This window comes from Hermetia illucens, chromosome 1 (assembly GCF_905115235.1).
Source record: "Hermetia illucens chromosome 1, iHerIll2.2.curated.20191125, whole genome shotgun sequence".
In the NCBI taxonomy this organism is placed as follows: domain Eukaryota; kingdom Metazoa; phylum Arthropoda; class Insecta; order Diptera; family Stratiomyidae; genus Hermetia; species Hermetia illucens.
In genome coordinates, this window is record NC_051849.1 from 173,230,169 (window position 1) to 173,374,347 (window position 144,179).

Here is a 144,179-nt window from a genome sequence, read left to right on the forward strand (position 1 = left end):
ACATATCACATAACAAGCCTACCGTACTGTTAGTTGACAAGACGGGTCGCTCCGCGTATATTACTGATGTAGCTATCCCCCAAAATAGCAACATTGAACGGAAATATGTGGAGAAAAGGGTGAACTATGAGCCACTGGCTCGAGAAATCAAAGAAATTTAGCGTCTCGAGCGGGTGGTTGTAGTTCAAATAATATTGTCAGCTACAGGTAGTGTACATAAATCCCTCACGGCTTCCCTTGATGTCCTGGGACACTCCCACAGTCTGATTCAAACCATGTAGAAGTACACCATTCTGCATACATACTCGATGTTGCAGGAGTTCTCGATGGATTCTTCCATTAACCTACCACCAACCTCCACACCAGAGCGCCTTTATCTTTTAAGTAGGTAGGATCATCCGATCCTAAATGCTAGTATTAAATAAAATCCGGCATCTGTCGAGATAGTGACAACTCGGAAATAAAATATGTCTTGCTGCGGGTTTTCTTCTGATTAGAATATGGCATTTGTATTTGTGGTTATCCTGCTAAGCTTAGTGCTTAGTGCTTGCATGGCAATACATATGATCATATCGAAACCAAAACAAGTCGGGAAACCGGAAGCTTGACGCTTCAAGTATAAAGTACTCCTAGGATGAACTTGAGGGGAGTTTTCAGTAAATTTCAAAATTTCTGAATACTATTAGTAAGTGTATTTGAGCAGATATCGGAATGGGACATATTTTAAGGCCTGAATTTTATCTAAGCGCACTCTCCCGATTTTTTTTCGATTTTTGGGTAGTTTCCGAAAATGAGTCCTGTCTCGCTTTAAGTGTGAATATTTCGACTCCTTACTTACGCGCTTTGCAATTCACGCCAAAACTAATATCAGATTCAGAAAGTACTTTCTTTCGATACCCCATATGACTATATTCGATGAAAAATTTTTGTACATCGCTCCTTTACATGTATGGGGAGCCCCTTTTAAACTGCACTTAAATTTATCTCACTCACTGTATATGTGGGATTTCATAGCTCCCATATGTTCACCGAATTTCGTTCGGATCGGTTTAGCCATTTTGGAGGTATGTTCGTGTGACAGACAGTGAATCGATTTTAATAAGGTTTTGTTTCACACAATAAACTTGACGCACGTTCAATTTATGTATGCAATAATAAAACAGCGGAGAAAATAAAGACAACTCTGTTTCTGTCAGGAATTAATGCTGTGAAATTTGTACCGAAAAAAAACTGCTAAATTGCTGACGGATCAGAATATTTATTTGTATGGAAGCTTCTTTGACGAAACAGAAATTGTCTTGGGGAGCCTAATAGGCATATCTAGCGGTTTCTGGGGATTATTTATATCCTGCTTCATAAGTCTTACTAACTATTTATATCTTCTAATCAGTTTTCAAGCCGATACTTACCTTGACGGTGCAATGAATGAAGTGGTTAAGCTCCGGCCTGTCGATCTAGTGCTGTGGGTTCAAATCCAGATTGTAGTATGACTTTACTGTACTTGTGCTTATCCTGCTACTTGAGGGTTAGTACTTGTTTAGCAATAAATACAATAATAATGAAAAAAAAAAACTTTGAAAAATTGGTGCGGGGAGAGGGTAAAAAAGGAAGAAAGAGGCTGTTGGTGCGAACAGGAATCATTTGAGAATTTGTACTTACTGTATCGGCATTTTATCCATTCGAAATATGATTTTTTACTTCGAATTTTGCTTAGGCATCTTCTATAATGAAATAACCATATTGATGGACGAAGTTGTCTTACCATATAAGAAATATCCTTGTATCCTATCCTAGACAGAAAACATTCTAGACTTACCCATTCTCATTAATTATCCTTCCAACAAACTATAGTTATCTACTTGCATGTAAATTAAACACACACTTAAAGTTCGACAATTTTTATTTACTTTAAAATTCTTTAGCATTATCAATTTTTCCGTACTATTAAGTTGTTTTTACAATAAATAAAACAATGAACATATTTCGAATATTTTAAATAATAATTTATTTTGAATTATCATAAATGTTTTCTATTTTCTGTTTTGTGGTTTTCTTAATTTAACTGTTTTTTTAGTTTCATCAATAATTTACTTCAAAATTGTTTCCTTGTTTTTCAAAGTGAATAATATTTCTGTTTTTCATCTATGAAATATACTTTTTAAGAATAGTAATTTGTCTGCTAAATCAGCGTAAGTACACATATTATCTACTTATTCATTATATTTACATTTGCATGTGCACCGTATGAACAAGGACCGAAAGGAAAGCTAAACGTAATTTTTGTTCACATGGAAAGAATAGAACGTTAAAAAATTAAATAGTCTATTCGTTTAAAACGGTTTTATATCTATTTGTGAATACTCAAGCTAAAAACACATTTAAAATTAAATAAATTATTTCATGTTCAGCTTAATACTTTTCAACGTTTTCATTGTTCTTCTTATTCTAGTGTTTAATATTTTCGTAATAATCTATGAGTCTCTCATTTTACATTCAGTTTACATGTTTAGTATTAATTAAATTTAAGTTTTTATTGTTATCGTGTATAATTAAATCTATCATAGTTGATAATTACTAAGAAAATTGTTAAATTATATTCGGTCGGTAATTATCTAAGGACGAACACTACCTTATGTTGCAGTAAAATTTTCTTAATTACTTCCTTTACTGTGTTTCTTACCGTTCTATCTTTTTCAACTCGTATGCTCTAGTAGTTTACAAGGACACAGTTTCAAGGCTCTGTATCCCGAATATTTGAATATTTCTGATGAAGTGAATTGAATACCAACAAAAAGTGGTGCTTTCTGATGGCTTTGTGACATATCAGTTCAAATGTTATGCATTTCAAGATAGGAAACATAAAGCTATTAACGTTTGGAAGATTGTAGATGAAAGGAACTAGGAACAAAACACCACAGAAAAGGATGAATAATTCAATTGCTTGAGGAAAGTGTGACTGTCAAAACAGATTAAATAATAATAATAAATAGTGAAAGTTATACATAATATTTTTTTCTGTCTGTGAAACGGAAAGTAAGGTTCTTAGTTTTCCCCAGTTCCTTCCAAATGAGTGCTTACAAAACACCCGCGTTGTTTCGGTAGTTACTTTTCACATTGCATAAGCACCGCCAATTAAATGGGCAAAAGTCATTTCGCTACTCAATGTATTTCATATGATTGTTAAACTGTAATTAGTTATATGCGAGAGAATAGTTTAAAAATGTTCCTTTTGATTTTTCTGCATCTATTTTCTAATATGGCGAATATTATGTATGAAGCCGCAGAGTTCAACCTGCAGACAAACTGTTGCTCCTCTCTCTGTAAAGTCGGATTGCACGTAAGGGGGGGAAATCTCATACAGAGCTTCTACGAAGCACTTAAATGTAATTTCTAATTTAAAATTAGCGTCTTTACGTTGTATTGGTGGCACATTAAGTTGCACTACCGAACAATACTGAATTCTTATAGTAGCTCTGTTGTCTTTCTTGGAGAGGGCTTTTTACATCACGATCCGCGGATTGTTGCCGGGTTTTACGCTCCATTTCGATTTCTTGCGCTAGGGATTCTGAATTTTAAGGTACATGTTAGAAGGCTACCATTATTGAGGAGGTACTATGCAAAAAATCGATATAGATATCCACTGTGTAATAACCATATCATTACTTCGATGTTTTTAAGCAAATTTTACGTTGATTACAATTTTCAGGCCTAATTTCTTGCCGTAAAAATTAGAACCTGCTCCCGAGTGCTAAACTGATGGATATCTCATACTTTTTTGCTCACATAAGTTCGATTGTATCCTTGCCTACATGACTTCACAACTCACCTGAATAGTTTTGCCAGAAAGCACCACTTGCCATGAGATCAATGCCAGGATAATTCCATGGTTTAATATCTACATTCGGTGGGGGTGGTGGTGGCGGAGGTTGTGTGGATAAGTCACGTTCACGATCACGGTCACGATCACGTTCACGATCGCATTCACGCGAATATTGTTGGGGACTTTCCGATCTTCGACGACGATCCTGCATGTGACACTTATCTGGTTTATCGGTGTTTTTATTTTCTACTGTATACAATAAAATTAAAAGAAAATCGGAAAAACGTTCTTTTCTTCTATGATTGTGAAATATATTTTACGGTTCTTTCTATTTCTGAAAAAAATAGGGCGTAACTAGATCCTACCTTGATTTGCTTTTCCATTTTCGGAGTTTGTGCTGGAGGGTGGTTTTGATAAATCATCAGAGGGTTTACTTTTTATGTCGGAATTTCCTAGCTGTTGCTGTAATCGAATTCGGAGCTTTCTCTCTCGTCGATAACGTTTTTGGTATAAAACTATTTAGGAAAAAAAGCAAGAAAGATTCGTGAGCTTAGCGATATTCGACTTTGAAATAGTTAATGTGTATTTCGGATGTTTCCAGCAAAGAAAGTAAAGAAATTAAATTAGAGTCGCCATTTCCGTAGCTTGTAAAAATTTCATTAACTCATACACCCATATTTCGGGATATACCAAAGGAGACACCTTGCACTGAGGACGGGACACAATATCTGCACATTAGGCTGGAAACGGCGTCTCTGATTTAATTTCTTTGAAATAATCTTAAGGTCAAGTTGAAATCAAAATGTTAATTTTTCGAGCCCAGTGAATAATTAGGGTATTATGATATGTTCAGCAGCTGGTTATTTCCAACGAAAACTGTAAAAAAACAGGAGCAGCCTGTCAAGAACTCCGGTAGTTCCAACCAGCGTCTATTTATTATTTCCACTCAACAAAGAAGAAAATATGTGTAAATATCGACAAAGAGAACTGCGAGAATCTTTATTCTAATTCCAAAAATCGTTCAGGAATGCAGAAACCGTTTGAACTCTATGTCTAGATTCAATACAGTGGAACTACTCTGGGTACCTAGTCACTGTGGCGTAGAGGGAAATGAAATCTCGGGCGCTTTAACGAAAGAGGGGTCAATCTTCCCTATGCCGGGACCGGAGCCAACGATTGGAGTATCAGTAGCATTGGCTGTTTTCAAAAACTGGGAACAAGCTTCCCATGATGACAGGTGGCAGAGCCTAAATGTTACTCGACACGCCAAACTTTTCCTGCCAGAACCGAACATACGTACCGCAAAGTTTATCCTGTCGAAAAGTAGGAGGACTTATATGTGTATTGTGGGCATTCTGACAGGCCATAATTCACTAGCTGGGCATATGTTCAGAATAGGAATTACTCAAGATAATACGTGTCCCTCCTGTAATGAGGAAGCGGAATCCACGGAGCATTTCCTATGTGAATGCCCCGCCTATGGACGCATCAGGCATCAGATCGTTGGTGCCGACGTTCTCGTTGGTGCCGACGGGTAGCATCCACTAACGGAAATCCTGCGATACGTTAACGAATCCGGAATATTCCGTTCGACGGGGGTGGCAAGTATAATGGGCCAATACGGCCTGAGTGCTCAGAAGTTGTAGCTTTTCCCTCATCATACACACACACACACAATTCCAAACATCGGCGGACAATTAAGTCTTGTGGACGGCCAGATCTTATAACCGACCAAATACCTCCATGATTCCAATCAAATACTTACGTAAATCAACTTCTTTCTACAACAATGAGAGATAAAAAACAGTGCTCCACGGATGAATAAAATGGAGTTTCCATTCAATACACAACCAATGAGGGACACTTTTGACCAGTTCGGACCTCTCAACTTCTAGATCGAAATACCCAAGTTTTGAGAAATTTTTGGAAAACATTCGCTTTGGGTGCCCTGAAGCCGCAAGACAAACACAAAAATTGGAAGCCTTTTGAAGGATACTAAGGATATTGAGCTTTGAACTACAGGCATTGACTAAGTGATAATAAAACTTATTTCATAAAGGAAAGCCGCGTTGGGCTTATTAATTTTGTGGAGTTACTCTGAACCACTAAGCAAAACAAATACCGTTGAAAAGAATTAGGTCGTATTTAATTCAACTGTCCAAAAACGCAATTTAGAACCAGAATATGCTATTATCGTGGTCCATTTAAGCTTCACTTTTTGTAACATTTGTACTAAGCTAGATTATCTTTGCGGTCAAGGGTCGATTTCGTCTGTCAAGCCATTGGAGAAAGAGGAATATGTCTTTGAGTAGCCAAAATCCGACCACAAGATGACCTTGGCTAAAAACGAGGCAGAGCTATCGTTCGCTCCCAGAATTTGACTAATAATGAGATTGCAAATCTCATGGTTTATTAGGAAACCTTTTTGTTTTGTTTTTGATTGTTTGGAAAAAAATTAAAGCCCTTTCTTATCGAGAACTAGGCTAGCACTTTATAAAGTTTTTATGTTTTATATTGCATACATTAGACAAAACTAGAACATCAAAATAGTGCTCGTAGTGAGTAAAAGAGTAAAACTCTCATCCATCCGCAGACATGAATTAAAAGCTGGAGGTTTCCAAATTACTATGACAGGTACTTTCCATGTGCTGCTCCCTTATAGCAGCAAGGATATTGACGCAGAACAACCTCAACTTGAGATAACAGCATTTCTCCATCTTGGATAAAACAGCAAAGCGGGTTAATGCCTAAAGAAACATCGAATTCGGTGCAGCCGTCGGCAGAAGCAATGATCCCTAGATATACAAATCAATTGTAACCGCAATGTTCTACTCACTACTGTAAGTAAAAAGAGTGCAATGGTCTGTGTGTTAAAATCGAAAATTCGTTGAGAGAGACTGATGTCATCAAAGTAGTCGAATTGTTTGAAGAAATATGACGTGATCCATTAAACCATCACGTCCGTCAGCCAAAACAACTCTTCTTTCATTAAAACCTCCACTCTGGCTCCGGGAGTAACCCCTTTTTCTCCCTTTTCTCGTCTAAGTTGGGTAGATAAAATTACGGTGGCTGTTGGAAAGTTTTGGATTTGTGTAATTTTCATCATCTCATCATCAATGATGCACATTTCGAAACATAGTCCTCCTTAAGGCTAGGAGGTTCATGGATTTCAACCCACGAAGACTATGGAGGTGAAGCCTTGTGACGAATGGTTCACCACTAATGTGTAAACGCGCAAAGATTCCTGATGATGGTGAGGTGAAAGCTGCTTTTATAATTTATGATTCCCCAAACCTTAACGACACGCAACGTCCTGTAAGACAAACCTACAGTCACACATGAAGAATATCATTAATCAGACCTTACGCAATCCCGATGGGGAATCCATTACCCTCTTTAACCCACTTATGGAATTACCAATTGGGTAGAGTTTACCTAAATAGTTACCGCCTCACTAAATGTTAACCGTCGAGTTAATGCTAAGATATGTTCAAAATTGACCTAGTAAGTACAACCACGCAGTCTGACACTTCCGAAAAACAATAGCCTCATTGTCTGCAACTATCTCTTACTTCACTAAGTTATCGATACCAGGACCGTAACTTCCACCCCTTCTCCCCCCGCTATTCTTGCCCAATTTAAGTCGGCAAAAGGGTGTGTTTGGATTCGTGCACAAGGTTCATCATCAGCCCGTGATCACCGTGCCCTGAGAAAAGTGGATAGAGACCCAGAAAAATTTTGAACTTCAGACAGCTAGCTCTGGCCTCGTAGTTAATAACCTTTAATGCAAAATTACCGTCTCATCAGCCGTACTCATCATTCATTCATTACCGACTTCACATTTATTACCTTAGGTTTGTCTATGCAGTGTAATGTCAACTCCATGTAAAGCATATTGCTTAGCCAAGTAAATTAGCCTTTCCCGGTGCCTAAAAGTGGAAACACTCTTTTCAGGCAGTTACACTTTCACGTGATATCCAGCCCGGGAGTCGGCCACTTTTACTTAATCTCCATGCTAGAATGTGAGCCGAGCTACCAAAGTCTGCAAAGGCCAACGTCAAACTACATTGACGTGGGACGCAGCAAACAGTCTACGAAACTAGATTACATGCCTTTCCGAAGCGAGAATAAGCTGTTTGCATTGGATCGATTCGAAATGGTAGAGATTCGTCCATTTGATTTCTTTCAGATTTAATCGTGAAGCCGAAATTGGGATCTTCTATTTAGTTAGAAGTCGAAAAAAAGTAAACGCTGGAAAACATACTACCAAAAATACTGATTTTAGATAGAGCTGGCACGATTGATTGCAATTGGGTTTGTGAATTTTTCTTGTTTTAGCCGCTGAAATATCGCAGGTTGCGTGATTGTTGCTTTGGTGACATTCGCGGGAGGACTCATCCCATTTACCGTTGTTGAGCTTTCATCAGGACTCGCATCAAAATCCTCTGAATAAAGTCTCGGGAAACCTCATTAACATGAATATTTATGGCGATTGTTTCGTTGAAAATTAATAGTCTTCGTCATAAATTTTAATATGACCGACTAAAAAGTTTACCTATAACTCAGAAACGTTTGCAGCACCCATGCTTAACTCACCATCTCAATTGATGATAATTTTTAACCGATTTAACGTCTTTTGCTTTCAAAATGCCAATAACTACCTGAATTTTACAAATGGTGGTTGTGGTGGCATTCCCAAAGATTGCCAAGGCAGGACTGAGTGGCTCAGTGATGTGCATTCATGCTTATTTCTTTCTTGAGCATCTCTATTCGGGACTGGGGTGAAAATTTTGCGGGTTTCACCATTATTCATTTTGCTTTAGTTATTTTTTTCAACCTCTATTCCGAGTCACCGAGAAAAATTTAGGCCCGAGAAGAATTTTTTCAACCAAATAGGCAACCAATTTTATGGTTTCAATGGATCTTAGCACGAAAATCAGACTACTAATCTTAAAAGTCAACCAAAACAATCAACTATCACCAGGTCATTAACTAGCCAGAGCAGTCATTGCTTGCTTTAGCATTTTCTCCAGAGTACTTAGAAGATATACAACGGCAAAAGAATGGTTCGCTTTCCTCTGCTCCGCATGCTTTTTACGCTGTGGAACGCCTTATTGGGTTAGTCCTGAAGTTTTGCTTCCCCATATCGTAATGCAGGTATCCAGTAGCTCTTTCCTGATTACTAGGAATACTACTTTTACCGAAAAAATCTCTTTTGGTAGTCACAATCTCTCACTTTCCGAAGCAGTAACCTCTAAATAGTGATGATTTAGTTCACTAGATCGCGCGGTTGGTTTTGAATGACCATATTACATCCCTCTTGAGACCCACCAAAAACTTAAATTCATCTCTGAACAGAATTCTTTAAAGAGTCTCCCTTACCATACTAAATAAGTAACTTGATGTTTGTTTAGATTTCTTTATAGGCGTATTCTTATCCTCTTATTAAGTTTTATCTATCGCTCTTTGGATAAGTGCTCTCCTGGATAGTCGGTCAAGCGAAACATAGGCAGTTCAGTATTCCACTAGAAGTGTATTTTCTCCCGGCCAATAAGTATCATCTCAACATTGAGTCACATTTTTTTCGCAAAAAGCTCTCGCTGGGCGAATATTCGATTTAGGCACACCTAAATGACACTTTGGTGGATCATCCCATTCGCTGGCCAGCTTGACAGCCTCCTCCTTTTTGACCTTTCAGGCTTGGGAAAAGCTGTAATACAATTACCTAGTGAAATCTGTGGGTAAAAGCCTAAATAAAGTGGTAAAACATGTTGTGCACCATCGCAGCGCTCACAATGAAAAAGCCACCTTGCATTTCCTTGGGTTTCTATCATCAGTAATCATAGGCATCAAAGAGAAGTTTGCGGAAACACATTCTCGAACTCTTTCAAAATAAGATTTGGAGAAGTGTAACAGCTTTATGCACAGATACCAAAGGTTACATAAAAATAGTTCTCGCAATTATGTTGCAACTCTACCTGCCTAATCCATGATCCACACAGCATTACAAAAATGCCTGTAGGGTTTACTTCGAATATGGTATGGTATTGCAAACTACAAGCGACTAAAAGTTGCCCCATTCACAAGCTGAGGCGGCTCTTCGTGATCGAATTCATCATTTTGTTCAATCAAAGACCTGATCTGGATGGAGTCTCGAGGTGCTCGTTTCATGGGTATCGGTGGTCAAAAATTCAATTTTATTCAGATTCAACTTGCGATCGTGTTGCATGAGGTGACCTTTCGTTTGATACCCCACATGACTATATCTGATGAAAAGAAAATTTACACCCCCCTTAAATTTGACGTAAAATGATGTAACTCACTGGATGCGTAAGGGCTCACAATTCCCACTTTCCCACGGGGTTTGGTGTCAATCGCTATAACCGTTTCCGAGAAAAATGCGTGTGACAAACAGACGGACAGGCAGACAGTAAACCGATTTTAATAAGATTCTGCTTTACACAGGCTCTTAAAAGGGAGTGGTGGGAGGACGCTCCCTTGGTGAACACCAAAAGCAACACCAACATGGAGCGATGCTGATACACCCGCCCCACGTCGAACTTTACTTTCCGTATCGTGCTAGAACAATTAAACACAACGAATGAGTTCTTCTGGCACTAGGTATTGTCGTAGAGCATACTAAATGAGTTCATGTGGCGATAATCCAATCCACGATGCAAATCCCACTGTCGCCAGTGGGATTCAAACCGTGACCCTACGATAGCCTAACGCTAACCATAGAGCCACCTGGACACATTTATATTTGGCGCCTACAATATGTCGCAATTATATAAATCCTTCTTTTTTCCGCGCAAAATCGACTTGTTGTAGTGTCACATTCATTGACAAAGAATGCGATACTAATTATCTTACAACTTTTGGATTGAGTAGATCACGCAATAACTTCCCGCTTGCTTTCGCGAAGTGAGCAGAATTGAAGAGAGAAAGTTCAGGAAGATACGGTGAGTAGGATTTAATAATACTGAAGTTTCCATTCCAACTTCCAGTGGAAGGAGGAAGGAGGAATCATTGTGGAACGCTGCTATGAAAGAAGTGTATAAGTCACAGACTGCACTATCTAGAAAATTTAAAATAAAATACTTTTATCTCACATCTGGCATGAATCAACGTTTCCCTTGAAAAATCCTAGAACCTATTGGGTAGGTAAGATACAAGCTCATAATAGTGCCGAAGTACTCCTCTGAACCTTGCATGCGAGCTTGCTCAAGAACTTCCTACTCCTTCATTAAATCCCTAAATTGGTAGTGAAAATCCTCATCAAATTAGTGAATGACCCACTTTATACTTATAGGCATATTCGTATTGTCTCCGGTATTATTTACCTTCATCCTCCATTTATTTGGAAATCATAGCTTGAAAAAGGTTTCTTAATGAATTTGTTTCAGCCAAATATGTAGAAAAACTGAACCTAAGAAATATCCCTTTCCCCATATGGCGCTTTATACTTCAAGCTGTCACCATCTCTAATAAAAAAAAACCAAACCTCCCCAAAAACAGATCCAGATATTTGATCTGAGCAGTAAAATTTGATATCTTTGCTAATATTCAATATCTCAATATCGAGCAATATTTCCAATGAATTGACATTTTTTGCTTCTCTGCACTTCCCGCATGGCGCGTAATATAAAGCCCAAAATGATCAGCACAAATAACTAGAGATCGAATGGATCAAATTCAAATTTAATTTGACAAACATTGAAAAATACTACTCGGATTTCTTGAATGAAATTGAATCGACAAGGAGAACACAGAGTCAGTCCTACAGTACCACATGTAGACGCAATACGATAATACCAAGTAACGTATGGTTCGTTTTGGTTTTCCTGGCTTCCTTGGCGTCGTGGCCTTCTGTTCGTTTTTCTGTAACATTTGAGACATTTAAAATCCTTTCTTTTTTCTTCTTGTTCTACTAAATGCATATGTCATTTGGAATAAATATGCAATTTATTCCAGCTCAGTTCATTTGAATAAATCAAGACTCGGCGCACAAAACAGAACTAATATGACAATAAATGACAACGAACATATTTGAAATGATATAAACAATGAACGAAGGCGAATTTTCTGGAGTTAATGAACAGTAAGCGGGTGTATTAGCTTTCAAACTGTTGAACTGTTACGGACTTCGAATAATATATGTAGAAAAGTTGATTGATTTGGAATGTAGTGTGAGTAGAGACTGGATTTAGCTATGACAGCAAAATGCGTCATCTATTCTTTCTTGTGTATATCGCAGGGGCTAAAAGCTTGTTTCTCAAGCCTTGATTTAAGTAACCGAAAAATCCCAACCATATAGCACCATCTACCACTAATTCAATTGTCTAAGGGCTCATGAACTCACCTCTTAATTTCCTTTCTTCTATGAGCTGGCGATCCAAGGAGTCCTTAACTTCTCGTTCTCGCAGAACATCCATTTTAAGTTCAGCTGCAAAGAAATTAAACGATACCGAATGGTTGAAGTTAATTATTATTAAATAAGCTGAATTTATGAATTTAAATCTTTGTGTGAGCATATTTCCATTTTTAGTGAAGGCCTTTCATTTTTGCTTTCCTAGCAATATCAAATAAAACCTTAGCCAACAGAAAATACTTTCTCCTACTTATTTTCAGATAGAGCTTGCAGAATCAACTGCATATGTCAACAATGATGTAGCCCGTGTTTTAAGTCTCCATCTCAATTATGAAATACATGTATCATATGAAAGAAGACCTTCAATTTAAAACACTTACCCTTTTCATAACTAATTTGTCGTTCTTGTTGTCGTGCATTATCCGCAGCTACTTTCAATAAACTTTGAATATTTCGAAGGAGCGTCTCAGTCGATGAAGTGCTTTGCTGCTCTGGGTTGTCGCCAGGACTCGGTAAACCGCCACCGGATCCTGTACTGACTGCTGCTGCCGCAGCTGTTGCAGCTAAGGTTGAATAGTTTAGGGCACGCTGCGTTTCTGAATTGGGTGTTGCCATTGAATGCGGTTGTGAAAGATCACGTTCGGTATCACTCATGTCTACTTTATGAAACGAAATTTTCAAACACAAAGAAGAAAAAACAGTTTCAGAAAACATAATCAAATCCTCGTTCCTAAACTTTTTTTATAATTCTTTACTCTTATTCACTAAGTTGTAATTCGAAAAAAAAAATATTAATATTCACCTTCTTCCTTTTCATTATGCCCTTCCGATTCAGAAATATTGTCATCACTAAGGTTCTCGTCTTCTCGTATTGACTGTGGTGCAGAATTTACTTCACTACGATCGCTAACATCACCATTACTACCATGATCACCAGCAGATTTCGATAAATTCAAAACAGGACTTTGCCGATTCGGAGATCCTACGTATCGGAAAATCACTAACATAATTGAAATCAAGACATTTTTTAAATATGTATATGGATTGCAGTCGATTACATGTCAAGTATCCCAGAATTTTTAATAGTGATATAACAATAAATATAAAATGAACATCCGTAGCAAGCTGCAGATATCAAGCAGCTGTACTAAGCAGTAGATTGAAGATAAAACGTATGCAGTAAAGGGTACGCAACATTTAGAAACCAGTAAAACAGCTTCAAAGAAAACAGCATCAATGTATGTCAAAAAAATGCTGATAAAGCTTGCGAAATCTATCGAGATAAAAAATTACTTCCATTGTATCGTAAAGCGTAAAGCGGAAAGGATTACTGCAGTGAGAAGGTTTTCTGCATTATTTTTGTCTCCGATGACTTCAATGAATTTGATAAAAACCTCTACAAATTTATCCCCTCTACTTGAAACATATACACCTATATACCTAGACATTCTAAGACTCTCTTTTCACCCACGAACTGCACACAAAACTTTGCCCTCCCAGTCTCTTCTGCATTCCACAACTTCTACTCAATGCGCCCTGCCATTTTATTAATCGTATTTATTGCTCGCAAGCACTTCTTCCAATACTTACGTCCTACCTATTGCTCCATCCCTTTATCTTTCAGCTATCGATCTGAATAAAAAGAAAAACGTTCGGGACATCATTGCAACCAGGACAATTAGGCGAATTGTCAAATTGGAATGTATTCAGATATAGGCAGTATATGCATTAGAGATCCAACAGTATTATTCACATCGATAGTTTCATTGTTTCCACCTACTTTACGGTCCTTCTCTTTCCACGTTCGTCGGTAAAAAAAAACTGGCCCTTTCATCACAAACCAACTCAAAATGCCCACATCCCACAAATTAATAATATGACAACTGTCAAATTTATACCCGTGTCTTTTAAACGTTACGATTAACTAAAAATCATATGGTTTTAATACTGGTAGCGCCATCTATGTGCTCACCTCGTATCATTCAGAATATCAATCGGCACCATCCCAGCAAGGGTGTACGTCCTATAGGTAAAATATGTTCCTAACACAGTCTTTCGGTAAGGCTGTATGCGGTAAACAGGGAAGCTCCTAACAATGTTACTGCATATAGCAGCATGAAGCTCCCCTCTTTAACTATGACCACCAATCACGAGTGCGGATCCAGCATTCTTCAGCCATCGTTTCATATGTAGCCAACTCAACATAATGTTCTATAACCATAATCATTGTTATGTCGTCGTCCCACTATCATGGCATCCAAAACCACCGAAAGGTTAAGGAGATTATTATACATGGTATTTCGCACCGACGGGTCTAACGCAAAACTATGTGAAGTACTCGTGAAAGAACATGCTCTTTGGGTACTGAAGACGCCATTCCGAAGTCTTCTTTCTCCAGATAACTATCGATAAGTTAAGCCAGACGATTGAGTGAACTGGTCGGAGAGCTCCTTATTAAGATGCAATTGCCGAATTGAATCCATGCCTCACATTCAAGGTAATCACTATGCTAGATTTTTTGGCAATACCTTATAGTGAATTTCATTTTCACCCTAACCAGTAACAAGTTTGATAGCACTCATGGTTGAACCCTATGGAAACCTGTCTATCTGATAAGCACCCCAGACTTTAAACCATGAAGATCAGTCTATAGTAGACTACATATAACTTGATTAAGTACTTTTCCCATAATCCAACAATTCGGGAAACAGGAAGCTCGGCATTCCATTTATACGTCCCCTATTATGTGTATGCATTTAGCATGTCAGACTACTCACTTTAGTATGGTATTGATATTTAGTTGCAGTAAATTTCAGCGGAAAGTCAACTTTGATCAAACTTGGGGATAACATGCTTCATACTACAATCTATAGTACTCGAGGATAAACTTAAGGGGAGTTTTTACTCAATTTACCCAAAAATAAAGTAATATACTATTATTAACTTAATTTGACCAGATATCGATGTTGAGAGTATTTTCAGCCCTGTACATCGTACAGAAGCAGCTTCATTATTTTTTCAGATTTTTCGGTTAGGTAGTTTCTGAGAATCGGTAACTTTCGACCCCTCCCACTCTCCGCCTTTGTAACAAAAGTCAAACAAGCTATATTTTGTGAAAAAAAATTAGACTCCCTCCTTTTGCAAGTATGGGGACCTCCCTTGAATCTCAACTTATAGTCGGTTCTGAGAAAAGAGCATGTGACAGACAGACAGACAGACGGACAGATATTGAACCGTTTTTAATAAGGTTTCGTTTTACAAACGTTATTACATACACCATCGAGAACCAGATTGTTCGTTGGACTTAAACTTTGCGCACCGTCTCAGCGTTGGTGAGTTTCATGTTGTCACAAAAAGCTCACTACGTTGATGTGCTGCTCTAATCTAACTCAACCTGAATAAAGGGTTTACTAATTCATGAATTTTGTTGACATAACGCTTTCCTCGCTTTTTGGCGTGCAGTCCTTTGGCTAATTTCTCAGATATAAATGATTCGTTGATGACCAACGACACAGCACTAGTGAAAGCTTCCTCGGAAACCACATCGAAGTTTTCATTCTGGTGTGAAATTTCTTTATCTTTGTAATCAAATGCATATAATATGTTATGTAACTGAATGTTATCTCCCAGACGATGACGCTTCTTGCATTCGTAAATTGTTTTCTCCATCTCCGACCTGGTTATCCTCGGATTTCACGAATGTGATGAAAGACAGAAAAAACTGGAGCTATGTATATTGGTCACTTATACCCGCTGAGAGCAATTAGCGAGTTGCCTCGCAATTTCCTGTAAGGCATGTAAAATTCACTTTCATCTACCGAATCACCAATGAATTATTGTCAATGTGCCTGTGGGTTAATTTGCTTTGGCAACATTCGTCCCGGATTAGTTCATGGTCCGCTAAAACAAATCCTGGACAACATAACAGTAATTGGGAATTTTTTAAATCAGCTTCATTTTCCCAATGCCTACTACCCAGTTTCTCCGTCAGTTCACGCAGAGTAAACTGGGAGTACCTATCAACTGCATCTTTTCTGTGTTCTGAGAGATTGTTGACTGTTTTCGTTAGACATCCCGTCTTTGCGCAGAGGTTCACCAATTCGATATCCCTAAAAGCTGTCTGACGTCCTGACCTACGCCATCGCTACATCTTAGGCAGGGTCTGCCTCGTCTTTTTTTCTACCATAGATATTGCCCTTATAGACTTTCCGGGTGGGATCAACCTCATCCATACGGACTAAGTGACCTGCCCACCGTAACCTATTGAGCCGGATTTCATCCACAACCGGACGGTCATGGCATCGCTTATAGATTTCGTCATTGTGTAGGCTACGGAATGGTCCATCCTCATGCAGGGGGTCAAAAATTCTTCGGAAGATTCCTCTCTCGAACGCGGTCAAAAGTTCGCAATTTTTCTTGCTAAGAACCCAAGTTTCCGAGGAATACATGAGGACTGGGAAAATCATTGTCTTGTACAGTAAGGGCTTTGACCCTATGGTGAGACGTATCGAGCGGAACAGTTTTTGTAAGCTGAAATAGGCTCTGTTGGCTGACAACAACCGTGCGCGGATTTCATCAACGTAGCTGTTATCGGTTTTGATTTTCGACCCTAGATAGGAGAAATTATCAACGGTCTCAAAGTATCTTTATTCTTCCCGTTTGACCAGTGCGGTTTGATGTTGTTGGTTGGTTGGTACTTGTCTTGCCTCGCCTTCATTGATGTGCAGCCCAAGATCTCGTGCCGCCTGCTCGATCTGGATGAAGGCAGTTTATACGTCTCGGGTGGTTCTTCCCATGATGTCGATATCGTCAGCATAGGCCAGTAGTTGGGTGGACTTAAAGAGGATCGTACCCGTCGCATTTTCCTCAACATCGCGGATCACTTTCTTGAGGGCCAGATTAAAGAGGACGCATGATAGAGCATTCCCTTGTCGTCGACCGTTGTTGATGTCGAATGATCTTGAGAATGATCCTGCTGCTTTTATCCGGCCTCGCACATTGGTCAGGGTCAGCCTAGTCAGCCTTATCAGTTTCGACGGCACACCGAATTCTCTCATGTTGTTGATTTGCCTGGAGTAAAGCTTCTTTGGTATGGGCCAATGATGTTCTGGGCATATGCACTGTGTGATATCTTCCTTTTTATGTATGATACAGATAATGCCTCATTGCCAATCGTCAGGCATTGATTCGCTGTCCCATATCTTGAGCACAAGTTGATGAACCACTTGGTGTAACTGGTCGCTTCCATTTTTAACTAATTCGGCTATAATTCCATCGGCTCCTGGCGACTTATTTCTTTAGCCGATGAATTTCACGGACTGTTTCTACTATACTTGATGGTGGCAGTAATTGTCCGTCGTCTTCAGTTGTCGGGACATCCAACTCACCGATGTTCTGGTTGTTCAATAGCTCATCAAAGTACTCAACCAATCGCTCCAATACGCCCATTCTGTCGGAAATCAAATTTCCCTCATTGTCTCGGCAGGATGAGCATCGAGGTGTATAAGGATTCATCCTGCCGACTTGTTGGTAAAACTTGCGCGCCTGGCGTGGTTGCTCCCTGTACTTTTCTAGTTCACAGACTTGTTGGTTCTCCCAGGCTTCCTTTTTCCATCGGTTCCATCGCTTCTCCACTCGACGGAGTTCGTGATAAGTCTCTGCGCGTGCCCGCGTTCGTTGATTACATTCATCGTCAAACCAGCTGTTCCGACTCTTTTTGCGGCTGGGAGCAAGCATCTTTGTGGCCGTATCCATGATAACGTTCTTCAGGTGGTTGTGAAGATCATTTGTTGATGCTTCATCTCCATATCCTCTGTTGGCTGCGGTTATTGCGGCATCCATTTCCCTCTTATAGGTACCGCGGAGGGCTGTGTTGTGAATGGCTTCAGTGTTAACTCTCACTTGATTGTCAGAGGGGATTCTGGGTGGTGTTGTTATTCGAGCTCGGAACCCCATGCTAACGAGATAGTGATCCGAGTCTATGTTGGCCCCCAATGTGTTCTGACATTCATGAAGGCTGAGAGGTGGCGGCGTTCGATCAACACGTGGTCAATTTAGTTGAAAGTAGTCCCATCTGGAGAGGCCCATGTATGTTTGTGGACCGCTTTCCGCACAAACCAGGTACTTCCAATAATCATTTCGTGTGACACTGCTAATTAAATAATCCGCAGTTCGTTATCGTTTGTATTTTCGTGTAAGCTATGGGAGCCAACGTACCGCCTGAATACGGGTTCCTTCCCTACTTGGCTGTTAAAATCCCCAAGTGTGATTTTGATATCATATCTGGGAGAGGCTTCGAGGGTTCGTTCTGCTGCCTCGTAGAAGGTATCCTTCTCCGACTCTGCAGTCTCCTCTGTAGGGGCGTGAACGTTAATGAGGCTTATATTTCTAAATTTGCCTCGCAAGCGCAGAGTGCATAGCCGTTCGCTTATATTTTCAAAGTCGATAGCAGCAGGTTTCATTTTATGGATGACTAAGAAACCTACTCCGAGCACATGGTTTACTGGATGGCCACTATAATATACGGGGTAGCGGCTCTTCTCCAGGAAACCGGTCCCTGTCCAACGCATCTCCTATAGCGCTGTTACATCAGCCCTATATTGGGACAGGGTATCGGCTAGCTGCTCAGCAGTTTCATCTCTGTACAGGGAGCGCACGTGCCATGAGAAAATGCGCGAATCGTTATTCCTTTGTCGTTGCCGGGTTCGTCGTTGTATAATCCGTCCAGTCCGAAACTCCTGTTGTGGCTTCGTAACAAGTTGTTTTCTGTGTAGGTTTGTCAGCCCTATCCAACCACCAACCTGGACCAGGTGGTACAATTTGTCCCGTTTTTAGGCGCGGGAAACTCGCCGTCATCCTTCTACAGATTAATAATATATAAACGCGAACCACTGCTCTTACATTATTCATACATTTCATTTTAATGAAAATATCTTCCATTCATAAAAAATAAAAGAATTCATATACGTATATATGCATATATGCAAAGCATTAGAGTGATATAAACGCTGCAAAATTACTGAATTTAAATAAGAACTGTTAGAGGAGCCGCCTAGATAATTTTCGTCATTTATAAGAATGATGTCATGGTAACAATAAGTGTGCATTATTTACAACTTTGGATAGCTATAATTTGCAAATTATACCAATATAATCGACTGCAATCGTGTCATTTCAAATCACTGGTAATAAGATTAAGTAATTTCCACTCACCATTTCTGGAGCTGAGATCTCGTGCCTTTTGATCGCCAATTATCGAAGGCCTATCCTCCGTTCGTTCTTCTCGCAGCCTACAAAAAGCAACAAAGACCAGGGATGAGAACAACTTAATGGCATTTAGGAACATAATTTGTTTGGTCATTTAAGCAATTAGCATCACTAGACTATAAACGTACCTCTCTAAATGTTTGACGATATCTTCATAAGCTGCCCGACAACTGTCCCAAATACCAGATCGAGCGATGGCATCCATACCAGGCATTCCTGGCTGCGATTTAATCATAGGCGCCCCACCGGTCGAATCGGGTCGATGCATTCCATGGGGTGGCATTCCTGGACTCATTAACGCTGATCCTGGATGGTGATTCATTTGCATGAATGCCATGTGATTAATTGGTGGCGGATTGTAACCGTTGGCAAGTAACGGCGATTTCTCTAGACGTGACATGTCTAAATGAGGGGATGAAATGCACAAAAAGTTGAGATTTTAGGGTGGATTGTGATTTTGAAAGTTATATTTGGTTAAATGATGTTTAAAGCGAATATACTGTCTCATTTCCGATAGCAAGTCAACTAATTGATATAAATGTGTGAAATAAATTAGAGGACCCGAAATTTCCTCCTGCCTTCATCTACGTAAATTAGAATAGAAAGAAATCGTACAAGTAGAATATATAGTATAGCGGTGTATATGGTTTAATTGTTGGTTGGATAATAAATAAACAGAACAAATTTGTCTTAAGAGGAATTCAACCGCGCTCATATCAAAATTCCAAGCAAATTCCACTCTGCGTTCAATTCAAATGACAGTCATTTATGTAGTAATTTATGAATTTGCGACAGAAGGCATCCCCAATACATCGCACACTTTCAGTATCGAATTCACACTAGACATATCAAGCTTGTGTCTGAATTATAGTGGAAGAAACTTCGGCCACAATTCGAGAAAAAACATCCAAAGGCTGTAATTATCTGCAATGTCAGTTGCATAAAAATATTTCTTGATGCATTTCTTAAACGTTGCATAAAGAGGTGAATAAAATTGAACATTTGCACCTTTGTATGTCTCGTTCCATGTTAAAATTACCATTTGTGATATCTGGTTAAAAAATGTAAAAGTGCTCCGTCGCCAGTCTTCAAGTTTACAAGTGTTAACATGTGCACGTAGATGACAATAGGAGAGATGGTGGTATGGTTAGACGTCGCATTGCTTGTCAGTATTTTAGATGAGTATTAACTTCGGGTTAGGTCTGGGCGGAATAAGCTATTTACAGAGTGAATGTGCACCAATCCTAGAAGAAAGACTGAATACTTGCCAAGTTTACTACCTGGTACCACTGCATAAACTCTTCAATTGAATAAGAAGGCAACTAAATTTGAAACATAGACCAACGAAAGTAGCATAGCACTGAATAAAAGAATAACTGAGCAATGCTGTACAATTAGACTAAAGAATACTGCTGGGAGCTACGTGACGTGCGGTCAATCAAAATCAATCCAAGGAGCCAATATCTGCAATGTCAACTAATTCTTTATGTTTCGAAATGAATTCACTTCGTCAATGCAATTCCACAATCCAACGATGTGATTTTTACTACCCAAACCACCGTCATGAAAACACCATACTTTTCCCTACTTTCTACTACTAGTCACGTTCCCAACTACCACATTTGATGTATCTAAATAGTTAACTGAAGCCAACCACTGTTTAAAGTTGGTAAAGGAAAAATGGCAAAAGGCGATCATACACCGAACAATTTTACGCACATTGGACCCTAATTGACCACAAACACGAATATCAGTTGTACGTACGTATTACCTTCTGTAATGTTTCACGATGACGCAGCGGAGACGACGGCAGACAACACTACACCTTTCGCACCTTCTATCTTCACTTCTGCTCGACCCCATCTTTTCAATAATGAAAACGTTTTCACTATGTTACCACAAGTTGCAAGTACCAAGTCTTGCTACTTGACTGTTCACAAAAAACCGCACAAATTATCATTTAGTATGTGGTGAGTTGTGTTTTTGATGTCGGACCGTTTAGTTTTCCTTAGACACGAGGACTAATCATTTGTGGTAATGCTTTAATCGATCGATAAGTGATGATAAGAAATCCAAGAAACTGCAGGTTAAAACGTTTGCATATGACAAGGTGAAGTGGATTGGCCTCTTTTCTTTGTCCTGATCCGCTTCGAAAAATCTGAGCTAATTTACATGTAATTGCTCAACTCTTTTGAAAAATTTACGAAAATATTAATCCATGTAATATGATGAATGACAGGTACCCCATTCAAAAGTAATTATGCGTAGATTTGTGTAGATTATTCTCAATTTTATATTATTGCCAAAAAAGGCACAGAGAGAAGCCCAAGTTCAGTCATCGAAAGATAGCAATACTTCCACGACGGTCTGTTTGTTTCTTATTTCAAGAAACAGGTTGCTTTGTCAAAGAGTTACTCATATCAACTAAAAATTATTATTATGAACGAATCTGAGACAAAGAGCTTCATCATTTTGGTATGAGAGATCTTTTTGATTAGTTTATATAAGAAGTATTAAACCCACTAATTTGCGAGATACAAATATGCATGTGACTTACTATTAATTTTAAAGACCAGTTACGTGACCAACGTCAACATTTTTGGATATTACTTCTGAGTTACCAAAATTGTATATGGCAAGGCTTATGATAGAAGAGGAATATTAATAATATTAAGACGATATCGACAGTCATAAACTCCCCCATGTTATTTACTAGCATGCTGCTTCCAAAACCAGGCACAAGAGGAGGGTTGCGGGCAACGTACTTTGTACTATCTTCAGAAAAACAAAAATAAAATGCTGAGATCAGGGAAGAAAAACCTATGCCAAATCCTACCTTATCTCTCTGGCTGACAGATCCCGCGACAGGCCGACCAAGAAAATGCATCCAATATGGTTAAAAACAAAATCATCGCGTGGAGCTTTAAGCCTCGGCGAAATGCTAGGCCGTTCACCTCAATAGACGCAGCAGAATGGGGCCCAGTCATGTCGAGAAATATGCAAAGTTTCTAACACATGGATGGCGTCAGTACTTAAGTAAATTAGTCCGAGCAAACCAAATACGTTCCAGTACGCTATATATTGGCACCCTTACTGGAAATACTGAAAAATTCGCAAGAACTCTTCGGAAAAGGCACATTGATATCTACGCTCTCTAAGAAATCCGACGGTCTAGTGCCAAAAGCTGCGACATAGAATGCGAACGTGGTAAAAATGGCTACAAACTTCACTATTTTCGTAGTCCACACACTCAATACTATGTTGGCATTGCCATCTCAGAGGGTTTTTGTGACGCCATTAAAGAAGTCGAACGATTTGATGACCGGCTAGTGAAGCTTACTATTATATGAGCTGATCGCACTATTCACTTGTTCGCCGCAAACGCACAACAGATAGATCGTCCTAATGCCGAGAAGGATGCCTTCCGGCAACATTTCGACGCCAAATCCTGTAACGTGATCCCTGACGATTATTGTATATTGTATATCACCATTGGCAGGCGACTTTAATTGTCGCGGTTAATCAAATGATTGTCTCATCTTTCTACGTTTTACTACGTTTGGGAACAATAAAACGGAAATCGAATATATTCTCATAAGAAGCCAATTCCCTATGAGATCATCGCACCTCGGCCGTTAATTGCTGTCTTGCAAATCAAGGCAACAATTAAACAGTATGAGGAACGCACTGACCCTGATTCCGTGAGAAGAAAGAAAAAATTGATCTCAGTTACGCACATGACGAAAAATCGGACAGAATTCACAAACCGGATTATGCACCTCTCGGGATCACCAAACCGAGGTAAACGGTTCATAAACCTTGGTTTGGCTTTGGAATTACGATGTTCAAATGAAGGTCCGCAAAAAGAAATGCCTCTACCACTAGCTTCGCAACGACAAAACGCAAGCCAATTGGTAATTTTATAAGAATGCCAAACGGGAAGCAAAGAAAGGTGCCGTACTCCTTAATTCGGTAGAGATTTAGGTAATTCTTGCATCCACCAGTATGAATGCTAAGCCATGCACTTGGTATAGACTGGTACCGCTGTTGCTTGTCTCAGCGGGGCTCTGATTGTGATCACAAAATCAATCCGTGTCTGAAGAGGACCGTACGATTAAGTCTCCACGACAGTTACCTATTTTTAACACTCATGGGCTTAACTGTCAGTGCCACTGGTGCTCAGAAGTGCCGGTGAGGAAGACGGGCCGGCAACCCAATAGGCCGAACCAAAACGAAGTGGCCGAGGAGAACCTCCACAGTGGTGGCACCGGGAGACACATTGGTTTGCTGCCCGTGATGCAGTAGGCGAATGCTCCAAAGGACTAATCAGGGCGATCAGACCCGAGTCTGCTCGGGGGACCGGGATAGTCATTGAATTCACATACATCAGGAGAATTCCAATAAGGAAAAAGTCTAGCATAATATTCAAATTACCGTTTGATTTGCTTGCGGTTCCATTCCATGAAGATTTTTGAACGCATTCTTAACAACCGTATTCGCGAAATTGTTCATAACCGTATATCAAGCCGAGTTTGTCAAGAACTGCGGAACTGCCGACGGAATATATACTGGGCGGGTACTCATGGGGAAATATTGTGAGAAGCGTGGCTCTCTTTACATTGCATTTCTGAATCTAGAGAAAGTGTTTGACCGTGTGCCATACGAACTCATCTGATGTGCTTTACGACAGTACTTAGTGCCAGAAGAACTTGTGCGCTGGGTTCAATTGCTCTATCACGATCTGAAAAGTAAAGTCCCAAAACCGTTTTGTGTTTCCGTCAGTGTTCGTTAAGGAAGTGCCCGTTTATCATTACTCTTCGTTCTTGTTATGGACACTGCTAAATGGGGCATCCAACCTTCAGCGTCCTATACACTGCTTTATGCAGATGATGTTTTCCTGGCGATTAAGTTGTCCAAAAATGGAATGATCGCCTCATGCGACACCGTCTCAGATCTGAATATCTGAATAAAACTGAATTTTTGACGACCGATCCCCATGAAACAGGCACTATCACAGTCAATGGCAATGACCCCCAAAATTGAGCCATTTAAATATCTCCGCCTATGCAATTGCCTCATGCATTAACGCAACCTGGATCAAGTGGCGTCCCACAACTGGCGTTCTTTGTGATCGACGCGATGTATCCACGAACGCCTCAAATTTAAATTTGCCGCAATGTTTTCCGTCCTGTCGTCCTCTATGGTTCTGGGTGCTGACTGAATATAAATGATAGCGGTAATGGAGACAAAGATGTTGCGATGGGCTAGTGGCATGACACGCTTTGATTACATCCGAAATGAGAATATCCGTGATCGATACGGAGTTGCATCGATCGTGGAAAAATTGCAAGAGAGGCGTCTTCGATGGTATCGTCATGAAATTCGCGCTAACGAGAATTCACTTGCCAAAATTGATCTGAACATCGAAGTTGATGGTAAGCGACCAAAGGGCCGGCCGAAACAACAGTAACTTGATAAACTGAATGAGGATATTACGAGTAAAGCCTCGCGACTGCAATCATTAGATAGAACCAAATGGCGCAATCGATCACAAAGAGCCGGTCTCTAAGATATTAAAAAATTATATAAAAGCGTGTGCAGATGTCAACGCATAGAAGATTGCAGCAACCAAATTTTATTATAAACGACATGATTTACGTCTTTAGTTGCAAATTTCGATGATTCCGAAATGCGAAAAGAACCTGGTTAGCTGCTATTGACCAACATGCCCTACAAATACGCAATGACATTCCGTGCCCCCCGCTTGATTTCCTCCTCCTGTGCTTAGTCTTCTTCTATTCAACTTTCTTGGAGATGTTTCAACTCTTATTGCCGACAAAAATATAGCCGCATGTTTATAAAAACTAACATCTTTCCTTATTATCAATTTGCATTCCATGAAAAGCATGATACGATTGAGTAAGCCCACAGAACAGTCCCCGAACAATCGCAATCGCAGAAGGATTCGATAAGGCATGATATCTGAAGTCAAGATATTATTGCTCAGAGAAATTCACTGTTTTGAAATTTTCCTTAACCAAAACAGTTTCCCATTAAAACTCAAAAACGTTACGTATCGTATAGCACCTTGATTTAATTTCACACCAGCCTACAGTAGTCTGACATCCACGACACCTCTGAGTATGTACTACTATGTCGCGAAAAGCAGCTCCAACAAATCCCACCGTGGTAATTCCTTTTATAAACGTCGGAAGAGGACAACGCTAACGATTTCAAGCAAGGGGCGACTACCGGGTGTTTTTTTAGAGGCGTAAAGGGGGCTCGCAGTAAATTTTAAAAATATATTAATCTGCTATTATTAACTTTATTTGAGCAGATATCAATGAGGAGTGTATTTCGTCGCTTAGATGTCATATCATCATAAAAAGTTCGCGACATCAACATAAAGATGGGAAATTTCGTCCAAAAAAGCTGAGATATTTGATGGTAAAGGCTCCTAAATTTCAGCAATTTTGCATGCATAGTTTGCGTGCGGCAATCATTTGATTGAGTCTGTGCCAGCATTTTAGCATTGAAAATGGAGAAAATCGAGTATTGGTTTTTGGAAGACAATACGGCATGGAAGGCAAAACGTATAAGGAATATCTAAAACGTAACCGTACCAACTTGTGGAGCATTTGGCATTTAACCAACGATGATCAAATCGTTCTAATTCACCAAATGGTGCTAAATGACCGTTAAATTAAAATTGGAGAAGTAACAAGAGCTATTAAGTTGCCCAACAAACGTGTTTGTCACATATTGAATCAAGATTTAGACATGAGAAAACTGACCCGGACCAAAAATCTTTTCTACAGTTTAGGCTAAAGATATCAGAGAATGTCAGTCGACTTCGCTGTGAATGAGTCAAATCAGGATAATAAACACAAGCGAGCGCGGTGATGACCACATTACCTCCTACAATGCACCGTCGTCATATAGTGCACTGTTTTTGTCTTAAATGAAGTGCCTTAACACGCTGCAAGATCCAAATTCAATTGGATTGTCGCGCCGACGATTATCATTAAAAATTATCAATTAATTACTGTAGGCGAGACTTGAATAGACCCTTATGTTTCAAAAATAAATGGGCAGGCAAAACAATAGACTGCAAAGAAGAAATCGGCCCCAAAAAAACAAAAGCTATCTGACACTTTAGCATTTGCCATGGCGAAACTATAGAAAGGACAGTTTGAATTGGTTGACCGGCTCCCTTACTTATCGGATTTAACTCCATCCGACTTTTTTGTTCCCTAAATCAAAAGTTGTATTAGAACAGCCGAGATTTTCCTCAATTGAGGCGGCTACCACTTTCGTTCAATTTTATAGAAAAGGATGCCAAGTATTATTTCGACGGAGTGAAGAGATGCGAGTATCGCTAGAAAAAGTGTGTAGACCTATAAGGATATCATGTAGAGGAGGCAAAGTAAATTTGAAGAAAAAGTAGCGTATTTCATCGAAAATCGAAAATTTTCGAGGAAGTTCCCGTAACAGAAACTACAACAATAAATAACAGTGAAAACAATTAAGGTAGAGGACTACAACGCCGAAACTATCGGAAGTTTCTCCTATCTCCAGTCGAACGTCAGGACCAGTAACACTTATGATGAATAAATCACGGCGCAGCTTTTGGCAGCAAACACACCCAATCTAAGCTTAAAAAAAACTCCGCCCTAGACCAGACACCGGGTGTTGCGCCGTTAGTGGTGATGATCTTCGTCGTCGCATCCAATAAAAATCAATCCTAGGACGCCTTTTATCCCTTGACGTACCCAGGCAGATTAGAACCTTCAGCAAGCATTTGCTAAGGCACTAATTTGAACGATTACAGCTGCGAACAGTTTGAGAGTTTCATAAAAAGCAACAACGAAATAGAATTATTCTTTTCGGCTTCACTAGAGGTTGGCTTTGTTATAATATCTTTGTGTCCTCCTCCGCAAGTATTTTTCCTTTTCATTATGTCTATTTCTCCTTATTGTATTCAAGATAAATATTGTACTTGGTTTTTCCCAACTTTTCTTTGTTTATCGGTTGATCATGGAGATAAAGTTAAGTTTCTAGTTCAAAAAGTACTTCGATGTCATTGGAATCGGACCTTGTTTTGTGAATTTTTAATTTTTTCCCTAATGTCAAATTCCTCTTTTTTCTTCGTTGTTCGTTATCCCTTAGTATTAAAAAGGAAAGTCCTCGTCCGTTTCTCCTTCCATTACAAATTAAATATTCCGTCGATTTCATTAGAAGAGATTCGACGTCTTGTTTATTGTAAATATCCAACATGTTCTCTTTCTTGATTTTTCTTTAAATTTTTGAAAAGTACTCCACTTAGGAATGGTGATGATTTTCCATTGGGACCGTTGAAGTTTGTTCGTAGCTATTACCTTTAAAGAGCAGCAAGATGTTGCTGATACAGATAAGCTAATACTTTGGGTTGATAATCTTCGTCTCCTGTTAGAAGTGAAAATTTCCGTTTTTGGGGTATCGTATAAAATAAAACCTAATCAAAATCTATTCAATGCTTTTCTGTCTGTCTGCTTCTCAATCTCTCTGCCTGCCTGTTACACAGAATTTACTCCGGGTCTATTAAATCTAGAAGGATGCGATGGTCAAGTTGGTTGTGCATCAGCCCCTCGATCTCTTGGAATTTTGTGTTCGTACTCATGCTTTTCCACAGCTGTAGGCTTATCACTTGCACAGAATTAAGGGAGATATACATCTAGATGGCCGAAATCTAGTTCTTTTTTTCTGCATTTTCTTGAAGTTTGAGGTCTCCAGAATATCTAGTGAAAACATATTCCGATAAATAAGCCAATTTTAGGTGAGAAAGTGAAACGTATTTTACGAGGGCGTTATTCGTTCTAAAATTTTCAAACGAGATTTTCTCAAAACCATCGTTTTTTGGTAATTTTATACACCATTATCTAGTACTTACCCGTAGAATTTTTTTGCAGTTAATTAGTTCTTTTATTATAAACAAAGCAGTAACAAATTGTTGGTCCAAAAATCACTATTTTTGATGAAACGTCCGCCATTTTGTCATAAATCATGAGAAGTACTAGATTATAATATCTAATTTAATAATCTTTTTGTTTTTTTGCGATGATTTTCGAAAACCCAGTAAGTACCTTCTATGCAGATTTTATTACGGCGCCCCAAAAATTATCCAGTATTCTCGGTTATTTTTTTGAAATTAAAAGAAAAAAATTAAATATATTTTTGAATGTATATGCACACTTTTAGATAATTAAAACCCCAATCCGAAATTTCAAATAAGTCCCCGTGAAAAAATTCACAACAGTGACCCTTTTTCCGGCTTCTAGGTGTATATCTCCTATGACCAAAGCATAGTCTGATTTGTGGAAGACAAAACCTTATTAAAATCCGCTCACTGTCTGTTTGTTTGTCCATCTGTCACATGGGTTTTCTCAGAGACGGTCATGTGGGATACCAATTTTAAACATCCCGTGGAAAATAAGAGACTACAGTGTAGCAGACCTCGTTCTCAAAACCTACCTAACCCGAAAATTTGGAAAAGGATCACGTTTATTTAAAAATCCAGGTTCATAATCTATAAGAAAGTACAAGCACAAAATTTGGCATAAACATGATTGCCAGAAAACTCGAAGTAAAGTTTGTATACTGCTGTAATGCAGACAAGGAAAGACAATGTCATCATAAGCAAATTGAACAATGGAAACTTCAACGTCGGCGAAGTTGTTCAAGCGAGTAGAAATCTGTCAAATATTAGATTCAAAGGATCCGCTACCAGAATAAAGAAATAAAGAAAATTATTAAGGGGGTCATCCCGTATGTCGATTTTTTTTTGGCATCAATTATATCTATAGTATAGAATATATGGGCAAAGTGATTTTTTGATATTCGAAGTCATTCGGAAATCATAGTGTTAAACACGTAATAAGTTACATGTTTACAGATTTATGTCGATCGCCGTAATAAAGCGCGTATTTATCGGTCGGAATAACGTTCGAATGACTTCACTAAAAGGAGAAGAATTGAAGGCAAGGCTGTACATGTGTTTCTTCAAGAAACCTAAGGTTTATGGACTACGAACAGCAGATTAATGATGATTTAAGATTTTATGGCTAAAAGTCGCATTTTACTTTTTAAATGCGTTTTTCTCGAAACCGCATATTGAAAATCGGCTGCCACCAATGCTTAAAATCTATCCAACGAAATTCTTTGAAATTTTGACGACTTATTTAGAACATATTTCCACGGTCCGCAAACTAGGATAATTGCGATTCATTCAGTAGTTTTTTTATTCATTAAAGAAGCCGTGAAAAAACACCAAAATTCACAAAAAAAAGTTTAACACGGCACCAAAAATTTAGCTTTTAATATTTTTTAATAATCCTAGTTTGCGGACTGTAGTTAAATCTCGACGATAAAATGCCGTCTACTTTTTTCTTTAAGATGATCGTAGCGCCCTCTAGTGTGGCAGCAGAAAAACACCTTTTGTGGAGACGGGTGTATAAATTGTTCTGTATTTGAATAATGAACTGTGCGATCGGGCTGGAAAAATTACTTTGAGCGTGCAAGATATTAATAAATTTATGGTGAGAAAATCGTAAAAATTTCTAAAAAAAGCGAAAAAACGGCCTTCACACGGGATGACCCCTTTAAACATTGCGAAAGAATCATCGAAAATCTGTCCGACACACTCAGGTAATGGTCTTCAAACTAACAAACGAAATGAAAAATTCCATCATCGGGTTCATCCCCCCCCCCCCCCCCACCCATTTGCAAATACTGTAATAGTAATGATGAATGGGAAAATTCAACCATCTATGATCAGATAACCAATATGCAATAAGGAATAGTAAGGACCCCATCAAAGGTAAGGATAAAAATTTATGTTGGCTCTTAACGTACAACAAAGACACAATTTTTCTCGCAAATATTTAAGGACAATTGCAAGCAGATCAAAATGTTACTGGTACGAACATTGTTTTAATAAGGTCCGAATGTCCTACTATTCCGTAGCCTATATAACGACGAAATTCATGAGCGATTCCACAATCTTCCATTGTGGATAAAATCCAGCTGAATAGGTTGCGGTGGCCGGTTCCCTTAATTCGTATGGCTAAGGATGATCCAACCTGGAAAGTCTATAAGAGCATGGTAGAAAAAGAAGACGTGGAAAACCCTGACTCAGATGAACGCTAGACAGCTTTTAGGAAAATCAAATTGATAAGCCTCGGCTCGGGATGGCTGGAGTTCCTTAGCAATACAGGCTTAGATAGGTTAGTAGTTAGAGTTGCTAAGTTGTCGCATTAGAAATTTGCCATTCAAATCAGAGAGATCTGTGTCCTGAGTGGATACCGGATGCTAGTTGTCTCAGCCGTGGAAGAAACAACTTTTGATTATTGTCAAGAAGGTGTATAAGTCATGGTAGTTAAATGCTATGCTATTTTATGCCAGACAACTGAATTGCATCAATATGGGATACTCAACATTCAAGTACTTGTTCAACCAAAAATGTTTAAGGCGTAAAGGATCACCCAATTCTAAGCGCATCTCGATATTCTCCTATATTTTTGTCTGTACATGTTTTGAATTGTGTTTCGATCATTTTTGCTTAGCATTTTGTAGGAAGCAATCAGAGAATTGCTCTCAACCACAACCTTTTTTTCAAATCGGCGTCAACATACACTTCCGCTCGTGCCGTGAGATTATTTTTCTTCTCTTCAGATCTTAGGTACTAAATTATTCAAGGATTTACCCTGTAAGTTTCGATGCTTCTTCCCTTGCTTTGCGGCAGTTTCGTAGAATCCCACGTGCTGGCCCAGTTTTTTCATGCCTTTCGTGAGAAAGTTTTCTAAATACATGCTACAACTGCACATATATTAAGATCTAACCAAGAAAATCATCAGAAAATATGTAAAAATATGTAAGAGATCTACTGAAAATAAAAAACAGATTTCTTGGAAAATTTAGCCTAATACATAGTCAATTTCAATTAGATTTGTGATCACCGCAGTAAATAGTATTGTTCGTCAATTTATGATGATTGAATAAATGCTAACACATACTGCTTTCATTCTATTATATTCAAATCAAAGTTAATCATTCGTATAAACAAATTTCATTGCTAAGTTGTAAAAAGCACATAAAAAGGATGATTAATTTGCGTTGTGACAATAAACTACATTCCCGTACCTAAAAAAATAAAATATAGATTGGCAATTTACTGAACCCAAATGTAATCAAAATACATATAATGTCGTATTCAGAAATATTTATTTTCATATTCGTTGAGTCATTTGGAGGTTTATTTATGTTGTTTACCATATATCTACTGCTGCCCCTAAACTAGCTTCAGATCTGTACAAATAAACAGCATTATCCTGAAGAGAAGAGGAGAGAGACGAGAAGATGGGGGGAATTCTCCATAAAGACGGACTTCCTTTACAGATTCACTGAACTCCAGTTTGAACTCGATCAAATCGCCTATGCGCCAACAATTGCGGGCAAAGATTTGGAGCTTTTGAGTAACAGTGTTACTCTTACATAACAACAAAATAACATTAGATTTTGGTGTCAAGACAACTGAATTTCCCGATTTAGACAAGGTGGCAAAGGTGTATCTAGCGCAGTTAATTCGTCGAGTGACATTAAGATCGGTGCCACAGTCGGCAGAAACCACACTTCCTAGGTGTACAAAATGATCGACACCTTCGGTGTTCCGCCCATTAATGCAGATAGAAAAAGTGGAAAAAGGTCCACAACCCGGTGGAAGAGCAAACAGATGTCATCAGCGTAGTCGAGTTGTTTAAGGAAAGATGTCATGATCTAGCAGACATCGCTGTCTTAAATTACCCTGAGAATTTACCTCGGTGCAGGGCGTGACACAATCACCCTCCTGTGAGAATCACACCTGATACACTCCCTGTTCACGATGTCGAAAACCTTCTTAAAATCGATGAGGAGTAAGTAAAGCACTATCCCAAAGTGATCCGTAAGGTGTTGGTACAGTTAATGCAGGAGGATCCAGAGCAGAAACTAATTTGTTCCCTGTCGATGAAGCTTTCGATATGTTCCTTGATTATTATTTTAGTTATCACCTTTGCAATGGCAGAAAGCACGCATCTGCAATTCACCCATTTTTTCGCAATCAAGATACACTCTTCTATCGAATCTTAATGATCATCCCCTTCTTCTACTCTTTGGTAAACGTCTCTAATTCTCAGGATTTTCATATAAGTGGAAGCAGCAGATCTGCAGAAACTGCAGAACTACTGACGGATAGCTCCACGGAAACCTTCAATCCCACTCCGCTGAAGTGCATTGATGACCGAGATGATTTCTCTTCCATTCATAGGGGTAGTCCATATCCGCACGTTACGATGACTAGTCATTTCAACCGCAAGAGGAGGAACTTCACCAGATGTGATACCGTTAAGAACCATGGTGAAGTGTTGCTTCCACGTCTTCGGCTGCTCATCTTCGTGGATGCGGAGCCAACTGTTAACGTCCCTCATAGGACGATCGAAAGATTATCGTTTCAATCTGTGGCAGTTTCTGTTTCCCCCACAATAACATAAGGATAGTCGCGGGGTCGGAAAATTTAAATATATTTAGAGCCACGCGAAGAGGACTTCAAAAATGTCAGCACTGCGTGTGCTACAGAATGCGATGCGGAATATAGTATCGAAGTTGACAGAGCAGTCCATCAGGCAATTAAACATTCCGTTGCACATAACAAGGAAGATGCGGCGTTGTTGCAAGGAAGGAAGAGTGAGGATGCGAAAATGCAAAGGATAGTCCAAATGGGGAATTTGACTTTTTTTTTTGTATTTTAAAAACAGAGATCTGGTGAAATTTGGCTGTTCAGCTTTAAGAGCTGGATAGTCACGGTTGCAAAAGGGGACAAGCCTACATAACGGTATTCAAGCATGTTTCTAACAAGTGAGTTGAAAAGTGGTAAGGAGAGCTAGATTGAGGAATATCGGAGGAGGAACGTAGTTTGTCACCGACGATTACACCCCGGTCGTAAAAGGAGGTCAATAGTGGTAGGGGTTATCCACTAAGATAGTAGGAGAAGGATGATGGGGAAGGTTTGAGAGAATGACACAACCACAGGCATTTGTGGAGCATTTACTGTCAGGTTGTTAACAGAGCAGCAACGGACCAGTCTATCTAGCTTGGCCCGCAAAAGAGCACACTCCAGCGAAAAAGAAGCAAATAATTGAAAGTCGAAAGTCGTGCGTAAAGAAAGGACGGGCAAGAGAGGATAGAGAGGAGGTCATTAATAAAAAACAGAAATAGTATAGAACCAAGAATTTGGCCTTGATGAACACCAGAGGAATGAGAGAAGGAACGGGATGAGTAACCATGAAAGGATCGCTGCAGTGGATGTTGAATTGAGAGAGTTTGTTTGAGAGTATTGAGTTTGAAAATATTGTGATCAACGGTATCAAGGGTTTTGGAATATGTAATAGAATGGAATAGAGTAATCAGTGTAAATAGCGTGTACCTGTCGTCAATTAAGGCATTCATCAACAAAGTTTGAAGTAGTAGATCGATGTTTCACGAAACCGTGCTCCTTTTTCACAATCAGGTAACTGAAGTGCGTAACTACTAGTCGTTAACTTATCTCTCGAAAATTTTGGAGCTACAGGAGAGAAGTGAGATGTCTCCACTTTTGGGGATAGGAATAATAAAGGTTTCTTTCCATAGATGAGGAAAGTAGTACTCTTCGAGGCTTTTGTTGAAGATTATGCACAGAAGAAGTCAAGGCATAGAAACATGACAGGTTGGCTCACTAGAGGCTTGACTCCACAATGGTGAGATCGGAAGAGATTTGAATTCATGACTGCAGCCATAGTCGAGTTTTCAACAGGAGACTCCTGGAACTGGAAAAAACCGGAGTCATAGGCTCGACAATATGCAGTCAATGTATACAGTTGGCCGGTTTTCGGACACTTTAACCTATTAAACCTTTCACTTTCAATGAAATTTCTGTCCACTGTTTGCCGTTAAGAGACAGCCTCAAAGTCGCGAACGTCGCAAGCAGGGAGGAGTCTGAATAATTGTTTCAGTGGATAGTGCAACAAACGTAGAAAATAAGAAACAAAAACGATGCGATAGAAAGCGCTTCCTTCCTTTATGAGCTCTCCGGGAAACATTTAAACAATCTCGATAGATACTTACGACTATCCAAAAAACAGTGAGGACAAACAAATTTCGCTTCAATGTCAACTTTCCTCGGGAAAATTCTCCACAGAAATCACCCGTGCTTCTTTAATGAAACTGCTCTCAGCAGATCTCATTAAATTTTACATGAGCACTGGAAGCATTTCCGTTTATCAGCACCGAACAATTTATTTTGGTCGCATAGTCGATAAATGTCCTCATAAGTATTACATCCTATGTATCTTAGCTTTATTCGCCGCGTTCGTCTCTAGCGGTATCCTACAAGTATATTATGCAAAACAAAGCCTCCAAAGGTTATCTGCCTGGTGCTGATAAGCAAAGAAGCTTGCTAGCTGAGAATTTGCATCAGAATTTACCGAAGAACACTTTTGCTTTAACGTCCCGATAACATAAATATTTTATTTACCAATCAAACTACAAAACTGGCGATGCGATATCGAATTCAAAGTAGGTTCATTTCATTTTCCTCAAAATTTCGATTTGTTATTAGAATTTTTCTTTCAAGCACAATTCATACTGATTTCACCCAAAGGAAAGTAGCACTTGCTAATTTGGCTTGAAAATCAGTCAGCTTCAAGTTGGAATTTTCGAGAAGTCATACCAAACCTAACAGAAATATTGAGCCCGAGGAAAATCGGATACAAAGCATGTAAGTTAGTCAACTTTTCAACAAATTCTCAATTGCATCCATCAACTGCGTCATCAGGTCTTTTTTACCGTTGATCGTTATTTTATCAGTTGGTCCTCCATTGGATATTCATTACCATCTCCCAGCTAGAGTGCTTTTTCAGACGTTTGGAGTAATCACCTCATTTCGAATCACTAGTATCCACTGGTTGATCAATCCCCACAGGAAATGTCGACCTGCACATACAGTTAACCATATAGCCGGCAATAGCATAACAAAAATGGATATGGACAAATAGAAAAATATTTCCCGAAGCCCGTGCGACCCATTGAAATGGCGGAGTTCCTTTTTAAACTAAAATTCAAATAAACACGACACAGTCCTAAACTGTTCTAATTAGCTGATGATCTACCATTTCCATTTTCTACGTAAGCAAGTACATATCTCGCTGTATTCGATGAAGGAACAGCACAATGTGTTCGAGCAATGGATTCTAAGGATGGAGATAACTGCGGAATCAGTAAAAAAAGAATTGCAGAACAACAAAATTCTAGGTATAATTGTCAAATTAATAAAACTACATTGAACCGATCATATACCGCAAACTTACAACTTGTAATATAGAAACAGATATCCAACGTCAAATCATGATACAAATCTCACGGCCACCAGTGAGACTTGAACCCCAAGCATCCTTACGACAGCCTCGTCCTCTAACCACTGAGTTGTGAAGAACGCCGAAAAAGGATTAAGTTGCCTAGATAGTAGCACTATTAAAGGTAAAGCTGCTGAGATTGGATAAACCAGTCAAAAATCAGTTCATCTTTTGTGTTCTGAAATCAGGGGACCTTGAAATAGGCCAATTGAATATACTGCTGAGTGTAAATGTAATAGAGGAGTAGTGTTTGAAGGTGTATGATCAGGCAGGTCTTTCAGTTACACCTAAACGGTCCACACTCCATTCGGCCACTTGTTGGACTAAAAACAACATACGCCTACCAACAAGTCGGACGGCATCATCAGTTCAACTCTGCCTGCTGAAGGCATTGAGGCGATATTTGAGATATTTTTATGACTAAGCATTTATGAAACATGTTTCCCAACGATAAAGATGCGCATGCAATTCTCGCTCACTGCCTAGAGAACTTGTGCGGCGACTATTAGCGGACGAATCAATCCACGCACACGGTACTTTCTTTTCAGGTTGGTCGAATGGCCGAATTGTTTTTCAGTCAATCAAAGAGTGTCTGAAGAATCCAAAATGACAAGCCAGTCGTGATCAGGTGTGGAAGGCTTAATGGCCTTTTACCTGCCCTAAAGACCACGATAGGGCCGACCTTTAAGTTACGTCTGAACATTCCAGAGTGAGGTGGGATCCGGCTGAAGTGTCAGTTTGAACTGATTTCAATTTATTGATAAACGGCTCGACCATCCGGTCCATTGATGCGTCCTATCGACGATCGCCTCACAAGCGGTTTAGACAGTGTGCGACAATTTTATGCGCATCTTTATCGCTGGTAAACATTTTTTTATAAATCAAAACACAAAAATATATTAAATTTGCAACCCGGCGAGAGTTGAACAGATAGCCCCATCTAGCTTGCCCGTACGTGGATGGTGTTTTAGTTCAACAAGCGCCCGGAACGTGAAAGCCGGCTTAAGCACTGTGTTACTTAGGGCAGTTGTTGCTGTCTTCAAGGATACTTTCTTCCTTCAATCGATATTCATGTATTGATATCATATATTGATGTTATAGAAAACTAGGAGCACAAACAATGCAAAAGATATTGCAAAGGGGTGTGATAGTTGAGAAATTGTTGACATACTGGCATCATCGAACGAGTTTATACATATAATCTGTTAAGCCAAAAGGCAAATAGGAAGGCTTTGGGGATGGATTTCATCAGTGGAAATTAAAAGAATTATATATCTGTTTCGTCATACCGTCATACCGTGATTATTTAACCTAATAAAAATAAAAAGATACCGAAGATTTAACAGGCGGACATGACGCCTTAGTTACATAAGCAAATATTATCCCACATTGGGCGCACATTTCTATGTGCCCAATTCTTCCAGTTTTTCCAATTTTCTCGATCTTATTACAGAAACGATTAATCGATTACCATTAACCATACGAATGAGGTCTGATTACAAAGTGCGAAAACTTATCAAGTTCCACTACATCCACGCAGTTCAACAAGTCATCAGAGAATCGAGAAAAAAAAGTCAAACCAGTCACTTACCATTTATATGACCATTTTCATATGAATAATCTCCATCTCGATGTTTTTTAATTTGCGGATGCTGTGATAAATGTGTTGGCGGTAGTGAGAGTCCAACTGGTCCCCTCTTCGGGGGCCTTCCTGGTCTAGAGCTGGAAAATAGTAGAGAGTTACTGAGGTTTAAAACGGGGCATGTTAGTATAAGGCTGAGGATGAATTTGAATTTAGTTAAACATTTAGTTAGCTACATATTCCATTCATTCTTTTAGATTCATTCATTCATACTAAAAGATACATATACACTTAAAGGGAGAATAAGGCATTTAAAAATATGTATCTGTAAATACATTTCATAGCGGTTTCCCTTCTCAAACGATACGATAAATGTAAGGAAAACATGCCAACAAAACTCATTGTAAAATGTGTTTTATTTAAAGTTTCCCATGTTCTTTTTCCTGTTTGAATGTTGTTTATCTGTCCATCACCTTGTAAAAGTGGAGTGTTACCAGTCAGGAGAAAGGGTCTAAGGGTGATTTCTTTAAAAATAAAGGGGCTGTATGGCTTATACACTCGTTGGGGAATTTCTATCCTTGATAAAGAGGCATATCTCCCCAGCAACAGAATATTTTGTTTCTTCTTGCACCAAGTCAACATGTTTGACTTGACAAATGCACTTATTACGCCACTTTTCAAGCATGAATCTAAGCCATTCTAAGCAGGCCGCTTTGTTGCTCCATTTTCATCTGAAAGCATCCTCTAAGCTCTTTCATACGGCAACCCCATTATCTAATTTGATACTTGCACAAGTAGCATATTTTGCTCGTGATAAGAATCTCCATACGAAATAATGTTGTATGCTCAGTGGACCGCCACCGTTTCGTTTTTAAAATTACACACCTTACTTGCTACCACAATAAGAATGTCTACTATATTCCATGTAAGAAAACAATAAAAGCAAGAAAATCGGAAAAGTGTACTTGAAAAGAGAAGCATACCTAGAGAGTAAGTTAAATGTGTATGATACCGCGCTTACAGCTCAGAAAAGACACATTTTTAAGCAAATATTTAGTTGAGAAAACAAATAGAAGAAAATAAAATATGATAAGGCGACGAGCTACTGTAATTCAGCTGGAAAATAAAATTAAAACGAGATATCATTTTCCCCCAGATATATGTCTGTATATTTCGTGCGCAAGGTAGCTACTGCATTTTCGGGAGACTAAGAAATTTCAACAAAAGTGAATAAGTCGTTGATGGCCTAGTAATTCAAATATTACCCGTGTTTCCTCTAATTCATGCGCACATATTAGAATTGTAAATAGATTTCCAGACAAATATTGAAGTTATTTTTTCTCTCCCCAGCCATTTCCGTTCCGGAATTCATCTTCCAGAGTTTAAGTAGATAATTTTAGTTGGAAATCAATAGTTATCTGGCTAATACGAGAATACTACCCTGGCTTCTGTTTCAATTTTAATACAATGTTAGCCGTAATCCGTACGAAATATCTAAGGCAGTACTAAAGTTTCTGCACATGAATATACAGCACCTGCAGGTGTATAAAATATACTTGGTAACGTGGAATGGCAACTAGTTCAAAATGAAACACAAACAAATATTGACAGAAGTATTCCCAGAAAGTAAATGCGCAATTCCAAGCTAATTTATTAGGCGAATTACTTCATACAAATAATACAAATACTCATGCCGAGTTCTATTGTTCCGAAAATTCTGCATTCATATTAAAGATAATAGAAATCCCGAAAATCTTATGTGGAATATACAATTCTGTAGATAGTAGGCGTCTAGAATACGAATAGATATAAAAAAAGATTGCGAGAAGTATTTCCGTGTCCTCTCTGCATTCATCTCATTTCTCCGTCTTGTAGACATCTAACCATCGAATATTATAGTTCGGAGGAATGAAGTTTTTCTCGTAGTGTTCAGGGTTACTATGGGCGACATGGTTTCTTCCACTAGCAGACGTGTAAGTTAGCTTGCTATATCTAGGATCATCAAGCAGTTCTTAGCTTCCAAATTGATGAGCTTCAGCCAAGAGGACTAAACACACTTTGTTTGGTTGTTTTCCAATCCCATGTAGCAAACCATAAACAGTTTTGCTCACGACCACGTGGTTACACACCAATGCACTTGAGAGCTAATGCGCGTAATTTTTCGCGCACACGTATCTACCCAGAAGATCGAACATGCGCAATGACTTGTTTCCACCACTCAATTTGAAACAGTGCGCCTGAAGACGAGTCTCCTGTGTGTAGTCGTCTTGGTTTCAGCTTTTCTACAAGCTCGATGAAATTTTCGAATAGCGCCCAACACCTCTTAGAAATTACCGAAGTTATTTCGCTGATTCCCTAAGAACGTTGCCTTCCTTTTTGTGAACTTTGGAGAAGCAATTATTTTCACTCTCTTATACGTATTTTTACAATCTTGGATAGTTTTTAAAAACCCAGTTTATTTTCTTACCCTCTTCTTAAAGACTACTGTTGTCTTTATCAGACCTCACCTACACTATTTAGTGCCTTGGCTTTCTTTTCAATAAAATTAGGAAAAGAGGAAGATGCTTTCCTGATTTTCATGGGGAATTTCACGAAGTTACCTTATGTTCCTAATTTTTTGTTTAAAAGCTTGAATCATATCGACAGAACCGAGGGAATGGAAATCTGGCAAATTTGTGAAAGTTGAAAATGAACCAATGGTTGGGTAAATTTTGGTGATCAAATGACAGTATGTATCCTAGGGAAGTAAGCAGATTTGGCATTGCATTTCATCATAAAAGTTGAGCACGATATTACCTACAGTTCTGCGATCAAATTCTCATATATATTCTCATATGTCATACAACTGTCATGAAATCCAAAATAAGATCCGAACTGGATCTCAAATACAGCGACTAAGGCAACAGAATATAAATTATGATTTAGGAACCTGTAAAATTACGTCTTTCAGCCCTATCATCAAGCATTATGAAAGATGCCAAATCAATATCCTGGCGGTGGAAGAGACCAATGGAACATACAGGCTTAATTATACCTACCGAGTAGCTCGGCCGAGTAACTTCGATAAAGGGAATAAGTGATAACATTTGCGCCGAATAGGGACTTGTCAGTCATGTCGAGTGTTCCGCGTTATGATGGCACCGCGACATAGGAGAAGTAGAATGAAAAACATTTTAAACGCTATTGTAATTTACTTGTACCTCCATTATTATTGGAAATTGAAGAGGATATTGTCATTGGAGGAAAACGAATATGGACAAGACCGTGGCTATTAAATAGGAGCATGAAAGAAGGTCCGGATAGCTGAGTGGTTAGAGCACAAGGCTGTCGTACGGAAGGTCGCGATTCAAATCTCGCTGGCGGCAGTGGGATTTATATCGTGATTTGACGTCGGATACCAGTCGACTCAGCTGTGAATGAGTACCTGAGTCAAATCAGGGTAATAATCTCGGGCGAGCGTAATGCTGACCATATTGCCTCCTAGAGTCTACTGTAGTGCACCGTTACGGCCTTGAATGAAGTGCTCTAACACACTTCAAGGCTCTGATCCAATATGGATTGTTGTGCCAACGATTATTATTATTATTATGAAGGAAGGAACTGCAATTGTTTTGAGTTAATTTGAAACCGAAGACCTCAAAGAATACAGATCTTTATGAGGTTGGAAAAACAGCAGTTTGACAGTTTGCTTGATGCGATTGCTCCTAAAATTTCAAAAACGGATGTCGTTATAAGAGTCGCTTTCCCAGCAAAAGTTAAGTTGCAAATTATTTTATGCTTTTTTGCAACCAAAACTAGCTATCGCTTTTTGCAATCTTTCTTCAGCGTCCATGAACCAGATATAAGCAAATTTATTCCTAAAGTTTTGGATGCAATTCGCGAAAAATTGAAGGCCTTTGACTATAAGCAGCCGATTTGAAATCTCACAAACACTCGTGTGTTTTTTATTGTTCAATGAACTTCAGAGCTATTTCACTTGACAACTTGGACATTTCAAAATTCAGAAACATATTTTGATGTTTGATTGATTGAAGTGAAGAGTGATCAGAAAAAAGCGCGAATGATAGGCGCACTCTCCCGTCACTTCACCAGCTTAGTTGATTACACTAGTAGAGTGGAAGGCCGAGTGAATGTCAAGCGAGTGGGGGACCCAAGCCCGGCTAAAAGAATAGAACATGGTTTTATTCACTGACTCGCTCAAAATCGCCCATCACTGGGCCGAGTACTGTCTAGATTGATTACTCGGCCGAATGCACTGTATCGGCTGAGCAAGTATGACTCACTAAAAGACGAATTTTATACTGCTCGTTAAGTCAATATACACTCGCTCCCCAACCTCCCCCCCACTATGTGGTCTGCATCTGGAACTATTCTATGTATGTGGGTCTCCAGCAAGTAAAGAACGCTAACGGCAGAAGATTCTTAAAATTTACATACAGTAGAAACCTGGTCATTTCGTTAACATGTTCTTCCCATTAAAAAATGCATCTCGTCATATAGATGAACCAAGTAGCTCGTTCTCAATAAAAAGCGAGTGCGTCCACCCTCCTTAATGTGCCTTCATATCGAGGATCAGGTTGCAATAGCGACCATTTTTTTTAAAGACAGATATTGATGTCGAATAGCAAACAAGGAAAAACATAGCATCACCCCAGTCATCAGACATAACGAAAAATTTCGCGAAATGCGTCGAAGGGACGAAATAATAAATCCTGCTGAAACAAAACCAGCATTAAGAAGCCAGTACTGAGAAGAAATGGTACTGGTTGAAATGCTCGGTTAGGACAGTAGCTATGAGCACAAACGGGCAGGAACGTCGGTGTGAAATAACGAATGATTTGACGATCAACGAGAGCATAGCATTGGAGAGAAAAAGTAAAACACAGGAGCTCACAGGAGCTAGACGTGTGAGAAGTGTAAAATTAAGAAAAAATAAAAAATGAATAATAATTTAGAAGAGTTCAAGACCCGCTTATAATCTGACAAAAAAAATAACAGCAGGGTCTCAACCAAGAAGACTACATGGAGGATATTCGTCTCCCGACGAATTGCTCAAATTTATATGGGGGAGGAAAAGCATTACGCATTTACTATGGTATTAGTTTCGTGCATGTGATGCATGGGATGCAAACATACACAAGAAAACCATCTAGATGTCATTGACACACGCGCCAAATAGCTACCTCATACCTAGCCCGCTTATATGCAATGGCATTCTCTGCCGTCTAGAAGCTCGATTTGTTTCTCCTGTATATATTCTTGGTCTAAACCTAGTTCATTTCTAGAAGACGTCGGGTGTAGATAAAATATTTGTAGAACCCCCACCAGGCTAATAATCAAACTACAGAAAATGATAAATGCAGGTGAACTTCAATGTGAAGCATGAGTAAATGATCAGATATTATGAAGGATATGACGTTGAAATATAAAGTCTGCGAATTAGTTATACATACGCTACATAGTCCACCAATGGAAACATATGGTTACTCGACTGAGAAAAGATAACTATAGCATTATAGATGAAGATGAGTTACATCTCGTAGTTTTGACAAATATTGATTCGTTTCGTTCTTTTCAATTACCGCTTGGATATTATACATAATTATTGCACCGACTTCTATCAAGCAACTTCTATCTGTAATATAAAACTGTAAAATGAATACACTTTATCCTCTATCTACTGCTCCCTGCCTACACCCTTGCCGAAAATACGAAATAAACTCTGAGCAATTTCGATATGAAATAATAAAAACTTGTTTTTCCTATTCGCTGGTGTTGATTTATTTGTGCTGAAAATACCGATATTTCGGGAACCACTTGTTCTTTTCATCAGAGCCAACAAGTCTAAATTTCAAATAATTTAATCGCTAGACATACCGCTTAGTGACACTCAGAATTTCGATATTTCTTTTCGGGATGTAGGGTGGAAAAAAGACAATTTTTTAAGCATTTTTCTACAAGATACGGGCAATGTATATAAAATGAAAATTTGACAATATTCTAGAATAGATTGACATGTTAGCAATGGTTGCTGAAAATTTCAGGGAAAAATATTAAAATTTAAGCAACAAACCTCCCGAGACGCCTCCAACAGAAGTCGTTTTACGGTGACGGCTATAACTGACTCGAACTGGAACTGGAACAAAAAATATGAGTTTCCCCAGGTAACGCTGTCGAATTTTTCTTGTAATGATTTTTATATTTTAAGTAACACTGGAAAGTGGTTAAAATTTCATATCTCCATTAGTTTTACCCCATTGGCTCTAAAAACACGACATTGTTGGAAAAAATAATGGAGAAAAAATGCCAAGACTATATCCACACAACCCTGAAGCACAACCTCACTGCCAATTACAAATTGGAAAAAGACTAGTGGAAACTAGTTGATGCCTTATACGTCATTAAGAAGTTGGCAGGAGATATACGTGGTAAGTACGTCATTTCCCAAAGCTGAATTACCAGAGACTAGAGAAACCCACGAAATATGTTGAACAAAAAAGATCACAGAAATCTGAAATCTGCAGGAAAGCACGGAACATTGTTTCCAAAATGCGTGGACTCACCCATTAATACGATGTACGCGTCGGAAGTAAAATTGTCATTCGGATAAGCAAAGAACAAGGGAATTAAAAAATATTTTGTCGCGATGGATTTTCAGCTGGCAAAATTCTTCAACACTGTGGTGTATATTTACTACTTTTCGAAAGGTTGGAAACCGGAGATGTTACTATGGTCTCCAAATTCTTCAACTATCGGCCGAAAAGTTTATTTCCTACTTTATTGAAAGTTTTTAGAATATCCGTAGCGTTAAAAATTCAACCGGTCTTGAATAATCCTCCATTAGTTTTGATCCCAGAAAAAGCATTCCAGACCAAATCACTTTCACCACATCATCTCGTCACTAAGCCAAGCGTTCAGAGAAAAAACGCTGTTCCATTATTTTTCTTGATAATGCTCAGATTTTCAACAGCACGGCAGACTATTATATAAGATCATATAAGATTAGAAAACACCTGCCCGAAAATAAGTCCACTTTCTTGAAGCTTCACCTCAGAAGTTAGTGATTCCAAGCAAAATTTAAGACCTCTCTCATCTCATTAGAGTGGAAGTTCCTAAAGTAACATTCTGCCACCTTTATCCTTTATCCTTGTGGTTTCCAACTATCGATTGACGATAGTATTTCAATGATTGCTTTGGTAATTAAAAAAAAAATCCTGAGAATCCTCATAGAATTTCGAATACTTTAATGAATACGTCCAGCCACCTCACCTAACCCAGGAGTAGCTAGGTGGGCCCTTCTCTATCCAATTGACCTTCCTAAAATATGAAGAAAAGGTTAGAGGTCTTTAGTTTCACGTGTTCTGGAACAACAAAAAAATGAAGCATATTCTCAACTGGGCGAGAGTTTGTAGGACAACAATAGAATAGAATAACTAAGATGATTTTTTTTTTGACAAAATTCGTAAGTCATACCTACTCTTATCCTCCGCGTAACCTATCTACATATTTCATCCTTTTGAATACTTTCACCAGCAAAAATTTCAGTTTGACTTCTACATATATCACGCATATTCCGCTTCGAACTTTTTGCAATTAAATATACCAAACTACAATACGTGAGACTGAGACTGCTTCACCGTTTTACAATTCTAGTTTTCTTTATCCATCGTTTCAAAATTACTATAAATGAGGAGGAGGATGAGCTCTTAAAAATGAGTTGTAGAAACTTCTTAGATAAATAGATTTATAGATAGATTTTAACACTAACAGTTGACATGGAAGTCAAATTTCGCCATTGCTTTTGAATAAAAGCCGTCTTAGATTCGGTGTGCAAAGATCCAAATGTCTAAACATCAAATTACAGAGCCAATGAAGGCAAAACTATGCAACTATGTGAGCTGAAACCAAGATCCGTATGTAGCCCATTCCAAAGCTAACCAAATTCTGATGGAACTACACAACCATTGCAGGAGCCTCATCATTTTTTGAGATGAGTAATTTGCCAATAAAAACCTAATGCGAATCTTTGGGACCATGCAAAAAACTAATGACTTTGGAAAGAAAGGAGAATCGGTTAAATGAAAAACTAAACTTTGTAAATTGATGGCGGCCTTTGAGTCGCGAAAGTCGTAATCCTTTACCTTTAAATATCATTAAAGCTTCCTTTTTCCATGATTCGCATGGGGTTCAAGAGTGATGATTCGAATTTCCACACCGATAAAAAAATAGGTGTGACTTTCGATGACGAAAACGAAGCATACCGACTCAGAATCTAACTGATGCAACAAATCAAAGGTCAGTCCAAAATGGCATCTAAAGAACTTTACTCACACCCGTCGTCGAATCACTTTTGCCTCCTTCCGTTTCCATTAGATCTCATACCGATTTTTTCATATAACAAAATAATAGGAAGTAATTCCAGCTACGACAGAATGGCTAGGGGAGGAAAAATGCTAGAATGCATCACTTCTAGAATGCTCAAAACACAGTCTTCAGCCATTATTCAATATCACAGTGGCTAGGTACAAAAATTGTAGTTCTAAACCTAGCACTATCCTCAGTACAATAAAATAAAATTGTAGATATCTGGGAGAGAGAAGTAAGTGAAAGTAGAAACACACATTCAGCACTGCTGGGATGATTCCAACATAAATACTAAACTCCTTATTATCTCCTAATAGGAGGTTCCACGACAGGTTGACCAAAAAAATAAATTTTATATCATCACTGTATGTTAGACTATCCCCCTGAGAGGTGATCAAGCAGGAGGTGGTTCTGCCAGAAAATATTTAATAAAGTTGGTATTACCAAGTCCAACGGGCATTTTATCAACCATAACATTTGATTCTGAAACGTTGGCATTCAATGGAAGTCATTAAAAAGAGACAGCTTCCGAAATGGACCGAACAATCTAGCTCATTTCTTCAATTGCGTTATTAAGGGGAGCTAAACGCCCCTTGACTAGCATATTCTTGCCCCTATATGAGAAGGGTTGATCCGCCAGAAGTTCCAACAACTTGTTGGATTCGATAATAATAATAATAATCGTTGGCGCAACAATCCATATTGGATCAGGGCCCTGAAGTGTGTTAGAGCACTTCATTCAAGACCGTAACGGTACACTACAGTACACTGTAGGAGGCAATGTGGTCAGCATTGCGCTCGCCCAAGATTATTTCCCTGATTTGACTCAGGTACTCATTCACCGCTGAGTCGACTGATATCCGATGTCAAATCACGATACAAATGTGACTGCCACCAGTGAGATTCGAACCGCGATCTTCCGTACGACAGCCTTGTGCTCTAACCACTCAGCTATCCGAACGATTGGAATCGATATTTCCCCGATAATATGGTCGAAATCGCTGAAATAATTTAATTCTTCGATTTAGAGAAGGCATTTGACCCGCTACCACACAAACTTATCTGGTGTGCTATAAAAAAAAATTGTAGCAGAGAAAACCGTCTATTATGGTAAACCACTCAACCGCGATCGAAGGAGCCGAGTTCGTATGAAAATTATTCCGCGTCTCCGTCGTTATTCACCAAGGTAATGCGCCTTCATCACTCCCCTTTGTTCTCACTATGGGGTGACATAGGTTAATCACTGTTAATAACAGGAACTCTCCAAACCATTAACACTTTAAGTACCTTGAATCTTTTCTTTCATCCAATAGCAAACTGCACCACGAAGCCATCTAAATTGAATCATCGTAATCTGAATGAAGTGACAATGCGTTACTGGTTTCCTTTGCGATTGACCCCAAATACCAAAGGCAACCTTATATTCGATAGTGGCTTTCGACTTTTCAAAATCAGGTTCGCCACTTCTTTGCGTTCTAAGCTTAGTTCAAACTACGCTACAATTTGGGACAGACATGTTTTTCAAGCAAATGGTTTTCCCATGTTGGTTTTGCAACTCCAGCTCCACAGAAGCAGGCACTAGCGGGTAGGATGTGTTAAAAATATCCGTCTCTTTATAGTACTAAAAGGAAACGCACAGTGTGTCACATGTTTTTTGTACAGAAACACTCGCCGTGTTTATGATTTGACGTCAAAATCAACTCTTGTATCGCATCAGAATAAAAAACGAGGTCTATAATAGTTGTATGCTACAGGTAAATAAAGTACCTGACTAGGAAGCTACTAAAATGAAAGCAATGTCCCATCTAAGGCCCCTTGCCAGGAAAAGTCATTTTCATTTTACCAGGGATAAGATGAGATGGCGTTCTCTAACTTTTCTAATACTACATTTCCCATTTTTAATATTTTTTATATTCATGTTCCACGCCCCTAATTTTGAACAAAAACATGATCATGTCAAATGGACCAGAAAAATTCTTTATTTTAGACTACTCCGCCCATCTCCCTATCGTCTCATCTTCATATAATTATATAATTGATTGCCGTGTTTACTAGAACAACAAGAAATTCGAAAGTGTAGATGAGCTCAAAACTGCGATCCTTAGCGTTTGCCACCAAACCAAAAACGCCAGGTGTGTTCCTAAGGAGATCGATTTTTTATGATGTTCCCCAAAAACTAAAGGAAATTAGTTATCCATTATTGGTAAATTGTTGAATTGTAGTAACTCCGGTAGAAATGAAGTGAAATGGCGATACGAACCTTGAAGAAAAAGGAACGAATGGTTTGATGAAGAGTGCCAGCAGACTATCAATGAAAAAAACGCTGGATAAACAATATCAGGAGTGGGCCTATAAGAGTCAAACGAAAGAAATACATGGAACTGAGGATATGCTAAATGTTCAAAGGCAAAGTGGAAGATAAAATATTACTTGGGAAACCCAGAAACAGGCCAGAGGACCCATTGGACAACTTAAGTTACACGCCACTCGACGGGAATGGATGAAGACTTCGAGAGGCCAATGACCTTTAACGGACTGTAATGCCGTAAAAGGAGAGGAATAACTTCAGCGGAAATTGTTATGATTAATACATGAGTAGACATAACTATCACAAAAAGGATTGAAGATAAATTGCGTTGATCATTACGACATTTCCACCAGTATATAAAGATATAATTCCGACAAATTGGTTGCATTAGCTCACACTGTAGCCTCAACCTCAACCTCAACCTCAAACTGAGCATACCGCGTCGAACCCCCCGAAATGCCATTGCTGCCGCTTCACTGTTCTGCGTCATATATTATAGTTCCAGGTTGACTCATCCATCTTGGGATAGTAAATTCCATTGCATTTTCAATGTATGACCTACCCACTGTGTATTTTTCATCAACGCGTCAAGGGGTGAAGCTCTTCATTTGATATTGCCTCAAAGCAGAGTACTTCAACGACACAACGCAGACATAAATTGATGTAAACTTCGAGCTTCCGAGTAACAGTAATGGTATATGGTGTATTCCCCCATATTGTAGTACATAGGGAGCATTGAGAGAAAAAGAAAACATGGATGACTTTCCCTCAAATGGAACGATGGTGTAGGCTAGAACGCCAGATATTTTTTACGGGTATTGAATTGGTGGACCTCAGCGCTAAGACGGGATGTCGGAATTTTCTCACTAAGACAGGCCTAGACCGGACACAACACAATTTGGACAACTTCGGTGCCGTCGTCCACAGAAGCAACGCTTCCTAGATTGATAAACTCTTCGATTTTCTGCTCGTTAATGCAAAAATTAAGAGTGTTAGACTGTTGGTATTTAGTTTCAGTCCTACGATGCTTGTTTCCTTCTTCAAATCAGGAACTGCACTTACCTAATGGGATTTCACTTTAGGCCACAAATCCCAAATATAAAAACATAAAGTAACATATTTGCAAATAACCCCATGTAGAAGCCGTAACATTTTACCGAGAATAATTGCAAACTTGAAGTGCCAACTTTTATATATCATTTAAGGATGAAGTTCATGGGTGCGGTTCATCGAGCGGAGACACACCGCCACCGATCTCGATGGATAGTATTCCTCGTAACGCTTGATTTCAAAAATGCCTACAATTCCGTAAGATATGGTAGACATACTAGGAAACTCATTCCACATGTTGAGCTATCTCTTGCGGATATTGAAGGATTATCTGACAGAACGATGGGAATCACAGAGATCCCTCCTAGGGCCGGGCTTCTAGGGCGCTTCTACGGTAATCTGCTAAGACTCAACCAGCGATCAAATACCGTAGTTTAATGCTCAACTCGAAGCTGAGCTTCTTTGAGCAAATCAAAGCAGCTGCGGAGAAGGCTTCAGCTGGAGTCTCGCCCTTAAGTCGGCTAATGGCGAATGTTGGGCTGTATATATCTACCAGGGGACGTTTTTTATGGAAGCAGCGCAGTCCATTCTGCTCTACGACGCGGAAATATGGGCTAATGCCCTTAGTGTATCGCAAGCGCCTTGCCAGTGGAGAACTGTCCCTTAGTTAAGGAACGTAAAACCTTCTACAACCGCAAGAGAGAAAATTTAAGAGAGGTGGTTGACGGTGAAGAACGTCAACATTTACCGGGTGGTAACTCTCTTGGCGAAATGAACCAAGAGGCAGATTGACTGCGAGGCTCATCAACACACTGACCCGAAAGCATACAGCAGATTGAATATCTCCTTACCTAACTTCTAAGTAGCCATGAAGGTTTTCAGTCTAACCTACGCAATATTGGAAAAGCATGATTGTGTGTTTTGCAAAGGAGTGTGGAAGACAGGAGACGATGCACAACTTTTTCTCTTGTGACATTTGGCATGGGTTTCGTCAGCAAGTTTATGCAGACAGGGGAGCTCTCTCCATTTTTTGATAAAATTTGATGTCATTATTTAATGTAGTTGTCATACTCATGCAATTTTTCGATACCATTTTTATAGTACGATTTGCCATTAACCTCAAAATAGTCCTCAGAATCGACGGTTACCTCTTCATGGGTACTAAATTTCTTTTCAGCGAACATTATCTTGAGGTTTGAGAACAACGAAAGTCGTTAAGGGCCAGATTTAGAAAACAGGCTGGATGCAGAAGCAATTCGAAGCAAAATTCATGCAATTTTTCCATCGTTTTCATTGATTTCTGACATGGCGCATTGTCTTCATGAAATATATTGCCGGGATTTCATCCGTCAAACGTTCCAATAACGCTATGTAATAGTCGCTGTTGACGGTTTTTCTCTTCTCGAGATAGTCAATAAATATTGAGCCATGCGCATCTCAAAATAATGATGCCAGAGGCTTGCCAGTAGACTGTAACGTCTTTGCACGCTTTAGAGTCGGTTTACCACCTGCAGTCCACTCAGATGACGATCGTTTTGATTCTAGTTAGAAATAATGGAGCCATGTTTCGTCCTTGTCACATATCGACGCATAATTTCGGGTTTTTTTATGAATAAAGAGCTTCAAATACCGCTCAAAATCATCAACTCGTTGTTGTTTTTGGTCGATTGTGAGTTCGCGCGGCACCCACTTTGAAAAGAGCTTTCGCATATTCAAACGGTCATACACGACATGTTCAACACGTTCCTTTAAATATCTGTAACGCCTCATCTATCTCTCTCTTTGCGGACTATTTTGATGCTTTCGTCGCCTTTTGGGGTCCTTGGGGTGCTTCGTCCTCGGTGCTAATTTCGCCTCGATTAAACTTAGCAAACTACCTGTCAACGGTTGGCCTTGGCTTCAACGGTATTTTTTTCGCCAAAGAGCAATGCTTTATTGACACATCAAATTCCTTTCTATCCATTATATTCAAACTGCCGCGTTCGAGAGAAGAATCGTCCGAAGAATTTTTGGCCCCCTACATGAGGATGAACGATTCCGTAGCCTACATAACGACGAAATCTATGAGCGACACTATGACCGTCCGGTTGTGGATAAAACACCGCTCAATAGGTCACGGTGGGCGGGTCACTTAAACCGTATGGATAAGGATGATTCCACCCGGAAAGTCTATAAAGGCAATATCTATGATAGAAAAAGAAGACGAGGCAAACCCTGCCTAAGATGGAGCGATGGCGTAGCCAGGACGCCAGACAGCTTTTAGGGATATCGAATTGGTGGACCTCGGCGCAAAACCGGGATGTCTGGAGTTCCTTATTAAGGCAGGCCTAGACCGGATACCGGTTATTGCGCCGTTGATGATGATATTCAAACTAACGAAAGTGGCTTCACTCAAAATGTTCTATCCCACAAACTAACAATCCGATAGCTGTCAAATTTGTACACGTATCTTTTAAAGATTAGAGTTAAAAATCATATGGATTTAATACTAGCAGCGCCATCAGTATGTTAGCCTACGAACTTTTCTTGTTGCAAGGGGTTCCTTGAAGTAACAATTCCATTCCTCCTCTCCCCCCATTAGTGAAAGGAGTTTCATGACTTGCACCCTAAAATGGTAGAGCGAAAAGTCTAGCAGGAAGCAGTTTGTCAAACGGTTCCATGATAGTTCTCTGTTGACGGGGAGGTGTTTTGTTGGTAGTCCGTTGTCGTACCATTGTGGGAGTCCAGCATTCACCTCCCCTACCTCGAAACAAACAAAAAGTTGAAATTAGGAAACATTAAGACGATCTTCAGAGAAAAATGATGATGCAAAAGAAGCACAGAGAACACCTAAAAATGTGAGCATATCAGAAAACCTTATGAAGATTTTGAAAAATGCGTACAATGAGATTCATTCTCCTCCGCAAATAAACAGTGAAAAGAAATGTATACCTCCCAAACAGAGCATAGTCCCTTAGATAGCACCTCGATAAGAAGCATTCTGGCGTAAATATTACTGACTAAAAAAAGCAGGACCGACAGATATAGATTTGCTACTGTTATGCTGTAAATGACCGATTCTGCTAAACAGGGTATTCATAGTCAAAGTAAAAGTAACTAAAGAATTTTCGAATGATACTCTAAGATTCTTCGGGTTTCTAAACGCCAAACAGGAAAGAATTCACAGAACAATAGATGTTTTTCGGTTGCGCTGCTCAACTTGGCGAGCCATGCGATTCTGGCTTCTACCCAGCAGGGGCTTCGCCAAGTAGAGGCTTGATCTAACAATCAAAGATACAAATTCAGTCAATCTCTTTCCAGAATCTCATGAGATAAATCAAGATATAACATAAAATTCTACTATTTTGCTTCATAGCTACTTGACAGTTATCAATTATATCAGAATATAATTAAATATATCACCAACCTGCTCCACTTAAGCAATCTAAAAGTAGAAGAAAATCAGTATTAGATCAGCGCTAAATAATGGAAGAACGGGGCATTAAATCATACAGCGGTCGTCGTAAAACCAATTAGCATTCAATAACATGTTGTACATCAGATTGTAATAATGCTGCTAAGCTACCAATGGTTTGCAACTCAATTAACTAATGTTAGCGGAATATCTAAAACGAATATCCGTTTTTATGGAACAATTTATTTTTGCCAGTATTCTTTGAAGTTCGTAAGTCTGACAGATACGAATATGTATTCGATGAAAAAAGGATTAGAGCTTAATGTGGGGGTTACGCTTAGAAGGCCTACGAAACACCCCCCTACCAATATCTGTAGAAAGGATGGTAAATCTGAAGAGTCGCTTCTAAACACGGCCATGGCATTTATAGGCAGTCAATCGTTCTTTGATATGTAACTGTCAGTTTTGCAGAAGCGTTTAGATAAAGTCTGTAAATTTTCGAACAACAAATTATCAGGCATAAAATACAAATCTATGGATTTTATGATAATTTTCACACGTCGACGGCCGAATTACCTCATCCAAGCAGCACGAAACGCGGTCTTGGACAGTAAATTATTAAGTTTAGGTATTTGTGCCCAAGCGTAGTGAATTTCAAAGTTCAAAAGTTCTTATACAATATACCGTCTTCCTTTACCGGCAAAGAAAAATATCACATATATATAACATATATATTGGCAGTTGTGCGCTTCCACAAAGTCAATCTTCCAGTAGCTTCAAAGTAATCTTTATTGACACCACGAATGAAATACGATTCGGCGCTTTTTGATGTCTTCGCAGATTGCATGTATTTAAATCATCCCATCTACTGTTCCTCCACCATTTAACGACAACAACGAAGACGAAATATTCCACTTCCAAGGAAGAACTCAATTTCATTAAAGTTAAGTTACAACAGTTTTGTGGTCACCACAAAACGTTCACCTGGTGATGTCAGTTCAAAATATGACCGTGCGGTTAGAAATAATATTTTTTGTTTGAAATTTACTCTGCTTACCTGGGGTTTTCATTTCTTTTACTTGATTTTTCACTGTAGCCAAGGAGCAAGTACGCTTTATACTTATTAGATTCAGTTAAGTGATTGCTTGTTTGATAGTTCCATTGCGGTTTTCAGTCAGGCTGATTTCCATGCAGCGACCTTTCTAAGAATCATACGACGAAATAGGTGGAATTCATGCTACCTTGTAATTTAGCAGATGTTGCACAATAGAGTCCTTATTGTGACTGTTAGTTGCTGGATGTTCATCCATAATAAAAGGCAGAATTAAGTCAAACGCAGGTATTACACTCATGGTCGCCCGACCTGGTAAAATATAAGGCGACGCCAAGAGAAAACAGCGAATAAATTCAAAAAGGAACAGCGAGACAACGATTTTTTCCACAATCTAAATGACCTGGAAATGCATCTCCTAAGCAGCACAATCCTCTTAGAAAAAAAACACAAAAGAACCGATACCTTTTTTAATTTCCCATTTAAAACGATTTTCTTCTTCATTTAACCGAATAAACAATAACACCTGCTACGAGTACTACATGCGTGCGTATTAATGCGATAATAATTTGGGGAAAGAATCTAATGAATTCATACATAATCGGATCAAAGCTCTAGCCCAAGTGTAAATATTTTCCGTAGAGAATTTTCACACCCCGATTATTAGTCAAAGACAATTTCCAGACTATACTCGTACACGATGAAAAACCGACTGTCCTGTATCGCTATGTCCTCTTTACGTGAAATATAAAACACAGGAATTTTGTTCATGAGGTGTTCGAGTGTGTCAGATTGGGCTAATGCTTCCCACAAGGCAATAGCCTGAGCGGACTGTTCGACATGGCCAGAAGTGAATGGGACACAAAACACCTTTTCACACAATCACACGCACCATCTGATATCATTCGCACTTTATTAATTGAACGTTTTCTAAAAACGGATGTTGGAATCCTTTCATCGGCTCCGTCAACCAATCCACCCTCATTTTAAGCAAAGTTGGTTTGAGGTTTACCCATTTCATTTACATTTCAATGGTCTTTTCACTCATGAATTGGTCAGCGGATGCCACCCGCTAGTGCTAGGTAGCCAGCCAGCCAGCATCAATTTTATGTTGAAAAGGTCAGCCTTTGACAAGGATAAATATATTAGGGTCGGATTTCCCAAAAAAGCTTAAAACGTAATGATGCTTCAATACACTGGAAAGAATGGATTTATGTAGTAATTAATGCGACATTGATATATTGGTTGTGCTATGAATAATATTTATCAGATGGATAAAGTCTGGAAATAATTTAAGGACCCCACCTTGAAATTTGATGGCTTGTTGCTGAGGATATATTCCGATTAGGGAGATCATAAATATTATTGGTAGATATATAAATTACATAAAATAAATAAAAGTGCAGTTGTTGCGAACTTAAGCTGCCCTCCACAGCACTCAAAAATGAAAATCGATCGAAGTACTACCTTCAATAAGAAAAAAATCGATGTATGATGCATGTATGACGTTGCAGAATTTGGTATCCCTAATTCCTAACAAGGGTGCCACATTAATTTCAACCCAATTCCTCAGGACAAGGGCTTTAATCATGTGCCCGAAAGTTTCCGGTGATCGCCAAGTCCGATTTTGAGTAGAATAAAAATTAATAAAATAATGCCAAAATATTTAAAAATCAATAACTTCAGGACAAAAAATGAGCTATTGCTCCGATAGCAAGGGATAAAATTTGAAAAAATTTCAATAGAGGAAATCATTATGCTCACTCCAGATAAACGGCTAAAACGAGACTCTAAATAAAGATAGTCATTATTAAAAGCCTCGATAAGTGGTAAATATTTTTGTGAGAACTTGATGAAGCATATCTCCTACATACTATTAACGAACAATAAACAGAGTAAACTCCAATCACTTATTGCCCTTAGAGTCCATGCTTAAAACTATTTAAAGAAGAGAAGCTTAAAAGACTAAGCTGTTGTGCGTTATAACTTCGATAAAGTCGGGAATAAATCCTGATAGGTTCTTCGTTGTTGTAGGAAGAGAAGGTTCAGAAAACGAAGGAGGGAGGAAAGCTTTTCTTAAAGAAGGGCAAACGGGTGCAAACGGGGGCAAACCTTGCACCTTTTCAAGGACAAGACAATTACAGATACGGGAAGGTGACCAGATCACGGGGCAGTACTCGAGGGTACCCCTCAGAAGAGAATTGAAGAAAGCTAAGAAATAAATCAGAGGAGGAGGGAAGTATAAAGCCTGACAATTTTGCTACCCAATTAGTGACTTCTTGACAATGGTATCGAAGCGGAGCTTATTGTCGCAAGTGAGTTCTGGCATGATAAGGAATTTCCGGTAAAAGAGTAGGAGAAGGAAGTGGGTGAAAATTAAAGCGAGTGGCACATAGAGTGATGCCTTCTGATGTTTAGCACAAAGCCATTAGCAGAACACCAACGAACCAGAATATCTAGATTTGCTTGAAGGGAAAAGCAGTCCATAGGCAACGATATAGCGGAAAACAGCTTGAGGTCATCAGCACAAAGCAAATAGTAAGGCAGGGGGGAAGGTCGTTGATTAAAAAAAAAAATAATAAAGGACCCAGAATAGATTCCTGTGGGACGCTAGCGAATGGGCAAAGGTGCCATCGAAGGAGACGCGGCAGGGTCGGTTGGAAGGACATGGAACAAACCGTATGGCAACGCTTAGACAGGAAAGTTCGGACAGAAGTAACTTGTGAATTACAGTGCCGTCAGCGTAGATAAAGCGACAAAATTGATGAAGTCGATCAGGTTAGAGATAGCGGACGTACGCATAACAAAGCCGTATAGCGCTTTCACTATGAGGTACCAAAAGTGAGCGAACAACCAGCCACTGGAATATATTAGAGAAGAGCGAAATGAAACGGTAATTCTCGGCAAGAGTATGATTGCCACTTTTATGAATATGGATGATGAGAACCTCTTTCCACATGCCAGGAAAATGATTCTTTTTGAGGTTTTTGCTGAAAATAAGGAATAGGGGAAGAGAGATGTACTGACCAGCTTTAAGCAAAAAGAGGTTTGGGAAACCGTCGTAGCCAAGGCCCACATTGGCGTGAAGTTGCCGAACAAGTACTCAAAAAGGAAAGGGGTAAGGAGGGGAATGTTAAGCGATGCGGAGCAGGCTACATCCGCTAGCGGAAGTGAAGAGGAGAGAGAAGAGGGGACATGGACTGAGGCAAAGTAGTGCTGGATTAAATCACAAGACAGTTGGGGGAATTAGCTGAGGAGCCACAGAATTGAATGGACGGAGGGGAGGGGTAAAAGCGCTTGTAAGAGGAAGGGACATAACAGGGTAGAAGATGAGATAAAGTGGTATAAAAGGTGTTAAGTGTTACGGTCACGGGTTAATGGATTGCCGCCAAGGCTGAGTTCCGACCTTCGAAGCTTACCTTGAAAAAGTAGAACTAGGGAGGCTTGCGCACAGCAGGGGAGTAGGGTTGGAATATCTGAGCATCAAACTCGGGAGCAGGATGATGGGCGCCAGAGATAACAAGAGAGGCAACAAGAAAATGTAATCTAAGTGATTTCCAAGAAGGTTTAATTGGAGGGCAGCACAGGTGTTCAAAAAAATGGATAAAGGAAGGGAAAGGTGGGTAAAGTTATTAGGGAGGAGAGGAAGACCAGGAAATTATAGGAAGATTAAAGTCGCCACAGAGAATGAAAGAGGGGAGCAAAACGATCAGAACTTCTGATAATCTGTTGAAGAAGTCTTCATACAGAGAAGGTAGGCTGAGGTAGGAAAAATATACACAGGACACGGCAAAGAGGCATACGTGTGCTAAGGCAGACAGCTTAAGACCCGACAGTCTAAAGTTGTGAAAATCATTCAAATTCGGCGAGACGAGCAGGCGGCCGGAAATGTTCTCGAAGCTTAATCCTCTGATAAGGCTAACTATGTGACGGTAAGGACTATAAAACCTACAGAGGTAGCAACAATTTCTCCAAAAATCAAACACATTTAATCGCTAATTTTCTTTGTTTCGATTCAATCAAAAGTCGAGTCTCAGCAATAGTGCTAATTTTTTAGCATTGACAATAAAAATCTGCAATGTAAATCATCAAATGGTTCCCGAAATACGGTATATGTTTTCAAAATAACAATTTTAGCCTACAGCGGTTATAAATTGATAAAATTGTGTTTAATTAACCCCTTCCATACCTCCCATCAATTCTAATGGTTTTCGACTTCACTGCGGCCTGGTTCATTGTGCATGTTGCACTTCTGCAATTAGTCTGAGTATATAAAACTGTCCACTCGATCAGAATTCTAGATATCCAAATCTATATTTTTTCGCTGCATGATAATTTCCATTTTGTAATTATTGACGCCGCTTCTTCACCAAGTTTCATTAGCAAAGCCATCATAAATATTTGTCCCTCTACATGCTCCAAGGCAAAGGCTAGCTACCCAAGTGGTAGCACTAGATAACCACTAGTCAGTCTAGTATTTAAATAAATTGGGCAGCTAAATATTACCTTGTAAAACCAGAGTGGCATTTGGTGAAAACAAATTTCTGACTAATTTTACAGTTGCCCGTCTCGAAAATGATCTCTGCAGGGCTTGAAGAGAGGTTTAAAGCTATGACACCACTAAATTGGCAAAGCAGGCTGAGTTAAGATGGCCTCCTAAGTGATAGCTGGCCCAATATCTGACCACAATGTCTCTAAAAATGTATATAAACCCATGCATAACCTTGCTGATGGCATAGATAATCAGGGGCAGCAACTAAACCGACTGCACATCCAAGAAGAGATAGCGGTTTGTGACTGGACTCGACAAGTGAATATAAACAACAACCTCAGCAGCAAAGACACGATCAGTGATTACCGAAATTTTTAGAAGGCGCGGCAGTATAACACACTCAACGGCCTTTGCAATTGAAATGGTCGGTTCTACCACATATCCCTTCACGAAAGATGCAAAGCCGCATAGTGTGAACCATTGTCTAAATGGAGATAAAAAGTAACAGAACTAGTTGTGAAAGAGAATAGCACCGCGAATACTAAAGGCATTGCCGGCCAAGAACGAGTAACTGCTCCGAGCCTGATGTCGAAAAAAGGCCACGAGGAAAGAATATCGGTAAGTCGTCACGGCGGAGGAGAGGAAGGATAAATCTACAAACGTGAAGGATTTCAACTTGGTATTCGAACTGAACCAAAAGAGTCTGAATGTGCTCAAGGGAAGTCACCATACGGTACTCCACTTTTTCCTAGATAGACTGATATTCAATCATATCAAGAAACTGTAAAGCATCATCTCCATTTTGAGAGCGAACAATAATGACCGTCTTCGAGTTACAAAATGTAGAGCAAATTGCAGCATCTTCGGTGCGCTCTCCCACAATGGAACTGCGATAGTGCATACAGTGGCACTGATGAAGAGACTACAGAGTGAATCCTACCTGTAACTTCTCCTACACGTTCCAAGAAACTGACGGAAGAAAGACAAGCCAGAGACATAAACGAAACTGACTTGATGTCAGTTCGAGTGATCGAATCTATTCAAATCGGACACCACAAACCAGTCAAGGTGCTAAGTGGAAAACAGACGAATGCTCTGCAGGATGAGATGAGATTTTTCATGGACGAGGACATGGGAACTACTGTACCTCCAAGTGCGATTTTTCTTAGAGAAATCAAACACGAGGGGATCGAGTCTCTGGTGGTGCTGTATGAGGGGCACACAATCACACGCGGACCGCGGAATACGCTTGTAACTGTTTTCCATAACACATTAGACTAAGTTTATGTCGAAAAACATAAAAATTAGTCAAATCAACCTGGAGCATGCCAAAGCTCCCTCCTATCTGTTGGCAGCGAGGCTAGCAAAGCTGTAGGATTTCCCGTACATTTTTCTGGTGCAAGAGTCGTGGGTTCGATTCAACAGCATCTGTGACATTGGATCAGTAAAAGGGGGTTAGGATCTTCTACGATGACAGATCATTAAGACCGAGAGCTTATATCCTGATGTCAAGACGGTTAGAGGTAACCATGTTGAGATAATTCTGTTCCCAGGACTTAGTTACGGTCATCGTACAATATCAAATAAATGACGAGAGAAAAAACATCATAGTTGCCTCTGCTTATTTACCCTACAATTCTTTCTATCCTCCACCGACGCAAGAGCTTAGGGATCTGGTAGTGTATGCAGAATCAAGTGGTCTCGAATTCTTAACAGGTTGCGGTGCGAATGCTCAACATATTTGTTACATCCTTGAGGAGAGAAGCTATTTGATTTCATCACTTCAGCTCGTCTCATGACTGTAAACGTAGGGTACGCCCCTACATTCGTGGGACCAAGAAGAAGTAAAGTAATTGACCTTACAATCTGCACCTCAAAATGTTAGAGTTGATTACACACTGGCGGGTGCTAGACAAGATCTCACTGTCAGATCACCGATACCTTGAATTCAATTTGACTATTGCGGGCGAACAGTCTGCAGTACATAGACGAAACCCTAGAAAAACGGATTAGACAAAGTTCAATGAACTTCCTGGCAATAAAGTACAGTTCCCTAGGCGACTAATGACTACTTTGGCGCTGGAAGATGAATTGAAAACTCTGAACTGCACACTTCCATAGTGCTATGAAGAGGCTTGTGCTATTTCTCGAGGCCAAAACGATAAAACGATTCCTTGGTGGAACCGGGAACTGCAAAAACTCATGAAATCAACCAGGCGACTTCTGAATCGTGCTTGCAAAAGTAACAAGAACGAAGACTGGTTTAATTTCAGAAACTCAAAGCGTGAATATAAGAAGCTCGTTCGGTGTTCGAAACGAGACTCCTTTAGAGCGTACTGTGAGGAACTGGACGGTGGAAGAGAGACCTCAAGGGCGTGCAGAGTCCTTTAAAGGGATGAGTCGGCCAAGTTGGAGACGGTACTTTCACGAGCTCTATACTGGAATCAGTACAGACCCTGAGAGAAGTGATAGGGGAAGAGTTGACAGTTCTTGCAACTCCTTCAACACGCAAGTGCTGCAGGGGAAACTGGAACACTGCAAAAGCGATTGTTACCTATGAAGAGGTGAGAGCTGCCATACTGCCCTTTGAACATTTCAAAGCACCTGGCATGGATGGTATTTATCCAGCGGCGCATTTAGATCAACCTCTAAGAAATATAATATTTTTCGAGGATGTCTTACTCTGGGCTACCTGCCTTCCTCTTGGCAAAAGGTTAAGGTAGTTTTCATACCGAAACCTGGGAAGGATGGTTATTCTAATCCAAAGAAGTTTAGACAGATCAGCTTGACTTCATTCTTGCGGAAAGGTTCGGAGAGACGGGTTGAGCGTCACGTTCGTAGAAACGCACTTAAGTCGCATCCACTTAATAAAGACCAGCATGCTTACCAGCGTGGAAAGTCCTTCGAGTCTTCTCTTCAGTCTTTGGTTACAAGGATAGAGGATGCCACTTTGGATGGTGAGTACACGATGGGAGTGTTCGTGGACATTGAACGTTTGACTGCGCGGTTTTTCAAAAAATTTATGGTGTCACCAGATCGCATAGTGTTGACAATGCTTTAATTAAGTGGATCCCTGCTATGCTGATGCATAGATTGCTGTGTGCTAAGGTGGGTGTCGATCACTATCTAACAGCAGAAACAACGCAAAGCTGCCCCAAGGGGAAGTGCTTTCGCGGCTTCTGTGGAATATGCTGATCGACTCACTACTACGCGAACTGCAAAATTTGCCAATACACGTTCATATTGATCGGTAACTTGGGACGGTGTGTAGAAATATATAACGTGCCGTTGATTTAATAGACAGTTGATGCCTCGGATATGGTCTTCCAGTTAATCCAAATAAAACCACAATGGTATTATTCACAAAAAGGAGAAAACTGGATGGGCTTTACCTCCCTAAGATGAGGGGTGCTATCCTTCAACTTTCCGAAGAAGTGAAATATCTGGGAGTCACTCTAGATAAAAAACTTCTTTGGAGCAAACATATAGAGATAAAAATGTGTGAGCTCAGCTTATGGGCTGTGCAGACGGACCTTTGCCTCTACAGGCCTCATGTGGTAATGTGGATATACGTTGCCATCATTAGGTCGATGTGCGTTTATCCATTCGTAGTGTTGTGGGTTAATGTGAAACAAAAAGGTTTTCACCGTAAACTGGCCGCACTGCAAAGAACTGTGTCTCTAGGTATCACTGGTACCATGAGCACGACATCCGGCACAGCTCTAAATGCATTACTCATTTTGCAGCCCCTGGATATATTTACCCAAAGCACTGCAGTGAAAGCAGCACATAGACAAATTCGATTAGATCTATGGGGAAACAACGGATGTAGGGAGTACAGAACATTAGAAGAGGAAGTAGGAGTACTGAATCCAGGTCCTACAATGCCGTTCGATTCTCGTATCCCCATACACCTGTATGGTAGAAGTTACCCTGAAGAATAGAGGGAACTGGGACGTCCCAGGGGAATGCGTGGCTGGGTATACGGAAGAACAGGGTTCTGGAGCCGTAGTCTACCTCTCAAATAAAAACGAGAAGTGAGCTTTTCGTTTGGGACATTATACAACGGTTTTTCAAGCCGAAGTTTACGCGATCTCAGGGCGACAAACTGGGTGATTGACGAGCAGTTGAAGGGCAGGCGTATTGCAATCTGCAGTGATAGCCAAGCAGCATTGAGGGCGTTGAGTAGTCCTTTGAGCACCTCGAAAATGACTGCCAGAACCGAACATGCATACCGAAAAGTTTATCTAGCAGGAGGACTTGCAGGACCTATGGACGCATCTGACATCAGATCTTTGGTGCCGATGTTCCCCAGTTGCAACGGGTAGTATCACATCCACTAACGGAAATACGATACGTTAACGAATCCGAAATATTCCGTTAGATGGGGGTGGCGAGTACAATAAGCCAACACGGCCTGAGTGCTCAGAAGCTGTAGCTTCTCGCCCACCACACACACACACTGGATAAGAGAAAACCCGATTCCGGTGATACATAAGAGGCATCAAATTCATTAAAGCTTTTAGAGCCCAAGGTTTTTTAGATTGGTTTGGAAGTATTCTATTGTTTTTACAAAAATTGCAAGAATTAGTTAAGGGTGTCACGCCCGTGTGCCGGATCCGAGGAATCGATGTTTCTTTTTCGGTATGAATTGTATCTAGATATAGTGTAGAATATTTTGGGATAAGTGAATTTCCGATATTCCGAATCGTTCAGAAATTGTAGTATTAAACAGGTAAAGTGTCATAGGTCAGGTTTATGTTGATCGCCGCGAATTTATCCGAACGACGTTCGAATGACTTCGCTAAAAGAGCGAGAATTGAAGCTTAGGCACTACATGGTTTTTTTAAGAAATCGAAGGTTTATGGATCAGATGTAGTAGATCAATGTTGAGTTAAGATTATATGGTTAATAATCCCCTTCTAATTTTTAAATGCGTTTTTCTCGAACTGCATGTTGAAAATCGGATGCCACCATGGACTAAAATCTATCCAACGAAATTCTTTGAAATTTTCACGACTTATTCAGAAAATATTTGTTCTTTGGAAACTAGGGTAATCACGATTCATTGGCCCGTATTTTTATACATTAAAGAAGCCGTGGAAAGACACAAAAATTTACATAGCAAAGTTTACCAAGGCACCAGAAATTTACCTTTCAATATTTTTAATAATGCTAGTTTGCAAACCGTGGTAAATTTTAATTTTATTATTTATTTATTTTTTTTTTCTCTCTCTTTAAGATGAGCACAGCGTCATCTGACACCCGAAAAAACCCTTTTTTGGAGGTGGATGTATAAGTTACTCTGTACTTCAATAATGAACTATAATATTAGGCTCGAATTGTCACGTATGCTCAAGATATTAACAAATATATGGTGTATCTTTATCCAGTTCTTCACAAAAAAATTCCCAAAAAACCGCCTTAAGACGGGATGATCCCCTTAAGATTTTACTATTTTTGTGACAATACGATTATTTTAGGTCAAGATTATATCAAAATCAGATCCCATAGCAAGTATCCACTTAATAAATAACGTAGTTCATAACAGACTTCAAATATTTTAATACAACTTGATCATATGATGAGTCCAAGGCGTATATAACAATATCTAATAAATTACAAATAATGAAGTACTACAAAACATCTGTCGAGAACATGGCAGCCATAGACCATCTAGCTACATTATCAAATTATGGAAACAAGAAAATGGAGAGAACTTGTGATAATTATATGCACATATTATAACACTGTGGAGTGAATTGGTGATTGGCACGTAAATAGAATTGCTGTGCACCTTCCTTCTTTTTACCTCAACGCTGGAGGAAATTGTAAAAAAAGATAATTAAATTAAATGCTCCTATGCTCGATTACAAGTTGCTACCGTGTATGCATGTGTGCTCCTATGCAATCAATTTATACGGAAAAAAATGCGATGGAATGCATCATTTTATTTAATTCTGCTATCAACATACATATAAAGACTCGGATTTACATCTATTCTAGCGTATGGAGTGCAGCTATGAATAGCTCTGTTGATAAATTTTATACTCTTAGATGCAAAAAAAATATGCGCGAAAATTTCAGTTAATATGTTGAATGGAAATAGTACGGAGTAGTTTTCCTTTAACTTTCATGTAGCAAAACTTAATTTACACGAGACACCCAGCTTGTATACATTTGTTCGATAAATTATTTCTTTTCGCTTGTTGACTGCTAATTATGTATCGTAAAATTATCATAATTCATGGTTAACAAATGAGATTGAGGTGCGATTCTTTTGCTTATGGACAATTTCTCAAACTGGAATATAATTTTACAATTACAATAGAAGAGGTAGAGGGTAGAGAAGTCGATAATGATGTGGACAGGACTGAATGCTGCTTTCTAGATATCAAACGGTAAAATGTCATCAAACATTGAAAGTAAAATAAAAGCAGGGAAGAAAGAATTACTCAGTTATCTCAGAAATTGCAGACAACCGGGGACATCAAGGAATAATTCTTGGAACATCCGAGATGTTATTCCATGGGAACGAAAGTCTCGAAGAATTTCAAATGCTCCTAAGCAATTTCTAAAAAAAATACAAGAAATATGGTAATATACTACTATTAGCTTTATTTAAACAGGTATCGGTAAAGACAGTATTTTGAAGCCTAGATGCCATGTGCATTGACCACCATATTTCTTTTCAGATATTTAGATTTGATAAGAAGAGAACGGTTCCTAGAAGTAAATAATCCTTTACGGTACTCAAAATGCTCGTTTTCTACAAACTCGAGCCGAAACTTTAGCGATATAAGCTAAACAATAGTAAGATTGTGGGACTCTGGAGAGGACTGCTCCCCCTCTTGCCACACTTATGGCAATGTGCTTTTCGGCTCTGGAAAGCCAAGTCCTAGTAGGCGCGAATCTAGCATCAGGCTACTGCAAAGCACGCTTTCTTGACTTGGGAGATGGTTTCTGACAGACTTCTAACTGCGGGATTCCGGTCCAGGTTAAGGAGCATCACAATGTACAATGCTATGCACCAACGAAGACTTCCGATATACTGGAGAAGGATACTTCCTACGGGCAATTAAATGCAATTTAGGGGGAGGCATTCCAAAGGTGACATTATGAATGCGCCAGATGGAATCTGACAACATCTTACTCGGATATGTGATGGGGAAACACAGTTTTGGTAACAGCAACGGTAATGGTGGGAGATTCGTGGATTTCTGCAACTTCCACTACCTCGTCATTAGTGGAACATTGTTCGACTACAGAGTCTGTCATTCAGTTGTGTTTCACCTCACCGACGCCGTACGCAATCAGATCGACCACTTCACGATCAGCAGTAGATTTAGGAGTTGTCTCTTGGCTGTGCGTAGCAAGAGAGCCGCTGACATCGGCCTCAAAAGAGGTCACCATCTCATGGTCGCTTCCGTTTCTCTCGGGGTCAGGAAAATGCGTCCCCCTAAATTCAACTTTGGCTGCTAGTATGATCCAGCTGTCGCTCGACATATTTGGAACGCATCAAAGAGTATCTCGAAAGCTTGATCGAGAGAGAGCAAACTGGTTTCCGTTCCGGATCCTTCTGCATTGACCACATCAACATCGTACGGATCATTTTGGAATAGTGCGAGGTGTTCCGATTTTCGATTTACCTGCACTTCATCGCTTTCGAGAAAGCTTTCGCTAACGTGAACAGGCAATATATTTGGAGTGCTCTACGCTGGAGTCGCATTCCAGAGAAATTAATAGCTATTATCAGAGCGACTGATGATGGCGATCAACACAAAATGTCACATGCTGCACCGAGGTAAAATCTCAGAGGATTTTGAAATCCAAAGGGAGGGTTGCATCCTGCCACTGATATTATTTCTTCGTGTTATCAGTTATACGTAATTCATGCTGCCTTGTCTGGAGGACGTGAAGGAATTCAATGGGCGCTGACAGCTTTCCTCAAACACCTCGACTACACTGATGACATCTGTCTGCTCTCCCACAGAGTCATGGACCTTGGCCAAATGACTCTGTATTTGAAAATAGAAGCAAGCAGAGTTGAACTAAATATAAACTCCAACAAAACCAAGGTTCTCAGTCTGACGCCTGAATGAGCAGAGCATCGAAGGCATCGATTAATTTGGATATTTAGGAAGCATGGTTTCTGCCGTCGATTATACCGAACTGGATGTTGTCCGACGCTGCTCTGCCTAAAATCTGGAAATGCAGTTATCTCAACGCTAAGGTCAGGTTGAAACTGTTCTGTGCTAGTGTTCTTTCTGTGTACTCCACTTTTACTCAAAAGCTCCAACTTTTGGTTAATACCTGTCTGCATCATATCATCGGAGTAAGCTGGCCTGACACTATCAAAAACGAAGCCTTAGGCGTCGCACAGGCGTGACACTCATACGCTGTGTGATCGGAAGACGGCGCAGAACAGTAGAGGAGGAGTCCGGACATTTCGGGAAGTCGTGGGAGGAGATGAAGTGTATTTCAAGTCAATGCGAGCGATGGCGCTTAGATGTGGTTGACGAGCTGTACTCCACCAAGGAGCGAACAGCAATCATAAATATATAAAGTGAAGACTAGAAATCATTAAATCAAACTAGCAGTAGCTTGACCTTGAATATTACGCTACAAGAGAGCATTATCCAAATTAGCCGATACAATATTTGGAAGGGAAGGCACAAAGAATGACACAAGCGGGGAACTTATCGCCCGCTTTAATCCTGATCCAATATAAAATACTGAGCCAGGCTTTGAGAAGCATAATTCATTTAACGCGTACAAGCAAATGCTAGGTCTAAAATGAAGAATTTCGACTTAGATTTCTACAAGCTATCGCTAGGAAAACCTTATAGTTACTAAAGTGGGTCAATGAAGCAACTAATACAGGGTTGGAATTTTAATCATCAGCCGATCAATAATTAGAATGGGAATTAGTTAAAGCACCTGGTTGGTTGCCCGAAATTATGATTGCAAATGCAGGGAATGAAAGGTTTTTTGTAAAGAGCTGCTGAAGAAATATCGGACCAAGGAATGACATCCAGTTTTTCTCATTGGGCTTCTTATAAAAACTTAAGATATTTAATAATGAACGGATGACGTTTCAAAGTTCCACATAAAAGCATAAATGTTGTTGAATAAAGCAAATATTTTGTTAAAAATGAAAGAAACGATCCTTTCATGTTTTTCTTTTTAAGATGAATAATCTTGTGATTCACTCGCGACCTTGTGTACCAAATAAAAAAAAAAATTATTTCTCAAAATTATGGTCAAATTGAAGTATTGTCTGGTGGAAAATGGATTAGAAAAATATTAAACAGAAAATATGAACTATGTATGAACAAAAAAGCTAACTTGGTAGAATTTCAAGAAAAGACTTAAAAGTGATAAAATAGCAAAATTAGGGAAGAATGCAGGAAAGAATTTAATAAATCAACCCAACCGCAAAAAGCGGAAAAGCATTTTCCCCAAAAACCAGAGAAAGTAAGGAAAGGACACCTTAAAAAAAATGGAGGTAAAATATGAAGTTCAAAAACTAACTGACTAAGAAAAACTATAAATAAAATTAAACGCATCATACAAATGCTTTTCTGGTGTACGAAATGAATATGTATTGCAATGATTACAAACCAAAGATAAGTTTATGTAGGCATCATGAAAACAGGTTCTTCTTAGCGTAATATTCACATATATGGAAAAGTTGTACGTTTTAGTACTAGATATGTAATGTTGCAGCTCTAAGGAAATAGCAGGAATGACAGGGTATAGGCTTGTTAATTAAAGCAGTCTGAATCTTCAATGACTTGTTTATTTTCCGGCAGTTCAGTTTGAAATTCCAAATAAACCATATGCAAATAAGTGACGAAAATTATCACCTGTTATAAAAATTCTTATATTTATAGCCACCATCATTAAGGTCAAAATTAATAAATTGGGGAGCACACACTAGATAACAGTGAAAATATCAGACTAGACTCCGAAATAAAACATTTAAAAGGAATACCTTCAAAACAGATCATATATAAGTAGGGTGGAACAGGATGGTCCAGCGTCTATAAATTGTTGCTGGAGCCGTGTTTTTGGGAACAACACCATCCTTTTGAAGATGACATTATCCTTATATACGTAGGATTCGAACTGGATGTTTATGATTCTTTAAAGAGGTAGAATAGTACAACAAACCTAGTAAGGACTTGATTGTTAAACCCTACCCCTCCTCAAACAAACAAATCTGTAGGTAATCCGAATTGCGTTGCAACGAAAAAGGTTAGACTCTTCTTTCTATGGAAAAAAGAAGAAAGCGCCGGGAGAGAGAAGATTTTAAGGCCAAAGTTTCACAAGTTGCGGAGATTTCAAATGCAATATGTACTAGTTGTCCATTGCTTAATAAAACTTCTCCTTACTCCTTTTCTTGATCCTGGCTTTTCTGCTTATACTCCCTTAAACCTTTGGGTAACAATTTTTAGGTTGACCCTAGCAACATTCGTAAAGCTGCCGTTCATAAATTGGAAGCGGGCTATTTCGGATACTACTAATTGGGAAGCATTATAATAATACGGTGTTATCTATCAATGAAAACTGTTCATACAACGTATTGTTAACATTGATTATCTTAGTGAGAAAATAAATTCTAGGCACTTATTGTTTGGAAATGTGATCACAGTGACGGCTTTGACAGTCGCAACAATAATGGTGGGAAACGTATAGAATTCGGCGACTTCACTCTTTCTGGAATTAAAGAGAGTTGGGTTTCATCTAATGAAATAAAGGGAAAACTGATATAATTTTGGAAACTCGAAATGGTTTCTAATTTTCGTAGTCATATAGTGTCAACAAGAAATTATATAAATTTTGCCACGTATGGCAAAAATAGTTGACCTCTGAAAATACGGAAGAACATTCGTCTCTGGTGCAATGTTGTTGGGGACATTTTAAAAGATATTGCAATTTCCTAAAATATCACTAAATTATAATTTAATTTTCTTCCCTGAACTCTTTAGCAACCCCGGATAGCTTTAATTTTATAATTGTTGATACCCTGCAAGTACCTTCAGCACATTGAGAAACACTTGAAAAAAATATAAGATTAAGCTCAGTTAAGCATAAGGTGTAAAAAAATGTGCCTTTTTTGAGCAGAATGCAACCTATTTTCCTAAATTTGTATATTAAATAGAAATAAAATGTCTTATTTGTAAAATATCAAGTTGAATAGGAAAATATTGTATTTCCTATGCTTTATATTTTAGAAATGGCTCAAAAGTTATTACGAATCATAGCAGTATAGCTCTCACGATTTGTACCCTTCGAGAACCTAAGTTCACTTCAACTGACAAATTAATTCTAATGATAATTCCAGCTACGCTGATATGATATATAATTTAGGTAAAATTTAGATGAAAAAATTTTGAACAAAATATTGTCCCATAAAGATTTTCTTTTGAAACGAGTTGTATGTTAAAAGGTCTTACCTTTAATTAAGGTGTAATTTTGTTATCAATCTCTAGTAAAAATCTATTAATATTAAACAAATCCATAAACAATCATAAGTTAACCGGGATAACAAATTGATACCAAAACAAGGTCCACAAATTAAACAAGCATTGCGTTGCATGCAAAATAAACTATAGGATTTAAACCGATATCATCGTCCGAAGGTCAGGACAGGGGTGCAGCCCGTTTGGACACCCCATAATTAACGTGAAAAATCCACTTAATATTTCTTTTTTAAAAAACAAACAAAACAAATTTGATGTTAACATCTCTTACTGTTTGTTGTTCCTTCTAGCTTTTGTCATTTTCTTTTGGAAAATTAACATAAATCAATTTGCATATAAATTTTGTTTGATTTTTGTTTTTGATACGCCAACAATATTTTAACCTCATGTTTGGTATGTATCGCGAGTTGATTCCAAACTCCAATATTGTTCCAGCTCTGGACGATGTCAAACACCACCACACCCCTGTGCACTGAATCTGATATATTTTTATTGCACTTCTGGACGATTGATTATTCGATTATTGCGCGGGTATCATTCATTCTTTTCTGATCACATCATACAACACGCTTTCTACAGAGAGTTCTCTCAATTTGCAGATAAGGAGTCATACCTCTCGGGTGGCTTGATTGATAAGCATCTGCAATTAAAAAAAAGAAAAAAATCGGCCGTTCGGTTGAATGAATTATTTTGGTATTAAAAATGATAAAACAGAAACATTTAAAATGAAAAGCTATGAAAAGATTTTTCTTAAGGAGTTCACAACATCTATTCATTTATTTATTTATTTACATTCATATTAAATTTAATTTATATTGAATGGATGAATATATGTAGGTATATAAATGTTTATACTTAATTTACATCAAATTTTGCGGCAGAAATCTCATTAAATGGAAATCCAAATGGCCAAATTTTCTTATTTTCAAGCGCAATCCAAATCTTTATGAACACACACCTTGACTCCTTCCTCAAAACCCATGCTAACTACATATGCTACCAGATAAGCTTCAGGACTTTATAGGAAATTTAACATTTCCGAATCTAATGCATGAAAAGATGGAAGTCATGGAATATTAAGTAGAGCTGGTATTTAAAGGACAAAAGCTAAAATTACCATTCAAAACACAGTTCTTTTCTTTCAAGGTATCACCGATTGAAATGTCTGGCGTCATTATTTTATATACCTTCGGTTTTTTTTTTTATAAAATACATAGTATCCACACAGTCTTTTTTTTGAACTGTTTTATTCCTATTTGGAGACAAAGCTCATTTTCAATATCATCACACTTAACGCTACTCAAGTGATAAGCCTACAGGAGCGGAATAACTGAAAGACAAAAACAAGATACATAACGTACTAGGATTCGAATCTAGGAGATCAGAAACTGACTTTCTGCCAACTTGGTCATCGCAGCGTTATTGATTGCTATTATCTGAGGATCCATGAATGATTCGTACCGCAATTAATTGAAATACTAAATACGTTATCCTTATCGGAACAGCTTGCTTTATTGCGTGAATTTAATTTGATTTTCTATTGAACTCCTCCAAAAAACCATGTTTCTGTTCTGTTAAGCCTCTTGGATTCAGGTAGATTGTGTATGTATGTATGTACTTATGTAAACAAGCTGCTATATTTAACAGGCCTTGATTGAGTGCTTACTCGTAACATCGAATTTATATGCACGCATTTATACTATTTTATAATAAGAAATTAACTTCCATGCTTCATTACACGGTACCGCACCGTCTTGAAGAGGTCATTTCCTCCTCAAAAACCTGTCAATATCGCGTGATTAGATGCTTCCAAACATCTTGTGCGTAACGGTTATTATACATATGTGTATACATATATTGTACACATGTTTTGTATAAATTGCATATTGTTTGCCATTTAAGAAGTTAATAGTATCCGCACAATAGACGAACTATAAATAGTTTTTAATCGGAAAAGAAACTGTTTCCAAATTGACACGCATATTGAACGGTTTTGAAATTAAATTTTTCCACGTGTATCTTCTTATGCAATCATACAAATATATAGGATCTGCCTTGATTAAGTCTTACATTAAGTATGTAATTTGAGAAACAAGTAACCAACAACTCTCCGCATCATACAAAGTACTATATACAATCGATAATGCGATACCAAAATGAAATTTAAAGTGAAGAGCGAAAGATAGATGATATAACTTGTAGAGTAAACCATCTAAAATTCCACAATACGTTCAAATGCCATGATAATGTGAGGTTTTACGAGCCAAACCTTCCAGCAAAGAATGCCAGGACTCCATTCCCGAGCCTGGCTGGCACAGAAGCGTGCGAGCACTTCGATGGAGCTTCAATATTCGCGGGTGGACCTTCACGATCAATTTCGCTATCTTTTCAGGTTTTTTGGGTAGCTCTCGCCTCATAGTCATTTTCATCCACTTAGGATAGTCTTTGGCCATCGCCAATCTCATATGGTCATTACAAAGTTCACTGTCAAATTAGAGATAAGATGGCGATATATGTAATATCACCTTCAAGCGTAATATCACATTACAGTCACCGAGCGCGATCCAAATGTCACAACATCACTTAATATTACAAGATCAACGCCCAGTTGAGGCGAAATGACTGTATTATTCTTATAATAAGTAATATTGTCCACTCCGATATGAAATGATATTACAAAACATCACCAAACATCACCGTTCTTCCTAGCAGCAGTCTCGGTTGTTGAGTGCCGTGCCGATGTCGAGGATCATTTGCTAATCTATTAGTGTTATGATACCCCGTTCTCTGATTTGAGATTTGTGAGTGATAGATAAGCTTTGAATTATCTCGCTTCTATGCAATATAGAGCAATGCAATAGCAAATGCATATACTACTACGCCATAAGTAACCATGAATTCTTATTCTTTGCATGTGAAAATATCTTTCTATATTATATGAGATCTTTTGTTTTTTCTCTCCTCCTCTGTGAAAGTAATATTCCATAATATCGGCTTCCGAGTAAAATATGTAAGATTGTCTATATATGTAACATCACCTTGACGGTTATGGTAATGAAAGGTGATGTTTGTCATACTATTTCCTAAAAAGGTGATGTGATATCAAATTGTGTCCGGATAGCTGAGTGGTTAGAGCACAAGGCTGTCGTACGGAAGGTCGCGGTTCAAATCTCGCTGGTGGCAGAGGAATTTGTATCGTGATTTGATGTCGGATACCAGTCGACTCAGCTGTGAATGAGTACCTGAGTCAAATCAGGGTAATAATCTCGGGCGAGCGCAATGCTGACCACACTGTCTCCTACAGTCTACTGTAGTGTACCGTTACGGTCTTGAATGAAGTGCTCTAACACACTTCAAGGCCCTGATCCAATATGGATTGTTGTGCCAACGATTATTATTATTATGATATCAAATTACCTACTAAGATGATGATGTATTGTCCTTAAGTCAAACGCTTACCCTGTCAAGTTATTCTCCATAAGTGATGTCTGAAGAATTTCTCAGTGTTTTCAATTCAGCAAAAATTCCAGCATTTTCACCAACAAAAATAGCATATCCCCTTCACCAACGTATGAATTAGGTAACATCATCCTCAACGGCACAACAACCGGTATCCGGTCTAGGCCTGCCTTAATAAGGAACTCCAGACATCCCGGTTTCGCGCCGAGGTCCACCAATTCGATATCCCTAAAAGCTGTCTGGCGTCCTGACCTATACCATCGCTCCATCTTAGGCAGGGTCTGCCTCGTCTTTTTTTTCTACCATAGATATTGCCCTTCTAGACTTTCCGGACGGGATCATCCTCATCCATACGGATTAAATGACCCGCCCACCGTAACCTATTAAGCCGGATTTTATCCACAACCGGACGGTCATGGTATCGCTCATAGATTTCGTCATTGTGTAGGCTATGGAATCGTCCATCCTCATGTAGGGGGCCAAAAATTCTTCGGAGGATTCTTCTCTCGAACGCGGCCAAGAGTTCGCAATTTTTTTGCTAAGAACCCAAGTTTCCGAGGAATACATGAGGACTGGCAAGATCATTGTATTGTACAGTAGAATCTTTGACCCTATGGTGAGACGTTTCGAGCGCAACAGTTTTTGTAAGCTGAAATAGGCTCTGTTGGCTGACAACAACCGTGCGTGGATTTCATCATCGTAGCTGTTATCGATTATGATTTTAGACCCTAGATAGGAGAAATTATCAACGGTCTCAAAGTTGTATTCCCCTATCTTTATTCTTCCCGTTTGACCAGTGTGGTTTGATGTTGTTGGTTGGTTGGTTTTCGGTGCTGACGTTACCACCATATAACTAACACCAACACTGGGTTTAAAAAATATTAGATTTGACATTTTAAAAAGCACTTTTTTATGAAAAGCGACAGCTAGTCTCTATTACAAATCGTCGAGACCTAATTGGAAACCAAACTACGCGACCATAGCCATCTGAACAAGACACACCAAGGACATCTGGTTGACGCTTCAGAGAAAACAATAAGGTTAAAAAGATAAAAATAAAATTCACTTTCAGTCAAAGCCAAAAACAGCCAGGAAGTTACTACAAATATAAGTAAGGGTACTTCGAAGATGGCTCACGAAGATATCAGCTCTTCAAAATGTGTAAAATGACCAGAATATCTACTTTCGCGTGATAGTGACATTCAAAGGTTTGGATTTGCACATCAGGGGCAACATTAACCTATTATAACTTTGTTAGTAAGCCAGCCAATTATACTACTATTAACTTTATTTGAACAGATATCGGTATGAAGGATATTTCCAAGCCTAGGTACTATATAGTGCCAGCCTCCTAATTTTTTTCAAAATTTTGATTCTAAGAATGGGTCCGTAAAAGAAATGATCACTTTCGGCCCCCCGCACTCCCCACCTTTCCAACAGACCAACAACAAAACTAAGAGAATCAAGCATCGGAAAGTACTAATCGTGACCTTCCATTTGATACCCTACTGACTACATTTGGTGAAAAAAGTTTGCATCCCCCTTTTGCATATATAGAGACCCTCCCTTAAGTTCGATCTAGAATGATTTAATTCACTGTTTGCGTGAGCGTTCACAGTTCCCACCTTCACACCAAATTTGGTGTCAATCGTTACAACCATTTTCGAGAAAAATCCTTGTGACAGACAGACAGACAGACGGATAGACAGACAGACAGCAAACCGATTTGAATGAGGTTCTGTTTACCACAAAACCTTAAAAAGTTAGTTAATGTACGCTGCACACGAAGCCGGAGATGTCTCAACAAGTGCTTTGAATTACCTAAGTATCGACCTTAATCTTTCCAACTGACATCCAATGACTTTTATCTGCTAAAAACAATTTGAAGGACAACATTTGGTCACAAGACAAAATACTTTTCTTAGAGGTATTAACCCTTTAGAGAAAAAACACCAAATGGGTGGTGCTGGAAAATTGGGCAGAAAAATAAATTTAATCCAAATTTCTACTTCTTATTATAAAGATAAATTAACATTATTTCCGAATCAATCGGTGTATCCCCTCCTACCATCCTGTTGAATTTCGGGAAGCAAATATAATATATATTAGGTAGGAATATATTGCCTTGGTTTCAATTTCAGAAATAGAAATTCCATGAATATAAACTCCGTACTTGGCATCATAGTACTCCATTTCAAAGTCATTCTAATATTTATTATAAGCTGAGATAAAACATTTTATGGTAGTCTATCTTCTTATAGAACTTAATAACTCTTCCACGTAATACTATACATGTATAATTTGACTCACAAACCAACGCTAATTACTATCTTGTATAAAATTACTTAAGAAAATTCACAAATTCATATATTCTCTAACAATTCCAACCATCTCGTACTCACATACCCTTCCATCATTGCATTCTCCTTAACAACAAGTAGTTGAAGGCGTAACAGAAATAGTATCAAATAGCTGCGAGTTTCATTTCCTTCCCAATCGAGGCGAATATCTAAGAAAAGACTTCACCGAACGCGTGCAACGTATTGAAATAATTTCACATTCGTGACTTTTCTATTTGCGGAAACTTTCAACTTTTCCCCACACCAACATGGGTACCAACAATAGTTGGACAAGTACTCGTATATTCTTAGCGAAAGCAAGTCCAGTTGACTTAATTCTTCAGACCCAACCTACTACACGCTATGTGTTGCTTATAAACATGACGATGTTGCTCAAATCAAGGTAATAATTCAATGTAATACAAAAGTACTCATAATTGCGTGCCAAAGATATTTGCAATAGTTTCACAAGTACTGAAATGTAACTATTTTGAAAAGTTTGAGGAAGAACTTGGAAGAACTCCTTTGAGTACATAGGCCTCGCCTAGCATATGTTGAGTTTATGGAAAATGCAAGGAATATAGAGTTGAGTCTGCAAATAGCAAAGTAACGGTTTATTTGTATTCTTTGCTTTCAATCACTCACGAACTTCAATTGAACGATGAATATTAGATTTGAAATGTAGATTCATTCTAATGTGACTGCAGGATGTCGAACAAAATGTAGGGAATTGAACATTTGACACAGTCCTCATAGTGCAATGGATCAATTTCCGATTATTAATTATAGAAAAGGACACGCAACAAACTATTTTACAATACATCGAAAGGGGGAATCTGTTTATGTAAAGAAATCTGCTGGTAAAGAATATACACAATACTAGAATGAAACATGGATTTTGACAAAAAAGGGATTCATAGAACATACAACTGGGGCTGAGAGTTAAGCCACGTTAATTCACTTTACCACCACTCCTACAACCATTATGCAGCAAGATGAGGCGAAACTGATCAGCTGGATTCTTCTTATCCTTCAGTAAAGAATATTTACATTGTTATCGAAAATATGCGACTATGTTCCTCCCAACTTCCGCATTTCCTCAATCATCTGAGATGATCCTAGAAATGTGAGGTCTATCTGAGCATAGATCTTGGAACATGATCATCCCGACTGGTTATAATCAATTACGAGTAAAGAACTATCAGAAGGACAGTACAAGTGGTGGAATTTAGCAGTACAAGAAAACTTTTGTTTTTGAATTGTACAAGTACATCATGTACATTTGTTCACCTCTGGTTTAATCTCGCATCGTATCTATTCAAATAAAATTAATAATAGTATATTACTATAATTTTTTGTAATTGGGGCTGTAAACCCCTTTAAGTTCATCGTAGCACCACTAAATTGAAGTGATGTAGGCTATAATGTAGAGCATGATCTTACCAAGTTTGGTGGAAATCGCACTATTACTAACAAAGTTATAATACGTCAAAGTTTGTTTGTTTCTTTGAAAATTGAAGACTATGAATGTGAATATCACCCGAAAGTCGATACTTTCACATAATATATGGATATATTACCTACTACGTACTAAGAAATACACAAAACCTTTCGTACCTGAAGCGTGCAGCTTCCGGTTTCCCGACTTGTTTATACTGTCTATAGGGTTAAGGCCTTGCAGTTGATGGCCTTCCAGAAACCTCAGAAAATACGGGCCTTTGCAGTCATATGCTGATAAGATTTTCCTATAGGAGGTTCCCTGAGGTGTACTTCCCTACTATGGCATGACAATCTTTTTTCATCAATATAGAATTTGTCAGTGACAGAAACTGTCACCTGATGTTGTACCTTGACGTTGGAAATGATCTATGGGATATCCCTTTTTGATTTTTATTATACTTTATCAGATCACCCGTAACGAGGAGTCATTAATTTGATTTATTCTCCTTTATTATAATTCGTTTAATTCGGGTCACTTGGCCATGGTCTCAATCAAACCCGTCAAAAAACTCAATAATTGCTTTCTATGCAAATCACAGATGAACTTGCGGAAAGCCCGCGGTGTCCTATATTCCACTTCTCCGTGGTAAGAGTCATGGCATACCACATTGGAGAAAAGTTTCTCTCCCAGAGAGAATTCCCAACTAAATATCCTAGTTCCATCGGAAGGAATTATTCATTTTAACCACGTAATCTTTGTCAGACTACCAGACATGATACCGTCGTGTATTAAGTACAAATCTAACCTATAAAAATAAATGACCACTCCCACATTTGTTCTATGTTAAAGGTTGTTACTTCCATGCTGTATTTGGTAAGCCAATTTTTGTTTTACGTAGTGCTTACGCAACCTTTCATCCTCGAAAAAGATTTATTTCAGCCTTTCCATGAGTCCTGCAGCTTTTCTCCTATACGTTATCCAAGTCATCAAAATGGATGACTATTAAATTATTTTTGGCGTTCTTCGACTTAATGTTCTAATTAAATCCCAAGCTAAGCCTTGTAATTCGGAACGTTGAAAATATCGAATTACGTACCAATGAAGAAACGCTAGTAGAAAACTTAAATTATCTTCTGCAAATCAGAGACGAATTACCACAGAAAGTATCGACTGATGCAAAAGATTGATTCTGGATATAGATAACTCAATTTTAGTAGACTCAGGACTCCTCTACTTATTGAGACTACGCCCCAAATAGGAAAGACTATCTGTCACATTTTTGGCTTGCAGACAATATCTGATAAGTTTCTTTTGCTTTGATCCGGATTAAGGGAAAAAAATGAGAAGATCGTTCCTTGGGCACGAAATAAAATTTGACATGAAATAGGGTTCATAGGAAGCTCTTTCCACGCCGGAGAAATATCCCCTTATTTTTTATTATTCCTTTTATTAAAAAATGAGCGTTCTGCCTGAAAGAAAAGTGTGTCCAGCAAAAAATGAGAGACAGTTCCTACCCAGTTGGGAACTACCTCAACCCATTAAAATAAAAGGTCCTCTACTTCAGGCAACCTAGGCTTGAACCAGGCAGTTTTCGCTCATTATAATTCGGAATCATACCTTGATTACCGCTTTTGGTCAAGCTGCTCCCATGGCTGAGTTGAGGCAGCATCTGATGAATTGCCTCTGTCCTGGACGAAATTTGCATTCATATAAAAGACGTTGAAAGTTCATGAATGAAAGCGGAACCATAATAAGATAAAACGAAAGAAGAATTGTACGCAATATACGTGAGAATAGTCGAGCTAGTTCCTCGCTAATTCGCTAATAGATTAGTATAGTAGTAGTTAGTCAAATCTGTAAAACTGATAGATGCCACCAAGTTTAACGAAGTTAAACCCAAGTTCACCATTTAGGCGCTAAGTATAGGTTTTGGAATTGGAAGCCAAATTCAGAATTTTCCGAACCAATTCAAATTTTTCCAAACTAATTTCAGAAATTTCCAAATCAACTTCAGACTTTTCCAAGTCAATATCAGAATCTTTCGTTTTTGATTCAGAATTTTCCATTTCGATTTTTACCGCTGGATAAGGATGGAGCTGGGGTTCTTTGAAAAAAATTTGGACTGCATATCAATTTTCTATTATCATTTGCTTCACTGAGACTAGCTGAGACACACATATAATGGTTCAATGACGTCCTCTAGGACAGGTTAAGTGTCTGAAAGTAATAGCCACGCCGCAATTTAAACTTCTTAATACTTGGGAAGTGCTGTCGGTTGTCAGTGGACATTAATGAGGTTCTACAAGAAACCACGGAGTTAACTGCAGTCACAAGTACATGATTTTGTATCTAAAGATCATGACAAAAATAGCAGATTGAGGAAGTTATATTTTATCCCAGACCGAACCATGGTCCATTAAAATAAATAATGACACAAAATTGATAAACTACTCAGATTTTTTTTTTCAAAGAATCCCAACTTCATCCTTATCTAGTGGTAAAAAGTTGGTATACATCAAATCAAGGATACTGAAAAAAAATTTGAATTGGAAATGGAAAATCCTGAATCTGTAATGGAGAATTCTGAAATTGACTTGGAACAGTCTGAAGTTAGTTTGGAAATTTCTGAAATTATAATAGTTTGTAAAAATCTGTATTGGTTTGGAAAATTCTGACATGACAAAGTATTTTTCCAGCAAATAATACTTGCGGAAGCGATTCGATCAGATATGTAATCACAAGGACCACGTTATTCCGGTATCGCACTTTCCGATTTCTACTTGCTCTAATGCGTAAAAATTACTTTGGCTGGCACAATCCACGTATTGAATGCTTGAAATATGAGAATTTCCTCCGACATGTGTATATATATCTTAAAAGAATGGCAAATACCCTCACAAGTCAAACAATGACTTTTCGTAGCATTTGTCGCTTGTTGAAGTTTACAATTAAAATGCCTCAGCGAAAATTCACTGGAAGGTAAATTTTGTACTCTTCAAAATAGCAGGATTCAACGCTGACATCATTTTTAAATGTAAAAAAACAATCGGAAGCTCCACTCAAATATCATTTATGAAGTTCACTTCAACTATCGTACTCCCAGACGTTGAGATGTCTCGATCAATACAGCATGATGTTTTTGGGATGCGTTTTTACGTGGATACAAATAATACATCAGTGAATATATTCGATAAAAAAAACCGGATCTCTTTTCCAACGAATAAATCTTTGGACTGAAAAATGCAGGATTGTAACTTATGATGGAAATTATTTCTGTCTGCTTTGTCTGCTTTACCAAAATTATTTATTTCTTTGCAGATATTTATATTTAAGTGACCACTCGTCACCATCCCCAGCGCCTTTAGTAAAGTATAAAAAAACGGATTCGGATTTTCAGGGATCTTAAAATCCTATCAATCAGCGGTAAGATGAACTCAAGAACTATATATAGAAAAGATAATCGAATCCTAGGTATATTAATGAAATCTAATCAGAGGTTAGTAGTGATTTTGAAAGTTGAATTTCGACAGTTTTCTCCATGCATATTTAAATGCCAACTTGTATTGAACGATTCCTCCTTTTTAATTTCGTCTTCTCTATGGAAAAAATAAGTTTTTTCTGGAAGAATATTTGCGGTAAACCATTTTATTTAAATTTTAATTTAATTTAATTTTTTAGAAATAATTTAAAAAAAAATTATGAATTAACAACATTTTACTCAAAAATAAGCGTCTTTTATCTGATACATAGTGGCATATCAACAAAATATTTAATAACATAACAGTGGGAGGAATAATCATCTTAGAAGATTATAGCAGACCTATAGTACTGAAGAAGAGAGCAAGTTATCCCCGAAATATCGATATATGCAAATTCAAATAAAGAATTAAAAAATTCTTGATATTGTTTCAATTTAGTGATCTCCTTTTTGACAATGGAGCTCTACCGCATATTCTCTTCAGCTCTTTATATGAGGTTTTCCATATAAATCTGAAACCTGTACTTTCAGGAAAATCAGGATTTCGATTTTGAAGACCTCTTCTTACATGTACAGGTTAACGGCATAAAAACCCTTTGAAGCCAACAACTTTACAGTTATAAAGGAAACGCTTACCCTTAGATAACTGTTAAGTTAAGACGGGAGCTTCCCTTTGGAGACATTAAAACTAACTCTGGAGGGGGTTAATCTCTTTCCTGAAAATGAGAGAAAACACATTACTTGAAAATTTAGTCATTCTATCAATAATATGCCCACATCCATAGATGAAAACATCGATTCGATCAACAACAGTCTCATTAAAAATTTGCTACAAGAATAAGAAACTGTGTGAATACCCTGTACTTTGTTTTCTGTGATCTGACACATGAAAGCACACATCGAATTAGTTAATAGCAGTTCTTAGAATATAAGAATTGATTGAAGATTGTTTCACGATCAAAATCATAATTTCAAAAAGCATGTTGTCAGTTTTACCCGTCATCATCATCATCAGCGACCCCATATTCGATCTAATAAGCAGCTCCAAACATCACGATTTTCTGTCAAGCTACACCAATTCGATACAGCTGTCACATCGCTCCACGTGAGAAAAGGCCTACCTGAATTTTAACCACAACCAAACGGTTGTCGTATCAATGATAGATTTCAGCTTTATATAAACTACGGAATGGCCCATCCTCTTGTAGAATTGCGTCACCGTAATTTTCATTGGTGGTGGTCTCCTATTTCCAATGTTGTCAGTTGAACAATGCTATTTGATGGTGTTGTTGCTTTTGATGCTGCCATTTCCCCCGTGTACTTCCTCTGCCTTCATTAATGTGCACCTTCTCGATCTAGATGAGGGCAATTTTTGCATAAGCCAGCAGTTGAATAAACCAGGAGATGATAGCGTCTCACGGATCACTTTTGCCAGGGCCTGGTTAAATTTACTCCTTGTCTTGGACCGTTGTTGATGATGAAATGCCTTGAAAGTGATGCTCCTGCTTTTACCTAGCCCCGGATATTCGTGAAGATCAACCTAGTCAGTCATTTCAATTGCGCCGGGATATAAAATTTTCTCATGGTCATGTACAGTTTTTCCCAGGATGTGTTATCATAGACTGCCTTAAAGTCCATGAAAATATAGTGAAACTGATGGCCTTATTCCAATCATTTTTCCATCGCTTGTCGCACATAGAAAATCTTATCTGGTATTGATATGGACCCATGATATTTTGGACATATGAGGCTATTCAGCCTAGCAAGATAGCAGAAAATATCTTATAGATGGTACTCAGCAACGTTATACATATTACTTCACTGCGTTTCTTTTTATATATAGGACAAGTAACGCCTCATTGTCAGCCATTGATTGATTGATATTAATTCGCTAGCCCAAACCTTAAGCATAAATCGAAGACCCGCTTGATGTGGTTGACCGCCTCTACATTTAACCAGTTCGGCTATAATTTCATCAACTCCTGGCGAATTTCACCGACCTTTTCCACCATACTTAGTGCTGGCAGCATTTATCCGATCGTGGGACTTACAATATCGGTGAATTCTGATTCTTGAACAGTTCATCAAAATACTCGACTGATTGCTACAATGTCATAAAGCACATTTGCCTCCTCGCCTCGGCAGGATGGACAACGAGGTCTCTATGGTCTCACTCTACTAGCTTGTTGGGAAAACTTCCACGTCTGGAGCGGTTGCTCCCTGCAGTTGTCCAGTTCTCAGACCAGTTAGTTCATTCAGGCTACCTTTATCTGTCTGTGAAATTACTTCTTCGACCGACAGATTTTGTGGTAAGTCTCTCGGCGTTCTTTGAGAGTAGGAGTGTCCCAAAAGCTAAAATTCTCCACCTCAAAAAGAACATCAAAATATTGATAAGCAAATAATAGCATTCAGAGGTAAGTTCAAAATTTCTACGATTTCATAAAGTAATATTTTTAGTCACTTTGTACATATAGTTTTTAGGAGGATCACACCATTCGAGCATTAAAATTCCACCAAGACCCACAAATGGGAAATGACAGATTCATCGGGAATTATATGACTGCGCCCTTTATCATTTATCATTTGATATGGTCTTATATTGGCATCATCTGTCCCGTAATATAAAAACTACAAACTTGATAACTGGTTCACCTCGGTCAGTCTTTCTGTATCCTTGGAAGAAATGGGTACATTTTGCAACAGCACTACCAGAAAAAATGAAATGGGCAATTGCGAAATGAAATTCGAATCTGACTTGAAAATGCTTGGCAGAGGTTCTTACGATTGGAAGTGGGAAGACAACCATGAAATTACTGCAATTGTTGGTTGACCAACGGAGCGGTACAGTTATTATCTACATTTGTTGGAACATTTAATCGTCGAAAAACAAGGGAAAAAAGTTTATTGATGTCCCGCGACAAATTTTTGTATAAGAGTACAATAAGCACATGGGAAGAGCTGTTCTCCCTGATATGCAAATCGAACTCTAAAAAGATAGTCATCGCCTTGGTTAGTGGTGGTTTACTGGCCTTTGGCGCTGACCAATTCCTGGCTTTTGAATGGCACCCAAACGCCACATCAATCTCAAACTCAGTACAAAGCAAAACAAGACAACGCAATGGAAATATGGAAAAGAAATAGGTTCATCACCGTCTTCTTCGCCTTCTTTGGGATTAAGACTTACTTTCGAGCCATATAAAGTTACTTATGATCTGCCGTATTCGAAAAGATATGAAAAAAAGGCAGACGCCGCCTTTGCAAAACGGCAGCATCCCTATAAAAATGCGTGAAATGCGGTGTCCAGATTTATTTCAACTGAAATAAAAATTGTTTATAACTGCACTATCCGTAGTTTTGCCAATTGCTATGTTCCAGGGGCTGTCAAAGCTACCACTGACATTCAGATATCAAAATATTTAGTAAGCTTTATCATTTTGTCATGAATTGTTTTACTCCTACCGAACGTGTGCAAATTATTAAATAACTTTATCGAAATTCCGGTTTAGCTGTAAATATAAGACATGTATTTCGTCATAAGTTCGGTCCTCATCATGACTTAAGTAAAAAAGCCATTAACGAAAATGAATGAAGAAAACACAGAATTCGTAACGGTCAGTATCAAAGCAGCCCCAGAAATGTCCATCAGTTGAATTAAGCATTGCCAAAGGGATCAACCTTGCTTATTTTACAGTTGGATTTTAAGATAACCATAACGCAACAATTGAAGTAACCAAACAAAGATACCGCCGTGAATTTGCTAATAAGGCATTGGAAATTTCCGTTAAGATTGGCACTTTTGGCACGCAAACAGTCAAAATTGCCATTATTGGAGCCATCACAATCCACAAGCGTTCGACCAAGCATCAATGTATCCACAAGGGTCACAATTAACAATTTGGTGCGGTTTATGGCATGCGGCATCATCGTACCTTGCTTCTTTTGAAATATAAAAGGAGACACCGTTACCGTCAATGATCTTCGGTATAGACCTATATTACCAAATTTCTATGGCCAGGAGTTGACAAAATCGATATATCCGAACTATGGTTCCAACAAGACGGTGCTACATGCCACAAAAACGACGCAACACTCGAAATTATGAAAGGGAAAATTGGCGACTGAGTACTCTCGCGGCGAGAGATCACCAGCTGATCACCCCGATCATGCAACTTGACACTCCTTAATAATCGTCTTTGAGGTTACGTCATGTCTGTGCTAACAAGTTAACCACTTTTGACGAGGTCGAGGCCAGCATTCTAGACTTTATTGCTGGAATAACGCCTTACGCCTCGGTTCACTATGAACCGAGTCATCAAAAATTCGTCCGATCGCTTGAAGTACTGGCAGCCAAACAGAGGCGACCATTTTCATGATGTGGTATTCCATACATAATGACATTTCTTTTCTTATCGTTCTTATCACGCAAGTACTATACTGACAAAAAAAGATTTTTGAAGAATATATAAGAAGTAAAAAGTTAACTTTCATTTTCCAGTGTCATGAAGTCCTTCCTCAACGATGTTGCTCATTTGAAACTTCCAATATCTAATGCCCTGATAATTTCAGACATCTGAAATCTTCAAAAATCCTTTATTAGTATCAAGAATCATGAAAAAAAATATCTGGCAGTTGCTGCAGAAGCGAGGTTAAAAGGATAAAAAAATAAAAAATTGATTATGGATTGATAATATGTCTGGATGCTTTTCACCCAGCGTATTCACTAGATTGAGCATTCAAGAGCCCGTTTTCATGGAAAAATATTTAGGAGACTTACATTTTTGAATGACAACTACAGTCATTGCCAGTGAAATGTAGACAATCTATAAAAGTTCAATAAAAAACGTTTGTTACAACGCTGATGCATTGCTTTGCTGATAGTGATTGGTGTAGCATAAATAGATGCACCTTAAAGGTTTTAGGTTATGTAATCTAGAGTGACAGACAACAATACAACAGATCAGAAAATGGAAACTCGGTGCTTCAAGTATGAAAGATATTGTTGGTTTGTTATGTATGTGAGAATATCTGGGTACACAATGGTTCCATTTGTTCATATACCCGATACCATTATAACCTTTATTTCAGCAAATCTCTGAACGAAGGGTATTTTGAGACGTAGATACTATAGGCATAGATAATCATAATTTTTTCAAATTTTTCGGGGGAAGAGTGGTTTTTTAGAACGGGCCCTCGAAGTATTCGACCCTCCACGGTCCGGTCAACATCAAGCGGATGTGGACTTAGGATCTCTTATATGGCAAACAATAATAATTGACCCTTTTTTGACCCACGCACTCTTTCCTTTTACAACCAATGTCAAAACTAACACCTAATCCGAAAAGTGGTGTTCCACAATTTTGCATGCATCTTTTACTTGTATGGAGATCTCCCCTTAAGGGACCCTTACACCAGCGCATTTTTATTTGTGTTTGTTAAGAACAACGTGCTGGAAAGTTATTCACCTTATGTATGGGTTCACAGTTTCAACCTTTCTAATAAATTTCGAGTCAATAGATGTAACCGTTTCTCAGAAAAGTGCGTGCGGCAGCCAGTGAACCGATTTTAATAAGATTTTCAGCAAAAACCTTAAAATGCTAAATATATAGAATATGAAGAAAATCAACGTAAAAAAGGTGAGTTTTTGATGTTGCGATCCAAATGTTTAACCGTAGAGAAATGTTAACTAGAATAAGTCTAAAGTGGCAACTTTTTGGAGACTGAGTCCGCTAGTGGAAAGGTAAAATCAGGAGCTCACAAAAGCACTTCCGTATATAAAGGTCGACTTTTAGAGAAGTCTTAGAAAGAGGCTGAAAATGTTAAAAGACACTTTCAGTTTCTACAAGGGCTATACGGCAGCGGTATATAAAGCTGCGTTTGACTGCTCAAATGAAACGGATACGCCTTGAGTGGGCCAACGAGGACTGCTAATATTTGGCGGAATGTGATCTTCTCAGATGAATGGAAATTCAACATTTCTCAGACCTATGAAATGCAGTATGTGCGCCGCAGAGACGGAGAGCTTAATAGCGACGATAACGTTTTTAAACTTTTTTTATTGGAGAACCCTTCAAGCAGATTTTGACAAAATTTGAGAAGAATCGGAATAAAATTAAAAAAGAGGTTTAAACAACCGCGTCTCATACATAACTCAGTGCGGACTCGTGTTTCAAACGGGGAAAAGTTGCACCAGCTAATACATTGGATTCGTTCAAACACACGTATAGAGTGAGTGCTCTTCCCAAAGATGTTTTGGATGCCATCAGGCCTATCTATAAAGACCTGAGCAAAGATGCCCAGGAACCAAGTGTCGGAGGTTATAGGGAGAACAATAATGAGAGTTCAAATCAACTTATTTGGAAAATCTCACCAAAGAACTTGAGTGGAATATCTGAGACTGTTGAGATTGCAGCTTACATGACAGCCTATGTCTTCAATGAAGGTTTTTTTGCCTTCCTAATCGTGAGAATATAAAGTGGACCAAACGCCAATGAATAGGCGTGATAAGCCCAGCGGAGCCGGAAGCTGAAAAACACACTAAAGAAGACAGGATTCATCGTAGACACGAGCAAAAAGGTGCTTTAGTCATCATCGATGATAACAATATGCTTTATGGACCTAACATTGATGATTCAGTTTGAGCTAAGCCGGTAAAACTCACTGATGGATGTTTTATTCCACAACTTCAAACCGTTTTTCCCACAGCTCATATTTTCAAAGTAGGTGCCCCTCATAACTCAAAAATTACTTTACCGATCCTTTTGAAATTTTGAACACTATATCTGCACATAATTTAGAAAGTGACGCTTGAGAGTTTTCTTCGAATTTGTTACTAATATTTTTCATTTTATAATCATAAATTTGACGATTTTTGCGCAAAAATTGTGTTTTTTCACTTCAAAATGTTCCCAAAAAGCGAAAAATTGAAATTTCCCAAACCTTCCCTGCATTACCTGGGGAAAGCGGTCATCTAATGAAAGAACTTTGATTTTTTTATTTTGAATTATGCAGGACTGAGGATGATCCAACCCGGAAAGTCTACAAGGACAATATATATGGTAGAAAAAAAGACGAGGCAGACCCTGCCTAAGATGGAGCAATGACGTAGGTTGGTGGACCTGGGGGCGAAACCAGGATGTCTGGAATTCCTTATCAAGGCAGGCCTAGACCGGATACCGGTTGTTTCACCGTTGATGATGATACTGATAAGTTATGAGGGGCACCGCATTTTTACTTTTTACGAATGCCATACCTTCATGTACCATTAGTTTTAATAAATATATGTTAAACATTCAGAAAATTGTGCCTTTTTTTGAGCGAATTAACGGTACCATCCCCCCCCTCCCCTCTTTAGCAGAAGTTCTGCAGATGGATGTCTTATTTCAAAAGTACTCCTCAACCCCTCACCCATAACTCAATTACCAGAACTTAAAAGAACAAAAGAACATCGAAGTGCCAATATTGAAATATAATCAGCCGCAAATGTCAAAAAATGAACAAGGCACCGAGCGACGCGGACATCCTCGCTGAACCCATCTAATTGGGCAGTCCATTGACCACGGTAATTTGGTTTTCTTCATCTGGAACTACGAACAGATTCCGCATGACTAGTTAAAAAATATGATACGCCCTATCTACTACAAAAGGTAGGTGCTCAATTGGCTTTCAAAAGTTAGGGATCTTGCTACATTACACGTCCCATGAAATTTTCACAAAAACACTAGGGATAGCAAATAGACTCCACGCCGACAATACGATTGGTCAATACCAAAGTAATTTTCGGACTGGAAGATCGACAATTGACGAGCTATTTATGGTCAAACAGATACTAGCAAAATGTTAGGAATTAAACATCGACGTCCTGCAAATATTCCTTGACTTCAAGCAGGCATATGACAGTATTGACTGAAAAGTGTTGTTCAAAGTAAGGTTTATCTTGGAAATTCCAACCAAAGTGGTAAGCCTCACCCGAATGACAATGTCACATAAAACAGCGCAGATGCGTTTGAGGCAATCGTAACATTAAAGCAAGGAGATGGACTGAAATCTCTGCCCCACAAGTTTTGCCATCTTTCACATCAGCAAAACAGATTTTTATAAACCTTGACAAAACAGCAAACGAAGTTGGTCTGCGAATTATCGAAAACAAAATGAAATTATGATACAAACGAGAAAATTGACGCCAACCAGACAAAATATAGTCACTGCCGAGCGCAACTTAGAAAATGTGGACAACTTTATATGCTTATGTGTACAACTAACGAAAGATGGATGTCAAACGAAGCATTGAGCTGATAAACAAAGCCTTCTACTCGGTTCTGACAATTTTAAAAGCTAGCTGCACACACAGGAAAGCAAAGCTGCAAGTATACAAAACGATAATAAGACCTATGCTATACTATAGACGTCAAACTTGGACCCTAAAGCAAACTATTATACCTTCGAGAGAAGGCTACTGAGGACTGCCAATTTCAAAAGCTAGCTGAATTCACAGGAAAACAAAGTTGCGAAAGGATAATAAAACCTGTGCTATACTGCAAACGTCAAACTTGGACCCTAAAGCAAACTACCGAAAAACTAGTCAACACCTTCAAGAGAAGGGTCCTGAGGAGAATAACAGGAGTTAAATGAGAGAGCAACCACTCGCGATTCAAATAAAACTATAAGTTGTACGAAATATTTCACGACCTTGAGGTCTCCAAAATAATCAGACTTCGAAAGTTGGAATGGATTGGCCACGCAAAACAGAAGGACGAAGACCGATAGGAAAATCCCGAAAGTGCAGGGCAGATTCTGTTGACGAAAGCAGTGCCTCACTGCTGGAATTTTTACATTGGAGGTCGCGATCGATAGAGGAAAAGGACATTTACAGTAGCTTTTTTAATATCCAACTTCAAAATGTTTAAAATAATTCAATCCAAATAGAATTTGATGTGTAAGTGCAAATTTTACACAATTTAACCTAATTTTTTACGTGAAAATGCCTTACGAACTTTCAGGTAAACATTTATTACGGGATAATTTACGTTTCCGATGCTTACTTTAGCACTTAAATATGGTCAAAAATATCAGTCGTAAATCGACGTAAGGGGGTGGCTCATGTGTCGGCCTTTTTTCGAGGAGTTTTTTGGAATTTTACTGTGAGAAAAGTATTCAATATTTTTGACTGCTGTTTTTTTTTAAGTTTTACTAGCGTTTGAAGTGCAAACAAATTTTGCAAAAAACAAAAATCCTCAGTTTAGGCACTGCACCGTTTCGAAATGAGGCCTTCCAAACAAAGATGGGTCAATGGTTCGCAGGAAATCGCAAATATGGTTGGTCTGAAACACACTTAGCGATTTTTTCAATCCATAGTTTTGTAATTATCGTGGGACAGCTTGATACATTTTTATGATAAAAATTTTCAAAATGACAGATTCAAGAAAATATTTTTTTAGCCATTTTCCGGATTCAAAAAAAAGTAAAGCATTTGTTATTTATAATAGGGGGCTAAGTTGCTGTCAGATGGTAACGACAACATTTCTACACATTTTTTTCTTTTTAAAGTGGACTCAAATCTCTTTATTATAATAGTTCTTTCGAAATGGTATGAACTAGTTTCAAAAACGTGGTTTTGAGAAAAACTCATTCAAAGTTTTATGTTTCGTGGAAACCCAGTGAAGAGGGGATCACAAAATTTATTTTGTAACTTGTTTCCCATTTGGAATCCGGCAAACCCCTCTTGGCATCTTATTTCCAGATAGCTAAACTTAAAAAAATGCAAAAAAATTGATTTTTTGAAAGTGTTACACTCAATTCAATTTTTTTTGTTTCAAATTGTCCACATTTCATTGGCAACGGCCGTATATCTTTCAAAAATAATCCCAGAAATTGGTTTTAATTCTAGAATATAAATTAGGGTTATGATCAGATATCCATCAAATTAAATAATAATTACCTATTTCTACTCCTGAGTCTAATTTTATTTAGTTTTGATAATGATACACTCTTCCTTGGTCCTAACTCTTTTATTTTCAGGAATGGAAAAAAGAATCAGTTGAAGATTGTACCCCAGACTTTACCCAGAAATCGAGTCAGAAGCTTAGAATTCTTTTTTTTTTTTTGAAATTTTAACAAATGCAATGTATTTGTGGTGCTTCTTTTCCTTTCTAATTAAAACGGAACCAATTTGAATTGAGGGAAAATTATCCCCTATATGCGCATCTTTTCTTTATCAAGGAAGCAATCGTTCCAAATCTTTCCACATTTTCTTAGTATGATTTACTGAACATTTTGACTTTTTTATGAAGTTGAATGCAATCCGAAACATTTGGCAAAATGTCAAATTCTTCAATTTTTTTTAAACTTCTTTTATTTGCACCAGCCTGGCGAACATAGAAAAAACCGCATAAAGGCCAAAAAATCTAAACTTTTCAGCGGACAGAATTTTCCGTTTCAATTAAACGAAAACTACATTTTCCGCTTATCAAAGGGATACCTTTCTCAGTACTTGATTCATACTCATAAGGCGGTTTTATATTCTAAACATAAAAAATATATATATCCCATGAACTGCGAGCTAGAGAACGTTTCTTTACCCACCGTGATTATCCGCACAAAAAAAATACACATTCTTGACACAATTTCCAGACTCGGGCGCATGATTACATCAAAATTTTCAAAATTATTTACGCAATTTTTGAAGAATAAAACCAGAAATATTTTTTTTTTTTAATTTTTTGCTATTAATATCAAGAGTCGCACTAAAATTCTATATTATTTGTTAGACGTATAGCAGATAGCCTCGGAGATAAAGGGAGTATTCTATGACTTAGAAACCCTAACTCGCACCTACCGTCAGAAATGAAAGAAGATAATTCCACCATTATTGAGTTTATAGAAAATATCACGCTCTCTTAGATGCTTGTAAGTCCAGAGTAGTCTGAGAACAAGTTACACCCTTTGTTTCTGCAGTGAATCTTAGATAATACATTCCCCAAACATAAGATTTTTTGTGCTTTGTGTGATTGCAATGTAAAGAATTCTGAATTATTATTTTCCTCCTATCAGCGTCGTTTTGGCGTCAAAAGGGCAAAGAATCCCTTCAACATTTACTCGGATGATCCAAGGATTTCAGGAAACCTGCCTCCACTTAGGAGAGCCCAGTTTATTACCTTTTCGTCTAATAACCAACCAAAACAACTCCATCAAAAAAGAAATTAAACTTTGAAACATTCAAAAATTCATTCCCATATCACAAAGGAAGCTGGCACACGTACCTGGCAGTCGTGCAGTCGCGATACAGTACATCGAAGTCCTTGCAGGAAAGCAGCTTGCAACGATTAACTCCCGGCTGAATGGCACCAAGACCCCTCAAAATTCTCACTTGCTCCACATTACAAACGAGCGGGACAATATCCAACCGTTTCAACTTGGTATAGACGGTATGCAGGCCACCCACGAGATGTTTAAGGAATAGCTCGAATGCCTGCGGCAAGCATAGCATTGTGTCCCCCGAAATAATGAAAGCCGCCACTTTCTGACCGCGATAATCGACCAATTTGCATTCGTTGGCACTTGGGTCCGAGGTGGAAATCGGTGGCGGACTATTGTAGGATCGCGGCGGGACATGGTGATGGGCGGCGGCCATGAGTTCTAAAGGCGATGCATGATGCATCATTTGAAGGGAATTCAAGAGTCCTAGGCTGTGCGGGGGCAAATGAGCCATTCGCGGGGCCATGCCAGCAGTCAGGCTGTTTGGTGTGGAAACATGCGGGGGACTTAGCTGATGCTGCATTTGCATCATTTGATGATTCATGGGACTAGGCTGGTGGCGCATTGGTGAATTGCTCGGGCTAGAACAGCGATTCCCGCCGCCGCCGTTATTCCCGGGTCCGTGGTGCTGCATACCCGAGCCGTTATTATTGTTATTGTTCAAAGCGTTCGCGTAATTTGTGGGGCTTTGGGCCATTTTACTGCCTGAACTGACGCTTCCTATTGCTGGGGCATCGCTCGATGAAGCCATACTATGATCACTGGCAGTCGATAAAGAATCAATTGCCGAATCCATCGCACTCATCAGAACACACACTAAATGCAAACAATTCAACTGGTTTCAAGATTCGGGTAATTCACTGTGGACCTCGCACTAAGAACCATCCGGAACGCACTACGCGGAAGACTTAACGCATTTCAAAAAGTTATCACTGGGAACTCTCACCGACCGGACTCCGCGAAATTGTTAAATCACCGAAGAAATAGGAGAGGGTAAAGCATTGCAAGCAATCTTGCGGATAGGGCTGTTACCTAAGTCCCAAAATTTCTTTTTCAGTTTCAGATTCAAACTCCTCGAAATAAGTTTGACCTCAGAAAGACCAGTTTTGGGAAAATAGCATTAATTGTCAGACGAAGGACCTTCCACTAGAGTCTAAGCACAGAAACTGCATAAACTCACTAAACTGCATGCGTTTCACCCTAATCAAGGAGCAAATCACTGAACGGTCTTAAATCCCGAGACTAAGTACATTTTGTCAGTTAACGGTTGCTTCGGTTCTACTCAAATTGTCGCTAACAAACCAGAAATCACTGAAGGGGTTGGTTGTGTTTGCTGCCAAGTTCCAACGTCCACTAATTCACTTCCGCCTCAAACGTACGGAAATCGGATTCGCACAAATCACCTCGAGTCGCTTGAGCGATTGACTCTGAACGTTGCACCTCGGGTACCGTCTCGCTACCGTTCCAGAGCAATGATAACAATCACGGAGCAACCCGCACGCAATAGAGTCGGATTCTCCCCCGAGTTGACAAAACAAATCCCTGACAAATACTAACAACACTCGATTTCGCCACTGCCGTTTGGTACTGTCGTCGCACAACCACTGGAGGCACTGACACTGATGTCGTCCCGGACCAAAATCCCGGGGCCACAGTCGCACAAATCCATCCCAATCGAAACGAGTCGTCGAGTGCAGGCCAGACAATCAGATTCGTCGTCGTCACCGTCATCGTCCTCGCCGAGGAGGATTTCCACTAGAATCGGCACAAGTCAAGAATACATTCCAACTCCAGCGGCAATTTCTTCGATTCGCACGGGGACAGAGCGAGAAAATCGAGAATCCAGTTCCGCTCCGGGGGCGACGGCGCGGCCGGGCATCGACAGCATCAGCGACAAATACACCAAATGTACAAAACGAATGAAACGGCAGATGAAATGCACAAACGAAATGGAGAAAAGCACTCCCCGACCCGCGGGCGGGGGCTGGTCGGCGCGGGGCGCAAATAAGGCGGAGGACGAGACAGCGGACCGAGCTCAGATGTCGGCGGCGACAGCGACTACTTCTCCGATTGCTTGCAGCACATCGCACAAAACAGTCGTCGAATGTCGAATCGAAATGAAACTGCAAATGGCAATCGAAATCGTCGCCGCTATCTACCAAGCGGCCACGACCATTCCCATTCGCCACGCTGCCAGTGCTATGTGCCTCTGGGCGGGCGGAGGAGGGGGCGAGCGCGCCGCACGACGAATCAACGAATCACAAATCGAATTCGAGTGGGACTGGATTTACGTTTCCGTTTGCTATTTTATTTTATTTCTATTTGTTTGCGAGCGAGGGACATCTCCGAGTCTCCCGCACACACAGGCCTCTCACCAACACACACGCGTCGCGGAAAATGGAAGCTGGAGGATGGGAATTTGCGTGGGAATGCCTTCGACGGGGCGGAGTCTGGAAGCGGATGCTGAGCTTTGCTGGAAAGCCAACTAGTCGAGGCAAGAACCGGGGGATATGATATTAGTGAATGCAATCACATGTCCTGGAAGATGAAAGTTGGAAGTTCTAAAGGATGTCGGACGCGGTCCTTTCGGGATGGAAGCTTTCCTTGAACCAGTAAGAAATTCAAGGATATTTTCAGTTAAATTTGTTGGATTTTTTACAATCATTTCATTTGATTTGATTTGATTTGATTTTAATTTTCATTATGTTTGCCACATATATCTTAGTAACAAAACTGCCTTGAGTGCCACGAAGACTTGATGAGATTCTAAACGAAAACCTCGACCGTTAAACTGAACTGTGTACTTTATTTAACATCACATATGCTTATATACCATTGTGCCAGGTTTTGAGGTACGACCGGCACGCATCTTTACTATTGTGTCACAAAAACCTAATCCAGCGCTGGTTCCAAGAAGTATTGTGTGTTTTCTTAGCTGTCGCCAAGTGTGGGGATGCATCTGCGACTGCCACATTCCTTGCTGATCAACTATAACTCGGCTAAAAAACTCATTAAGTTTGAAAATCGGCTCCGGGTTGAGGTGGACCTTTGCAATGTCTTCTGTAATATTGAGTAGCATTGGGTGGGTTAGCGTATGCTGCCTGAATATGGATGTTGTTGGTGACTAGGGCACTTGCCGTGAGAATAGTGGATGATATCTTCAAGATGCAACTAGGACATATTTCCGCTATGCCCACTCCGTGAACATGGATGTCTTCACGATGACCGTTACAGATTAGAACGACAGAGTTATTGCCAGGGGACAGGAACATCCTGGTGTTGACCGGTGCGAGCTTCTTCCACAGCATGCTTGTCAACTGAGACTTTTGATGAGGACATGTCGTTTTATTGATGCGTTCATAAATTTCATCTAAGATGCAATTTGGATGCTGCCTGATACTGTGCAGCATATCGATTGCACAGTAACGCATGAATGGAAAATCAATTTTGCACTTGGCCAGCGCCTCTTCGCTGGCTTCAAAATACGTTTCATCATCATCATCAACGGCGCAACAACCGGTATCCGATCTAGGCTTGCCTTAATAAGAAACTCCAGACATCGCGGTTTTGCGCCGAGATCCACCAATTTGATATCCCTAAAAGCTGTCTGGCTCGATCTTCCTCATCCATGCGGATTAAGTGACTCGCCCACCGTAACCTATTGAGCCGGATTTTATCCACAACCGGACGGTCATGGTATCGCTCATAGATTTCGTCGTTATGTAGGCTACGGAATCGTCCATCCTCATGTAGGAGGCCAAAAATTCTTCGAGGGATTCTTCTCTCGAACACGGCCAAGAGTTCGCAATTCCTCCTGCAAAGAACCCAAGTCTCCGAGGAATACATGAGGACTGGCAAGATCATTGTCTTGTACAGTAAGAACTTTGACCCTATGGTGAGACGTTTCGAGCGCAACAGTTTTTGTAAGCTGAAATAGGCTCTGTTGGCTGACAACAACCGTGCGCGCATTTCATCATCGCAACTGTTATCGGTTGCGATTTTCAACCCTAGATAGGACCAACGATCTCAAAGTTGCATTATCATATCTTTATTCTTCCCGTTTGACCAGTGCGGTTTGATGTTGTTGGTTGATTCGTCTTCGGTGCTAACGTTGCCACCATATACTTTGTCCGGCCTTCATTGATGTGCAGCCCAAGATCTCGCGCCAATCACCGCCTGCTCGATCTGCATGAAGGCAGTTTGTACGTCTCGGGTCGTTCTTCCCATGATGTCGATATCGTCAGCATAGGTCAGTAGTTGGGTGGACTTAGAGAGGATCGTATCTCTTGCATTTACCTCAGCATCACGGAACACTTTCTCGAGGGCCAGGTTAAAGAGGACGCATGATAGGGCATCCCCTTGTCGTAGACCGTTGTTGATGTCGAATGGTCTTGAGAGAGATCCTGCTGCTTTTATCTGGCCTCGCACATTGGTCAGGGTCAGCCTAGTCAGTCCTATCAATTTCGTCGGGATACCGAATTCTCTCATGGCCGTGTACAGTTTTACCCTGGCTATGCTATCATAGGCGGTTTTAAAGTCGATGAATAATAGTGCCACTGGCGTCCATATTCCAACAGTTTTTCCATTGCTTGCCGCAGAGAGAAAATCTGATCTGTTGCTAATTTGCCTAGTTGGCTGGAGTGAAGCCTCTTTGGTATGGGCCAATGATATTCAGAGCGTATGGGCTATCCCGCCTAGCAAGATAGTGGAGAATATCTTATAGATAGTACACAGCAACGTGATACCTCTATAATTGCTGCACTGCGTGATATATCCTTTTTTATGTATGAGACAGATAGTGCCTCATTGCCAATGGTCAGGCATTGATTCGCTGTCCCATACTTTGAGCACAAGTTGACGACCCACTTGGTGTAACTGGTCGCCTCCATATTTAGCCCATTAATTAATTTCATCGGCTCCTGGCGCCTTATGATTTTGAAACCGATGAATTGCACGGACTGTTTCTTCCATTCTTGGTGGTGGCAGTATTTGTCCGTCGTCTTCAATCGGCGGGACCCCCAACTCGCCGATGTTCTGGTTGTTCAGTAGTTCATCAAAGTACTCAACCCATCGCTCCAATATGTCCATTCTGTCGGAAATCAGATTTCCCTCTTTGTCTCGGCAGGATGAGAATCGAGGTGTATAAGCCTTCATCCTGCTAACTTGTTGGTAAAATTTCCGCGCCTGATGTAGTTGCTCCCTATACTTTTCAAGTTCACAGACCTGTTGTTTCTCCCAGGCTTCCTTCTTCCATCTGTGAAGTCGCTTCTCCGCTCGACGGAATTCGTGATAAGTCTCTGCGAATACAACATTACTCGGTATGCGGCATTCTTTCGTTCCGTTGCTAGCTTGCATTCATTGCCGTTCCGACTCTCTTTGCGGCTGGGGCCAAGTATCTTTGTGGCGGTATCAATGATAACGTCCTTCAGGTGATTGCGGAGGTCATTCGTTGATGCTTCATATCCAGGATCTCTATTAACTGTGTTCCCTCTTACAGATATTACGGAGGGCTGTGTTGTGGATGGGTTCAATATTCACTCTAACCTGATTGTCAGAGGGGATTCTGTTGTTATTCGAGCTCGGAGAACCATGCCAACGAGATAGTGGTCCGAGTCTACTTTGCCCCCCCCCCCTTTATGTTCTTATTGATATTACAAATTATTTATGCTAATATTCAATTAAAACATTATGTAATCGTACAAACAAATAATATACAAATTAAGTGTATCGACAAAAATACATTACATATTAAGCATTACATAATCATACACATAAATCACTTCTATGTAAACTTGGTCACTTATGAAAAAACCATTAACCCTTCGGTGTAAATAATTTATAATTACTAGGACGTCGTGAGAGTAATTTAAAAAAAACTTACAAATAAATTCAGCAGCCATTCTACGTACAGTCACTGGCAAAAAAATTACAAACACTTGTAAATTTCATTTCATGCAATTGCGCAGAGAAAAATAGTCTCGTCAAATCATTGAATCGGTGTTCTTTGCTTTCACTTGTATTATTTATAGAAAGCATTCTTTGGATTTTGGCAATATTCTCAACCTATCAGACATTAGGATTCCATGAAATTCCTAAATAAGATTAAATAATCTAATTACCAGATAATTATATGAAATATCAAAAATAATGTTCGATAAGATATAATTTTTTTCAATAATTCAACAAAACAACAAACTGAAGTATTTTTCTAACATAAGTTCCACAACTCATCTAATTCTTTGGCTATATTGTATAATTAATTATATTGACAATTTTTAAGGTTTTGCGTAAAACAAAACCTTATTATGTCTTTCTGCCTGTCTGTCTTTTTTAAGGTTTTGTCTGAAACAAAACATTATTAGAATCGAGTGGATGTCTGTCTGTCTGTCTGTCTTTTTTTTCAAGGAGGTGGAAATCTTCAAAAGACTCTAGCCTGGGCAGAATGTGGAATTTTCTCGTCTATCCTGTTAGACACTACCACCAAAGTTAATTAGCACATACACATAGATACACATTTCTGTCTCGAGTAATTCATACTGATATACAAAAAAACTAAAAAAAAAACTAAACAAGTCGGAAAATCGAAAGCTAAACGTTCCAGATATGAAAGGTTTTGTGTGTTGTTTATATAAGCACATTCAAGTGGGCATTTGCCCCATTTGTATCTAGCTCGTAATGGGCGTTTAGTTTATCAAACCATTCACTCTAGTATGATGCTGACTTTCAAAGTCTTACAATGCAAGGATTTCGCACGAAAGTGACAAATTTTTACATATTGTTACTCTGTAATAGTGGGATTTCCACCAAAAGATGATTCCGATAAACTTAAAAGGGGTTCCTAGTCAATTTTCAGAGAATATACTTATAATAAATATGGCAATATCCTATTATGAACTCCATTTAAATGCATATCGGTATGGAGAGTATTTTGAGGTATAGATATCATGTGTATGGGTCACCATATTCTTTTTCAGATATTTGGGTTGGGTAGTTTCTGAGAACGGGTCCTTGAAATAACTGAGCCTTTTCAAGCAAACCAACCTTTGTAACCAATCCAAAACTTATATCGGTTTCGAAACCTAATAATTGAGACCTTTCAAGGCTCTGAGAACGAGAACGGTTTCACCTTTTGGGGTTCACAATATCAGAAATAAATCGGGATACCGAAAGCCGGGCGCTTCGGGTATAAAGGTTTTGTATTCACTTTATGTGAGAAATTACGACTTTGCATTCGTATATATACATAGCTAACAATACAAAATATTCCTTCTTATTTTGCGGAACTCCACTTTACCCGGTACACAAAAGCGTACATCTGCATATACGTTAAATACATAAATTAAAAACCTGTGGTAACCAGGTACGCACATGACTATTATATTGGTTGTTACCAGCAAGCTTTATTACCACATACAAATACATACACACACATATATAAACAAAATAAATAAAAAAAAAGCCAGAAAAGGAAAATCAAAACGTCCCTTTGGACTCCGCCGTTCATATAAGTTCACTTTATCTGTTGATGACGTCATACACGTCTTAGAGTGCAATAACCTTGAATATTATCGCCTATGCTGATCCTGTACTTCTGGGATGAACTTAAGACCGGAGGGGTGGAGGGGGTGGTCCGGTATATTTGGAGAACATAGTAATATACTATTACTAACTTTATTTGCAGAGATATTGGAACGAGATGTATTTTGACGCCTAGATTTGGATGTATGGATGCACCATTGCGATTTTTTTCAGATTTTTCCATTGGATAGGTTCGAGTGCAAGATATGTTTCACCTTATATAAAGTAAGATGAGTTAAAAAAAAGAATCGCTTATTTACGTGAATTTCCTCCATATAAAGACCAGGTTTTCTAACATCCAAAACCCTAATGTTCCTAAATTTTCCATAATTCAGACCAACGTTAAGGTTTTGGGTGAAGCAAAACTTTATTGAAATCTATTCACTGTCTGTCCGTCGCAGGAACTTTTCTCCAAAACGGCTAAACCGATCCGAACGAAATTTGGCGGACATATGGGAACTATGAAATCCTATAGAGAATGACATAAATTAACGTGGAGTTTAAAAGGGGGGCTCCCCATACATGGAAAGAGTCGATGTAGCCATTTTTTCATCCAATGTAGTCATGTGGGGTATCAAATGAAATATTGGTTTTGATCTAAGTTTCAAAATGCGCGAGTAAGAGCCAAAATGTGGACACTTAAAGTGAGAAAGGACACATTTTCAGAAACTAACCAACTCACAACTCTGAAAACAAACCAAAGTAGTACGCTTATATAAAATCTAGGCCACAATATTTCCCATTCCGATATCTGCTCGAATAAACTTACTAATAGTATACTACCAGCACCTAGAAATTGACTAGACCCTTGTGTTACCATACAAAAAATCTACGTTGTTCATCAACTGAGTACCCGCCTACCCAAGCACACATTTATAAGAAATATTATGCTGTAGCTCCAGATAAGTTTATATATGAAAGATATATTGGGTAAGTAATGGTTTACGAAGGTATTTCAGCTGAATATAATAATATATAGTGACTCTTGTTTGTCTCGTTTACTCGAAGAAGAAATATATAAGCGCCGCGCAGCTATTACTATCATAGTTCGGATATTTCCGTATGTTGATAGGTATTTCCATGTATTCATGTATTATGAATATTATTTAGCATTCTTTTGTGCAAATATATCAGGCTTGTGTCCGGATAGCTGAGTGGTTAGAGCACAAGGCTGTCGTACGGAAGGTCGCGGTTCAAATCTCACTGGTGACAGTGGAATTTGTACCGAGATTTGACGTCGGATACCAGTCGACTCAGCTGTGAATGAGTACCTGAGTCAAATCAGGGTAATAATCTCGGGCGAGCGCAATGCTGACCACATTGCCTCCTAGTGTACCGTTACGGTCTTGAATGAAGTGCTCTAACACACTTCAAGACCCTGATCCAATATGGATTGTTGCGCCAACGATTATTATTATATCAAGCTTTTCGTGCATTTTATATGTAAAATTTTACGCATTTTATATGTAAAATATACAAAGAGCGTCTAAACGGGGCAAATTGTACCAACTGGTCTTTCAGGTTAGGGGTCGGGTAGGACTGTCGAGGCTACACGGAAAACAACTTGTTACGAAGCCACAAAAGGAGCCTCGGACTAGATTAATCACACAACCACGAATATGGCAACGAGAACGGAGTAAGGTTTTGCGCATTTTCTCATGGAACGTGTACATAGATGGAGCTACCAAACATCTGGCCGATACCCTGTCCCAATATAGGGCTGATGTAACAGTGTTGCAGGAGATGCATTGGGGAGGGACCGGTTTCCTGGAGAAGAGTCGCTACACAATATAATTATAGTGGCTATCCAGTAAACCATGTGCCCGGAATAGGTTTCTTAGTCAGCCAAAAAAATGAAACCTGCTATTATCGGCTTTGAAAACATAAGCGCTCTGCGCTTGCGAGGCAAATTTAGAAATATAAGCCTCATAAACGTTCACGCCCCTACAGAGGAGACTGCAGAGTCGGAGAAGAATACTTTCTACGAGGCAGTAGAACGAATCCTCGAAGCCTGTCCCAAGTATGATATAAAAATGGAGAGATTTCAGCAGTCCAGTAGGGACGGAGCCCCTATTCAGGCGATACGTTGGCTCCCATAGCTTACAAGGACACCAATGATAACGGACTGCGTCAGTCAACAGTATCGCATGAAATGGCTGTTGGAAGTACCTGATTTGCGCGGAAAGCGGTCCAGAGACACACGTGGGCCTCTCCAGACGGGATCCCTTTCAACCAAATTAACTATGTGTTGATCACACTCCACCACCTCTCAGCCTTGATGAATGTCAGAAGATATACACCTATAAGGAGAAATTGGAGATGGAGATGGAGCATCAACAAATTATCTTCACAATCATCGAAAAACGTTATCATAAATACGGCCACAAACATACTTGGCCGCGGCCGCAAGAAAAATCAGAACGGCTGGTTTGACGATTAATGTAAGCTAGTAACGGAACGGAAGAATGCTGCATACCGAGTAATGTTGCATTCGCAAAGGATGCGGGCACGCGCAGAGACTTATCACGAACCGCGGCGAGCGGAGAAGCGACTTCACAGAAGGAAAAAGTAAGCAACGGAGAACCAACAGGTCTGTGAACTAGGAAAGTACAGGGAGCAACCGCATCAGGCGCGGAGGTTTTATCAACAAGTCTGCAGGATGAAGCCTTGCAAACCTCGATGATCATTCTACCGAGACAAAGAGGAAAATCTGATTTCCCGCAAAATGAGCATATTGGAGCGATGTGCTGAGTACTTTGATGAACTATTGAACAACCAGAATATCGGGGAATTGGAAGTACCGCCAACTGTAGATGACGGACAAAAACTGCCGCCACCAAGTATAGAAGAAACAGTCCGTGCAATTCATTGGCTTAAAAATCATAAGTCGCCAGAAGCCAATGGAATTACAGCCCAATTGATTAAATATGGAGGCGACCTACCACACAAAGTGTTCAAGGTGTGGGACAGCGAATCAATGCTTGACAACTGGCAACGGAGTATTATCTACCATTACGCAGTGCAGCAAATATAGACGTATCACGTTGATGAGTACCATCCTGCATTATTGTGCAACAAACGCGTTGCTCTGGCCAAATGCAACGAATACTATGCAACAACTGCCTCAAAACACATAGATAATATTGCGCAGTAACAGGCCCGGTAGAACCCAAGAACCCAAGTCTCCGAGGAATACAGGAGGACTGGAGGTCTTGTACAGTAAGAGCTTTGACCCTATGGTGAACCATTTCGAGTGGAACAGTTTTTGTAAGCTGAAAAAGGCTCTGTTGGCTGCCAACAACCGTGCGCAGATTTCATCGTTGTGGTTGTTATCAGTTGTGATTTTCGACCCTAGATAAAAGAAATTATCAACAGTTTCAAAGTTGTAGTTTCCTATTTTCATTCTTCCCGTTTGACCAGTACGGTTCGATGTTGTTGGTTGGTTGGTTTTCGGTGCTGACCTTGCTACCATATACTTTGTGCTTTCATTGATGTGCAGCCCAAGTTCTCGGGCCAATCATCGCCTGCTCGATCTGGATGAAGACAGTTTGTACGTCTTGGGTCGTTCTTCCCATGATGTGGATATCGTCAGCATAGGCCAGTAGTTAGGTGGACTTAAGAGGATCGTACCTATGGCATTTACATAAGCATCACGGGTCACTTTCTCGAGGGCCAGGTTAAAGAGGACGCATGATAGGGCATCCTCTTGTCTTAGACTGTTGTTGATGTCGAAGGGTCTGCTTTTATCTAACCTCGCACATTGGTTAGGGTCAGCTTAGTCAGTCTTATCATTTTGGTCGGGATACCGAATTCTCTCATGGCAGTGTACAGGTTTACCCTGGCTATGCTATCATAGACGGCTTTAAAGTCGATGAAAAGGTGTTGCAACTGATGCCCACATTCCAACAGTTTTTCCATCGCTTGCCGCAGAGAGAAAATCTGATCTGTTGCTGATTTGCATGGAGTGAGGCTCCTTTGGTATAGGCCAATGATGTTTTGAGCGTATGGGGCTACCGGCTAACGTGATACCTCTATAATTGCTACACTGTGTGATATCTCCCTTCCTCCCCTAAACACAAAACCTTATTAAAATCGGTTTACTGTCTGTCTGTTTGTTTGTCCGTCTGTCTGTCTGTCTGTGTGTATGTCTGTCCGTCCGTCACACCATTTTTCTCGGAGATGGTTATAGTGATTGACACCAAATTTGCTAGAAAGGTGGGAACTGTGAACGCGCACGCATACAGTGAGTTACATCCTGTTACGTCGAATTTAATGGGGGCCCCATACATGGAAAAGAGGAGTGTAAAATTTTTTTTCATCAAATACAGTCAGGTATCAAATTAAAGGTTAGTACTTTTCAAAGCCGGTCTTAGTTTTGACATTTGTTGGAAAGGTGGGGAGTGTGGGGGGTTAAAAGTGATCATCTCTTTAAGGGGGACATTCTCAGAAACTACCCAACCGAAAAATCTGAAAAAATCAGGAGGCTGCCACTATATGGTGTCTGGACTCCGAAATATATATAGTATATTACTATAATTTCTAGTAATTCATTGTAAAACCCCCCTTATGTTCATCCTAGCACCATGAAATTTTGCAGGGATGTAGGCTATAATGTAGAGGGTGATCTTACCAAATCGCACTATTACTAACAAAGTTATAATACGTCGAAATTGTTGCTTCTTTGAAAATTGAAGACTATGAATGTCTACATCACCCGAAAATGGATACTCTCACATAATATACTACGTACTAAGAAATCCACAAAACCTTTCGTACCTGAAGCGTCCAGCTTCCGGTTTCTCGACTTGTTAAGTATGAGACAGATAATGGCTCTTTGGCAATCGTCAGGCATTGATTCGCTGCCCCACACCTTCAGCACAAATTGATGAATCACTTGGTGTAATTGGTCGCCTCCATATTTAACTAATTCGGCTGTAATTCCATCGGTTCCTGGCGACTTATGATTTTTAATCCGACGAATTGCACGGACTGTTTCTTCTAACCTTGGTGGTGGCAGTATTTTTCCGTCGTCTTCAGTTGGCGGTTCGGAAATCTCGCCGATGTTCTGGTTGTTCAATAGCTCATCAAAGTACTCAACCCATCGCTCCAATATGCCCATTCTGTCGAAAATCAGATTCCCCTCTTTGCCTCGGCAGGATGAACATCGAGGTGTGTAAGGCCTCATCCTGTTGACTTGTTGGTAAAACTTCCGCACTTGGTGCGGTTGCTCCCTGTACTCTTCGAGTTCACAGATTTGTTGGTTTCCCTAGGCTTCCTTTTTCCGTCTATGAAGTCGCTTCTCCGCTCGCTAGAGTTCGTGATAAGTCTCCGCGCGTGCCCGCGTCCTTTGAGAATGCAGCATTCTTACGTTCCATTGCTAGCTTATTTTCATCGTCAAACTAGCCGTTCCGACTCTTTTTGCCACTGGGGCCAAGTATGTTTGTGGTCGTATTTATGATAACGTTCTTCAGGGGATTGTGAAGATCATTTCCGGAATCTTTGTTAACTGCGGTTATTGCGCCATCCATTTCTCTCTTATAAGTCTTGCGGAGGGCTGTGTTGTGAATGGCTTCAGTGTTAACTCTCACCTGAGGGGATTCTGGGCGGTGTTGTTATTCGATCTCAGAGCACCATGTCAACGAGATAGTGATCCGAGTCTATATTGGCCCCCCTATGTGTTCTGATATTCATCAAGGCTGAGAGGTGACGGTGATCAATCAACACGTGGTCAATTTGGTTGAAAGTGGTCCCGTCTGGAGAGGCCCATGTATGTTTGTGGATCGCTTTCTGCGCAAACCAGGTACTTCCAATAACCATTTCGTGCGACACTCTGAATTGAATAATCCGCAGTCTGTTATCATTTGTATTTTGATGTAACGTATTCCCTGAATACGGGCTCCGTCGCTACTTGGCTGTTAAAATCCCCAAGTATGATTTTGATATCATATCTGGGACAGCCTTCGAGGGTTCGTTCTACTGCCTCGCAGAAGGTATCCTTCTTCGACTTTGCAGTCTCGTCTGTAGGAGCGTGAACGTTAATAAGGCTTATATTTGTAAATTTGCCTCGCAAGTGCAGAGTGCATAGCTTATGTTTTCAAAGCCGACAGCAGCAGGTTTCATTTTTTGGCTGACTAAGAAACCTACTCCGAGCACATGGTTTACTGGATGGCCGCTATAATATATGGTGTAGCGGCTCTTCTGCAGGAAACCGGTCTCTGTCCAACGCATCTCCTGTAACGCTGTTACACCAGCCCTATATTCGGATAAAGTATCGGCTAGCTGCTTGGCCGCACTCCCGACCTTTACAACAAACGTCACAACTAAGATCGGCTTTGGAAAGTACTAACGGAGACCTTTCATTGGATACCCAACACGGCTTGATTTGATGAAAAAAATACTTACCACCCCCTTTTACATGTATAGGGACTCCCCCTTAAATTCGACGTAGAATTATGTAACGCACGATATGCGTGAGCGTCCACAGTTCCCACCTTTCTCCAAATTGGCTGTGAATTGTGTCTCAATGTGTGACAGCAAACAGATTTTGCTTTACATAAAGCCTTAAAAAATCAGCCTTTATACTATTACGTGATTAAGTAGTAATTTTACTCGCTTTGCCGAACCCACTACGATTCAAACTCTGTAGTACTCAATTGCTCCTATACTCGTGGGGGCTTTCCATAGACAAACTTTCAAGTTTTATACTATGACGTGGGTCTGAGGTCCACTGCCTCTTTCTCTATTATATTAGATTTGTTCGTAGTAAATGTGCTTGCGTGTGAAATACTATCTAAAACTGAAATGGATCAATGGAAGGTATAGAAAGTAATTACTACCTCAAGCAGTTCCTCACAAGGCACGGAAGCTTTTACAGACAACCACTTGTATCGATTTGAATTGGGATTCTTCGGATTGCCTCTGAAGGCCAGGAGACCCAGAACACTTGTTGCCACTTTCACTGCCCTTGATTCGAACCAGCCCCCCCCCACAACCGATATGTGTTTATGCCCGCAATGAAAAAAACATTGGTGGAGGTAAGAGAAAGGGTTAGAATCCGGATATGAGGCGCTACAAAAAACCATTCAAAATTCTTATTTATGGCAAATAAGAGAAATTTCAAGATGGAGCGATGGCGTAGGTCAGGACGCCAGACGGCTTTTAGGGATATTAAATTGGTGGACTTCGGCGCAAAATCAGGATGTCTTGAGTTCCTTATTAAGGCAGGCCTAGACCGGATACCGGTTGTTGCACTGTTGATGATGATGATGAAGATAAATTTCATACCGCAAACCTGCTGCTAACTGAAGCAAAAACAAAGGAATAACTAATATTCGTGTAAACTTTATTGTTAAATTAATAATATTGCAAAATGCCGATTAACGATTTGTAATCAACGAAATTCGTCAGCGTCTACGTTAGAAATACTTCACTATAATCACCGCCAGCTTCCTTGGCGAAATTCGGTTTATCTATAAAATACGGTTTGTAAATCTTATTATAATCGTCCTTCTCCTTAGCCTCACGTCGGGTTGACCGATTCGCCATTTCGAAAATGTCGTATTTGTTGGGAACATTGAACGTCCGCGTACTATTCCTTTGAGCATTGGCACCAGTACCAGCACCAGACGGGGTTCGGAGATGTTGCGGGATAAATTCCTTCTTCAGTTCGATGATCGACGTATTCAGAACCTCGCAGTCGATCTGCATCAATGTGACTTTGTCGTTCTGGAAAGAATCGTCCGCCGGCAAGACGAAGGACATCTTGGGTCGTGCAGTTTTGTTGTGGTTGGCGGCAGAGAGCAGGAGGTGGTCGTTGTTGAACGACAGCACGTAGAAAGTATCGTTCCGGCGACCGATCTCTTCAAACAGTTTGGAGAAGCTTCGATTCCTCCGCGATGGGTAGAAGAGTTGCATTTGATTCTTCAGCCGCTGGGCGCGCTGCGCCTGTTGACCGTTAAAACGTCGCTTCTTGGACTGCAGCCAGTCCTGGTTTAAATGCGGATTCTTCCTCTTAAAGTAGTTCTTATGTGCTCTATAAAGGCTCTTAAAATTAGGGTTAAATATGCCATGAAAACCTGACATGAAGTTGGTCATGTCGTCGGAACTATACGTCGTGTTCAGTTCCTCGTTGATTCCGATCCAATTGCGCAGATCAGTCTCAATGCGACTGTTCTCGGTTTGATTCAACGCTGAAAGGCATCTCACGGTCCTTGTGATATTTCTTAGGGAGCTGTCCGTGCTAGAAGGAATACTTTCATCGGTCCAGAGCAAACTCCTTCCAACTTTGTCATTTGAATGTTGTGAAAGTGGAGCTTCCTGGGGAAAAGCGTTTCGAGAAAGCAGCGAATTGAAATTTCCAACGCTCATTGAGACCATAAATATCATGGCCAGTAAGATTGCAGCATTTTTACGGCTCTGCGGCGAAATGGTCTTCGTAATGTAGCTGTACTGCGCCACTCGACATTGGCAGGTTGCCAGCATGTTGCTGATTTGCGCCTTTAAGTTGTTGTTTTCCTGGAGGAGTAGGAATAACGCAGTTTTCAGGACGAATTGACTTTCTAGGGAAATCGCAATGTGTTTGATTGGTAGCGTACTTACATTCTTCAGGACACTGTTCTCCACTAGAAGGCTTTTCACCTGCGTCTCCAGCGACATCACGTATTGCCGTTTCTTCGTGCGGGAAATTGACGCCGACTCACGGTTTTTGATCATCCGGAGCTGTTTCTTCAGAGCCTTCTCGTCAACCGGCTCGATAAGTGGCTGCTGGCTTGTCTTGTGTACGCTTTTATGACAACTCGCCGCGTCTAGCTTCGGCAGGACCACTTTATTCCGACCGACCCGGGGGCAACCATTGCTCGTGGCAAGAACAAGAGGTTGAACAGACTTGACCGTGGCGGAGGGTGCTTCAATTTTGATAGTTGACACGGGTATAAGCGTGCCTTGCAATATCCGGATCGCGCCGTTTTGTTGTTGGAATATTGGTGTGGGCGCAGCGACTGTCGGTGGGACATAGCTCTGAAAAACGCGGCCTCCTTCTGTATTTACCGATTCGTCCGAGCTAGATTCGTGCTTTATGTTATCTAGAGAGAAAGAAGACGAGGGCGACGACGGGCTGTTCGAAAGGGACGGGCTTGAGCGGTCGCTGGATGTAGTCAGAACATCTTCGCCGTCCACGTCATTCAGAAAATCGTCTGGGTTTATTGTCGGACTCGATATAGACTGCAAGATGGGCGGCGACCTCGCCGCCGAGCTTGTACTGTGGAAACCGCTGAGTTTATCAAATATTTCCATGTCGATATCGGCGGTGAGCATGTCATCGATTTTGTCGTCGAACACATCATCCTCCAAGTACTTGGGGAAGTCGCCGAAACCTGAAAAGTGCAGCGGATTAGAGATGACGAGACACTTTGAGGTCGTCGTACCGTAAATATCCGTCAAGTCGGACTCCATCACTAAGTGCGCAGCATGTAAACACTCGGCTCGTAAGACGGAAACAAAAGCCACTCCATCAAATCCTCAAAAGTGTCGTCCACTTGGTATTTACGATTGTCGGCTGTCACGCTGACGTCTTTTGACAATCAGATGCTGGCGTTGTTCCTATGCATTCGTTCAGCTTCATGGATGCCGAACAATTTTTTAAGCACCGATAAAGAAATCTCCATGTTGATAAGGGTTGCCGCTCCTGCCCTGGCCTAATTTCCAAATTTTATCTATTCATAATCACTAAATTATTCGGGTTATATTTTTAACGTATTTGATATAATTCCAAACAAATATAAATTGATCTAAACCAAAAGCCCAATCAAACATATTTATAGAAAAGCAACTGAATGAAAGGCCTTATTTGCATATGTTTAGGCTTACGTCTAAAGTTGCAAAAAACAAGTAATAGGAACGGATTTCGCACAGATGAAGAGGACATAAATTAAAACAAATGTGGCTCCTAATAACGCTGCTGACTATGAACTTATTACACAAATACTGAAAGAATTGCCAGTAAATGTTCTAATTAAATTGTTACAATTAATCAATGCAGCTTTCAGAGTAAAATACGTTCCTCGGCAACGGAAAGTGTCCGAAGTTATAATGGTCCCTGAATTAAGATCCCGTGTGTCGGATCCGCGGAATCGATTTTTTTTTGGTATCAATTGTATCTAGATATGGTGTAGAATATATGGGTAAATTGATTTTTTGATATTCGTAGTCGTTAGGAAATTATAGTGTTAAACACGTGATAAGTGATGTCAGATTTATATAGATCGCCGTAATAAATTTCGTATTTATCGCTCCGGATGACGTTCCAATGACTTCGCTAAAAGGACAAGAATTGAAGCTAAGGCTGTACATGTATTTCTTCAAGAAACCTAAGGTTTGTGGATTAGGTGTAGCAGAGTCATAATCAGTTAAGGTTTTTTGGCTAAAAATCTCATTCTACTTTTTAAATGCGTTTTTCTCGAAACTGCATGTTGAAAATCGGCAGAACCATAGCCCAAAATCTATCCAACGAAATTCTTTGAAATTTTCACGACTTATTCAGAACATATTTGTACGGTCCGCAAACTAGGATAATTGCGATTCATTCAGTAGTTGTTTTTTTTATTCATTGAAGAAGTCGTTCACAAAAAAAAAAATTTAACACGGCACCAAAAATTTTGCTTTTAATATTTTTTTAATAATCCTAGCTTGCGGACTGTAGTTAAGTCTATACATTAAAATGCCGTTTAATTTTTTTTTCTTTAAGATCCTCCTAGCGTGCCAGCAGAAAAACACCTTTTTTGAAGATAGATGTATAAGTTGCTCTGTGTTTCAATAAACAACTATGCGATCCGCCTGGAAAAATTACTATGCACGCTCAAGATATTAATAAATCTATGGTGGAAAATTTGTATTTGTATATTTATCCAGTTCTTCACAAAAAATTTCTAAAAAAGGCGAAAAAAAACAGCCTTCATACGGGATGACCTCCATAAGAAAAGACTCAACTAGAGTCGAATCGTATGGACCAATATCGTTACTTCCTACAGCCGAGCTATTTGAAATACTTCTCCTTAAGTGATCGAGAAAACCATTGTGGATTGAAACCTAACATCAGCTTACCAATTCGGTCCCCGTGGAAAGCATTATAGCCCAGGCGTTTGTATTCAAAGTGAAATACGAAGAAGCGGAACGGCTGGTGTATCGTAAAGAAATGTCTTGGGTGTGTTTTTTTTGTATACCAATGATGTACCTTGCTGTGGTGAAGCCAAAATAGCGACATTTGCGGATGACACTGTTACCCCTATCACGGGTAAAACTACTGATGAAACAGAAATAAAGTTATCATACAAACATTTATTGGCCACATTGTAAAATGGACCAAGAAAAGTAAAATAAAATTAATCCAAATCAACCTACATTAACATCAGAAACAAAAAAGAGAATGCTGCTAAAGTCATCATAAACGGACAAGACCTGCCACAGGCGAGTGAGGTTAAATATTTCGGTATGATACCCAATGCTAAGCTTAGCTGAAAAAAAACACCCAAGAAAGAAGGACAACAAAGAATCAAACCTGAAGGTCATCGTAGGTAGGTAAGTATTTGTGGCTGTTCCGAGGAGTCCAATTGGGGCTGCGATACGCCTCAAACTTCTAAGACTATGACTGCTGTTATAAAAGTAAGGAGGCAGAGTCCACGCGGCTCAGATCAGAACCAGCCCGTAGCATTTACCAAGGAAAGCAGCTTTCACACCCTGCTAGAAGCTAGAGGAAGTACCTAAGGGCTTCCCCCTAATCTTCGAAACTTTGGCATTGCGAATTGTAGGGTATATCGATTCTAGCGGCATGGTCCCTTATAGGCCAGGGCACCGTGCAGACCACCGTAATCTTGTATGCATTTGCATGCATCTGGCACAAGAGTTCTCGCTATCGAGTTTTGTTATAGGCGGGCCAAATCCTCCTTGACAGGTGGTAACCCTTCGCCATCTTAGGTCAATGACTGCTATGTAGTGCGAATAGATTCCACCCTTGATAGCCGTCAGAGGGAGAAGAGCACCGCCTAGTCAGTCGGTCAGCTCGCTTATTCTTCTCTATATTTCTATGACCGCAAGCCAGAGAAGAGCGACTGTAAGCGTGCCGCCCAGACTATCGAGGTTGGTCTTAATGGGAGCTTGGCTGCCGAGCAGAATGACTATTTCACGTTTAGGCCTCGGATCATGCCCAGCCATCGACACACTGGGGAAACCAGGGAGACCGTTCGACTCGGATACACTGTGTGTATCTTTGCTGACGAGGAAGTGCGTTTGAACCAGTAGTTCCAGGGTTTCACCGCCTAGGTACCTTCGGACTTTTCAAGAAAGGATGGGTTCCTATGCTCCTTAGAAAGGATCTTACTGTGCCTCGCAGATTCGTTGATGTCCTCAATGTTCCAACAATAGTGCCGCCTCTTCGCAGTCTTGATGGCCGACTTGTACTTCTTCTGGTAGTCCTTTATGGCTACCAATGTTTGTGCCTGTAGCAGATGTTGAAGATCTCCCTGGTCAGCTTCCTGAGGCTGGATAGATCCCCACGATGCCAGTGTCTTCTTGCTGTATTTAGCAGGGTACGAGACTTTAAATGCGGTTTCGAATGCCTTTTCCAGAGTTCCGACCTTTGACTCCAATTTGTCGTACCAATCTTATCAATTTGCGGACTGGAGAGTTTGTTCTTGATAAAGTGACCAAACTTCCTCCAGTAAATCCTCCTGGAGTCTCTGAAGGATTCGGAGACCCATGTGGCGAGATCTAGACTTAAAAGTATCCAACTGTGATCTAAGAAGGATCCCTGGTCAGACGCTCGCCAGTTCTCCACCTTAAGAATCCCAACCGTCACAGTTCTCCGAGCTGGGAAAGTGGGAGGTTTGTGTAGTGTCCCTGATAGATTTGTATTCATAATAAAATCAAAGAATGACTCGCCTCACTCGTTCATTTCCGAGCTTCCCCAAAGCATATATCTTGCATTGACGTCGCAGCTTATCAACAGGTAGGCTTTCTTTTCTGCTAGTATGGTGGACGTAAAATGTTGCAGTTCTTCTGGGGGAGCTGATCGGTCATGAGCCATATAAGCCGAAGAAATATGTATGTTCTCCGCTCCCGCCTGCTCCAGTGGGACCGCAACTAGATCGCTGGAACTTGGGTCCGGACAAAAAAAGTGTCCAGGCTATATTGTAATGTATTGTAATATTTGCTTTGGATGGTTCGAGCGATTCAGATTCAAGTAATACCCTCTGTTTGCGTAGGAGGCTCGTGAGTAGGAAGCTCGTGAGCCTCCGTCGGGTTGTCGATCTTCATCTCTTCCAACAACTCGTTGGCGGCGTCGACTGGATCAAGGTCGTTGTCCGCGAAGCGGAACACTTTCACCTTTGCGTTTCTGATTCCGAACCGCTCTTTGTATTCTGCTTTTTCCAGTGCTTTCAGACACTCCCCGTTTATACGAAGCAGAAAAGTTTGGCTGTTCGCCTCGAATAGCTGCTCGATGTTGTGTTGGCAGGGAGTTTTAAAGGTGATTGATTCCATAGGAAGCGAAGTTTTATATACATGCCAGAGGTTTATTAGAAGTTATTCCGTTGAAGACCAAAGAATAACGGCTAAATCAGACTTATGCGCCATTGCCACCAGTTTCTAGCTTTTTGAGAAGTTGATTCCATTTGATGACATAATCTACAATCGAGCTGAGGTGTTTGAGCAAAGATGACGTCGTACAGAAGAAGTATCGATGGAAGGATGCAAATTGGCGGACTTCGTTTCATACTTCCAATTCCTCTGAGAGATGCGGGCACCTAAACTCCACGCTCCAGACACTGAATCGAATGATCGGTACAGAAGGATCATCGTCATCAATAACAGCAACCGGTACCCGATATAAACCTGGCTTAATAAGGAGCTTTAGATATCCCGGTTTTGCGCCGATGACCACCAATTCGATATTCCTAGTCTACGCCATCGCTATTCCTAGTCTATGCCATCACTCCATTCAGACTTTCCGGGCAGTGATTAAGTAACCAGCCCGCAGCAGACTTAACAGCCGTATTTTATTCTCATCGTCTATCCTCTTCTAGGGGGCTGTTTGCTCGATCTGCATGTAGGCTATTCCAATGACGTCGATCATGGATCACTTTTTCTAGGTCTAGGTTAAAAAGGGTGCACGATTATCTGACCTTGCGCATGGGTTAAGGTCAATATCTAATAGATGGTCCTCAGGAACGTAATACCTCTACAATCGCTGCACTGCGTGAAATCCCCCTTTTTATGTACAGGGCAGCCGTCCGGGACTGATTCGCTGTTCCACACCTTTAGCATATATTGGTGTAGTTGGTTACCTTTATATTTAACCAGTTTTGCTGTAATTCCATCGGCTCCTGGCGACTTACGATTCCTAAGCCGATGAATTGCATGGACTATTTCTTCTTTGGTTTGTGGTGGCAGCATTTGTTCGTCGTCTTCAATACCCAATCCATCGCTCCAATATGTCCATATGGTCGGAAATCAGGTTTTCTAGTTTGTCACTTAGTGCCCGGAGCACCACGACAGCGAAATAGTGATGTGAATCTACATTCGCTACCCTATATGTTCTAACATTCATCAAGGTTGAGAGGTGGCGGAGTTCGCTTAACCCGTAGTCAAATTTTTTGAAAATCGTCCAGCTGGAGAGGCCAGCTTTTGTTTGTGGACAGCTTTCTTCGAAAACCAGGTACTTCCAACAACCGTTTCATGTGAATTGCTAATTGAATAATTCGCGGTTCTCTATTATTGGTGTAAGCTCCTATAGCTTACACTATGCTAGCCAACGTATCGCCTGAATCGGCCCTACTTGACTGATAAAAGCTCCAAGTAGAACTTTGATATCCTACCTGAAACAGGCTTCTAGGATCCATTTTGCTGATTCGTAGAAAGTATCCTCTGTAGGGACGAGAACGTTATATATCTACCTACCTATTGGTGGGGTATGGCGTGTCAACCAAACCTATGCGCCATCGCTCGCGGTTACCTGAAATGTCCTTCAGCTCCCCCCACAACTTCCCGAGACGCTCGCATTCTTCCTCTACAGTTCTTCGCCAAGTGTCCTTGGGACGACCCAATCGTCAGCCATTTTGGTTGAGCGCATTCCACTGCATGGCATAGCCCGCAATGCAATTATCGCTCTTATTTAATGTGTGATTTATCCGTTGCCACTTCCGTCTTCCTATCACACAAAATTACTCGTTTGAGACAGTGTCAGGCCAGCGTACTCCGATGATGTGATGCAGACAGGTATTGACGAAAGCTTGGAGCTTTCGAGTAACAGTGGAGTTCACTTTCCATGTGCTACTCTCATATAAAAACCCAGAAAGAAGCCCAGATCAGTATCAACTTGATCTTAGTGTTGAGATAACTGCGTTTCCATTTTTTAGACAGGGCAACGAAAGCGGGTCTAGCACAGTTAATGCGTCGGGCGGGCGACCACGCTATTTAGATATACAAATTGATCGACTCCTTCGATGCTCTGCTCATTTTTGCAGATAGGGACAGCCCGATGATCCGTGAGCCTAAGAACCTCGGTTTTTTTGGTTTTTATCTTCAGTCTAACTCTTTTTCCCTCTCTTTCCAAATCCAAAGCCATTTGACCAAGGTCCACGACCCGGTGAGAGAGCCAAAAGATGTCATCAGTGCAGTCGAGGTGTTTGAGGAAAGATGTCATCGTCTATTGAATTTCTGTTCCGGACAAGGTAGCATGAAGAACGTCAGTGATAACAAGAAGAAGTAATACAAGATGCAACCCGGGCGGTTTTTCCAGCGCAAAGCTGAAACCATGAGCAGTCATGCACCCGCTTACCCGTCGCAATAATATATCAAGTCTACTTTGCGTCGGTTCAACTGTACGTCTGGCAATAAGTGCGGCAACGTCGTCTGTATAACCGACCGGGCGTGACTTTTCTGGCATACCAAATCACAGCAGATTATCGTTGGAAGCGCTCCAGAGGTCCGGCCCTAGGCTACTTCTGAAGTGATTTCCATCCTCCTCTGGCCCTTTTCAGATAATCCTTCATTATCTGCAAGAGATAGCTTGGCACGCGGAATTAGTTTTCTAATGTGCCTAGCATATTAGTCCATCTTACGGAATTCAAGGCACCGATAGTGGCAGAGATTCTGACGCAAAAGTGGTGTCAAGGATGCCTCCTTTGCAGTCTGGGTGCCGAAACGCTGGCGTGAATCCGGTGTTTTAAACTAAGAGCCCCATTCTTGCCGCTGATTAGCACTTTACCTCCGCAGCGAATTGCGCTATTAGCCGGTGAGCGGTTGCACTGCGGTGCATGTTAATTTGTAGGATGCGGATCATACTAGTCGTGCGCAGCCCTTTCTAGTTCTGTGTATGCGATGCTCCCACCGGACGCGCTACGATCCCTGCAGAGAACGCAACTGTCACTTTCATTGTAGGCCTTCGCTTGGTGATATACCTGACTATATCTACGGCATACTTTTCTCCTGTCGGGTCCCTTGCAAGTTGCTGACGTGTGTCCATAGTTCAGACACTTCTAGTACTTGACGGGGATTATTCGCATTCGTACCCTGTATCCTACTAATCCTATTTTGAACTTCTTGCTGCTAAGGAGTTTCCTCGCATATTGCTCGAGGACTTCCACCATAGTAGGTTTTCGGTCTCAAGCATTTACAACTATGATCAAACCGGTCGTTTAGTGAAAGTCCAGCTTAGAAAGAAACGCTGGCGAGAAGAGAAGCTACCAAAAACAGTACAACTAGTATAGTGAAGCAGTCGTCATCGACAACCTTAAAACTAGCCATAATAGGCACTATGGGTAGTAGTCAGCTATATAACTCCAGTTAAAATCCAGATATTTTATTTTCAGTGACAATTTCTACAACTTTAGCTCTCTTTCAACATCGATGGGGGATGTGAGCTTACCTCTGCTAAGGTGGTAGTTGTGACGTGTCAGGAACCAGCCCCCTCGGGACCCTGGTCGGTAGTGCGCATTGAACCGGTGTTAGTAGACCGCCCTGAGCGAGCGCTGATCTATCTGTGAGTTCCGTGAACAAATAAGCGTAGGTCAGGCCCCAGGAAGCTGGGGTAGGGGTACACTCGATCCTGACCATTGCGGCTCCCTCTCTTGTACACGACGCGCTGGTGAAATTTCCATAGAGAATAAACGTAATTACAAAAAAAAAATAGACGAAATAGCAGGCAGGGAGGAAGAGCTGACTTGCGTCGCTCACCGCAGCGACGAACGAAAGAGGCAAGGAGGGCTGAAATACCCGATGCGACACCAACACGCCCAAATAAAAAGGAAGCCTTACCGAGTTGGGCGACCGACGATGATGCAGGAACGGCAACTTCATTACCCTGTAGTGTCCCTGTTCTGGAAAAAAAGACCAGTCAGAATCACTAGTCTGAGCAGGTGGATTCGGTCACAAACGCGTAGAAGTACAGTCGACCGTCCTAGCTAGAGCCGAAGCGAAAAGGCTCATCAGTAAACGCGCAGTAGTGGTGAAGCGTATGCGGTCGGCAACGTTTCTCCAGAAGAACGTCAACAAAGGCATCAAAAACGAGCTGATGAAACTGAAGGCACTTCTGGACTGCATATCCTTCTAGAGGCGAACGTGAATAGTAGTGAAAGACGCTTGGGAAGCAAAAAAGTTGCACTTCCCGTTGAGAACAGTGCTAGTGCCAAACAGATCGCAGGTAGCCCACTGTAAAGCGAGCAGGGGAAAAAACGGAAAGAGGAAGACGTGCCTGCAGAATACTTTACCCGAATAGTTTCCAGGCCCAAAAAAGAGTTAAGAAGGATATAAGGAAACAACTGGCTACAGACCCGTCTATCCAAAAACAAGGAGACAAGAAACTAAAAACCACGAGGAAACGAAGAAGGACTAGAGGCAAGGCAAGACATTTGCGAAAGTCCTTAATGAAATCCCCTACAGGATGAAGTCGGAAGACAAAAGAGCAGAAGTGTCTTCCATACGTAAAACGAAGGGTGGCGGAGTCCTCGTGAAATTAGGCCCGAAGACGACTAATAAGAGTACGTTCTACGAAGCGGTCCATAGGCTACTAGTGAAGAAGACTCTCGTTTCTTGTCTAGAGCCAATGTGCTCTCTAGAAATCAGAGATCTTGACTGCCTCTCAGAAAAAGTCGAAATGGAGGAGGCTATAAAGCGTAAATGTCTAGAAATAACTAATGCCCGGATAGGTATAGTATCGCTAAACGACCGGTTTGATCATAGTTGTACAAGTGCGTTACTTTCCTTATGCGTCTTAGATATTTCCCACGTAGATGGCTCTTTGTGCACACACATTTTCGCACTATTGGGCAGTTTTGAACAATGTGTTCCAAGTTTTGAAGGTGGTAATATAGTCCATCTTCATAACTCCTGACCATATCTAAGGTTACTTTTTGGAGAAGAATACATTTCACCTTCACCACTTCACCGATTTAATGACAGAGCCGGAAACTGGTTATAGATAGTCCGGACTGAGATTTAATTGAAAGTGTAGAGCTCTCCCGGTCCTTGCTGAGCACACAGTTTTCAACCGAACGTGGTTTTATTTGCGAGTGGTTCGTGGTTAGTTCAAACATGATATCTGTTTGGTCCGTTTTCTTGTGGAAAACTCTGATAATAATTGACTGATTCCTTAGAGTTGAAGCGATTCAGGTGTTGGCGTTAAGTCGTTGCTCTCCAGTGAGCGTAGTCGTCCTTAATATTTGGTTCTTCTTCGAAGATGAGATTCCTCAATTCATCGAATTCATTACAGAGTGTTGTTTGTTGTAATGTTTGGGGCAAAATTCTGCTGGTGCATTAATCAACGCTTTGTACAAAATGCGTTTTGTGCTTATCAAAAGACGTTAGCCTGACCTAAATTTACACCACTAACTTCACTAGCTTCTTACTTATCGTTAAGAACACCAACTTTCACCCCATAAAATAAAATTAGATAAAAAGACAATTAACTTACTTTTATGAGTTATTGGAATTCCATAAACCGCAAACGTGGTATAAAAGTATCATAAATTCACTTTGCACAGTCATTTTGTTCGCAGTGCTAGCTTCAACAGAATGAACATCACGTTCGGTGCTCTCTACTTCATTATCGCCATTTTGACGATTCTGTTCCTTTTCTTTAAGCGCCGCTTTTCATATTGGAAAAATCGAGGAGTTCCTTATATTGAACCCACCATCCCCCATGGAAACCTCAAGGATGTTGGAAAATCTAAACACTTCGTGGAAGCAATGGATGAGATTTACTACGCATGCAAGAAGAAGTCCCCATTCGCGGGGTCATACTTCTCCATTAGCCCCGTTGCTGTGATCACCGACCTGGATTTAATCAAGACGGTTCTCATCAGAGATTTTCATTTCTTCCGCGATCGCTCCAATTACTGCAACGAGGAGGATGACCCGCTTTCAGGAACACTTTTCTTTGTGCAAGGAGAGAGGTGGACAACTCTCCGGAAGAAGCTTTCGCCAGCGTTTACTTCGGGCAAAATGAAATTCATGTACCCCACCCTGTTGAATGTTTGTGATAGACTCGTTGAACATCTAAGTGAAGTGATTCAAGTTGAGAACGATATTGAGGTGAAAGATGTCCTGGGACGCTATACAACGGATGTTATTGGTGAATGTGCTTTTGGAATTGAGTGTAACAGTTTGAGGAATCCGAAGGCTGAGTTCCGGAAATTTGGTGCTAAAGTCTTTAATGCACCAAAGTATTCCAAATTGGTTAAGGAGTTTCTTGGACAGTGTCCTGAGATTGGACGGTTCTTTAGAATGAAATTGTTTTCGGACGATGTGATCGAATTTTTCCTCGGAACAATTACTGAAACGATTGAGTTTCGTGAGAAGAACAATGTTCATAGGAATGACTTCATTGATTTGCTTATTCAAATGAAAAACGATAAAAATCCGGATGCCCCCCATTTGACTATGTTGGAGATTGTTGCGCAGGTTTTTGGATTTTTTCTAGCGGCGTTCGAGACGTCATCTTCAGCAATGTCCTTCAGTTTATATGAACTCGCTGTGAATCCTGATTTACAAGAAAAGGCTCGACAAGAAGTTAACGAGGTCTTAAACAAGCATAACGGTGAGATGACTTACGACACTATCATGGATATGAACTATGTTGGGTTAGTGATGACGGGTAAGTTTCTAGTTCAGATACTTCCTAACAAAAATAATCAAATTTTTCAATTTCACCTTAGAGAGCATTCGCAAATACCCAGTCCTCATGGCTGTGACGCGTAAAGCCGTGGAGGATTACAAAGTTCCTGGTACGGATAAAATTATTGAAAAGGGCACTGGCGTTGTGATCCCGATTTATTCTATTCATCATGATCCCGAAATTTATCCGAATCCGGATGTATTTGATCCAGAGCGTTTTAGGCAGGAAGAGGTCGGTCGACGACATCCAATGGCGTTCCTGGGTTTTGGGGATGGTCCGAGAAATTGTATTGGAATGCGTTTCGGCGTAATGCAATCACGCCTTGGTCTGGCGAAACTATTGAAGAACTTCCGTGTCAAACTGTCTCCTAAGATGAGTGTACCTCTGAAATTGGATCCGAATGCGTTGGTTTTATCTTCACTTGGTGGTCTTTACTTAGTCCTAGAAAAAATTTAACGTTGTGTTTTTTCCCAACCAACTGAATCGTGCAATTTTTTTTGCCGTTTCCTATTTTTTTTGTGTAAAAAAGATGTTAAATAAGTAAGTTTAGGTAAATTTTCGATTAAATTGTGAAGTGATTAATAAAAATTTAACTCAGAATAAACGTTTCGCCATGATAGGTCCTTTCAAGACTCCCTTGTACATTTTGGTGGTCAATTATCGGTGGATTTTTAGCTCCCAAACCTCTTCCATTAGCTTTGTCTGCTTTGATAAAAACCGCTTCCGGATAATGCCACATGAAGCCTAATAGGACATGTGTGTGAGTGCGTGTGGAGGGGGAGAAACTATAGCCTCTGAGCGCTCAGACCGTGGTGGCCAATTGTATTCGATTCCCCCGTCTAACGAAATATCCTGGATTCGTTAATGTACCGCTGGGTTTCCGTTAGTGGATGTGATGCACTCGTTGCACCTCAAGCACTTCGTTAATAAAGATCTGATGTTTGATGCGCCCATAGGCGGGGTATTCACATAGAAAATGCTCCCTGGATTCCGCTTCCTTACAATCCTTACAATCCAGAATACTGCTGCAAGTCTTCCTCCTTTTCCCCAGGATGAACTTTACGGTATTCATGTTTGGTTCTGGCAGGAAAGTGTTGGTGTGTCTAACACCATTTAGGCTCTGGCGCCTGTCATTAGGGAAGCTTGTTCCAGTTTTGGATAATTGCCAGTTCCTCTACACCATAGTGATTAGGTGCCCAGAGTAGTTCCACCGTATTGAATTCAGAGATGGAGTTCAAACGGTTTCTGTATTCCTGAACGATTTTCGAGTTGACCAAAGGACTACTCAACGCCCTCAATGCAGTTTGGCTATCATCGCAGACTGCGATGCGCCTGCCCTTCAACCGCTCGTCAATCACCCAGTTTGCCGCCCTTAGGATCGCATATACTTCACCTTGAAAAACCGTTGCATATTGTTTCAAAGGAAAAGCCCACTTATTGTTTTTATTCGACAAGTAGATGCGGACTTCAGAACCAAGTTCGCTTTTTGGGCCATCGGTGTAGAAGACTCCGTATATCCCACCACGCATTCTTCTGGGACTTCCTAGTTTTCACTGCGTTTCAGGGTAAATTCATATCTTCTACGAAACAGAGGGACCCGAGAATCAGAAGCCATTGTAAGAATTGGATCCAGTTCTGCCAGTAACTCTACCAATGATCTGTGCGACCCACGTCCGTTGTTTTCTCACAGAACTAATTGAATTAGTCTATGAGCTGCTTTCATTGCAGTGCTTTGAGTAAATATATCCACTGGCTGAAAATTGAGTAATGCATTTAGAGCTGCGACGTATGTCGTGGTCATGGTACCGGCAATACCCAACATCACAGTTCTTTGCAGTCCGGCTAGCTTACAGTGACAATTCTTCATCTTCAGCCCATAGGCTGTGATAGCTCGTTTCAACTTTACCTCTGCATGTTTGCTCCAAAGAAGCTTTTTATTGAGAGTGACTCCCAGATATTATATTTCACTTCTTCGGAGAGTTGAAGGGTTTTACCCTACGATTGTGGTTTTATTTGGATTGGAATGGGATTGGAACTGAAAATCTATCAAATCAAAAGCACATTGTATACTTCTACACACCGTTCCAAGATTCTGATCAACAGCAAGCACAGCCACGTCATCAGCATAAACTTGAGCGTGTACTAAGAAATTTTGCAGCTCACGTAGTAGTGAGTCAATCAGCATACCCTACAGAAGTGGCGATAGCACACGTCTATGGGGGTAGCCTTTCGCCGCTTCTGCTGTTAGGTAGCGATTGACACCCACTTCAACACACATCAATCTCTGCGTTAGCATAGCATAGATTCAACAGTATCACCAACAGCATTTTGCCTTTCCGAAAATCTATTCATTTCCGACAAGTCAGATATGTTTCAGACTATGATATCGTCATAGCGGAAACTCTCAACCTCCCTTCCGACTTTACGATTGCTTCGGTTTATTTCTCTCTTAGTATCTCCAACAGGCATTTCAACACGTCTGTTGGGAGGTTCTTCACTTTTTATGAAAAATATAACAATGTTCTCATCACGGGGGATCTGAATGCCCGATCCATCAATCTGAGTTATTACCACAACAATGATAAGGGCAGATGTCTAGAGGCTGCGGCCCTCTATTTCTCATTTATCTTTGTTAATAATGGTATGCCCACTTTGCTCACCCACCCTCAATGTCTAAACAATTGGGCTTGGTTCTGGACATTGCACTTGTAAATTCTGTCAGTCAACGTCGGCACTGGAATCCGATTACGGAGAAAATATCTGATAGTCACCACACTCCCATCTCTACGCAGGTGCTCAATGTCTCTCCTAAATTCAAAGTTTATTTCGAATAGATTTATCGCGCGGGTCAGCAAGTTAGCACCACAAGAGGATTATCCCACTCTAACGGACCTTTTGAAAACCAAAGTTGCTGATGTAGCTAGACTTTTCAGTACCCACACTGGCCAGCCAAAGATGTGGTGGGCCCCAGAGCTTAAGTTTTACTTTAAAACGAAACAAATCGCATATGGGCGTTTTGGGACTATATCCAACCCTACAAATTTTCTCTTTTTTGAGGAAGTGAAACGACTGTGGAGGATGGTGTTTGCGAATGTGAAGTGGAAGCGTTGGCGTGGAATTTGGTCTAACTTATCTGAAGTAAAAAATGCTAAGTCCTTTTGGAAATTAGTGAAGAGATCTCGTGGCTTAGTGATATGCCCAGATTACCTAGCTGGGCAGTATAGTCAGCCCTCTCTCTCTGCTTCATGTCCTTAAATAACCCACAGTGAAGAGCTTACTGTTTGGCTTGATTTATGTGGATTTGCTATGCTTGCAGTCGACCCGATCAAGTGTCGTTTTTGTTTGCATAAATCAAAGTAAGTTAACCCCAAGCATTTGCGACGCATCCGCACAATTGACCATAAGATAAAAAGCAGTAAGCCGACGCTTTGAATCGCTGTTCAGTGTACACAAGCGCGTTTGCAAGTGTGTGGATGGCGATGTTTGGTCTCTAAAATCAAGTCAAGTATTTGTGGAGGTTTGGAGTTTACAGCAAGTGCCAAGCATGTGGATCGGACATTAGGTTTTCCTTCCTTTGCTGTTAGTGGGGTGCTTTTGATCGATGGTGGTAACCTTTTTATATAGTCCTCGAACTCCTACTAGAAGGGAGGATGAAATGCAATAAAAGATCCCCCCAGAATCTATAGGACCACACTGAGAGGGTGGAGTTTCCTAGCCGATCAGCTGGAAAATGTATATAATCCATTGTTCTCTATGGGTAGGTGCAGATTAAACCTCTCGCCCAGTTAGCCGGTCTATTGTATTAGGGTGTGCGCTGGGATGCCGCTAATCACCACAAGACGATTGTTTCCAAGGCTATCGCTGGGATATGTGAGTGGCTTCATTCAGGCATGGAGGCAAGGATCGTGACTGGCCTTTGCCCAGTTAAAGGGGATCAAGAATTGGGTGTTTAGGATGCGTTCAAAAATCTTCATGGCATTTGATAACAACTAAACCTGATAGTAACTTAAACTTTCAGCTCGACTTCTTTTCTTTTTCTACTTTTCAGCAGCACTCGAGAGGTTTGTTTTCATCGTAGATTGGAGTCTTAAAGTGTAGTGTGGCGTTTTTCTTGGATTGTTTGGATCTTTTTATAAATAATTGTCGATTTCAATAGTCACAACTTTCCTCTGAAAATACACAATATTAGAACTGAAATTATAAATGTATGAGTAGACGAATAACTGACTGTTTACTTGTGTTCTTTCAGTAACATTTATTTGTGTTCTAACTCAAGATAAGATGCTGCTATGAATGGCTTTTTATTACCATAAGTTGATAACTTGAAAAGCTCCCAGATTTATTGCTATATTTGCTTGCATTCAACGTATCATTGTTTTAGTTGATAACATGTTTACAGAATTCGCCTTAATTCCAAATAAATATCATTTGCAGAACTCACCAACTCCATATTTGGATGATACCGCAAAGGTTTTGGCGTTTTTGAACATGGCTTGATTTCGAAATTTCTAATTAAAGTTGCTAACCCCATGCGTGTTTGCATTTGACCAAAACGGGCACCAATGCAATTACGTGGGCCAGTGCCGAATCCAAGAAATGCCATCGGATGTCGTTTATTTACTTCCTCAGGATCAAATCGGCTTGGGTCGAATATGTCCGGATTGGGGTAGATATCTGGATCATTATGGATGGAGTAAGTTGGTATGTATACTTTAGTTCCTTTCTCAATAACGAAATTTGAATTTGGCAAAGGGTAGTTCTCCTGAGTATAACGTACCAGACGTGGAACGATTGAATACTTTCGAAGCGTTTCTGGAAATAAGAGATTTGGTTTTTAGAACCGATTATCATTGAGGCTTTGAATAGGAATGTTTGGAAAATTGTTTTATTATTATAATAACTTGTTCACTAATATAAAAGGATACAGTAATAAACATTTGAAAATTTTACTGGATACTGATTGTGTCCGTAACATAACGTCATAACCAGGCGACTGGGACGTTCTAGTGTGCTTCCAAATATTAGAAGTTTTTGTTTTTCCGCCCAATGGGTGAATTGTCAATAAAAGATATGCTGGCCAAATCTTTGACTGCAAAAGGCTGCAGAGGGATGCTATATTGGGTTGGAGAAAAAGGAATGTCGTATTTGTGATCGAATTTTAACGCTTTATTTAACATACTTAGAATTATCCGATTTAAGTCAAATATGTGCCGTTTTGTTTGCAAACTTGTTGCCTTTTAGAAGGCAACTCCATTTTTTTCCGTCAACTCGTATGACACCCAAACATCCAGCTTTTTTGGAATCCAATCTTCTGCAAATGGTTCCAAACGATTTTAAGGTCCTTACTCAGTTCCTGGCGGATCGAGCGAATGGCATGTGAGCAGTCTACTTGGATGATTTCGATGATTTTATCGGTTTCTACGACTATTGACCTACCAGTACGGGGTGTATCTTCGACATCCACTACACCAGAACGAAATCGATCGAACCAATGCTGTGCTGTGCGAATCGTTACAGTATCGGACCCCTAAACTGCACAAATTTTTTTGGCCGCCTTTGTTGCATTTTTACCTCTCAGGTAGTAAAAATGTAAAATATGAAGAATTTCTTCCTTGGTGAACTTCATCTTTAACGCGCTATAACTTGAGACTGAGACGTACGATTATAAAACTGTCAAAGAGATACCTGTAGCCCCGCATGTCCCAAATCTAAAATTTACTGCAATGTCGTCCGTCTGCCGCTCTCTATAGTTCTGAGTGTTGGCCCACTATAAAGGACAATGAACGGTGTCTTGCGGTAATGAGGACTAAGATGTTGCATTGCACTGGTGGCGTGACACGTTTTGATTACATCTGAAATGAGAATATCCGCGATCGATATGGGTTTGCACCGATCGTGGGAAAATTGCGAGAGAGGCGTTTTCGATGGTGTGGTCACGTAATTCACGCTAACGAGAATTCAACAACCAGTATTGGTCAGAACATCGAAAGCAATGGTAACCAACCAAAAAGCGGGCCAAAACAATAGTGGCTTGATACGCTGGATGGGGATTTAAAGGTCTCGAGATTACATCCTGATCAGGCATATGATAAAATAAAATGACGAAACCGATCACCACGAGCTGACCCCGCTTGTGAACTGAAGGCTGAAGAAAAAGAAAAAGATGTGAGGAGCGACGAGTGCACTACAGCTCTGTGTAATATAGCTAAAAATTCCATTGCCCTCTATTTTCTAGAAAGCGATTTAAATAAATCATTTGATGGAAAGCCCTGTGTTGATAATGGTCAACCTCATACGCTTCACGCTCTCAGTTTAACATTATTAGCGAATGAAAACAATTTAACCAACATCAAATATAAACAAGTCGGGAAACGGGAAGCTTGACGCTTCAGGTATAAAAGGTTTTGTGTTTCCCTATGTGAGGAGCATAACGTAGTTCTCCATTGGCTTATAGTATTGACCCGAGATATTTAAATCGCTCAGTTCTGGGCAGGTTACCACCATTGCCAGAACTCAGCGATTTAAATATCTGGAGGGGCAGATTACTGCCATTGAAAGAACTGAACGATTTAAATATCTCGAGTCAATGCTACCAGCCAATGGAGAACTGCGTAATGAATTGTTTCAAGCATTAACGCCACCTGGATGAAGTGACATTCCGCAACTGGTGTTCTTTGTGATCGACGTATCAGCGCACGTCCCAAATCTAAAATTTACTGCAATGTCGTCCGTCTGTCGCTCTCTATAGTTTGAGTGTTGACTATAAAGGACAATGAACGGCGTCTTGGGGACGAAGATGTTGCATTGCACTGGTGGCGTGACACGTTTTGATTACGTCTGAAATGAGAATATCCGCGGTCGATATGGGTTTGCGATGATCGTGGAAAAACTGCAAGAGAGGCGTTTTCGATGGTGTGGTCACGTAATTCACGCTAACGAGAATTCAACAACCAGTATTGGTCAGAACATCGAAGTCAATGGTAAGCAACTAAAAGGCCGGCTAAAATAATGGTCGCATGATACACTGGATGGGGATTTGAAGGTCTCGCGATTACATCCTGATCAGGCATTTGATAAAATAAAATGACGAAACTGATCACGACGAGCCGACCCCGCTTGTGAACTGAAGGCTGAAGAAAAAGAAGAAGATGTGAGGAGCGGTGAGCCTGACAGGTCCGTGTCACATAGTTAAAAATTCTATTGGCATCTATTTTTTAGAAAGTAATTTAAATAAATCATTTGATGGAAAGCCCCGTATTGAAATAGTCAACCTCATACGCTTCACACTCTGAGTTTAATATTATTAGCAAATGCCAACAATTTAACCAACATCAAATATAAACAAGTCGGAATACCGGAAGCTCGCGCTTCGGGTATAAAGGTTTTGTGTTCATCTTATATAAGAACTTTCAAGGCACATTTTTCTATCCGTATATAGCTACAAACCCAACATATTCCTTCATATTTTTCCAAACTACGAGACATAGGTACATATTACAGCCGTAGATATTACGCTCACCCTAAACAAACAAACTGCCTATTTCCGAATACCGTACACATATATATATATAAATTGATCGTGCCTATATTTCCGATTTACTTCTTATATCTATAGGCACAACCCGCAAAGTTCATTAGCACGCATATACTATATACCTACATACACAATTGATAAAAAACTAAAACAAAATAATTCTTTGGGACCCCATTCATAAGAACTCATTTGGTTGTGGTATTGAGGAATTGATGTGATGATGACGTCATGCAGGTTGAAGAGTGCATGAAATTCACAAAAAATGGTAAAGTTTTACCCCCTATAACTTTGTTAATAATGGTTGGAGTTTCTTCAAACTTGACTAACTTGTGCATCATGTTCTTCATTATACGCATGCCAAATTTTGTACTTCTGGGATGAACATAAGGGGGGTTTCCGGGTAAATTTCTAAAATGTGGAAATATACTATTATTAACTTTATTTGTGCAGATATCGCAACCGGATATATTTTGAGGCCTAGATTTCGTAGAGATGCACCACTGTGATTTTTTTCAGATTTTTCATTTGGATAGGTTCTGAGAACGAGACCTGTTACACTTTTTGGGGGTCATATTTTGAGCCCTCACTCCTCTATCTTTTACCCAATATCAAATATGGAACCAGTTTCGAAAAGTATTAACTGAGACCTTTCATTTGATACCCCACATGGCAACATTCTATGAAAAAAAATGTGCACCCTTCATTCACATGTATGGGGAGCCCCCCCTTGAATGTAATACAAGATGGCGGCACTTACTGCATGTAAGGGGAACACTAGATTACATACTCTCACCAATTTTCGTGATAATCAGTCTAGCCGTTTCCGAATAAATCGGGTGTGACAGACAGACAGACAGACAGACAGACAGAAAAAAAGACAGACAGACCGACAGACAGACAGACACCGTCTCGATTCTAATAAGGTTTTGTTTCACACAAAACCTTAATAAAAAAGGGCTAGGGAGAATTAGATTCTTCTTGAATGAAATTTTAATATTTCACACGAATTTCAATTATTCTCGTTAATTATGACGTCTTATTTGTATGGCTTAGGATGCTGTTAATTAGCACGAAATTGATAAGTTTGAACTGCTATAACTTTGGCGTTAATTGCCGGATTTCTACGAAATTTTGCAAGTGTCCACAGAATATTACTGGTACAAAATTCCAAAGTCCTCGGATGAATTTAAGGGGGGTTTTTCAGTAAATTTCTAAAAAGTAGTAATATACTATTAGTAAGCTTATTTGAGCAGATATCGGAATGGGACATATTTTGGGGCCTAGATTTCATCTAGGCGCACCACCCTGATTTTTTCCGGATTTTTAGGTTGTGTAGTTTCCGAAAATGAGTCCTGTCTCACTTCAAGTGCGTACATTTTGACTCATTACTTACGCACTTTGCAATTAATGCCAAAACTAATATGAGTTTCGGAAAGTACAAATTGAGACCTTTCATTTGATACCCTACACAACTATATCTGGTGAAAAATATTTTTGAACTTCCCCTTTGCATGTATGGGGAGCCCCCCTTTAAACTCTACCTAAACTTATGCCACTCGCTGTATGCGTGAGATTTTATAGCTCTCATCTGTCCACCAAATTTCGTTCGGATCGGTTTAGCTGTTTTGGAGAAAAATGCGTGTGACCGACAGATAGACAGACAGACCGACATTGAATCGATTTTAATAAGGTTTTGTTTTACACAAAACATTAAAAAAATAAGCAAAAAGGGATCGCGAGAATTCAATCTTCCTCGTGAAGATGAATCATTGAGGACGGAACGACACAGCATGTAGTCGACTACCTCCGTATTCTATCAAGGATTCATCTCACTCGCCACTTCATCCCTACGAAGAAGAAAGAATATTTAATTTTTTTTTTCAAAATGCTGAAACGAAGAGATAGCCATTTCACATAAAGGTAGGGAAGGACACTTCTCAGAAGCTCCGACGGCAATGCCTTTCAGCTTATAGCCGCAAAGGCCTGTAGATCCTGAGGCTTCTGGCAGGCAATCACCTACGAGACGTTAAGTCTCAAAGACAAACACAGCAAACGACTAGCTCTTATGGTATTCTAGCAAGGATAGGGCAGGAAACTCTACGTTACAAGGTGGAAAAGGATATTGAGGCTTAGGAACACTTGCTTCCGGGGAAAAAGGCGTGAAACCTAAAACTGGAAATGCGAAGGCAAGTGTACGTGGAGCCTAGCCGGGAACAATGTTGAGAATCTATTGAATCTCTATCTGACACCACCAAACGAACCTCAGTGGCCGCGCCTCAATCACGATCTGAGGCAGAAGAGGCAATAATCAGGATTGTGATCCGTTGTGGAGCTCAACCCCCCCCCCCCCGCCCCCCGCCCCCTCTTTATCGCGGCACTCGGGTCCGGAGATTTACGGCTCCAGACGCGCGGTCCAGCCGTTTTTTTTTATTTTTCAATTTTAACTCGCGTTCCGATTGTTATTTGTTAGGTCGTCGCGAATTCCTTGTGTTATCTATTTTGAAATCCGGTGCGGACCCACGCATCGGTATAGACACGTTGATTTTGTATTAATGATACGTGAGGGATCAAAGAGCTCAAAGGACCCCTCCACATTCCCGAGCCTGGCTAGCGCAGAGGCGTGTAAGAACGTGTCGACCGAGCACTTTGCTGCAGCTTCAATCTTTGAGGGGGGACCTTCACGGTCAATTTCGCCAACTTTTCAGGTTTCTGGGATAGCTCTACCCTGTATGTCATTGTCGGCCACTTAGGATGATCGTCTGATCCTCCTAATTCTCATAGTTTCATTACCTATTTTATCTTCAAATTATCGAACAAATAAGAAAAGCTCACCATTTATTATTTGATCCAGGTACTGCATCTCCATCAGTCCTTCATATGTAATTTGGTTATTGTGTGCTTTAAAAATTCGGTTAATTTCAGTTCGTGCTTTCTCCTGTATGTCAGGGTTGAATGCCAGCTCATACAGGGCAAAGCCTGAGGTTGATGACGATGTTTCGAAGCCGGCTAAAAAGAAGAGAAGGGACTGAGCGATAATTTGTTTGACTGTCAATTTCCCATCTTCCTTATTGGGATTGTTGGTTTTTAATCGAAGTAACAGATCGATGAAATCGTTTCGATGAATATCATTCTTCTCTCGATAAGTGATTGTACCCTTAATAAGTCGTGTAAAGAATTCAGTAATGTCATCACGAAATAATTTGACGTGCAACGCCCTTGCTATTTCTGGAAACTCAGCGCAGAGATATATGAAAAATCGCGAATGACGAGGTTGTAGGAAGGCTCTTTTACTGTAAACCCGAAATTCACAGTTCGCGTCTTTCAAGCTATTGCATTCAATTCCAAAAGCACATGTACCGATGATATCCGTTGTGAACCGAGCTAGGTAATCTTTTATGTCCACTATCGGGTTTTGATCCAGATCCTCATCCAATTTCTTAATCAATCTTTCCGAAATTTCACTTATAGTGGAGAACATAAATTTCATTTTAGCAGACGTGAAAGTGGGTGTCAGGACCTGGCGCAATTCCCTCCACTCTTGGCCTTGCATTGTTAATAAATTAGCCGACATGAAATCATCTCGTTCATTATAAAAGTGTCGACGATCGTGGAAGTTATTAAAATCTTTGATAAGTATATTTTTGATCAAATCCAAGTCCAGAACAACTGCGAAATTCGAAGAAAATGCCAAATAAGCTCCTGCTATTGGCGCTTTGTCCTTAAAAGTGGCATAGATCTCATGCAGCACATCCTTGATGTGTTTAGTTTTACCAACACCTTTAAAGTTGCCATACGGAAATGCAACTGGTAAACTAGGGATACCACGCCTTTCCCAGAATGAGAATTTCCACTTGATGTAAAAATATATTGATATGATGCTGATTATCACTACGGAAAACACTATCAGTAAATCCATTCTCTGAGACGGTTCAAGATGACTGAAATATGTAATAATCGGTTACTGACTGGGTAGGGGTTCGTTTGGGTCTCTGAGTGGGGGCTTTTATCGCTGGACTGCAATATTTTACCAAGATTATTTACAACGTTTAGATCTTCATTGTGGGAGATTGTATATATATATATAATACATACAGGGTGTGTATTTTAAGCGATGAGAGTATCTTTGCCATCACGCGACAGCGACTGTACGCCATAGAGATCTCGTGCCGTTGATTGATTCGGCAAGTGTATGGCAGTGACCTTAAGCTTATTTACGTTTTTCGTTGGGACAAAACGTTTAAAAAAGTTTGGGAGAGTGTGGAGGACGAACCCAGGGCAGGCCACCTGTCAACCTCCGGAACCGAAGATGACAAGGAGCATGTGCGTGATTTGGTGAAAACGGACAGACGTTTAAATGTTCGTACAATCGTTGGTATCTTGGGACACGATAACATGCCTGTACGCCAAATCATCGAATATGTTGACGGATGAACAGCTACAAGCCTGTGAGACCATTTTAAACGTGATTACCGCATATGGAACTGGGATTTTGGAGAACGAACACAACGGCAAAGCAGCGAATGACACACTCCATCATCCGGTCAAAATAAGGTTAACATGTCAAAGCCCAGAGTGCAAGCAATGCTTTTTGGTTTCTTTGACAGTGTATGCTACCGTGGATACTGAGTAATATTAAAACGGTGTGCTTCTGTTCAGGGAGACTTTTAAATTTTTGTAACGATACCTCCAATAAATTTGGTTTTTACGGATTTATTCTCATTACTTGAAATACACACCCTGTTTATAGTAAGTTTGATTCGTCCAAAGAAGAGTCGGAGCCAAGAAAGTGTCAAAGCAAAGGTTAAAAGTCGAGGCACGATAACTAGTATGATAATTGAACTCATTCCTGATATAACGCGATTCCATGATGAGGGACCGCATTAAAACCGTTTGGTTAGATTTATCAGATCATTTTACTAAATTATTAGATTAGCTAGGCTACACACTTATTCACCAAGAGGCATTATCACATTCCGCCTAGACAAAGAATGTACAGACTCTTCGCTGAAGAAAACCTTAGCGAGATATCTTCGTCTGAGGTCTGATGAGGCTGGCCAGCTGCATACGAAGTGCAGAGTCGTTTTTTTCCTCTTCGCATTGGCTGTATATGGCCGAGATCACCACTCATTGCCTAGACAAAGAATGTACAGACTCTTCGCTGAAGAAAACCTTAGCGAGATATCTTCGGCTGAGGTCTGATGAGGCTGGCCAGCTGCATACGAAGTGCAGACTCGTTTCTTTTTCCTCTTCGCATTGGCTGTATATGGCCGAGATCACCACTCATTTTTTTCATGTGGTAGTTTAAGGGGCAGTGTCCTGTTAAAAGTCTTACTAATGGACAACAAAAATGCCGTTCTAGCGGCCTTGGGTTCTTTCACATTCCTGTCGGCAGAAATTCAAATGTCTCCATTCGGTTGCGTCAGTCCTTGCCATTTCTCCCTTCAGAGTAGACTTGATGGTAGATGGTCAGATGTCAAAAGCTGGCTCCGGCGACACCATTTTGGATTCAGAACCTTGGGGAGCCAGTCTGTCAGCTTCCTCATTACCAGTGATGTTCGAGTGCCCTGGTACCCACATCAGGAATGTTTCGTTCAGTCGGCCAAGTTTCAGCAGTGCAACTCCACACCAACTGGGTTGACATGTAGTTACTGTTTAGTGCTGATAATGCTGTCCGATTGTCGGAACAGATCCTTTCTATCCATTTTTGCCGCGAACATTCTTCTGCTTCCAATAAAATGGCATATATATCCGCCTGGAATATGGTTGTCATTTTCCCGAGAGGTCAAGAACACCTTTGCAACCGATCCGTTTTCCATGACTGACCCGTCGGTGAATATTATTAAGTCTGTATAATACCAAAAGATTCGTGGTCGTTATCTACCATTTTTCTTTTTTTGGCAATTTCGACGGAATATGTCTTTTCGAAGACGAATCTGGAAACCATATGATCGCCGGGTATCAACACCACCTGATGTTCGCCAAGAAAATAAAATCAAGTCTATATGCGTCGTTAGCTGCTTTCAGTTTTACCTCCAAATGGTTTGGGGGTAAATTTAGAATAGCTTCGAGTCCCACGGTCGGCGTAGTGCTCATTGCTCCAGTAATACTTAGGCACTTAGGGATATAGTAAAGTGGCCACTTAGGGATATATTTAGCCCTTATGAACCGATCTACTAGTCTTTCCAGTCCTTTCAGCAAAAAGGAAGTTAGACTGATCGATCGGAAGCTTATTGCGTCTGTGTAGGTGGGTTTTCCTTGTTTGGCAATAAATATTACCTTCACATCACGCCAGCTGGTTGGAATGTGCTAGGCAAGCGCGGTATATATTCCGAATATGAAGGTCCAAAGCATCCATTCCCTTTATTACTAGAGCAGGAATAATGCCATCCGGACCTGCAGACTTGTATCTATGGAGTGAATAAAATGTCCATGTCACTTGTACCCGTGCAACTAGTTTTCATGCCAGAGTCCAATCTTCCGGTTGAGGGCTGTGTGTGTCTGTCGGCCCTGAGATAAGATTTTGGAAGCTGCTTGGGAAGTGCAGTTCAAGCAAATAGTTTACCGTTTTCTTATCGCTTTCTGTGTATCTCCCGCTCCGTAAACATAGATAACCCAACTGTTGGCTACTTTCTTTAATAAAGGTCCACTTTAGCTTTGACGTTGCCTCATTAGAGTTAGTCTTTTCGTTCTCCTCTGTTTCGTGAAATCCGAGTTCCACCATAGTGTTTCAGCCTTCTTTGGCATCATGAGTTAACAACTCTCTTCGAAAGGTTCTCCCTTGCTGATAGTGATCATCTGGGTTGTATTCTCAATTCCAGCAATGGATTTAATGCATCTCACAAAGATCGTAACTCGGGCGCTCAGTTCTGTTTTATACGTCGTCCAATCTGACTTACGTGGATTCCTAAATGGAGTAGGTGGGTGGAATGGATTCATGCCTTTTACGAAATCAATGCGCCTGTGATCCAAGAGCATGATATTGTTTGATACTCTCCACTCTCCGACAAGAGCCGCAATGTCATCATAAGCTAAATAAGAAGAGCACCATAGGATCTTCTTATCTCCCTGCTGGCTTTTATGGTCAATGTGGTCGTTGCTGTGTCGTCATCAAATAGGTCGTTAACCAAGATAGGTTGGGTGTTTTTTGAAACCGCTATGCAGGAGCGGGGTCTAACGCTCCCATTGGCATGCAGCAAGTCAGCATGTCGGAATTTTATGCCCCTAATTCCCCCACCAAAACAACCCATGGTTCTTCTATGAGGTATATACAACTCTTGCAACTACTGATAAGTGCATTCGCGGTTTACAATGCTGTAAATTTATCTGAGAGACATGTCATCATATCTACGGTTCAGATGAAGATGCCGTAGGTTGCACGTCCCCCTCGATGGTTTTGGGATCCGACACTTGTAATACGACGGTCGCAATCGCGTAGTAGCCCGTTTGTTCCTGAATCTTGTTAATACCTAGTTCGGGAACGCCGATAGTGAAGAATATTTCCCGCCTATCGACTCTTCCCCTCGCTTTGCTACCTAGTAGCATAGGAGTTGTTAAGGTTATTCTGGATACCAAGTAGTTCCAGGACCTCAGCATCATTACACATACTGGAAGCCAGAGAAAGCACCTTTTGAATGGCGGCTGCTCGGAAACCCTCTTCAGGGTCAGTCGCGCACCCTCCCACATATTGTTGAAGGAGGACCAGTACTGTTTAAGCACTCGTTCGTGCTTTCGTCGGCAAAGTTGACTCGTAACATTTTACGGCATACACCTACCGACTCAAAGAGTGGTGTAATCCCTTGCAAGGAAGCAGTCCTTACAGCTAAGAGGAGTTTCTTTCTAAGCTGCGCACGCTGCTCTGTATCTTTACCGGAAGCGTTGGTGTCACCATACAAGACCCATCTATTGGCTTCGATAGCCTTGGCTGCAAATGAAGGCTTAGCCGTTGCCGGCCGAACCATCTTTGCGGCCATTTGAGCCGAAGAGTTGGGATCGTCAGAAGTTCGCTGCCGCTTTGGTGTGCCCTTAGTCGCAGATGCCCCAGGTGATATTTTCCCTTCAACAGTGGCACAACCCGAGTGTTAAATTTTCCCAAAGGCGGTCTGCCCGGAAGCGGTTTTTCCGAAGGTGGTTTGGCCAAAGGTTTTTTGCCCGATGGTATTATTTGCCCGAAGGCTTTTTACTGTCGGAAAACAGATGCTTACCCGTCGGTAAGCCTTTAGTCTCAGCAGGTGGTGCCGATTGAAGCCCGGGTCAAAAGGGAACTGCTTTGGCTCGCCCGTTAAGGGCTGGGTCCCAATAGGGTTGGTTCCCACTTGAATAAGTGGCGAATCTGAGTCTAGACTCAGGTTGCCTCCACGCTGATGAGTACTATTGCATTCTTTTGTTTTTGTTTTCCAAGTTTTTAATTTTTTCATAGTTGGCTGTCATGGCCTTTATTTTACCGGGGAAAATAAGTCGATTTTTACCGAAATAAGGCTAGTTGAAACTTGGGATCGTCTGGTACCAAATCTTAACCTCTATGACCACTCAGCCCTCGGCTCGGTACTCACACCTTGGCTTGAGACTTTGATTGCCGCTTAGCTTCTGATGTCACCTCTGGTTTCCTGGAAGATCCACCTTACTGAGCTTCCTCACCGCGACAAGGTAGGTAATCGTCGAGGGAGCGAGGCCATACTTTGGAATAAAATTTTTGAGGGGTTTCGGAAAACTGGAAAGGTCAGCGTAGATCGAAATATATTTTTATTTATAAAGATTTTAAACGCTGATGTTTCCATTATTTTGTTTAATTCAGGAAAATAACTGAATTTGAACGGATTAAATGGTTGAAATATAAAATTATTTGAAAAAAATTGTTCCTATTTCGGTCCTAAGGGGAATGCTTCCCTCCTTCTCTCCTGTCTACAGCATAGAATTTGCTTAAAAATGCAATTTTTGGTGTTGTTTGGTTAACGGACTTAAATACCTCATTACATTTGGTGTTTTATGATACGAGGTTCAATACAGAATCTGGTGATGAACTTGAAAAAATAACTAGCCTTTAACACCAGTAATTTGGTTATGCTTAGTAAGGATTACAGATTTACGAGGTCTTTTGGAGCCCTGACGGCCTTCATATTATAAATATGTCCGCCACAATTTTAACAAAAAAACTCGCTCTGTTGTATAGCTTACTTCGAATGTATTGAAGCTTCCTCTTATGCCTGTCAGCCCCTCTCCCACTTAGTTCCACAAGTCTAAACAGTATACTGCTAAAAAATGTGGACTTTATCAATATCGAAATAATACCCAGAGTTTACAGAAATAAATGCATTTATACTTCATTTATGTACGAACTCCAAACTTCACGAAGCGATCATCCTAAAAGCTTGTGTGAAGAAAAAAGTTCCCTATCTTCTTCAACGTAGCTTTATTATTTATTTATCTTTTTACTAGCCACCTGGCCTTAACATCGAATTATCAACAGATAATGGTATGTATCGCAATACTTTATATTTTTTCAATATCTAAGTACATCCCGCCTTCTGGTGCAAGTATGAAGCTTTTTGGATTGAAAACTAGGGGAACAGGTGATTTCGATGACAAATTAATTCGATAGTTTTTCAGCAGCATTATAAGTGCAATCCGGGATTGCATTTTTCCAAAACGAAGTCCGATACAATTTCTGGGCCCATCACCGAAGCTCAAAAATGCAACAGAATGTCTCTGTTTAACATTTTCCGGTGAAAACCGATCGGGGTCGAATTTTTCGGGATCTGGATAAATTTCTGGATCATGATGAATTGCATAAACTGGAATTTGAATTGCTGTTCCTTTTTCGATTATAACATTGGTGCCGCGTACTTGATAATCCTTAACGCATTTACGGAAATTTACTGGTAAAATTGGGTATTTGCGTAGGGTCTCTGAAAAGGAAACAAAAAAAGAGGTGTTAATGAATTTCAGGGGCTGTAAATAGTTTGCGTAAAATTAAATCACAGTTGAATCTTATAAAAAAAGATATAATAGACTGTATGATAAGGTCAAAGGGTTTATATAAAATAGGAAACCTTACAGCTTTACTGGTGGCAAAGTTGTGGTCCAGATGTTGATTGATTGAATCTCTTCTTATTTATATCAGATATTTCTAATATCACATTTCTAATACTGATTGGTTTCTATTCAACTATGTTTTACATTTAGCGGTTTGAACACGAGCTGGTCGCAATGGAAGGTTACAGTTGGAATTTTACCTTTGGCAGATGGATTTGAATCGTAGACTGAATGATGAACATCAGTCATGTCAAGTAATTTGATGGCTTTAATTATAGTCACAACAGTGATAAAAGATTTGTAAACTTCTGCAACTCTTTACTGAGTTTCGATTGTCCGTTTATATTCATCGAATCAAATCGATTATATTCCTTGCAGCAATGAATGTAGGGAGTAGGTTTTCGAGGAATACATCCAAATTAATCAGAGACCTAGAAGTTTCCATGCAAGAAGTAATTACTGTCCCGAGAAGCCCTATGACGGGTCAAAGAAATGGACTATCGGCATAATGTTTGGATACAGTCTATATACCTAAAGAAGAATGTGTCATTTCGGGTAGGTTTTCAAGAAAAGTGAAACTACTTGATCCAGCGGACATATGACATCCACATATGCTAAAACATCTGTTTCCTACCAAAGCGGGAGATATATTTATGATTTTTGAATTCAGTACTGATTTAAAAAGTTAGATCTGCAAAAAGCAAACCGCTTTCTATTAGAATCCTCCTGTACTGATAATATCAATACTCCATTGGTAATAATAGAGCGTTACGATGCGCAAAATGGAGATAAATGCTTCGTACAACTTCTAGTGGTGGTTACCATAAACCGTATGTGGGGGATACCTCGTCAACTTCTTCAACGCGCCATTGCTGCCGGTATTTTGGCGACGTGCTTCAATTCTCTTCACAATTTTGCCAGAAATTTGAGCTCTTTCTCTGCTGCCTTAAGCAACGTAATTCTAGGGTGACCCACCGGTCGACCGCCTTGGGATAGTGGACTGCATTTTATGGTATAACCCGCAATTGAGTTTCCGCCCCTGTGACCGACTGACAACTAACAGTGGTGGCCATTTTAAGAATTCATATTAGCACAGAACAGTCTGAACTGGATCTTTGTGTGGAGATAACTACATTTTCAGATTTTAGAGAACGTATCAAAAGCGGATCTAGCATTATTAATGCATCGAACCACATTAGGTCTGATACAAACGTTGGCCAAAACAACGTTAGGTTTCCAAATTGATCAACACCATCGATTTTCTGCCCAATAATGCAGAAAGTGAGAGGGTTGTGACCAATCAGACTGAGGTTTTGTGATTTATTTTCACTACCATTACTCATAACGCTGTGTAAATGATAAGATAAGTAGCTGTAGCTACTAAGAGGGTGGACGGGACATTCATAATGTAACCAAGATACGAATCCGGTACAAAAGGGTAGAGTAGCTGACGTCCATGCACCCCGGTTATTTCATAATCATAGAATACAAAGACGATGATTTGTTACTCATTGAGTTACTATTAACTCTGACCTACGATTTAGCGCATAAGAAACTTGACTTTCGATCCTAAATAATTTTGTATTTATTTCGTTGTAAATCAATCTGCGTAACATTAGGTTTTAAGCTTCTAAATGCAGTTTTTGATACTTGAAATTTTCGGCTAGAAGAGTTTTCCCAGATTCCAAGATATGCTCAGTTGCTCTGTTGAATAATTGTAGCGTTTTGACTGAAATATAATATCTTTAAATATTCTTGCTGCTCCAGAAAGAGTTCGCACGAGAAGTAAGTTTTCGATTTTTCCGTGGTCACATTGATTTATTTTTATCCGTTCGCTGCCTATCTGCCGGACCCACTCTCAGAGACTAACCAAACGAACAATCTGAAGAAAAAACACGAAGCTGGCTCTATACGGTGTCCAGGCCTAAAAATACCCTCCATATCGATATCTATTCAAATTAAGTTAATATAGATATGGTTGTCTTTCGCCCCTTGGCGGGGTATAGGGCGTCAACCACACCTATGTGTCATCGCTCGCATTTACCTGAAATGGTCCGTGACGCTCGCGCTCCTCCTCTACTGTTTTACGCCAAGTGCCCCTGGCACTTAGGAGAGTTGACTCGCATATGGATGTCAAGCCTGTGTGCGGACCAAGTTGTTCGTTTGAGATAGTGTCAGCCCAGTATACTCCGATGATACGACAGGGACAGGTATTGACGAAAGTTTAAAGCTTTTGAGAAGCAGTGGAGTTCACCTTCTATGTGCTGCTCTCATATAGCGACACAGAAAGAATACTAGCACAAACCAGTCTCAACTTGGTCTTAGTGTTGAGATGACTGCATTTCCACATTTAAAACAGGGTAGCGAAAGCGGATCTAGCGCTGTTAATGCGTCGGGCAACATCTAGTTCAGTGCCATCGTCGGCGGAAACCATGCCTCTTAGATATACAAATTGATCGACGACTTCGATGCGCTGCCTATTAATGTACATAGGGAGAGTACGATAACCTGTCAGACTGAGAACATTGGATTTGTTGGTGTTTATCTTCAGTCCAACTCTAATTGCCTTTCCTTTCAAAGTCAGAGCTAATTGGCCAAGGTCCATGATCCTATCAGAATGGTGAGAGAGCAAACAGATGTCATCAGCGTAGTTGAGGTGTTAGAGAAAAATGTCATCGTCCATTGAATTCCTTCACGCCCTCCGCACAGGGAAGCATGAAGAACGTCATTGATAACAAGAAGAAATTATATCAGTGACAGGATGCAACCCTGGTGGACTCTGCTTTGGACCTCAAAATCCTCCGAGACTTTACCTTGGTGCAGCATATGACATTTTTCGCCAGTATATACCGCTTTGAAAATAACTATTAGTTTCTCCGGAGTGCTCCTCCTTCGTGGAGCACTCCAGATATACCCCTCCACGCTATCGAAAGCTTGAACTATGAAGAGCAGGTGTAGCGAAGATCTAAATTCCGCGCACGGTCGATGCAGGAGAATCCGGAGCGGAAACCAGGCTGCTTTCGAGAGTTTCGAGTTACAGTTGATTGGATGTACAGTCCGTATCCGCATGTTATGGTGATCAGTCATCTCATCCACAAACGGAGGAACTTCACCGGATGTAATACTGTTAAGGACCCTGGTGAAGTATACTTTTCATCTCTTGAGTTGTTCATCATCGTCGATCAGAAGTTAACCGTTGGAATCCTTCACTGGACCATTGAAAGATTTGCAACCACATACATGAAAGTCCTGGGGGTTTAACGTGAGTACCTGCCGTGAAGGCATAATCCCACGGTCCTCTTGGGACACGGATTGAATTTGGGACCACAATCAGAGCCCCGCCATGCAAGCACAGCGGTCCTGGTTTATACTGAGTGCAGGGTCAGCATTCATGCAAGTGGATGCGAGGCCTATTTAACACCTCTGCCGCAACTAAGGAGTACGGCACCCGAGTTGTACAGCGCAACTCCACGCTCGAGCTCCGAGGAGCTCTGCCCGCGATGTAGACATAACCACAACCACCATGAAACTCCCACTAGGGGGCCAACCGCAAATAACCGAGCCGAGAGCGCATCCTCCAGGAATTCTTCCGGAGCATATGCATAGGACCATCCTGGCTTCCATGGTACCAGATAACCTCCGGTGAGGCTTCGTGGCAGAGCCACTTCAGATTAGTCCCTTGCAGACTCGGGTCTGATCGCCCTCCTCGAGTACGTGGGGACGGAACTTGCAACCACATACAAGCTATTTCGTGATGCTGCTTACAGTTCCGAAATCATTGCGATCTGCGGCATCGCTTGACATTGGAGTTCGAGTGCGTCACGCCCGCCATTACTCGGAACGGTTCGTTCATCAATCCGTTTTCATGACTCTGACTCTGACCAGACCTTATGACGCCCTTTCGGGACCTGTGCAGCACCCGAGAAAAAAAGCATTTTTGATGACGGCCCATTGTTCCTCCCTTAGGAGGTTTGTTCAGTCGATTTGCCGCTCGATCAACAAGATAGCTCTTTCACTGTCGACAGCTGGGTCGTACAAATGGTCGATTTTGAACTTTGGAGGTCGTAACTCCCCAACCCTGAAGAAGTGACGGACGCAATCAGATAGTGATCTATTTCCAGGCTGATGTCAGCTCCTCTTTTGTTACATCAAGAAGACAACTACTATTCTACTTTACTCTACTCTACTGCTGATCGCGAAGTGTTCGATCTGATTGCTCATACGGCGTTGGCCAGCTGAAACTTAACTGATCTTATGGGAGCCTCTGTGCTCGAAAAATGTGCTACCAATGGCGAGGCGGTTGAAGTTACAGAAATCGACGAACCACCCATCATTACCATTACCGTCACCAAGACAATGCTTACCCATTACATGTTCGAGTGAAGTGTTGTCAGATCCCACCTTGGCATTCAGATCATCCATCACGATCACAACGTCACCTTCAGCTTCCCCTGAAGCTCATTTAAATGCTCTTAGAAAGCATGTTTCTCCACTACATCGGAAGCCTCCGTTTTAGCGTAGCATTGTACAATTGTCATGCTTCTTAACCTGGACCGGAGTCTAGCAGTTAGAAGTCCATGGGAAGCTGGCTCCCAGGTCAAGAGAGCGCACTTTGCGGTAGCCGTCAAAAGCAACTCGACACCGGATTCGTGTCTGCTACCACTTGGCTTTGCAAAGTACAAAAGCATATTGCTGCAAGAGGGAGAGGAGTACTCTCCAGAGTACTCCCTCCCCCCCCCAAAGTTAATATCGCTGGAATTCCCGAACAAGTTGAAGAAAGCGAGCATTCTGAGGATCGTCGCTACTGTTGTTGAGGAGCGTGCGCACATTTCAGAAACCAATCATATTCCGTTTTCTATAGCCGAAGGCCGTTGCGTGAGTTCAATCCCTATCCGGGGCGTTGTGCATCTTACGACATGGAGGGAAGACTTTGAGTGTATTCTTTAACCCCAGCTCAGAGGGCAAAGTTAATAATAGTATATTACTATGTTTTTGGGAAATTGACAAGAAACCCCCCTTCAGTTCATCTTAAAGTTATAAAGGTTTTCAGAAATATAGAAAATATAGTATGAAGCATGATATCCCCAAATTTGATCAAAATTGTACATTTACTGATAAAGTTATAGCAGCTCAAAATCGTCTTTTCCGTATAAATGTACTGCAACCCAAAATACTAAATATCAATATGATACTAAAGTGATATTACGGGCTACGAACAAATAGGACAGTTCTACACTCAAATGTACTTGGATAAGAAACAATCAAAATCTTTCAAACTTGAAGCGTCGAACTCCCGGCTTCACAACAAACAAGTAAGGGACACCCGTTTTTGCTAATGAGCTATCTACTTCCAGCTGGCTGAATTAAGTGCATTTTTAACATGCAATGTTATCACGGTCCAATATTGCGCATCGCGTCTCGAGAAGCTTCAAAACCACGTCGCTCTAATAAGTCATTCCTATATTCTATGATACGAAGAAGTCTATTGTAGATGACCCTTTCAAACATCTTTCCCACTGTATCTATAAGGATGGATGTACCGGAGCAAAACCAGGTTTTGCCGCTTTCACAGAGCGGGGAAAACTCCTTCTACTATGCATGCCTCAAATACACTGATAAACCAGGTCTGCTCTTAACCGCGAGTTAGAGGGCACTATTGTGAATAGCATCCAAATTGGGAGCTTTATCATCACCGATTCGCGAGCTGCTCCTTATTTATGGCAGATATGGTGAAGATGTCCAATGCTTATTTATATATTTTGCGCTCGTCGTTACGCGAAGAGAAGAGCAGATCAGTTGTGCTGTCCATCTTTCTGGCACTTCCATTTTATTAGAAACGGTTACTCTTATTGATATTAAATTTTGTGGAAAGAAGGAAACTGTGAATCCCTTCGCATGCAGTGAGTAACAGCGTTCTATGTTGAAATTAAATCCTCCCATAAGAGGTGGGAGGCGGGGGTTATGTACAATCTTTTTCACTGAATATAGTCATGTGGAATATCAAACGAAAAGTCTCGATTAATTATTTGCAAAGCTAATTTTGAAGATATGATGCAAGAGGACTGCAAAGTAATAATTTCTTTCATGGGCCCACTCTCCCACTACTCGAAATTTAAGAAATCACTAGGCTGTCAGGATAGGTTGCCTAGTCCTCAATATACCCTCCATAACGATATCTGTGTAAATGAAGTTAATAATCGTATATATCACGTTTATTATTCTTACATTTTTCAGAAATTGACTGAAAACCCCCCTTAAGTTCACCCGTTGGGGTATGATACTATCAAGTTTGGTGGGAATCGCCCAATTAACTAAGTTATAACAGGTAAAAAATTGTCTCTTTTGTGAAAATTTACTGTAGTCACACTAAAGTGAGTAATCTGACGTGGTAACTGCATTTACGAGCACATTGCAAGCTACGTGCAAATGGAACAGTTCTACATTCAAATGTTCTTACAGCAAAGCGTTCATACCTGAAGAGTTGAGCTTCTGGGCTTCGATTTGTTCCTATTTGAGCGCAAAAGAACTAAATACCACGGGCTCAGGAAAGCTTTTCGCATAGATCATGTATTACTTTCGCTTACATACCTAACACTATCTGCTCCACATAATGCATTTCAGTCATAGCCTCATAAGTTAGTTTTCCATTATACTTCTCCAATACGCGATTAATTTCTGCTCTGCATTTGTCCTGAATGTCTTGGTTTACAGCCATTTCGTAAAGAGTGAACGTCAAGGTTGATGACGAAGTTTCAAATCCACCAACATAGAATACAAAAGCTTGCGCGGCCAGTTCTTCAAAAGTCAGTTTTCCAATTATTTTTGAATCCTCTCCATCGATTGATGCATTATTTTTTAATTGAATCAAAAGATCCATGAAATCATTTCGTCGGATGTGATGTTTTTCACGATAAGCTACTGTTTCTCGAACGATACCCATGAAAAATTTGGTAACGTCACCGCGGATTCTTGCTATGCGCAACATTTTGCAGAATCTGGGGAACACATTCATTAAGTAGTTCACAAATGCACCGTGGGAGGGTTCTTCTATATGTTTTCGTCCGTATTTACGAAATTCAGAATTGGGGTCCTTCAAGCTATTACATTCAATTCCAAAGGCGCAGGTTCCAATGACATCGGTTGTAAAACGCGCCAGAAGATCCTTCATTTCATGAGTTATCTGTGTTTCCAGAAGCTCAGCCAGAGCTTTATCAAACCTTTCCGCAACTGCGAGTACTGTTGGGAACATAAACTTCATCCGTCCAG

General features: G+C 40.1%; 5 protein-coding genes across 25 annotated transcripts in view; 1 reads left to right on the plus strand and 4 right to left on the minus strand.

The window, feature by feature from the left end:
• Window positions 1–1,902: 1,902 nt before the first annotated feature.
• LOC119646678 (dachshund homolog 1) lies at window positions 1,903–94,030 on the minus strand. Of its 18 annotated transcripts, none has more exons than XM_038047217.1 (12): window positions 91,617–94,030; window positions 70,258–70,284; window positions 52,625–52,642; window positions 37,506–37,630; window positions 19,586–19,859; window positions 19,404–19,480; window positions 12,994–13,191; window positions 12,572–12,850; window positions 12,183–12,266; window positions 4,186–4,335; window positions 3,827–4,069; window positions 1,903–3,565 (listed from the first exon to the last, which is right to left on the minus strand). In XM_038047217.1, the coding sequence occupies exons 1-12, from the start codon at window positions 92,414–92,416 to the stop codon at window positions 3,432–3,434; spliced, it is 2,409 nt and encodes an 802-aa protein (XP_037903145.1). In that variant the 5' UTR covers window positions 92,417–94,030; the 3' UTR covers window positions 1,903–3,431. The 18 variants fall into 18 exon arrangements, with proteins under 18 accessions (XP_037903145.1, XP_037903143.1, XP_037903152.1 ...); XM_038047215.1 differs by having other exon boundaries at window positions 37,506–37,636; XM_038047224.1 differs by lacking the exon at window positions 70,258–70,284.
• Window positions 94,031–106,508: 12,478 nt separating this feature from the next.
• On the minus strand, window positions 106,509–108,769 carry LOC119646151 (cyclic AMP-dependent transcription factor ATF-6 alpha). The gene is made up of 3 exons (XM_038046520.1): window positions 108,612–108,769; window positions 107,788–108,560; window positions 106,509–107,703 (listed from the first exon to the last, which is right to left on the minus strand). The coding sequence occupies exons 1-3, from the start codon at window positions 108,637–108,639 to the stop codon at window positions 106,600–106,602; spliced, it is 1,905 nt and encodes a 634-aa protein (XP_037902448.1). The 5' UTR covers window positions 108,640–108,769; the 3' UTR covers window positions 106,509–106,599.
• Window positions 108,770–118,226: 9,457 nt separating this feature from the next.
• Window positions 118,227–119,806, plus strand: LOC119646679 (cytochrome P450 6A1-like). Its single transcript, XM_038047220.1, has 2 exons — window positions 118,227–119,329; window positions 119,391–119,806. Exons 1-2 carry the CDS (start codon window positions 118,249–118,251, stop codon window positions 119,804–119,806), a joined length of 1,497 nt encoding a protein of 498 aa, XP_037903148.1. The 5' UTR covers window positions 118,227–118,248.
• A 3,878-nt stretch (window positions 119,807–123,684) lies between these two features.
• Window positions 123,685–130,854, minus strand: LOC119647016 (probable cytochrome P450 6a13). Its single transcript, XM_038047755.1, has 2 exons — window positions 129,717–130,854; window positions 123,685–124,162 (listed from the first exon to the last, which is right to left on the minus strand). The coding sequence occupies exons 1-2, from the start codon at window positions 130,798–130,800 to the stop codon at window positions 123,744–123,746; spliced, it is 1,503 nt and encodes a 500-aa protein (XP_037903683.1). The 5' UTR covers window positions 130,801–130,854; the 3' UTR covers window positions 123,685–123,743.
• A 5,419-nt stretch (window positions 130,855–136,273) lies between these two features.
• LOC119651341 (cytochrome P450 6a8-like) overlaps window positions 136,274–144,179 on the minus strand; it is a 55,199-nt gene continuing 47,293 nt past the window's right edge. For 3 of the 4 annotated variants that reach the window (XM_038054908.1, XM_038054921.1, XM_038054898.1), the window contains exon 2: window positions 136,274–136,786. In XM_038054908.1, the coding sequence (XP_037910836.1) occupies window positions 136,371–136,786 (416 nt within the window). In that variant the 3' untranslated portion in view covers window positions 136,274–136,370. Of the gene's footprint in view, window positions 136,787–143,501 lie in introns of all 4 variants that reach the window. The other variant, XM_038054915.1, reaches the window with a different exon arrangement.

Bases quoted from the DNA above. Each gene is read 5' to 3' on its own strand.
- LOC119646679 (XM_038047220.1), top strand. From the start codon at position 118,249: ATGAACATCACGTTCGGTGCTCTCTACTTCATTATCGCCATTTTGACG. The intron at 119,330-119,390 runs GTAAGTTTCTAG...ATTTCACCTTAG, and splicing joins TGTTGGGTTAGTGATGACGG to AGAGCATTCGCAAATACCCA.
- LOC119646151 (XM_038046520.1), bottom strand. From the start codon at position 108,639: ATGGAGTCCGACTTGACGGATATTTACG. The intron at 108,561-108,611 runs GTACGACGACCT...TGCACTTTTCAG, and splicing joins CGACTTGACGGATATTTACG to GTTTCGGCGACTTCCCCAAG. The intron at 107,704-107,787 runs GTAAGTACGCTA...CTACTCCTCCAG, and splicing joins AGAACAGTGTCCTGAAGAAT to GAAAACAACAACTTAAAGGC.
- LOC119647016 (XM_038047755.1), bottom strand. From the start codon at position 130,800: ATGGATTTACTGATAGTGTTTTCCGTAGTGATAATCAGCATCATATCA. The intron at 124,163-129,716 runs GTGAGCTTTTCT...TCTTATTTCCAG, and splicing joins CCTGGATCAAATAATAAATG to AAACGCTTCGAAAGTATTCA.
- LOC119646678 (XM_038047214.1), bottom strand. From the start codon at position 92,416: ATGAGTGCGATGGATTCGGCAATTGATTCTTTATCGACTGCCAGTGAT. The intron at 70,285-91,616 runs GTACGTGTGCCA...TTTTAATTGCAG, and splicing joins CGCGACTGCACGACTGCCAG to ATGCTTATCAATCAAGCCAC. The intron at 37,658-70,257 runs GTATGACTCCTT...TTTAAACCTCAG, and splicing joins TCAATCAAGCCACCCGAGAG to TAACTCTCTACTATTTTCCA.